At 39.2% G+C, this 138,585-nt stretch overlaps 1 protein-coding gene across 1 annotated transcript; it reads right to left on the bottom strand.

The window, feature by feature from the left end:
- Nucleotides 1-31,733: 31,733 nt before the first annotated feature.
- ITGA8 (integrin subunit alpha 8) lies at nucleotides 31,734-133,912 on the bottom strand. Its single transcript, XM_085227351.1, has 30 exons — nucleotides 133,491-133,912; nucleotides 133,233-133,357; nucleotides 123,102-123,202; nucleotides 120,347-120,470; nucleotides 118,026-118,087; nucleotides 116,961-117,006; nucleotides 115,892-116,017; nucleotides 111,734-111,778; nucleotides 109,388-109,431; nucleotides 108,372-108,428; nucleotides 108,133-108,185; nucleotides 102,847-103,052; nucleotides 100,454-100,645; nucleotides 89,255-89,300; nucleotides 87,577-87,684; nucleotides 84,510-84,565; nucleotides 83,774-83,928; nucleotides 82,567-82,704; nucleotides 82,022-82,089; nucleotides 80,918-81,065; nucleotides 75,730-75,822; nucleotides 70,993-71,072; nucleotides 67,864-67,944; nucleotides 64,494-64,599; nucleotides 63,114-63,272; nucleotides 57,106-57,231; nucleotides 53,996-54,109; nucleotides 42,116-42,217; nucleotides 35,424-35,546; nucleotides 31,734-34,221 (listed from the first exon to the last, which is right to left on the bottom strand). Exons 1-30 carry the CDS (start codon nucleotides 133,658-133,660, stop codon nucleotides 34,135-34,137), a joined length of 3,141 nt encoding a protein of 1,046 aa, XP_085083477.1. The 5' UTR covers nucleotides 133,661-133,912; the 3' UTR covers nucleotides 31,734-34,134.
- Between the last annotated feature and the right edge of the window lie 4,673 nt (nucleotides 133,913-138,585).

Below are 138,585 nucleotides of genomic sequence, written 5' to 3'. Positions count from 1 at the left end.
CATTAGCAAGCCTTATTCCAGTCTGAGGCAAACACGTATGACTGTCTGTGCACTTAGAGATTTTCTACTTTGTTTTACTCTCCAAAGTCTCTTTCAGCTTTTCATTTCTCTAGCAGAGATGTTTGGGCAGCCCCGTCCAAATGGCAGTCTGTTCTCAGAGAGATGGTAACCCCACATCTGGGTGAGCCCTGGGCTCCTTGCCACAGCATCCCACTGCTTTGAAGCACTTCTGCCATGGAGACCTCCGCACTCACTCAGCATTCCTTCACTTTGTGTACCTCTGTGTTAACACTTATGATTTCTGTGTACATGCATTTCATTTTTAGTTCTTAACTCAAGTTCTTAATTAAGGCAAAACAATTAAGCCTTAATTAAGGCTTTTCTTGAGGATGTCAGAATTTTTCTAGTTGAACTTCTTGAAAACTGGATATATTTCTTTCACTTCACACATTTTTAATGGAAATTTTCGTATTTTCAAAAGAAGCATAAAAATGTTCACAGAAATTATTTTCAATATAATTAGGTATTTTCTTCCAAATAATAATTTTCAATTTTTCCTAGAGTCAAAAACACTTCTCTCAGAAATACCAAGGAAGCTGAAATTAATGCTCCTTAATTTTGCCACAAGCCTTGTAAGAAGCTTCAGGGATTTTTATTAGGAGCTCTGGCACCTCAGTTGCATCATTTTTACGTAAATGAAGCTCTTGTTAAATGTTAAGCAAAGTTAAATCATGCTCTGCAGAGACTGCTAAGCAGCATGAGTGAAATTGCTCTTTTCTCATGATCACTTGATTTTCTTCTGAATTCACCACCTCTCTACCTCTCTCGTTGCCATAGAGCTTAAACATCTTACTGAAATGAGCCCAAAATTCCCAAATAAAATAAAAAACGCAGCAATGTAGAACAGTGAGTGGGCAGAAATTGCACTAACAGGGTAGGTAGAAACCATATCTCTCAAATGTTTTGATACAAGACCTAAAAACACCCCATTTGTCAGCTCCCTGAAGACTTCATAGACCATATGCTTATCCAAGAAGAAGTCATGCTATTTTACTACTTTCTAATGACTGTTGGCCAATGGGAAAATGTATAACCAAACAAGTTATGTCCACATGGAGAAGTTGAAGATTTCATTAGATGCTGAACAATATTCACATCCAAAGCACTCAATTTCCATTCTGCATCAGGCTTAGTCCCAGCCTCCCTAGAACACAATTGAAAGATCTGACTGTAGTTTTCTGTGCAGAAATGTATTTGGCAAATATATAAACCCTCCAGAGCATCCCTTGGGAGGCTAAAGGAATTTAAACTTTTAAGTCCCACGCAGATCTCCTTTAAGGTGTTATTTTCCCCCCCTAAATACCATGTTGAAATTCTACTTTTAGCACGTTTAAAACTGGAAGCTACATTACGTTTTCAGAACTGAAAAAGAAATCTCAGTGAATAAATAAATCTTGAGAAGTACAGCTACAGGGAAACAGGCACAGACCTTGCACCATTTACAACTTTTTTTTAAAGTGTTTGAGCTTAGTAAAGCCAGCATCACACACACAGCAAATTAGAAGGAGGGCATGCTCTCCTTATGAACTTGTAGAAAACCCACACATTTCAAGAGTGCATAACTCAGCTGTAAAATGTTAACAACTGTTTTCCAGACTTCGCTTTGGTATACAAAATTCAGCCCAGAAACTCTTCCACCATTTCACAAAGTATGGTTCAAATTAAGGGGGAAAAGAATCCCTTACATATATTTGCTGCATTTTTTTCCCCACAACACTTGAGTTCTATCAAAGTGGGAATCTTCATGAACTGTAGAGTATGAATAGTTATTTTTATTTATGCAAATTTGATGAGCAATGTTTATTAGATGAACGCTTGTATCTGTGTAGACTTTTACCAGTAGGTTTCAAGAAGATGAAGTATAAGAACCTTACTTCAGAACCAAAGAAATGAAGGAACATTGTAAGTGACATATCAGCTAATCTACCAGACTAGGAGCCAAGCAAGGAGAAAGGCAAAGGAAGGGATGCACACAGTAAAAGCCTTCAAATTATGCCAGGCTGGATTTTTTTCTGTGACAGACAATTATTGTACAGTTATGATATTCTAATTAACAGGTTAAAGTACAGCTTTTGCAATTGTTCTAAATACATAGGTACCTGGATATTTAGCCTATAGTTTCATGAAGTACAGAAATTCAGTTCACTATGATCCCCCGAGAACAAAACAAAACAAAAACCACCATCATCCTTCTCCTGAACACCTCTGGTGGTATCAGCTTTGTGAAATGTTCCTGTGCAAAGTCTACTGAGCATTAGCATTGTACACATCATGCAATGATGCATCACCTGTGAAACAGTCCTTTGTTGCAATTTTTGTTAGTTATCCCATGAAAAACTTAAAAAAAAAAAAGATTTAAGATCATAAAAAGGAGTAAATAATACAAATCAGTAGTTTGATTTCTTGCTACAATACAAAGTTGGAAGTTCAGCCTTCAGTAATGTCTGTGAGCTATTCCATATCCCCACACCCTTATGATAGTACTATGGGAATATCTATCTACACAGCGCACAATTATTACCCGTTATGAAGAAAGCACTGGAACAGAGATAATTACATTAAATTTAGCACCATGGATTTAAGGATTTGACTTCCATTAGCAAACAGGGGAGGGAAACTTAGAAGGTAGATAAAAATCTATTATAGACAGGGACCATATAAATGCCTATTTCATGCTTATTTAATCTCTCAAAAGCACTGTGAGAGAAACTAGTTGTTTCTTAAAAGCAGACGTGCTGTTTGAAGGCACTCAGAGCAATATTCAGACACTGTTTTAGGGAGCCTGTGTTAAGGAGAGCCCAGAGCAGTTGGGACAGTCTGCTATAAGATGTCAGGGTGAGAGCGATGGCTGCAGGCACAGTGCATGGATAGATGCACACATGTAGGGGTGGGTGCATGGCTGGGGATGGATGCATGGCCACACTGACAAAGAGACTGGCATCATTCTTTGGGCTGGGCGTAGAGGCAAGACAATCATGATCTGCAGCATAATGGGCATGTAGCAAGACTAAACAGAAAAGAAGATAATGGGAGAGAAGTGATGGCTTTGAGTCTTTTTTTCTGAAAAATCAGAAAAAACTGTCCAACTCTGCCACAGCCAAAACCTCAATAATCCAAAACATTTCATCTGTGAAAAGAATTCAATTTCAATTATTGCCTGAATAACAGATTGCTCCATCTCAGTCAGAGGCTGTATGTGAAAGTTGAAACACTGAGAACACAGCTAGAAAATATTCTAAACGTAGCCTTCATCCAGGGCTCTCTGAAGCACAGTGTACATCAGAGACAGCAGAGCAGGAAATATGCCCTCAGACGGAAAGTTCTGCTACATACCTCAAAAAAATTGCCCTCTAGAGCTTGAGCCTCTTGATCTAACAGGATATAGCTGAGAAGACAGTGCAGCTGAGAGGCAGGTCCTTGCACTTTGAAGCACTGTTGTTAGAGAAGAATTGAGGAATAGTCTTCGGTCCAAGACTGAACAGTCAGTACTGACAAACTCTGGAATAGGCAGCAGGACTCTTCTTTCATGTATCCATTTATTTCATAGCCTGAAGCTGGAAAAGCTTCAATTTAAATCTTACTGATAACAAAATAGAAAAAACTATTGATTTTAATAATCTTTTAGCATGCAAGGTATTTTTATTAATGATTAATAACTTTTCCTTTACTATTTCAGGATATCTATATTTGTATTTCTCTTGTTAAAGTATATAATTTAAATGTAAAACCTTTCTTTTAATTCATCTCTCATATTACTACCCTTTCCTTACTTAAATCTGTAATGCAAATCTATAAAGATCACCATCAGCTGTAACAGATGAGTCCATTAAATGGCAGTGGCCCTAGGGATGGCTCTGACCTCCTGATCTTTCCACCGTACAGCCAGGATTCCTTTGTCCAGATCAAACCTTTCAATAACTGGCACTAATGATCAGAGTGAAGCAACTTTCCCTCATCACTCTGGACATGGTTTTTAAGCTTCATTCCATCTTCAAGGGATGAAACAATGATCAGCATTTGACAAATCTTTTCATGGCCATTTTACAGTTCAGAAGTGGTCCCCCCAGGAACCTGTAGCATGGGGGGTCATAGAAATCTCATCCTGTTTCCCCCTTGATATTTTCAAATATTTCCACATCAAGTAAGAGTACACGTGGCAAAACCAAACTGGGCATGCACAGTCACCTGTAGTTTCTTCAGACAAGGCCACATCAGAGATGCAAGAATAATAGTCTAGGAAAAGTTTTAGAGATTTTTTTTCCTGCCAACGTACACAAGTCAAGTTACTTTGTTCCAAGGGGCCAATTTTATCATACCACACTGTTAGTTTATTTGGCCTAAAGGCTGGCCAATTTTTAATACAGCTTTCCTAAGGTTACTATTAATCTGGGACAAGTATAAAGCCTACTTCTTTCTCCCAGCTTGTTTCATCCTCTGCTTACATTCACATATTCTACACAGCACAGCTGTGAACACTTCAGGAGCAGCCATCCTGCTGATGGAGATTGACCATCCAGTACAACCCACCCCATCCCAAAACTCTGATTTTCTTTCTGTAGGGTTTCACCACTGGATGTAGCCTTTGCAAATCTCATCTAACACCATCTCATCTAGTCTGCACTCCAAAATCTGATTTACACACCTGTATTTATTCATTTTTTGCTTGGCTCTGGTGTAATCTCTGTCTAAAAGCAGAGATAACATTTGTACTTCTGACAGCTCTTGAAAGTTTATACATAACTTGAAAGCCATGCACTTGCAGACGGATAAAAATAATCCTAGTGTTTAATTAAAGTGTTTGCAGTGCAACAGTTAGTGTTGGCAATGGCAACAGTTGGTTACAGCTAATGATATCTTTCAATAAAGACATTAAGTTGTTTTACCCATAAACCAACCTCTATTAGTTTGAGTAATTTCTGCTAGCACCTCTGGCTTATGTGCTGCTGATGTTCAGTTTTTATGCAACCAATGTGTACTATTATGGTAATTGGAGGCTATTTTAGACAGCAAATGAGAGTGAGCCCAGTATGCCTTATTGCTGGTTAATCTCACAGAATTGTGAAACATCAATCACAGATTTTCCATGTTAGCTAGCAGTTATTTTGCCACTTCTGTATATAAACTTGTTTGAAACCACTTCAAATCACAAATTCATTGGCCAAGTTCCTATTACCCTCAGCAACCCCGTATTAGGACCCATGTGGCTCAATTAATCAGGCAGCTAATAGCAAGCAAGTCTAAAGACAAGGATGAATGGAAAAGATCCTGGAGGACATCTGTACAGTAAAATTAAAGTCAGAAAGGAAGGTTGCAGCAGAGAACACACTGGGACAGAGGAGGAGCTCCTAGCTATGAGTTGTCTGCAGCACCAGGAGCTCTGGTTTTTTGTACTTTCTGAAGAATTGCAGCTGCTGATACTGTCAATAGCTCAGAAGTAGCAGCAGCTGCAGGAGAGAGAGGGAGAAGGACTGAGTAGGACTTCCTGGCTGACCTCACACTTCTGTAGCCCAGATTGTTTCTCCTTCTCTCCTGCCATACTTCACCCATGAAAAAATTGATTACTATGATTTCATACAGGTGGGGGGAATTTCACTTTCATGGCCCCAGAGTTGTTCCATTTTCAGATCCTAAGGGTTCCCAGAGCTTGGAGAGATCATTGGTGTGATTTTTCAAGTGTGGGGCTTGGGGGCACTCAGTGTTGGGACCTGCGGTTTTACTACAGAAAAAGAGATTTCCTAGAACTTGAGGATTGAAAACTGTCAAATGAACATCATAAAATGAAATACAATTTTTGCAGAAAATGGTTTCTCTTTGTTAAATTTCACATCTGCTCATTATAAAAGCATCCCTCTAAAACAAACAAAAAAATCAGTATTCATGATATTTTGTGTTAAAAGACATGAAAAAGCATGACACTTTAAAGCCTGTCACTTACTGATTCTTGTCTTACAGAATAAGCTAATAATCCTCAGCATATAAAGTGACTATAAAATAAAAGCTAATTCCTCATGTAGTTTTTCTTTTCCTGAGACCTGTTTGGCTACCTAACATAGCTCCAAAGGATGCGTTGTTTTAGTAACCGAAGACTTTATTAGATATTTCTCTAGAAAACCAATTCAGAACTTCCTATTATGATCTTCTATACAACTACACAGATGGAGCATATAATTGGACATAATTTTTTGCAGCCATGTGATTAAGTTTTTTCTTCAATAAATAATTATTTTTATTACTAAAAATGTGTTAAATTGACAACATTTTGGAAGGCCTATAGTAAGACCTTATAATGCTATAATGAGATGATAATAGCAGAGTGGCAAAGTCTTCAGCTACAGCAAATGGTAGTGAACCCAAATGCAGCAGCCACTGATAGAAATGAAGGAAAAAAGAGCTACTTAACTTTGGAAGGCCTCAGGTAGGCAGGGATCTCTGGCAAGAGATGCCCTCATCTCCACTGCCAACACTTAAATGAGGTCTGGGTAGGGGTGGATCGTGGCTGCACCCCTTCCAGTCATTCAGGTGCATTGCATACACCTGAGCTCCTTTGGGTTGGCCCTGCCTTCCCATCAGGAGCTCAACTGCTGTTTCAGGCCATGACTTAGTATTTCCACTATGGCCCTTCATATCTGCATTATGCCATTATGCTTTAGGGTCTCTGTGGAAGGCTGCAGAATGAGAAAATCCATCTGAGGTCATAACCATGGTCTACTGGGACCACAGAGTCATCTTACTTTTGAGCCATCTCTTTTGAACTGCTTAGATGGATGTTGCTTCCAGCTGGGCCACGGCTAGCAGCACTGCCAAGTGTATGAATGGCTTTTTGACATAGGAAGTCTGCTAGTAGTAGAAAAGCTTGGGGTTGGTACCTATTATATGATCTAAAGCTAGATCAGAAGAGATGGATATGTGAAGTATATTGAACCATTACTGTGGAATAGGTTGGAGTGCTCCAGTTTTCCTTCTCAGAAAACAAACAAGCTATATAGCAAGAAAAAGGAGTGGTATGAATTTTCCTTCAAATTTCTCATTTTCTCCTGCACCAACAAGTTTCAATCGGTCCTTGAGAACAGAACCAGGCATTTTTCACCCCAAGCCCTCCTGGCTGCTGCTCACAAAGGACAACCACTGTTCCTTGGTCCTTATCTAGAGAGAAGTCCCAAAAGCTCTCTGCTTAATAAAAACATTCCATCCATCACATATGACAGAAATGAAATAAAGGGATTTCAGACAGCAAACATAAACACTCTCACAGACCTATTGCCACTGTAAAATAATTTATGGGGTTGAAACTACATTGGCATACTGTCACTGGTAACATTCCCACAGGCTTACCAGCACCTACAGTTTCTTTGGCTGTTTGCAGAACAATTCCAGCTCTGGTTCCAGCTCAACAAGTAATTTTATTTGGGTCTGGCTCTTAAAAAAGACTCAGATGTGGCCAGCTGTCCCTCACTGAGTGGAAAACTGTGTTCAGCTGCATCAGAGTAGCCATAGGTAAGTTTGTTTTAAGTTTTGTGGCTTTTTATAGAATAATTCCAAAGAAAAGGTATAATTACTACTGCCTCATTTTTGTTCTCCTCAGACATCTCAAACAAATCACTACAAGAGGTCAAGGCAACAAAAATCTTTCTTACAAGACGACAGCCTTTCATTACCACAAAAGCCTCTCCCACGGAGCAGCTCTAAAACCAAATAGAAAGCTTCAGGCAGAAAGTAAGAGTGAGTTTGCAGATTGGGCCACCACCAGAAGCACACAGGTTTTGCAATTGAAGATTCAAAGTCACACAGTAGTAAACTCACAATGGCAAATATTTGTGCTGAATTTCCTTTTTGGGAAAGGTTTGGGAAGATTTTTGGGAGCATCATTGTAAAGGACTTTATATTCCCATAAGGACTCAAAACCTATCAAAGTATTTGAGAACAAAATGTCAACAGAAAGAACTTTTCTGCTTAAACAGTGAGTATCCATGCTAAGACACTACTTAAAAGTACTTCTCATATCTAACATAGCACTGGGCTTTTATGAACATAAATCTGATGGATACAGAATACAGTGCTCATTACAAAAATCAACATCACATGATTCGGCTGCTCTTTCCTAGCTGTGCATTTCTCTCTTTTTTCACTATTACAACAGTGTGGCTACATTGAGAAGTTATACCACTGAAATGAATTGCAGTGTGTATGATGCCTACTACTGTACCACTGCACACTTTTCCAGCATTAGCTAAAGAATGATAGAATGAGGGTTCTAAAGGAATTCTGTACCTTTATAACCCCATAAAATTAGAAGATTAATTCTTTTTTTGCTCATTGAGATCAGTTGCAAAAATATGGCTGGGTCGAGAGTGTTGGATACAGGGGAAAATGCAGTGGAAACTTGTCATTGCAGAGTGTTTGCTGCACCAGAACAGCCTTAGGTGGGAGGTGAGAGACATGGTAGATAGAGGATACAGGGAGGGAGAAATACAAGCCATTCAAATAATGGAGAATCTGCCTTCCCAGTAAAAACTCTTGTCATTAAAATCACTTAAGTTCAAAAGGGAAAAATAATGATGGACTATATTCTTAAAGAAAGTCACAATATTTGAGTGCAGTTACCTGAAAAAAGCAGGATAAATTTGGAAAGCTTATGGTGTCAGATATAAAAGTCAGCTTGCATGGAGCTAAGACCAGACTTCCTTGCTGATAATAAGGGCAAACAATACTTATTTGAATAAGTGTGGCTTGGAATTTGTTTCCTGTTTGAATCTCGAGTCACATAAAAATACACTGACAGTTAAAAATTGGAAAAATCATAGTAATGGCTTTATTTATAAAAGTTGCCACTTCTTTTGCCAAGTCATTTGGAGTATTCTGCAGCAAAATAAACATATGGTGAAAATATAAACACAGAAATATGAAAACAACCTCTTCACATTTAAACAAGAGTCATTTGAGAAAAATGCCAAATTAAAAAAAAATAGAAAAAGGAAGACAGAGGATAGTGTCAAAATGATAAATTGTCACTCAGATGTGATGTAAGTAAAATATCTCTGAAGCAGAATGCAAGGAAAGCCAGAAATGTCCTCCAAGGTTAAAACTTATGACAAAGTGTAGGAGGGGAAAGCAGTGACTGAGGCCAAGGCAGATGCCACCCAGCACTAGAACTCATGAGGAATAAACACCACAAATGTCTGCATGGCAAGTTGCACCTTCATCATTCTGAGAAAAAAAATAAAAAAGCAATGAGAAAAGATGAAAGCTTTCTCCCCTGCAAGTAAGATCTGGCTCACTAGCCTGCACTTCAAGGATGTGCTGGTGCGATAGCAGATGAAAAAGCAGCCTTCATGGGACAAATCAGCATCTTCTGTGGCTCAGCCTCCAAAGGAAAGACTTACCTCAAGAAAAGTGTCCCCACCTGAGGGGGACTGTGTGGTCCCTTAACCTCATCTACTCTCTATTCCTTTTCCCACCTTAATTTGTTACCTGCAAAGGGTTATAGGAAAGGGAATAGTCTGAACCAGAAAATACCCCATAGGAATTCAAGACTACAAGAGACTGGTGACAACAGATAACAACAGATCGTAGTGTAGTCATCAGGTGCTAAGTCCACGCAGCTCCTAACACTGCTGAGGCTCCTGAGGCAAAGGTAACCTCATCTTTGTGGCCCTTCACTGGGTTCCCTCTAGGAGATCCCTGTCTTTTCTGTAACTGGGGAGCCCAGAATTGGACACAGTGGAGGGGGAGGATCACCTCCCTCACCTTCTTGCCACAATCTTTTTTTTATACACCCCACAATATCGCTGGCCTTCTTGGCCACAAGAGCACACTACTGGCTCATAGCCAAACTCCTGTCCACCAGGACACTCATGTCCTTCTCCACAGAGCTCCTCTCCAGCAGGTCAGCCTCTAACCCATACTGATGTATGCAGTTATTCCTCTCTAGGTGCAAGACTCTACACTTGCTTTTGTTGAACCTTATCAGGTTCCTCCCTGCCCAACTCTTCAGTCTGTCCAGGTTCTTAATCGCTCTTCCTCTCTTAGGATCATCTGTTTCTCTCTGTGCCTTCTAGATTATCATTATCACATATGTAGTTGATAAATAATGCAGTGGATTTATCACACAATCTAACAGTGTTTTAGTCTTGTGTTAGTCCTGGAGAAAGGATAAGTAAGATAGAACTATGAGGCTGTGCAATCTCCTCCCAGCTTTGTCTTTCCCTGGCTTACACCATACTGGGACAGCTTCTCTTGGCTGTGGAGCTCCTGACACTGAATTTGAGTTGTTTTGTTTTAAATAAAAATTGTACTTTGGATTAGTTCTGTGACTCCAAGGGAATGTCCTTTTCACGGTGTGATACAAACGCTGACATGTAGCACAGAGAAACACCAGCACACAGAGATCCTAAAGTTGCGGGGCCAAATCTATTCCCATACTGGCACTAATGAAGTTACATCTGGGATGTATTTGGCCCCTAGCCTGTGAAAGTAGAAAATTCATGAAAACCTATTACAATGTTAATAACAATGTTGAATAGTAAGTAATTTCCCAATAGGTTCCAATATACAGTGGCAATAAATTCAATGAGGAAATGGTTTTCCTTCTTTATTGTCAGGCAGCTTCATTTAATCAGTCCGCTTGAAGGCGGGAATTGTCCAGAAATCTTACTTGCTCTTCAAATGCAGAATCTTACAGTGTGTGCACCTGTGATGTGCCAGAACAGCCTCCCATAGCAGGATTGGTCTACACAGAAGCAGTCACTCACTCCCTCTGCTGTCCCCAGAGGGCTGAGGTTGGTGGAGGAGTAAAACTGACATTCTGGCAGAAGAGTGGAAAGGACTAGCTCCTTAATGCAATAAGTATTACTTGAATGAAATATGACTGGAGAACAACTCTCAAGATAGTAAAGGAAAAGTCTGGAAAAAGAGAATCTCACTGAGATATCACCACCCTCCCAAAGGGAGAGCATAGATGTTGCAGGATTTTGCGAAGGCAAAGGAAAGAGGGTACAGGTTGGGGATGCTCATTTCAGAGTTAAACTCTGATTTCAGACCTCTGATTCAGAACTGGTAACTTGTTTATCAAATTCTTATCAAAAGAGCGAAGAGTCAGTCCTGCTCACTGTCAGGAGACGCAAGGTATCTGGGACACAGTAAGAAAGACAACAAGCACTCCATCATCCTGTCTGCACAGCAAGAGGTCAGCAGGAGAAGCTCTGGGGTAAGGATCTGCCTTTGTTTCTCTTTACAGGAAGAACTGCTACTGGTATAGCTTCATTTCAACCCTTGCTGTTGAGACTGTTGAGAGCAACAGAAACAACCCTTACATGCCTCTTCTTCAGCTTTATGAGGCTCCTGGAAGTAATAGAAAATGCAGAACCAGCTTCGCAGAAAGCCTATGTGGAGCATAGGTGTGTTCCCACATATTTACCACCCTCTCCAGAATTCTCAGTTTATTCAGTTTAAGCTGAAAAGGGACACGTGGCCTTGTCAGCAAACTTCAACACCGGAATTATTTTTGTTTTAACTGCAAGATACCAGGATTTGTTGTGAACCTTCAAAAAAAAAAAAAAAAACCACAAAAGGAATAACTTGTTTCAGATATAGTTTCATATAACACTTCAAAACATTAACAGAAGCAGAATTAAACAAACAAACAAGGATAACATAAAATCAATAGGTGTACAGAGGTTAGGCTAAATAGGATTATCACAGTGGAAAGATAGTAATTGAAAAATACTCACCAGTACCATAGGCTCACAATAAATTCCACAAGGAGTGATCTACAGAAAGAGACCTCTCCTCAGTGGCAGTCAGCACTTAAATGGGGACTAGGAGAGGTGCAGCCAGGCTCCACCCCTTCCAGTAGCACAGGTGAATTGCTTTCACCTGTGCTCCCAGGGCTGACTCAGTGCTTGCCTCAGGTGATCCATCAGTGGCTCAGGCTATGATCAACAGTTCCCATACAGATAAAGAAAAGAATTCAGTGGGAAAATAACAGGTATTCTAATATCTTTTGATCTTAGCCTCCTTCTTAGCATTGACAGTAGAGGTCTCTGTCTAGCATATAACCTTCCCCACGCCTCCACAGAAACTTCAGCTGGAACACAAACTAAACATGTGTTCTTCACACTAACCGTGTTACATTGCCGTGATACACAGTAATGTATCTGGTTCACTGCATTCATCATTTCTATAGAGAACTCCAACGGTGGAAGTATTTCTGAATAACTCAAATAATGTAATGTATTACAAACCATTCTTGTTTTCCTTAATCAGAGTGAACTTTTCCAGGTGTTCTTTAGCCAGATCACTTAAGCAGTGTCTAGATTTCTCTACAAACAACGTTCCATTTGCTGACTTATAGTTTCCTGTCCTTTGCCCTCTTTAAAATGTGGGATTCAAATATGCTACTTCTTAATCTTTAGTAATCTCTTCCTGACCCTTGTGAACTTCTAGGAAATGTCAGAGAAAGCACTGCAGATGTGTCTCTCCTACAGACTTATGGATATACATTATCTGCACTTCAGGCTCTGTCTGCTTTTAGTGCATCTTGTATTCCTAGTGATGATACTGCTGTTATCTCTAACTCATGAACAGAGCCTCAACTTCTCATTACTTTCTAAAGACAGCTTCAAGTGAGCTGTTTAACAAATGCACTATTTCCTATCACTCAACATCTTTTCCTCACCATCATTTTTCATTGACCCTGTGATTATCCACTGTCTGTTGTGTATATATATAAGATCATTTAACATTTATCACACTAACCACATATAAACTCCAGAACTGGACAGTTGTAGGTTTTTAATGTGAAATCAAAGTTACTTGCTTGAATGATTTGCAGATGTGATCTCGGATCTGCCTGTGAGTGCAGTAATGGAAGTGGGTACGGTGACCAACAGCCTTCCTTGGGTCTGGGGAACGACCACCGTTGACAGTGTTACAGTGAGTCTCAGTCTCTCAGCTTCTAGGTGCTACAACAATAAAACACCAAGAGGGCAAAAGGCTATTTGGATGAAGCAAACACAAACACCTACTTTCAGTTTCTTTAGGAAAGACAAAGGAATTAATGCACATTCTTGGATACCTATACTAAGAAATATTTTGTGGGTTTGAGGAGCTTCCACTGATGACCACATTGGCACTTCCCACTGCGGTTCCCCATGTGTTCCTGGAGCACTCTGGAAGAGCTGACAATGTACTCACTGCTCAATAGGCCACTCCAGCAATGTTTGCAGCAAGACGTTAGTGCTTTTGAAAAGGCCTGACCTGTTCTACTTTCCTCAACAGCTTTCTGGAATTCTACAGGCAGTGTTTCTACACTGTACAGTGTAGAAGTACAGTGTATTTTGTATTTACCATCATCTTTTCTTGCATATTCCCAGCATCTTGCCCTCTCCATAACTCCAATAGCGTTTGATGTTCAAGGAAGACAGAGAACAGAAAGGGCAATCAGTACACCTATTGCCACTTAAGGTGTTCCATACGTTGCTTAACATTTCACATATGCTGAAAGCTACCTACAGTTTTGCTTATTTTTAAAAGTATCTTGAAATATATTAAGCGTTTTTAGGAGGTGTTATAGGAAATACTTTAAAAATTATGACCACGAAGTAAAATCATTGCATGTTACTATGATACTTGTAAGAAAGAGCACCAGAAAAAAAAAATCCCTCCCAGTAGAACTACAATTCATTATTTTCAGTAGGCATAAGTATCAAACACCTTTGATTTAAGTAGATGCAATAAATATGCACCTCTTGTCATACTTTCAGCAGTGGCTTTGTTCAGTAATTAAGTATTGCCAGCGTGAAATAGAACAACTGATGCAGTTCACATGTAGCTAAATAGTAGATACTAAGTCACATTGATAAAGCTATTCTGAAATTACTGACAGTCAGGAGAATCTAGCCTTTAAACTTCCAACAGGCATCTGGTGAGACATAATCACTTCTTTTCATTTTTTCCCTTTTTCTTCTTTTTCCTTTTCTTTTTTTTTTCTTTTTTTTTCCCCATTTTTTTCTTTATCTTTTTCCTTTTTTCCTTCCCCCTCCACCCCCCCTTTTTTTCCTTTCCTCTTTCTTTTCCTTCTTCCTTGCCTTCGCCTTGCCTTACCTTGCCTTTTTTCCTGCATGGTTATTCCTAGAACTGCTCTTGTGCTGGATTTGCACAGTAATTACAGAATTGCCATCTCCTAAACGACCCACTTTGCTGATTAAAAGGTTTAAAGAGAATAAACGTAAAGAAGACAACAGATTTTAATGGAAGCTGTCCCCGAATTTCTCGCTATTTGATTTTTCTGTTCAGCGGCACACGGGCGGTACCGCCGCCGGCCTCAGCGAGCGGCTTCTCCCCGTCGGGGCGGCCCGCGCCGTGCCCAGCAGCGGTGCTGCAGAGCCGGACTCGGCCGCTAGGGGGCGCTGCGCCACCGGCTACGGCGCCTCCGCTCGCCCGAGCGCCGCGGGGGCGGAGTGCGCCGCGCCACGGGCCCGTCCCGCCCCTGGGCCGCGCCGCGCCGTCGGGCGCGAGGATGCGCTGAGGAGAAGTGCACCTGCCGAGGGGAAAGCCCTGCTCCCACTGAGCTTCCCTCGTGCTGCGCGGACTCTCAGCCTCACTGCCTTCGGGCGCTGCGTGTGGAGCTCAGTGCCCGCTTCTTTGAGGCCCTACAGATGCTGGGTGTTTATCTTTTTAGGATATATGAGCATAAGCACCGTGTAGATACTGTTCTCAGCATATTTTTTACTTTTGTTTTGTTTTGGTCCGTCAGCATATTTCGTCTCCTTCATAATGGAAACAAATACTTGAGCAGTATGACAACCCTTCTAGGTTGGCTGGTTGAACGTGACCACCCAGCGCTACCCAAAACGTCCTCGAGGCTGGGATGTGAGAGAATTACCTGAGGTCATTTCATCCCACAGTAGCTCAGCAGACACACGTAGTTGAGAACTCAGCGTGAGCTGTATTGCTCAGTGTCTTACTTCTCTCTCTGCTGCCATATACGTAAAATAAAAACACATCAATATTTCCTAATGGCTGCTGTATTTTGGGTTATAAATAAATTACAGCATCATACACTTGAAAATGTTAAAGTGTGAGACTGTCATCTCTGATGGTGCAGTGGAAAACAAGTCATAGCCAGCAGGCTACAGCAGCCAGGCTGACCTTTAGACAAAGCTGTTGAGTAGCTTTGTATTTAAATAAATATATATATACATACAAATAGGCATTTAATGATTTTTCTTTATTTTATTATTATTATTATTATATTTTTGGAGGCTTCTTGAAATATCACATACAAATAGAAATGAGACTTCATATAGCTGATATTTCTAATCTAGACACTTCTGCTGGCCATTCATTTTCTTTCTCCTGTTGTTGCACTGGCTGGGAAGCCCCAGCTGTGCACATGGATGGCAGTGGAGATTAGATATATTCATCTCTATTTGCTTTTCAAGAACCTGACCTGGTCTTAGAAGGACACCTGATTCATAGAGCCCACAACTCGTCTTTGCTCTAACAAAGTTCTCTAGATATGGATCATCTGTATGTAAAGGCCCCAGCTTGCTTTTATTCAATTCTTCATACATCCTTTGTGACAACTGTGTTCATGTCTGCTGAAAGCCTCCACCTGCACTCTGTGTCACTTTCATTTGAGATATTCTTTGTCAGATTTCTCTGAATTTTAGGAAAAAGGCATAAAAGGAGAAAGAAAAAGAGAAAAAAAAAAAAGAAGAAGAAAAAGGGAAGACAACTGCAGTCGTACTGAAGTGTGTCCTGCCTCCCCAGTATGTAATGATGGTCTTAGAGCTGAGGTGAGTCTCACTGATGGAATATGAAGAAAACATAAAAAACCCCTCAGAATGAGAAGTTCATTTTTGTGATGACCTTTCAAAGAAGTTGTATTTCCCACATTTACCCAAATAGCAAGCCCATAACAAGGGCCAAGTGCTGAGAGGCGTATATGTCAGGTTTGGCACAGTGCTACAGCTTCCAGATGGGAGTTGGCTCCTGCCATATCAGCTCAGAGAGCAGGCAGGACGAGCATGTGTCTGCCTGCTCCATCTGTATAACCGCCTTCAGGCCCTCAGCTTTCCTGAAAGGTAGGAAAATGCCTTATCACACAGAGCATATAGATTTCCCTATCGGACCTAGTTCACAGCTATGCAAATAGTACCAATTTCCCTACGTTCCCAATTCATCTTTAGAACAACAAATATTTTTCAGAGTGTACTAGCTAAAACTAATACATAATAATATATTATTTATACTAAAAACTAATACATAACATAATAATTTGTCTTACTGATGTGCAAATGTTCACATGCAATTTCTGCAGAGTATGGGGATCTAATCCTTAAGTTGATTTGAAGAGTTCACTTAGAAACAGGGCAACAGTGCTATGATGATTCAACATTTATTCCTTTCATGCTGGGTGCTGGGGCAAAGAGGCATGATTTGCATTGTCTTGTGCAATGCACAACCATCTATTAAATCGCAGAGAAATATTCTGAACTATAGTTCCAGTTCCCTACTTTCCCATCTGAGAAAGACAAATGAAACCCAACAGATTTTGCCCAATTTTGTCCTCCTGACTTTTCCAGTGTCCATCCCACATCCTGTATTCTTTCATAGTGAATTTAAAAAATGACTGCAGTAGTCTTCTCTGTTCATCAAGGCAAGTGGTTGCCTCTTGAAAAACATGAAGGCGTTGTTGTGAACATTGCTCTAATATTTATAGGGGAATGGAAAAAATAGCAGCTTTTTAAAGAGATTTAACTCAAATCCCCATGTGCAGCGGCGCTGCCTCCGGCCTAAAGCCAGTATAGTTTTTGATCCTAAGCCTTGCAGTCTGAAGATATCCTGTGTTTCTACAGTTGTGTTTATTTTGGAAGATGCATAACAAATAACAAAAGGAAGGATATATGAGATATAACTGAGAGTTGTGGGGAAAGGGGTTACAGCTCCAAGGAGGGGGAGATTTGTGTGCATGGCCTCTGAAAACCAAAAAGTGTATGGAGATAACATTTGCTTTTTCTACACTTCCTTGCACTCCCTTGAGAAAACAAATAAAGGACAGAGGAATATCATTTTTTTTTAATTTACTTTTTATTTTTTAAGCTGTAGTCTCTGGTTACCAAGGCTCACATACACTTCTAATCAGCTGATCTACTGAAGAGAGGAGCAGAAAGCTTTAGCCACAAAATCTTATGGAAGGTTGTAGAGCAGACAGGAAATCGACGCTGTAAATGGGAGTCTGCAGTGAGGTGGTTGAAATACCGAAGTTCTGTCCTTGGAAAAAAAAAATTAGCCATTGGATTTATGAGATGCAGATCCTAGTACGCAGTAATCATTAAAGAGAGGATTAAGAGGAGGCCTGTGACTAAATGCAAGAGAAATTTCACACATGAGCGAGCAAGGGAAAGGAGGATTATTGACAACATCTGACAAAAAGCAATGTGTGCAGAGCAAGCTGAAAGTGGACAATATGGACAATAACAATAGTGATTAACCACAATTGAGCTCTTAATGGAGACAGATTAATTTCAGGTTCTACAAGAGAAAGGAATTAAATCTGTATTCTATTATCTGATCTTATACTGAGGAGGAGAGCAGTTATTTTAAAGGAGATTCATATGGTTGATAAGGAGGAAGGAAATAAGAACAAATTTAAATTAAGACATGGGAAACCAGGGAGAAACAAAACAACAAACACTGACAAGGAGATGGACGAGATGACCTTGAGGGTCTTCTCTATCTCAGGTTTGTTTGACTCTTTAGGAAGTCATCTGGATCTTAGTAGCGGATATTTAAGATATCGTATTTACGACCAACTTCAGCAGATTTGTCCAGCTGGAGAGTCAGCTTTATTAACAGCTTCTCTGTAATCATAGAATTTTAGAATTACCGAAACGCAACTCTGAGTTTCATCAAATCATATATTTAAAATGCTAGCAACAAACAGAGATGCAGCTTTTCTCCCTTTACAATTCAATGATATCTGTGCTGTGAATTATTTTGATGTTTTTCCAGCTGCCTTCCTAGATTGCTGCTGAGACTAACCAGGATATTTAGCTGTGCTGATATGTAATCACCCCACAAAGAAGCCCCCCTGTTCACATGTTGGCATGCATCCAGTCTGCATTTGGTCTTTATGGGGTCATTTCATTGCATGCTGTTAGAACTGGGCTGCTCTGGATATCCAGGCTTTGTGGGGAAAAAGGAGGAGGAAACATCACTCCTGGATACTGACCCATGGAAGTGTTGAAGGGAATTGCTCAGGGAACAGCCAGCCAGTCACAGGAATGTCATGTAGCATTGAATTAAACCAAGGGGTACTGACTAAAATGATAAACCCTTACTTTCATTAATGTCCCACTACAGTCTATCTTTAGAATAATTGGGCCAGATTTTTGTACATACTGGCAAATTTGACTTTATTATTGCTGAAGTGCTGGCTGGAACTGGATAGATGCATACAGAACCCAGCTGAGACTGAGCAATGCTGAGTGTAGCCAGCATCATGTTTTTTAACTGCTGTTGTTTGTTCTGGTTTTGTTTATTTATTTCCCATTTTAAAATGTTTTTATTTATTTATCTGCTTCTGATTATTGAAAAAGGCAAGAAGCTGCAGAGTGGTGTACAGGCTGCTGGCAAACATCATCTTCAGAGATGCGCCTCATCCTCTATTTGCCTTCTCTTCTGGGCAGCCCTCTAACTTATTCATAGCCTTCAGCCCCTGCAGAAGTAGTATTTGAGAATCCCTCATCAGGGCTGGTACTTGGCCAAGAAGCTCTTTAGCTAACTTTCTGGCCGTGGTGATTTCTGTGAGCGAGTCAAAGACCATTCCTCCTCCATCCTCTTCCTACGCTGTCATCAGGACATTTCAGCCTCCAGGAGTTACTTTGGTTGCAAATAGTTTGTGTGAGCATAACCAAATGTCAAAAGTTTTTGCCCTAAAACACCCCACGTCATTTATTTTAACTCTGTTCTGCTCAAACATATTTTGTGTTCAAAGGGAAATCACAGTAGCTCTCTTCAGATTTTCTTGCCTTCTGCTTTCACAAGGCTGAGTTGCACCAGCTCTTAGCATCAGCCAGAAGAATGAGTATCTGGCTCCATTTAGAGGGGAGATCAGCTGTTGCCAATAGAGTGGGTCAAAGGCCCTCAGTGGCCCATGTAGTGTAAGTGAAACTCCCACTGAAATTCACTGAGGTATAGAAGTATGCAAAGCAAATCCTCTGCTGCAGAGGCTCTATACAGATAGTTTATCCAGCTTTGGTTTTATAAACAATACTTCTCCACTTCCTACCTCTGTGTTAGGGTGTGGGAGAGTGTGTACAAACAACTGGGAAAGCCCCTGCTATGTACTGTCATCCAGTATGTCATAGAGAGAGAGAGAATAAACTTTATCATACCATCCTGACTTTTCCCTAACCTTTGCTATGAAGTCAGCCTATAATTTATGGTTTGATTTTTTTAAATGACTTTCTATTGGATCACATGCATATATTAGAGTTCATCAGTCAAGAACATATACACACGACTCCTAAAGACTAGGCTCCATTTAAAAACTTTTTTTCTCCTCCACAGAAAAGGAGAGAATCATGAAGAATGCCTTGAGTATGAGTTGGATTCCAAGCAAAACTGGAAAGAAAACTGCCCTTTTTGTGTTATAGTGATAGTACCTTACTATCATCCTAAAGCTAGGTTTTTGTGTCAGTGCTCCACAGATTTAAGGTGAACATCCATTCTTTTCTTCCCCCACCCCCATCTTTTCTTCTCCCATGGCATTTGGGATCTTAAAACCAGAAAACTTGTGATTTATCAGCTCTAATTGTTTTGCAGTGCAGTTTCAAAGAAGCAACTGTTAGTACATCTAGACATAATACAGATGTTCCAACAACGATATGTCAGCAGAAAGTGCATTTTGCCTCCTCCTTCTTCCTTTTTCCTTATCTAATCCCATTTCCCTCAACACATTTGTCAGTGCTTGGTGTAATGCTTGGAGGTAGGAGTGAAGCAGGAGGAGTGGCTGTGCCATGGGCTGCTGGGGCACAGAGATCTGAAGCCAAGGTGCCCCTTGCAGCTTATGGGCCCATTCCTTAACTGTTACACATCCTCAGCTACAGGCAGAGGGGATTGGCAGGGTCTGCAAGGGGTTCAAAGGCAGCCAACCTGCTGTCTTTGTGCATTGCACCTGAGAAACCATCCCACAGACATCCCACTGCTGTCCTGCCTGCATGCCCCAGTGCTGTAGCCGTCCCACAAGCTCAATGCTGTTCAGGTGGAAAGGGCTCAATTCAGCTTCTGCTGTGCATTCACTTAAAACCAAAGTATTACTCATGGAGATTTTGCTTTAAAAATAAATATTCTCTGGCCTGAGGAAGTGTAATAAAGTCTTGAAGAAGGGATGAGACAAGTGCTTTGATTTGTAAGGGAGAAGTTTTTCTTCCAGCTCTGCATCTGAAAAGATGAAGTGTAAAAATGGTGTATGTATCTAGGATTTTTACAGGTTTCCTTTAAGAAAGAAAACCTAAGGAACAAAAAACGATCTCAACCATTTTGATAAGAAAGATTTCTCAAAGAAAAACAATGAAAGCCATGCCAAATCAAGACTCTCCAAAGATGATGTAACAAGTCCTCATCATCTCGCTCTCAAACCCATGCTGCATGCAAGATTTATTTTTCTCTTGTCACAGCAAATCATTCTATGACTACTTTACATTTTAGAAGTAAGAGCCAAACCGTTTAAGTACAGTTGCACCCATTTTAAGTTTCAGCATATTCACATGCATAGTTATAACTCTTTACACATTTACAACACATGTCACAGAGACATCATGACTTCTACTATACATTGTGTATTTCTGACAAGAGGAAGCCACAAATGGGGTAAACTAGGCTACTCATGAACTTCCCCCCTCTCTCTCCAGGAGAAATGAGAGAAAGTCACTCACCCTGTCCTGGGCTCATGAGTTGAACTCCTGATGGAGTGGATCTCCAGAGAGATCCTTCCCCACTGGCAGTCAGCTCTTAAATGGGTCTAGGAGAGGTGCAGCCAGGCTCCACCCCTTCCTGAAGCACAGGTGAATTGCCTTCACCTGTGCTCCCGTGGCTGACTCATTGCTCGCCTCAGGTGATCAATCAGAGGTTCAAGCCGTGATTCAGCAGCCCCATACACTCATTGATATCCCTTCTGATGACACATGTAACTATCAGGAATAGTTACTGGAAATGGATCAGGAACAAGACAGACAGGCACACATGGGAGTGTTTTGAAAGCCAGTTGCTAGATGAACTGCAGATGTTCCTTTCAAATATTGGTAGCTATTTTGCTCAAAATTATTTCCAAAAATACATTCAGCACTGAAGGGAATAGCAAATTCTTTGTTTAATCAATACTTTCACTTTAAAATACTTTTTTTTCCCCCGATGTTTGACAATTTAGAAAGAATAGAAAAAGTCACTGCAAATAGAAGCTAGAATTTCTCAGACAAAAAAACAAAAGATCCACAAAGGGGAAAGGTAGTTTCTGTTCTCCAATCAATGGCATTTTTAAAAACAAATAAAGTCAGTATTTCTTCACAGAACTTTGTCCCAAGTATGGCGTGCTTTTGGGAAAAGCAAAACAAGAACAGTATGCAGGATATTGTATATTACAAGTACTTCAGGCATTATGAATGGAAAAACAAATACCTATCACTGACAATGTTGTTGCCTCATAGATTATTTTTTCTCTTCTCTGGCTTTCATTATTCCCAAAGTAGTTTGTTTATAAACGTCTCAAAACTGTAAGGCTGTGTGTAAAAAAAACAGTGCTTAATGATAATTGTTTTGCAGATACCACATCACTTTAAAATTACTTTTGTGACAGATAAATATTAAGGGCTTCAAATATCCTTCTTTTCAGAAGCTGGGTTGGTTTTAAGCAGTGAACTATTTGGGAAAGATTCTTCCTTTTCAAGAGGGGTTCAAAAATAAGAACAGATGCAGATAAACACTTAAATTTCAGGATCAGAAATCAAGCTTTTGTTTAAAAATTGTTTAATGACAAACTACATCAGCTTGAGAAAACATCATAGAGTGGTTTTGAACTGTGTATCGTTCACATTCATAAACTAATAAAGCCCCAGCTCTTGGAAAGTCAGATACATCAGACATCCTGGAGTTGCAATACCTAGATTTCCTCCATCTTCACACCACTAATTTACACCAGAGAAAAACACTTTGCTTTTCTGCTTCTTCATCCCACATACTGTTAAAAATTCGGGGGTGAGCTCGAAGGTGGATGATGTTGCCGTTCAACCGAATAGTTATAACAGGTGAAAGAAGCTGTGGGGCTCTAGCAGATGCAGTACTGCTTGCTGATCCCCATGTCAATGTACACACAAGTGATTTCTTTCTCTTCCAAACACCTTGATGCCAGATGAGTTCAGTGGGATCTGCAAACACCAAAAAGTATTAAAATTAGACGATGATAATATTTGCTGCTACAGTCAAGGCTGTGGCTTCAAGTCAGTTAAAATTTCTCTTGCTGAGATGCTCCTGACGTGAGGCTGTATGGATAGCACCAACATAAATCACCACCATGCTCTCTCCAGGGATGCTGTTGCATTCCCCCCACTGGAATTTGAACTGGGGCTGCATTCTGCAAACAGAAGTAACATGTATCTGTGTTCTCCAAAAGCAAAATGGCTGCATGGAAGGAACTTCCGCATTGCACACATTCCAGTTATTCCTTTGAGCCACAGCCATAACTCCCTCCAGATGTAACCCTTCACTTCTCCCTCTTTACAAGTTTATTTTCCTTGTAAGGAAGAAAAACATGGGAAAGATTTTTGGTGGGTGTAGACTGAACTGAGAAGTACTGAATGTAAAGAATGAAGAAGGCTTTGTACAACATCCGACAACCTCCACTGAGCTTAGTCACACACAAAGCCCTGAAGTGCTAAACCCTTTCAGATGCCCCTGTCTAGGTGAAATCCATCTTCTTGCCTAACAGTACATGGGAGAGGTGTATGTGCGTATTTGTATACACACAGGGAAAGAAATCTGAGCCTCAATTTACAGCCCGAGCAGGAGGCTGAATGGCTTTCTGTAGCTCCTGCTGAGGATCCTGGGGCTGATCAGAGCCCGAAGGTGCTACAGACAACCCCCCTGGAAGGCTGATCACAGCAGACATACATGCAAGCCTGGGGCAGATCCAGAGCTCTCATGCTTCTCTGTCAATGCTCTCTAGAGGAGGACAACTCTCCGTTTTCATACTTAAGTATTCTCCCAAGGGCAGTGTGGTGAACATGCTCGATTTCAGCGTAAGGTTTGGGCTTAGGCACTGTACTGGTTGACATGTACTCTTATTGTCTTTGCCTGGAGGACAGCAGTCCTTCCTGCTTTTTGAGGCTGGAGGGTGACTGCTGCTAAGCCTCTGCCTAGGCCTTGTGGTGAGTAGCAGCATGATGGTGACAGCTGAAGTGCTGAGTTGTGCTTTTTTAATCCAGACCTCAATCGCATTCCTCCACCTACCAGAGAGCTGGGGACAAGTCTGCTATGCGCTCTTGGCAGCGCCATTCCCCAGAGACCCAACAGCAATGATGGCCACAGTCCCCAGAAGACCTTTCTAGGAGTGCCTTAGTCCACCAGACAGAGAAACTGAAGCAACAATCTCAAAATCTCAAATCGTGGTGTTTTATGACTTCACCATGATACTCTGTTGATAAATGTTTATGTTTTTACCCCATTAATGAAAGAAAAACTCTGGGTTTATTTTCTCTGAACACAGAAGTAAAGCACAGCACAAACACAGATCTGGTGTCATACCTTTGGCTTTTTCTTACCCGTAAGTACTGCTGGGGCTTTCCATTTGCCCAGACCTCACCCTTCTGGTAGGTGAATCCTTAAAGCAGGGATCCCTTACAAGATGTGGACACACTAAGTTTAATCCTCTTGTCCAGGAATAGTTGCTACTAAGATAACAGCAGAACAGAAAACATAAAAACCTTCAGGCACTGACACAAAGCTTTATTTTTGAGAATGCCCAGAGATAGAAGTAACAACATGGGAGTGAATTGAAGGCCTCCTGCCGAGGTGCAATGGATGTCTGCATCACTACCACACAGCACATTGGTGTGAATCCTGCTGGCTTGGTGGGTGTCAGGTACAGAAGTTATCTTCCAAGGATGCTCTGAACAACTGATTCAATAATTCATCCTTGGAAAAAGGTACCTACATATACAGATGCAGTAGATATAAAATAATTCCATATTTTATGTCAACACATAGATATCCTACAGAGTATTGTTTCTCTTTCTTTTTATTCCCCTTTGCTTTTTTTCTTTTGTCTGGTTTATCTTTAGATTCTTATTAGAAACATGTGATAGTTTCACAAACATGAATTTGACTGCCAAAAGTTAGGTCCCTGAAACCATATGTAGGTATCTATAGTGCCTGACTTTCAGAAACGCAGGGCTCAGAGTGGCAGAGCAAGCTAGTGATTTAGGTATAAAAACATATATCTTCAGGTGCTTGTTTTGAACAATCAGATAGGAAATATTTTGGCCACTGTATTCAGGCAAGAAAATTTAAAATGAAAAATATTGGAGCACCTAAAAAGTTAAACTCTTAAATCATTAGCAGAATATGGCAAGGCTGTAAACTTTCCAAGACATTCACTGGGAATCTCAAATTAAATAGTTGGAATTCCAAGCTCCTCTAAGTTCATTTGTTATTGCCAAGGGACCACTTTTAGACCAAATATTAGCAAACCTAGGGTTGATTTAAGAGAAATTTAGGAGCCTTAGTTCAAAAGTACAATTGCTACCACGTATTGGCTGGGGCTGCCCCCCTGGGTGAACTGAGACTTAGCAGTGTTTTTTGCACTGCAGTTCTCCCTACACACTCATGCTTTGCTGCACACACTTGGAGTTGGCTCAGCCTGAGCACTTCACTGCCAGAGGTTTTGCAACTGGTGCAGTTTAAGAAAGGACCAACGGAGAAAGGGACGCTGCGTGTTGAACAGCCTCTTGGCTGCAGCACTTAGGCACAGAGCAGAGAAAGTGGATACTTGGCTGTATTCAGGACCTGAATAACCATTTATTTCTCAGGGCACAAGGGAGTTGCTGTCTCATGACTGACGCTTCCACTGGCTGTATAAGGCATTGGAGTAACAGGGAGAGATGCTCTGTATGGCCCTGCTGGGCCAGATGACTGCTATTTAGATATTAAAATGACCAATTTAGGCATCCATAATAGGAAGCTTGCTTATTGCTTTGGTGTGCTATAACCATTGCGTATTATGCTGTTCATAATCGTGTCATTGTTTCCGTATGCTTCCTGCTTTATTACATCCATCTGCTGCTCTGTATTTTACATTTGAAGTGCAGGCTTTCTGTGCCATGGCTTTGCTCAGTACCTAGCACATAGTAGAAGCATGCCAACACTCAAATCCTGCATTTCCCCCCAGACCTTGGTAGAAGCACCACTTGACACTTAAATGGAACAGTTCAGAGAGTAGATCAGAAATATGCTTAATTTCTACTTTGACCACCAACATTTGTGTTGTGTGCTGATACCTGCCACTTAAGGGAGCAAAAATTCAGAATGCGGATGGCAAAGGGATTGATTTTCTGGAATTTCCGGATCTTTAGGCTGTAAACATAATTGTCAACATACCAGCAAGAAAAGACAGCTTTCACAGAAGCTATCTTATAGGCTATCTTGGCATCTATGACAAGACAGCCCCAAGAAGGAACTTTATCATTAGCAAACAGGCTCTACTGCCACCCTCTTGGACTCACAGTGGTTTTACAGAGGCTTTGGATGCATGAAGCATTCCTGCAATATTTAATAAAAATAAAATAAAATTAATTTAATAAAAGGCCGTGTGTGGGCCAAAATTTTTAAAAGTTATCACATTTTTGGGCACTCAGCATAAAGCAGTTCTGAATTATCAGAGGGCTCCCAAGGATTGAAAGCCCTGATCAGTTCACTGTCAACCAGCACTTGGTTGAGTCAGCATTCCAGCCAAGATGGTGTCAGGGACCATATTTTACTCCTTGTGAAACCCTTGTGATGGCCTGATTCATGGCTGTTTGTGTATCTGTACTGCCATTCAGCATCCCTTCAGCTGGAGACAGAGGCAATACTCTGGCACAGAGTAGAGTAAAGACAAGGAAAAGCTATATATTTCTAACTTGCTGCTGAAAAGTTGCAGAGTATTTTGTTAAGAAGCTCTAGAAATCACGTAGCTTCTACATAATTCTATGTTCAAAAGAAAAACAAGACTGAGCCCTTGGATATCCATAGATCCAAAGATGAAAAGAGAAGTATTTGATATTTCTCTCACCTGAATTTATCTACACAACAGCTTGGAAAACTATTATTCGTATGACATTTTATTAGCTTTGTATGTGTCTGGATTAACAGTAATGGAATAAACAGACTTTTTCAGCTGGCCTGAGATGAATAAATAGATGAAATCACAAGACACGTAACTACTTTATTAGTTTGGTTTTAATGTATTTCACCATTTCTACCAGATGGGACCTGGTTTCCACCAGAAGTGGTTGTTATCCATGCTATTCACTGGTGTTCCCTACCTCTAATGAAGACACAAGGTATGAAGTGCTTTGCCCAGTATTACATGAAGTTTACAGTGAAGTTGATGGGCAGACCACGTTTGCTCAAGTTCAGCCTCAAATCCAAGCACAAAGCCATCCCTTCTTCTCTTCCTTCATGTACACTGACAAGCAGCAGAGGAAGCTGCAGGGGCTGGAGTGGAAGCAGACAAACTGCTAATAAAGCTCCAGAGCACATGTTATGCAGACAGCTCCAGAGATCAGACTGTGTTAGCAGCTGAGAGGAACAGTGCTCAGCTATGACAGGATGCTGGGAGGGGTGATTTTGAGGAGCAGTTTGCAAGGAACAAACCAGCATGTTGTTCTGAGGAACAAGGGATGAACTTGGAGGAAAAATGGGGCAAGAGACGTTACAAGGAGCAAAAAGAGAAGACCAGAGAAATGTTGTTATAGACGAGAAGGCAGGGTTGCGTGTGTGTGTGGGGACAACAGGGTACGAGCCATCTGGGAGATACCTGTTCAGATGTTACTTCTTGTGTAACACCTCAACGGCCCTGCAGAGATTATGCTATTGCTGTACCTGCTCCCGGACATGGCTGGATTCTGCCCAGACCTCCCTTGGAGGAAGGAGGAGGCAGCCATGGTGTGAAATTGGCTCTCAGGAGACCTGTGGTGTCCATCTGGGGCCTCATCACATCATGGTGCCAGGCAACAGCTAGTGTAGAGCTGGGAAGCTGCTGCTGCGTGGGAACACCGGGGGATTTCAGCTGGAAACACAGCAAGGAGCTGCAAGGAAGAGCAAGAAAGCAAGGACTCAGGCAGAGAGCAGTGATGTCGAAGGGTCCACAACATGTTTTGCAAGAAGGTTTGTTGCAGTGAGTCAAAGTATTGGAAACGCAGTGGTTTCACGCACTGTTTTTAGCTTGAAATGGCTGGAGGGTCAAATCTGTGGTCTTTGTTTCACTAAATTACCAAACAAAGACTTGGCTGGATGCTTAGTGAAATAATGTGTAATAGACACCACAGGACTGACTGCCTTTTTGTGTATATATGGGCATTAGAAGAGTGGGGGTGGAGACTAAAATCTTTTTGCCCGTATCCAGCAGAACATACTCTCATCAGTCCCAGCTGGGGAGCTTGGTCTCTGCCAGCCCCTTACCCTACCACCAGTCCCTCACTAATGAGGGCACCTCACTAGTTGGTACCTGAATCCCCTGAGATTTTCATGGAATGCCTGTAATGTGAGACAGCAACAGACCCCAAATTTATCATGAGATAGGTGGATAATGCTATCAATGTCACAGTCTCATAATTTTGATACCTGCATAAGAAGGAAATGATGAAGTGGAGAAGAGGAGAGTAGTCTGGAGAGTTTTCCAAGTCCTGCTTGTTCTCAAACTTTAAAAGGCACTGGGCACAGGAGCAGAAGGGTAGAGACAGTAACACCACACCAGTCCCTTTGCTACAGATGACTGGTATTTCAATCTTCTTTTCTTCTTCCTTTTTTTTCAGCATAGGAACACAAAAAAAAAACAAAATACAAAAAAACAAAAAAAAAAACATCAAGGCTTCTTTCTGCATGAAAATCCTTACACTAAGACTCAGAAAAAGAAAAAAAAAAATCCCACTTAAAAACCTCTCCAATCCTCAAGTCTCTTGGGTTAGCCATAGAAGGAAGGTTTTCCATGAAAGATCTACTTTTTTAATGGTTTGAAAAAACGATATTACCTTTCATTAGCACAGTCTGTACTATGCCAGTGGAAGATGTTGTACAGTGTTAATGAATACTAAACCAGTTACTCTGAAACAGCAGCTAACTCAGAATCTTTTAGCAGACATTGGAACAAATTCAAGTCTTATGTCTTCACCACCTCCTTCCCTCTCTCAAAGCCAATGAAGTGAATACAGCCCTTCTTGTAAGAATGAGAGGGATTCACAAGTAACTCAATAATCCTGTCACAGCTGCAGAGATATTTTTTCCTGTCATTATCTAATTACTAGGGAAATGCTCTTCCTCAAACTTTGTATGACTAATGAATCAATTGGTCACTGTGGAAAAAAAAAAGTCACTGTAGTAGATCATTAGTCTCGTTATCTGCTGGGGTCACAACTTCTCATCTGCAGCAGCTGAGCTTTTTTTCCAATCCATCCATCTTACTAATCCTTCTTCCTTCTTCTTGTTCCTGTGTACCACACACCTGTGTGTTCAAAGGTTTGATTTCTCCTCGAGAGCTACCTACCCTTACCTTCTACTTCTTCATCTCTGTCACTTGTAGTTAATATAACACCCTGTAGCCTTCTTTACTGCTTAAACCCTTTGTGCCCAGCCGTCTTGCATTTATACTTGGGCCAGTTATGCTTGGAGGACAGTGCTGTCACAGTTTCATGTTCTTCTCTAGAAAAACAAATGTCTCCTTCTTTTAAACAGTGAGAAAATTCACTCTTTGTCCTTCTCCGCAGGAAAAGTTTGTTCTGGTGCACTGAGTCACATCACAGATTTCTTGTCCTGCTGCCCTACTCTGATACTTGCGTTCACCCTTGCTCTGTCTTTTCTGATATACCAGGGCATGTAGTAGGGGATGACACAGTGTTGGAACTTTAAAAATAATGTTTTCTGTTTGCATGTTAGTTGGCACGGGAGTGTTTGTTGCAATACAGCCATAACACTCTTGGAAGTCTCAGCAGGCACCTGGGATTTTTCCCAGTGTCTCTTCTGCGCCTAAAAATGGAGAAATCCAGCTCTGAGCCTGGGCCTCCTCTGAGATTTCACTGTCAGTTTAAATATATTTTTTCAGCTTTTATTATGTTGACCTAACTTTTCCTAAATGCTATTAAAATTTTAAAAGCTAAGGAAAAAAAAAGAAAAATTGTCTGAAGGGCCAAAAGCTATCACATACATACTTCAAAAATGTAAAATTTCTTCAAAGGCTACAAGATTCCTGGAGTAGTTTTGCAACTTCAGGGATGATTTTCTATTCCCTCTGATCAGTGATGGGCAGACTGCATTTGCTGGGAAAAATTTATTGTAAACATTCATGACCAGGAGAGTGCATCAGAAGACAGATGTTTGCATTCTTGCCATGCACTTAATTTGATTGCCTTTTATTTCTCCTACTCAGATCTAAAATATTCCCACCCCTCCCCAGCCTTGCTGTGAGGATTTCTTGGTCTTTGGTCTTTACAGTGATAATAAAAGAGGGCCCACTCCATCGCCATTTAGAGGAGAAACGGGGAATCTAAGGTTGATGTTTTTTTAATATGACTCTGGGTGAATTTCTATAGAGCTGTTGGAAAATCAATTATGCCCTGCAATGCACTGACCAGTTCTCAATGCATCCTGAGTTCTGTTCTGCTGCTGTTATCCCAAGCTTGCTTCTGGAAAAGCAATACTGCCTGCCACAACCCAGTGAGAGTTGCTGCCATTCACCACGTGAAGCATCCTGAAACAAAGGAACAGTACACAGCCAAATGAAATGCAGTGCACCAGTCAAGGAGACGCAACACAGTGAAAACAAATGAAACCAGCTGAAAAGCAAGCTCAACAATTATTTCCATTCTCATCTGAAATCCCCATAGGTAGGTAGGGTAGCATCTTGAACTGTAAAGTGCCCCTCCAATCCAGGAGTCAAAACAAGAGCAGTCCTTCAATATTAAAAGCATTCCTGCTGTGTCACATCATGGCGCCTGCCTAAGCTGAATTCGAGACTCTTTATTGTCAAGAGGCACTACCATTACACTACATTTTAATATGGATCTTTGCCAACAATCATAAATAAAACACTCACTCATAAACAATTCCTAAAGGCAGCTTGTCAGATGGTATTTCATTAAAAATAAGTTTGCTGCAAAGCAGTGGAATACCTCAGTCCTTGAGCAGTCGGGGCTTTCTCTCCAATGCATCTCTCTTGATGCTTCGTCATTTCCCAAAAGGCTTTTTAGCTAATTTATGTAGAAGATCCTTCCTGCAGATGGGTGACAAAAACACAGCTAAAAGGTACAGAAAATCAGTGCCATTTTCAAGAGATGGGGAATCTGACATGGCCTTTGGTGCTAGGAAGTTGTATAAAGTTATAAAGGAGTGACAGAGTGGTGACAAGAGAATGTTCTTGTTAGTAACCTGATCATTACATGGAAATTGTGTTTGCTACATAAAGATTAGACCTGCAAGTGACGACATATTCAAATGTGCCAGTCCATGTTAGGCAAATTCTGAAATTTTCATAAAACAGAAAATATTACTCGACACTTTTAAGAAATGGATGCTCTTAGGGAACTTGCTGCACAGGACAATCTGCAGGAAACATGTGAAACAAAAGATGATGTCTCTCTGTTTAACAGACCATTGCAGTGATCACAGTAGCAAAGAGTTTTAAAAGACTTTAAGGTAACCTCCTTTTTCCCACCCTCCCGACTATTGCTGTGCTCTCAATTAGCGGCTCACAGTGTCTGCTTGGATGCCTAAGGCCGAATTACTTTTGCAGAAAGCTGCCTCTAGGAACTTGTTACAAAACTGACATCACTGAAACACAAGTTCACCTCTGTAGGGATGTGGCAGAGGTCACTGTGTCGCACATTACAAATATATCAAGGGGCAGATTACGTCTACTGCCTGCTGGCGTCCACCTCTAGGATGCAACCTCCCTGGGGGATAAGCAATCTTGGCAAGCACTGAAACCCAGAAATCTCCTTTCCAGTGTTCTTTACAATCTGCAGCCAAAACTGTCCACAAATGCTGGGATCCAGGACTGCAGTCCTTGACAGCACACGGCTCCAGACATTTCTATGGGGGAAGTTTAATCTACGAGGATGTAGAAATCTAAAACAAAGTTTTGCTCAAAGTAACTGTTTGTCAGATCATGTGCCTCTAATTTGGTTTCCAGTGACATTACACAGCTGCAGCCAATGGACTCCTGCCAGGCCCAGCAGTTACTGAGGTTCTTTTTGGTTTAAATTTAGTATCTGAACATGTTTTGCCCATCATTAAAATGGAGAGTAATTGCTCAAAAGTGAACCATGGTTGTTACAACTGCAAAGAACTTATTAGGTCACCTAGCCCTATCCTCAGGGCAATGCAGAATTGAAAACACATTGGAACAAATACCAAACAGAGCTGCGTTTGTTCTTTTTCCTATTCTTTTTTTTTTTTCTTTATTGTAATCATTAATCGGTATATTCAAAAGTTCAAAAAACAACCACAAATGCCAGTGTAAACATGCTTCACGTATATAAGTAATATAAAGTATTGCACATACAAAAGTCCTATGTTTGGTATCTCCTTATGGTGCTGTTTGATCAGAACTGTGCCAATGATGCAAATTTCAGGAGCTAGATGATCTTATTTTGGAAGCTGCTTCATGCAACTGTTCAATATTTACAAAGGCTGCAAGCTCCCTGTTCTTTTCACAGGAGGATGATTCTACCTGGGATGTTTGGCATACAAAAGTGTGTACATGTGGGCTGGGACTGGCCTCATGGTGATATTTACCAGCTGATCCCCTTCGCCCCTTTGGGGAATGCTGTTGTTGGTAGCTTGCTGGGGACTGGGATGTGGTCAGGTCCCCCCATCCTCAAAACCCAGAAATGCAGCGTCTCCTCCAGTCAGTCTCTCGGGCACACTGTGAACGATCAGCTGAAGGCTCCATAAAGGTCCTGCAATTTCCCTTGGACATGAAGATGGAACACACACCTGCTCAGACTTCCTTACATTGCATAGATTTCCTCCTTGCTTAGATTTCACAGGCCAGCCTGCTTGCCAGAAATGGTGAAACATCTGTCAGACTGACAGAAGTGACCATGCCTTATAGCTACTTCTGTCCTAAACTCTTTAGAAGCAGGGGGGCAGTTACCCTAAAGCCACACAGAATGGATGAGGCCATCTAACTATTGGATGAGAAAGAAGGGGAGCTCAGGAAACAGAAGATGTGTTGTTTGTTTTTAGAAAGTGAACAACCCCTCCTGAAGTTTACACAAGATAGCAAATTCTTCACTAAGATAGCACAGGAAGACTTGGGTTTTCAGGCAAAAATTTGCATAGATCCAAAGCTTAGATCCCCAGCTGAGATAAGAACCAAGCTATTTTTGCTCATAGAAGAGAATGAGTGAAGCCTCTCCTCTTCAGAATCCCCAAGTCAGGAAGGCCAACCAACCAAAAAAAAAAAAAAAAACCAAAAAAAACCCCCACAAAAACCCAAACAAAACCCATACTAAAAAGCACTCAAACCAAATGTGTGCATTGTTACTCTTTATCTCAAAATATCTTTCCTTCTTTTTGTTCATGCTTGGCTGGCTGGCATTCTATTTTCTGCATAAATAGAAACCTTGCTCACTTTCCCTACAAGACTTTTTTAAGGGATCATTAAATTCTGCCATAAAGTTTGGAGAAATATCTTCAGCTCTTTAAATACACTGCTGGATTCTTGCCCATAAAATGAAAACAAAAAGCAAAGATTTCTTCAGATGAATGAAATATTAGGATTTGTGACATAAATTCAACAGATGATACAACAGCTGAAGCCATTTTAAGAGAGCACTTCACCAAGTAACAGGGCAATGGCAAAAAGTAAAACTCATCCTAGCTTCAAATTCCCAAGTCCTCTTCGTATCACCACAGACGCATGTCTGCAGTAATTTAAATCAGTAATTTAAATCAGTAAGAGCTGCATGGGCAGCCACCAGCAATGGGGTGAGAAGGTAACCCATCTACTGCATTATAATGCCTTTGGATTTTGTTATCTGATGTGATACTCCCAGCTCTGGACTGAGATACAAGACATGCTTATCATATAACTTATCTTGCAAAATATTGCATAAATCCTCTGTTTGGCCAAACACCTTGTAGCCAAGAAAGATGTGCTCAGTGTGTACAATTGCTTTGCTTTTCTATTTACATGTAAAGTAAGTACATGACTTCTGTATATTGACTTTATTTCTCTTAAAATGTAAGTTGATGATTATATCAGATACTTATTCTGAAAAGGTGGAAAAATAAATAATTGTGCTCCATCTATAAAATTCTTCATAGACTACCTTTGTTTTTCAGAAGTACTTCCACAGTACTGACTTATTGCTTGTCTCCCTGAGTCATAATGTCATAAAAGTTCTTAGGGAGGTGTCAAAGGTATTCTGCATGATACAGTAGTGTTCAGAAACTCCATCCTGTTCCGTCTTCTAGACAATACAGCAATGCAGGCATTTTCTCCTTGGGAGTTTTGGGCTTGTTCTGGAAGCACCTCAGTATACCACATGTGTTCAAAAGCATCTGCTAAAATGTAGACTGACCAAAATATAGAATAAACATTCTGTTCAATGGTGAGCATGTTCTTAAGGCAGTATAAAGTTTCTTTCTTTGGCAAGGATGGCCATCATGTGGCATATTCTCAGAACGTAGCATAGATCAGATTATGATGCCATTTCACTTGCAGGTACAAAAGAAGATTGGTGAAAGGAAACCTTCAGTTAATCCTCATTATGTTCTAGTCTCAGGCAAGATTCTGATTGGATCTGTCACTCTCTTCCTCTATGCATCAGTAGTCTTGTTATTTGTCAGCTGTTCTCTGTCTGCCATGTCATCTTGTGGGGGTCTAGCTCTGTCAAAGAAGCCGCACTGTAGAAAACAATCAACAGAAACAAAGGCGTCATGATAAGACAACCACAGGATGTCAGCTGCGGTTTCATACTTCACTCAATTTATCTGAAAGGTGGGGTACAGTTCATGATGGCCTGATAGACTGTGAAGTGTTTTTTTGTTTGTTTGTTTGTTTTTCTCTATTCAAATCATTGCCTATGAAAAAATCAAAGTTTTAGGTGCAAGACATTGAGTTCCAAACTATAGCTTTAAAAATTCAAACGATATGAAAGCTATCTTTGCAGATGATGTAAGGGCTTGCTTGAATGCTGATACTAACTGACTCTAATGAGGAAACTGTCCATTTCTCTTCAGTAAGACATTCCTTTAGAAAAGAGTAGAATGACAAAATAATAAGAATGGAATATGTGTTGGGAAATGTGTACAGGACAGTGTTGTGACTAAGACAGATCAGTAAAGATGAGATTTCTGTCAACTAACTTCAAATGCCTAAAAGTTATCTTTTCGGTTGAAAGTAGTTACACAGACCTCACAAAAGGTCAAAGCAAAATACTACCAAGAGCTAACATCTCATCATCCTCCCATGGTTTAGAGATTCTTTGTTGTTGAACTACAAAGGGAACTGGGATAGTTAGAATTGGCTGAACACCTAACCCACCTTTAGGCGGCTGAAAACAGAAGAGCCATATCCTATCATACAAAATTATTTTCTTCTTTAAAGAGGAACTGTAAGGATGGCAAAAAGCCACACTCCTTCACTGTAATGTAGCAGTTTCCAATAACTTATCTTTAAACTTGTGAAGAGATCGTAACAACCAACACACTAATATAAAATGAAATCTAAAAATTAATTGTCAAAACTGGGAATGTTGTTATGTGCTAACAAAAACTGGAAATTCCTGAAGTATTCAGAGAGAACAAAGTTAGAGTCACTTCTTTCTGAACCTAAACATCCTGAAAAAGAGGCTTATAGGTCTTGGGAAACAGAGCCAAACTCTTTAGTACACCCATTTATAACCACACTGTAATAATAAGGGAGGACTTTGAAAATAAGTTCCCTACACAAGGTCAGTGACACTAGCATGTCAGAAATGCCAAAACAAAGACGACACATGTCTATTGTTACTTTTCCTCCAAACATCTAGCCTCTTTTTTTCCTCATCTGTTAATATCTTCCAATATTTTTTTAAGACAACAATAATAGTAATAACGCAACATACCTTCCATAAAGCAAGGGTCAACACCGCTAGTACCAGTAGACCAAGCATTATTGCTAGTATTATAACCCACAAAGGGATAACAAAGGAGACATTTGGAGTGGACCAAATGACTGATGTTCTGATCTGGAATGAAAAGAACACATTAAGTAATAAAAAATAAGAAAAGCAAATCTGATAGTAGAATACAGAGGTTATAAGCATTCACTTCAACAGCACTTTTCAGATTAGAAACACACATTGCTTGGAATTTTCCCATAGTGGCTTCATTTACTGCAAGTTTCTTTTCCCTTGTTCATAATAATTACTAGAAATGGGATTTGCACATATAAAAAAATACTTGCCATCTCAGATGTAAGAATCATTTTTCCTTAGTACAATGTAGGAGAAAAAAACACCTTTCCTTGCAGTTCAAGCAGCAACATTCTATTCATGTTCATGCTGGTATAGCCTATACCAGTATAACTTACTTATACAGAAAAATATTCAGAAACAATGGTTGACTACAGCCCAAACTCTTTATTCAAACCACAACAGATACCAGCTTTTAAAATTTCTGCTGACAGTTCAGAATACATTTCATGTGATTTGCGTTTTAGCTAAGCAGTCCAAAAATGAAACCCAAGCAGAAGGTATTGCCCTTGTGATACAGCCTAATGTCCAGTATGATGCTACACCCCTTAAAAGAAGGTGAGACTCTGTTATGTACAAAGGAGGTAAGCGTAAAACACACTGTCCCATTGTCTGAGGCTCTAGAAAGCAGCAGATGTGTATAACATGACTTATGGAAGGTTTTGAGTCAGCTTCTCTCACTAGAGCTTCATCTTAACAAAGAGCAATAATAACCCTTCTGTATTTCTCCTTCTGAGTCATCCATACAAGTAAATTCCTCCTTGCTCTCCCCTCTATATGTTGTACCAAATGCATTCTATGCTCTCAGACTGCTGGGAAGGCTCCTCATCAATCTCATTTAATATTTACTCTCTCTCCACTGTTCTTAAGTGGGAAGGAATGAATCTGAGCTTTCCTTATCTCCTTCAGCCACAGTTATGTCCCTTAAGGTTTGCCTTTTTTTGTTTGTGTGTGTGTCAAAATGTCTCCTTAATTGCTAGGCTAGGAAGTTATTTCTCTCTGGGGCTTTCAGCTGGACCTCTCTCACTTACTTTTAAAACAGAGTAAGTACGTGGCAGATGGAAGTTATTTTGTTCTCCATGACAAGATGACAAGTTTCCTTTGCAAACTGATTACACAAACTCTCAAACTATCTTCCTCTTTAATGCTGGAGGTACAGATAGGAAATCTGATCCTCTTAATAAGTTTCTTGACCACTGCATACTCCCTGATCTGCTCTCATTGCAAATTCTACTTGTTTTTTTGGCTGTTAACTTGTGGGCTAATACGTCTTAAATTTAGCAGAACTCCAACTGGCTGATTCATGGAACAGCATGCTAGGTCTGAAAACTGAACTCTGTAGTCCAGTTCACAATTAATTCAATTTCTGTATCTCTATAACTTTTTCTCTTCAAAGATGGCAAATTACAGCCTTTCTGCAACTCTCTCACTCTTCCTCACGATCAGCCCTAGACTTCCCTTTCTGCAAGCACCAGCAGATCTTTCTCCTAACTACCATCATGCTTAACTGGAAGATGCTCCCACACACTTCATCTGTGCTACCAGCTATCCCCTCTCTGACACAGTGCTTGCAAAAATGGCAGTCTGTTAAGTACTCCTGACGCATTTATTTTTTTTATAGCATCTCTCACTGTTAAGGGACACATAGTTGAAATTTAGAACAAAATTTCTGTGTGGGATAACAATTACCTTCTACCAAAGCTCACACAGAGGATTGTACTGGAATTCCTGAGAGACTGTCCAGCCCTCACAGTGACAGCACTCCAACACTGACTGGTAGCATGAAGCGGCTCGATGTGCCAGTCGTACAATCATACAATCCTAACAAATACATTCACATAAATCCTAACAAATACTTCTATTGGAGCAGCTGCAAATAGTTATTACTCTACAACACTTAATTTTTAGTCAAGCAAAAAAGAAGGAATATGCAAAGAATAAGTATTAATTCTCCAATTAAAGCAAGATAAATTTATTTCAAGGTAAACAAAGAATATGAAAAGCCACTCCTGGCTCCCAGCAAATATCTTGTGTGAGTCACCATGTCACTCCAAGAATACCACTTTGGGAAGCTTCTTAAGCACTGCAGAGCTCTGTGGGCTCTCTGTATCACTGTGTTCAGCAATAGTAATACTTGTTTCAAATGGACAAAGTACTTCTGAATGGCTTTCCTTGTGTCTCAGAGTGGAACTGTATCTGGTGTTAAAATGCAAGAGCAGAAAAAATGAGAAAAAGGTCATCGGAACTGTCTGCAGAGATTCCTTCCAGAGAAAAGCCTGTTAAGGAAAAAGATGAATTTAAGTAAAAGGCTTATCTGGCCAGGGACATCAGAAGGATGCAGACATCGTGGGCTGCACGAAGCCTGTAGCAAGCAGTGAACTCAGATGTCCAACAAAGAAAGCATCTCCCTTTTGCTGCTTGAAGATCCTTGTGCACGCTGCTCTGAGGCAAACGTTGAAGATCTGGTCACATATAGCACAAGGGCAGTGGATCTCATTAGGCTTTGGCTAAAGATGGGCAGTGATGGAACTACAGAAACTAATGTAGCTGTTCTGTAAATCCTCTTAGGCACTATTTCCCAGACATTTGCTGCACTTGCCTGGTGCATTTTCTTTCTTTTCAAGCTGTGGAAATAAGAAGGCAACCTGGCTCTGCTTGTGATGCCCCTTAGAGCACGTTAGCACAGAGCCAGGTGGGGATATCAGGGCCTTTCCGAAGATGCACTGGACAGTGATGTGACAGTACACAGCCTGCTCTGCATGTGCTCATAGCCCTCTCCCCTACCCCTGTCTTAGGTTCCTGAGAGCCAGCAAATGGCTGTGTGAAGCACTTGAGATTTATTTGGTGAGCAGAGGATTGTATACAGTACCAGACTCACTCCTGTGTGTGCACTGACAGCAGGATTAACACCCTGGGCTACCTCCTTTTACACTTGCACAAAGACTTGTGGAGCTGTGGACACAGCTCTTGGTCAACAGCTTGACACCACAAGTCCTGAAAACCCACAGGACTGAAGCAGAAGCAGAGGGGTAGACAAAAACAAAGCATCCCATCAGCTTTGCCTGCTCTGGTTCACCATATCCAAGAAGACAGACTCTCCTCAACCAGATGCTGTCCACAGTGCTCTTCCATATGATTTTGATTTAAGATCAGTCTGTGCTGTTCAGCTTGGGTTTATGTTGTTCTCCATGTGGTAGGTTTAGTGCTGCAGGACCAGAGCCAGGGAATGTTTTGGGGAGGATTTATCTGTTTTCATCTAAGGTGGCCAACACGAAGAAGTAGAATTCTTGCACGTGCTGCATGTTGGCACCGCCCTTCAGATTCATTTTAGCTTCTTTCTCAGTTCAGAGCAAGAAGACTTCTTTATGTTGCCTCTTTAAATGAAAAATCCTGTTTTAAATTAATATGCCACATTTACGCACATTCAAACTAATAATATATATAGATTTTTCCATCGGTTTTTACATTGTTTTGACATTGCCCCTGATTTTGGTGCTATTTAACATAGTTCCAAGATTGTCTCCAGTGGACAGCAGGGAGGGAATGTGGTGTGCCCCATAGGCAGCTCCTCATGCACAGGTGGGAGCTGGGTTCTACTGCTGGGAACACCCAGCACCAGTGCAGTGCCTGCCTGTGAGCTCTGCACAAAGCTTTTTACCCTTCTGTCCTTTGAAAGATGCACTTTAAAAATAGTATTGTATCTGTATTTTTGTCTGCTATAGGAAAGTAGCAAAAGAAACAGTAAGTAAACTAATTACTGTAATACCAGGATTTTTACTGCAGATAATGACCTTTCTCCCATCTTTAGTCATTTTGCTTAGAGACTGAGAAACACTAACTCTTTAGTACTCCTATGTGCTCCCATCCAACTTTAGCAGAATTACTAAATTCCTGCATGCTCTGAAAAAATGGTCAAAAACAGAATGTTAAAGCTTCTTCTAGCTTGGAATTATAATTACTATAGACATTGATGTTGACTCTTTACAAATATTTGTACACATACATTTTGTAGGGCACAAAAGCACATTTAAAACAAAAGTACTCGTAAGTGTAGAGCAGCTAAAAAAGAGTTATAAGCCTGAGTAAAACCAATTTTTGTGCACAGTAGGACACTGGTCAAATAATTTATACTAAAGACTTTCCCTCTGAAGGTCCTACCAAACATCTGAGATAAACCATAGTATCTTATTAAATTCCAAAACTGGCTCAATAATCAGAAACGAAAATGGAAATTAAAATTATGTTTATTCTCTGTACTTTGTATAATGAAAGGTATTATTGCACCTTCCACAAGAAATTAATCAAGTATTACAGTCTTATTACTGTAATAATATCTCTAAGGAAAAGTGACATTTTGTCTTGATTGATACATCAGCTAGCAAGGAAATCCAACAGGTTGCACAATAAATAATTGTAATTCCAAGCCTATCAAAATCAATATAAACACTTTTATTGACTCTACTGAATTTTGATTTAAGCTCCACTAAGTTTCCAGCTATTTTCTGTTAAATGCCATTTTCACTCTAAATTTTTTACTGTAAAAGATTCCATGGTGATGAAAATAAAGGCCTCATGGCTACATAAATGTAAGTGCATGTCATTACTGATGTGCATGCAAATATTTATTGCATTAAAATTAAAGACACATTATCATCCTGTATCACTGGAACTCAGTACTGTATGAGCTAAATGAAGGACATGTGCTCTGTTCTTATACAATATATTATCTTAACTACATAAACCACAAGGTGTTAGCTGGTTCTTAAGTACATACCGTTGACAATTGATTTTAAAATATTAAATCTTTATTCCATTTCCTACCTTGCATTGTCTGAAAATAAAAACAACCCATGAACTTCCAAAGAAATAGTTGGAAACTTTTAAAACACAGCTGCTGACCTTTTCCAGAAGAAGCAAAAATATAGAGCATTGCCCAACTTCTTGGAAGTGGAACATCAAAAGAACTTGTGCATGTAACACATTGAGCTGTAGAGCTGGCAAAAATCAACTGCCATGTCCAGATATGAAACAACATAAAAGCACTATCATTTTTCAACATTTTACAGTTGCCATTACAGGCATTTTGCTGTAAATCACCTGCATCAAATAGCAAGAATTATTCTGCTGGAGTAAGAGAATAAAATGCTTATCTGATCATTGGTAGAACATCTGACACTTGCTGAGAACAGCAGGCTATCACCTGGAGTATAGCACTTCAGTCCAGATGAAGGCACCACTATCAAGAGAACTCTGCACAACATGTGTTTCTGTTATGGAACACATGCTTCAAGAAAATAAAAGGCCCTGAATATATCTGTCAGCTTGGCGCCTTTGAACATTTTTGGGTGAATACTGCATTAAGTATCCAGTCTCTCTGATGAAATCACAGCTCTCTTGGTGTGAGAGACTGAAGTTCTGTCACTGAGCCTATAGGACAAAGATTTAGCCTTGTGTCTTCCCACTGCAAATATCAACCAGCCATTAAATCCATGCATGTTCAACTCTAAGCCTTACAGCTTGCATCCTCTACAATCTATTCAGCGTAAACTTTAACGTGTATTATGCTGGTTTTAAAGATGAGAAAACATCCTTTTCCCTTCTACTATATCTCAACAGACCAATATGATGTGTATGTATCAGGATTTAACCTGGAGAAGTTTGGGCTGAGATCACCACATAAAGAACTGCAAACAATAAATCTTTATAAAAATGAGAACAATAAGCCTTCGAATTTCACATGACTCATACTAGAATCAAATTTTGCACTCATATTTCACTCACTTCCATCGGTAATGAAAAAAAAAAAAAAGAGTAAAATTTACCCGTGTTATTAGACACCAGAATAATAAACTCCTTTTAAGTTGCTCCCCATGTTCAGTGCATTGGCAATGGGAAACAAATCAAATGTATATTTCCAGCATTCATTGTTCATATAACAACTCACAGCCATACTAATTTCACTCTGCAAAGAAGGCAAGTTTAGTTGATATTCAAGTAAAAGGTCTGTAGGGATTACCAGGTAATTTCATACCCTGTACCCAATGCTCTGTGAGGTGACAAAACCTAGTGTGGGAAGCAGACCCTTCTGAAAATAAGGGTCTCAAGGAAGTTTAGTATAGATAAATGTTGCCAGAGATAACTCATAAGCTTGTGTAAGGGGACTGCTGACTAGAAGAAGGAGATCTCTGACTGTGGGAGAAGGAACATTTTGTAGCTTTCACAAGAAATTTCATCCAGAATTGTTTTACTCCAGACGAGGTAATTAGATACTTGCTTTCACAGTTTTGTTGTTTTCTCCTGGGTGAAAAATCCATCCAGATTGCAATAACACAGTCCACACACAAATGCAGCAGGCAATTATTTTAAAATGGAATCAGTATCACATACCAGTAACTTCCACAGCAAGCAATAAGCATATTTCCTTTAGGTATTATTTCAGGAATTTACACTAGAAACACAGGAAAGACTGATCTCAATATTTTCACCTATAAAAACTTTCACAGCTGAGATCAGAATGACCAAATAAATTGCTTCACACAAAAGTATCATTTTCAGTTACTTACTGCTATGCTTCCCTCAGGGAGCTTCGCTGGCTGCACTTTATAGGGCATGTTCTTAACTTTGAAGGACACATTGGAAGAAAGAGTATAGAGATCATTTTTCCTCTGAAATTAAATAAATAGAAGAAATTATTAAAAATCATATCTGTACCTTAAAGCATGATGAGAAATAAGCAGATAAGAAATAGAGATAATTGATTTCCTAAAGCAAAGACAGTCTCTTTTGGTAAAGGATCTCAGGTTCCTGTGTGCATCCACAAGTTTCAGGATAATGCTGAAATAAAGAATGCATGTTCAAAGTGGGTACAAAGGGTTAGACATGCACAGTGGCATATGCTCCTCATATTTCTCCCTGCAACAGGGGACTGGTGAGCTTGAAGCAGGGGGAGGTTTATGGGGTGCCTATGTTTTAAAACCTTTCCTCTGCTCAGGAAGGCCATCGGACCAGAGGTACCTTGAGAAGATTTCCAGGCCTGCAATGAGACCAGACTGGAAGGGCTCCTTGTTGGCATCAAAGGAACGGCTCTACACAACCATCACAGAACAACAATAGGGACCAACATCTTTGCACTTCACTTACAGTGTGATTGATTTCCTATTGCAGTACAGTTCAAAAGCACCAGAACAACTCACCTCGCTTTTTTACTACATCATGCAACTGCAACATCAGTGTTTAGTTGTTACTGCTTAACAGGCTGCCTAATAAAATTTTTACATAGCTCTCATTAAGCACTTCAGTGTAGCCAAAGATGCTCAGACTAAACAAACTGTAGTTGCCTGATCTTTGTATTTTATTTAAATTTGCCTGTATTTATTAGATATTAGATTACATATTAGAGTAGGTTAGGTTAGGTTAGGCGAGGCTAGACTAGGTTACATTAGGCAGCATATTCCGTTGGTTAGAACAACTGGAAGTTGTTATATCATACAGCTCATGCTGAGACTTTTAATTAGTCCTGTCACCTCATCTGCAAGCCAGGCGGGCACTGACACCCTCCACCCAACTGTTTGCCGCACAGTGCAGTTCTGACCTTGACAACGACCTCCCACCCTGTGCAAACTTCTCAACATGGTAGCTAAGTGCAAAAATTTCCACTGTTAGGAAATGGTGTAAACCCTGACACTTGAAGGCTCCTGTGTCTTAGAAGAATCTTACTGATTGCATTTACTCTAAGGAATACAAATATTTTCCACACGCATATTTTGAATCCTTTTGAGCTCTTGGCACCATCAGTACCTAATTGGAAATGATTTTGAAGGCTAGGTATACCAGCTATCAAGCAAATCTTCCAGAATTCTTTGAAGTCTTTCATTTTCACTGAATGCCATGTTGTTTTAAAGCGAAGATCTTGCACTGTGTCTACCTCCCTTCTTTCTTGTTTTTAATCCCAAGGAAGGATGCCTGATGGGTTACCATGCTCTTCTGGAAGCCAAGAAACCTGCTTCACATTCCATCTCTGCAGCTGATTCTTCTGTGTGACACTGCATGCAACTCATCTTTCATATCTCATGCAAAGTTGGGGTAAGGATAAGAATTTCCAGTATATGTGCTTCAATTTGTTCTGAAGGAAATTAAATAAGGCCTTGGAGTTATGATCATCATTATATTCCTTTACATTAGATTCCTTGAGGTAAAAATTAATCTTATATATAAGAATATTTTGTAAGTACTTAATCATTCTTGCTACCTGTCTCAATTCTTTCTGAAATGTCAGAATTAAACACAGTATTCCAATACTGATTTATGGAAAGACAGAGCCTTGTAAGTAAAGCAATTCCTTGTTTTGGCAGCAGCTGCCTACAGAGCACATTGAGTAATGGGATGAATTTTAAATTATTCCAGTAACCTGAGCCAAGTGTAAATCCTACCTTATCCATTTTGCAAAGTTCAGTTGCCTCTTGTGCCCCTCATAATCTCTGTGCACTTAGGAAATTTCTCCCATCTTCAAGGCAGACTAATGTGGAAATACTGAAAGCCATTTCTCATCTTCTCAAGTCAGATTTGTTATTTAATAACTAATGAAACCTGCAGTACTTCCCATTTTTATAATATTTCCTGTGATTTTTTTTCCTGTACACTGCACTGTAAAGTGCTTTATTGCTTTATAAATCATTAAACTCATTCTAACCAACACACTTACTAGTTTTTTTTATTGACTGTATTCATACCCAGTGTATTTGGAATGACCCTGTCATTTCCTAAATTACCTTCTGCAAAACTCTTTCTTTTTGCACATTTAGGAGTTCTGTTCCACTGACAAGATTTAGCTCCTTCCTGATTATCCAAAATCTTTTCCTCCCTCCTAAGTGTTGTTTTCCTCTGAAATTTCCTGTTGCATAAAAAGATTTAAAACCTTTCAAGTTAAGAAAGATTTCTCCCTTTTCAGCTGTTTTATGGAGCAAAGACTGAGACAAAAAGATTCTATGGGCTACTCTTTTCTTCACTGAATAAGAATGATTTCTTTGTAAACATGACAAGAAATAACCTACATCTGGGAGATGGCTTGGTTGAAGCTGGATGGTCATGCCCAAACTCAGTTTTCCCAGAATTGTTGATGCTGGAAGACACCTCTGGAGATCATCTAGTCCAAGAACATGCTCAGAGCTGGGTCAATGAACAGGATGCCCAGGGCCATGTTAGCTGGGTTTTGAATATCTCCAAGAATGGAAACTCCAAAAACTCAAAGCAACCTGTTTCAGTGGTTTTTTTTTGTTTTGTTTCAGTTTGTTGGTTTTTTTTTTCCCCTTTTCCACAGAGTGCTTTGGTGTTCCCAACTCAGCCTCTACCCCAAGTCAACTGACACTGCTTCCACTTCTTGCACGTTTCCTTTTTACCTCTGAGTTTTACCAGGAACTCCTTGTTCTCCCGTGCAGAACTACTGCTACCTTTGCTTGATTTCTTGCATGTTAGGATGGACTGTTCATGAGCTTGAAGGAGATGATGCTTGAGAATCAACTAACTCTCCTGGAGAACTTTTCTCCAGGATCATCCCCCTTGCAGTTCTTCCAAGCAGATACCTGAAAAGGCTGAAGCCTGTTCTCCTGAGGTCCAGGGCTGTAGTTCTAGTATTTGTCTTGTCCTTTCTGTTTTGATTTTAGACAATAAACCTTGTGTTCAAGTATGTGAACATTTGTTAGTGACATTAAGCCAGCATATTTATTATCTTCTGGAATTCATTTGCCTATACATTAATTTTGTTATTTCAAAATTTTGAAAGCAGCTGAATGTATATTATCAGAACATTCAACCTCTCCTTTGAGCTTATATTAGGAATGAGTAATAGGAAGAAAATTGCCTTAAGAGACTACATAGGAGAAACCAAAATCAGCTCCTTAATACAGATGGCACCTAATGGAAGGAACTACATTTTCTATCATCAATGCTTGAAATAAAAAATAAGTTGACATAATATTAGACTTAGAAAATAAACAATTATTGTAAACTTTCATGGTGCTTAAAATCTATGAAATGGTCTACCGAAAAATAATGTTTTCTTCACCACATTCCTTATTTTCCATTTTCAGACTCAAGGAATTCTTCAACTTCTATATGAGATTCCAAGCGTTGGACTCTCACAAAATCCCAGCGTGTTTCTTAAACGTACAATAATTTGCATTCACAAATTCAGAACTCCTTCTGCCTGAAAAAAAGACTCATGTTTTCAGTTCCAAGCAATTCATATTAAGCAGGATTCTGGCTATGATTTATAAAAATAATCTGTAGTGGAGAGAGCAGGAAATATTAGAGTATTAAAGAAGCATATATTAGGCAGACAGACTGATTGGCTAAGGTACAGAGAAGGCATTAACTCTTGAAATATCCTACAAAGAAAGGCAAAACCCAGAGGAAAACAAATCCTTTCACCTACTATACATGGCTTATTTCATTTTCTGCTTATATCAGCAATAAGAACATCAGAGGCAGAGGAGGATACTTTGTGATTTAGTGCTTGGCTGGGGTTAACAATCATGGGTTGTGCCCACTTCTATCAAGTGTTCTCAACCCATCATTAGGCTCTTGGAAATGCTGCACATCTCCACTACTTTATAGGAATGGGGAATATAAAAGAGTATTCTCCTGTGTTTGCAGAATTCTGTGCTTGTGGCAAAGAGCTTTAAAATGACGACTGTGGTCAGCATCAGCTGGGAATAGGATTTTACTTGTACCAGCACCTTGGAGACAGGCAGCTTGCAGTTGTGTTTATAATTCTGAAGTCATTTAGGAGAAACAGTATTTCTTTATGCATATAATTTTAGCATATAATTTTTTAAACAGTGTATATTTAAATATTCAGTGTCTACTGGAAGGAGCAGGACTTGTGGTTTGCAATTCAACTGAGGGCTCCATTATGGCTCAGAGAAAAGGAAAGAAGGAATTGGGTCTTAGAGGATATCAGTGCCTAATAATCAACAGCCCAGCCCTGGCTACATCAGCCTTCTGAAGTTCCCATGTTAGCCAGACAACTGAGGCTACCGGTGTGCATGCCACTGGGACAACTATCTGTCCAGACTCTGGCTAGGTGGTGGAACACAGCCTTTCCCTGTGCTGTCTGGGTGGCAGATCCCTGCTGATGCATTTGCTTCCCTTTTTCCACACACTTCTGTTTTATAAACAGTTTCAACTGAAGCCTTTGTTTTCTTCAATAGTTGTAAGACACAAGAACCAGCCAGAAATGAAGGAAAGCACTCCCCAAAAATATTGAGTGAAGTATTTCCCTAGATATTGAGACTATTGAGATGAACAGAAATAACATGTGGAGTGCTGGAAACACTTGGAGAACTCAGAAGAAAGTTCTCCCAGCTCTGGCAGATAGCTGGCAGTTTCTGCAGTAAGCTCAAGCAAAGACCTGAGCTCTCCTGACATCTTTAAGGAACACTGAGGCATCTTTGTCACAGGGCAGACTGACATGCAAAAGGTGAAGGGTAGCTAGACTGAGAGCAGGAGGAATAGAACTTGTAGCAGTGTGAGGAAGTCTGACAGCTGATTGCTTCTCTGCAAGTTGAAGAGTTTAACTATCAGAGATACTACAAGAATGACCTTGTTTCACTGTCTCTGCGGAGCACCATTCAGCTTCTCCGAAATACGGTTTTCTGGTTAAATGCTGTCCAGTGAAGCTGTCTACCTGAAAAGCAGGCACTGTCTCTACAGCAAGTTGCATGTTGCAGTGGAATTTTCCCACATAGCTGCTATCTCCTGCAGACAGAGTTCAGTGCCACTGCAGCAATACTGGCCCTCTTGATTAATACTTTTTTCCTCCTGCATCCACCACAGTCTGGCACATTTTAGAGAGGAGACGGTAAGCAATATGGTGTTACCCTTTAAATATATGCTTAGGGAATTCATTAGTTTGCTTTCTTTGACCCATACCTTCAAAAACCTTAACAACTGTCAACAAGGAGTAGCTTACATAAATGCTGAGAGTAGAGGTCATGCAACTATTTGTTCTTCTAGCAAATTTAAAAGAATGCATCCATTACTGTGTGCATGGTGAAAAAGTGCTATTTATACTAAGATGGCAAGCCCATGCTTTTGAAAAAGATAACACTCCTTTGAAAATCAACACCTTCTCATCTCTATCTTTAATCCTTTATACTTGACATACTGTATCTTTTAAATGACATATTATGTCATTTAAATGGAGTATTTTAAATTATAGTAGAGGCAGTTACTTCTTGTGATTTAGATCACTTTAAAGTGATTTTAATGGTTATCAGTTTAAGATGTTTATTTTTCCATAAACTTAACCTAACGTATACCTTAGCAAATATAGCAAGATCCTTATGTTCTGCTCTTGTTAATATTTTGACATTGTTTTTAATAACAATGAATGAAAACAAAACTAGTCCACATCCAAAAGAACATTCAGCTGGCTCAGCCCAATGCCAAAGTCTCTCTTTCTATCCTTCACCTCAAATAAACAACCAAATCCAGCATAATATGTTATTTTTGGCCACACATCATTTTCTTTTTTACTTATTTTGTTTTCTCAAATAACAACAATTGTTTGACATAAAGGCAGATTTAAAGGCAGATTTCTCTGACAACTTCCTCCTTTTGTTATTATTGCATGTGTCCTGAAGGGCACTGCATCAAATTTATGACTTTTAGTCCTCAGTCTGAATTAAACTAATCTACTTCTATATACAGCCATGGCCTGTCTATGGCAATAGGGACAGACAACCTCCATCAGTTCACCTTTGCTCTGATTTCCAGCCCTCTACAAACACCACATGTGCAACACCAGACAGTTCATGTAGCCCCACTTCACTGTCTTCTGCATCTGTGTAGTTACATTGACTCCTTGACAGAAAGGCACTGACTAGAAAAGAGGATTCCTACCCCACGAAGAGCTTCTGAGTTCACCAGTAATAAAATACGGAGAACTTCAACAAAATTTCTCATCAAGGAAGTGCATGTAATTACAGCATGTACTCTAACAGCAACAATAGCTCCAGGTGCTGGGCAGTGAAGGCAAAGCAGATGAGAGTACTGGGAGGTCTTCTAGCTGAAGGCCCCAAATGCCAAGGCTATTGCTCATTTCCTATGCCCACTGAATTCCCCTTTGTGTCCTTGTACAGGTACAGCTTGAGCAGGAGGGGACAGCCTCTTCCTATAATGATGGGATGTGGGGTTTCTTGAGCTAAGGAGGCGATTGAATTCATGTTTTCCAATCATGAATTCTCCAAATACTAGGTTGCCAGCTCTTGCCACTAGTTTCTGAGTAAACAAAGTCTTCTTTAAGTCTTTCAGGTAATGCTGTAAGTATACCCCCTTGTGAATGATTTTTGGATTCTGCATTCTGAGAGGGCAGAAAGAGTGCTGCTTAAATCCTGATTTGGGTGCGTACCCTCCAGAGAAAGGAGAGCCTTCAGGTAGCATCCTGCTGGTTAGTGCAGCTCAGTTTGTTTGTCTGAGGTGCTCCGCTGTCTCTGTATGCTCAACACTGAGCCCAGGTTTTGGATTCCAGTCTGAGGCCAGGCACTTAACAGTATGAGTGTTGCTGCACTCGTTGCCTTTATTATGTGAAGCCTATACATCCATGCTTAGGCCTCTAAAAAGAAATGGGAGCAGTGCGTGTTCAGAACACTGAAAAGACAAGTGTTTTACGGAGAATACCAAACCGTGTTTTGGCTTCTCAGGGAGCACCAGCTTACACAGTGGCTGCCATCTTTCTGTAGCTTTTGAGCTTTTTCTGATTATAACCAGATTTTTCTCTCCAAAACCAATTAAAGTTTATGCAGTTGAGGGTGCCAAACTCAAATCTCTGGGTCTCTGTAAAAGTCAAGAGTGAAACAATACAATTTAACAACAGCAAAAAGAAAATAAACTCAAAGCCTCTTGGGAAACTTGCTGACCCTCTGTTTTTTTCACATTGCTGCTTCCCCAAGAGCCCCAGAAGATTGTTATCACTTGTGAGCAATTTTCAATACAGGCTGAAACAGCAGCTAAAGATGAACTGATTTCCACTGCCCATAAGGCTGTAAATGTCTGAAGTGCTTGGAGCCTGGAAGCGTGCCTTTAAATCAGACATATGGTGCAGATTCACCATTTAGAAATTCATTTTCCAAACTCCTGAGAATTACATTAAAAATATACACTGGAGTTCAAAGAACACTGGTCAGGATCCCCTTGGATCTCCTTCTGATGAGTCAGGAACACCAATTAGACAAATGGGGACATCATAGTGCCCTAACAACACACAACATAACTGTTTTCTCTTTTGCATTAATCAGGCCACTATTTGCTAGATCAGCAAGTCTGAATCCAAAAATCAGCTTTAGCGAAGGATTCACATTTGCAGCCAGGCTTTGAAGTTAATCCAATAAAGGTCTGTGATTCTTCTTGGCCTTTGCACAATGTCTGCATCTATCTTTGTTGGCTGCTTGTGAAATTTGGACTGCTTTATTTACTCAAACGTGTCTACCCATAGCATATCATTTAGCTGCTATTTATATGGGAGTTTGGTCTTTAGGGTGAGAGATTACAACTGTCAGGAGGCAAAGAGGTCAGTTGTTGCCAAATAATCTAAGTGGAACAGGAAAGAATCACTCACTACAAGATGGATCTTCTGTGGCAACAAAATACACAGGCTCATCCACAGAGCTTCAATGAGAAGCATGGATTATTTTATCCAAGCATTAATCAATTCAAATTCTTACCAAGTTTGCAGTAACGTATTTGTAAGGAGACATTAGCATATCCTGTGAGAAGAAAATGCATACTGACAATTTGTACTCAGCTTTATTGAGCACAACAGCTCTTTCACAGACCAGCATATATTCACCTGGATTATAACACAGTTGTGGAACACTGTCACCACCATCCTGCCTTCTTTGGCATATGAAAATATTGTGCATTAAGTGCGTGTACAAAAGCAATTGGGACGTTGCTGTGGAGAGAGCAACTTCTCCTTTGAGCTTCTGCACAAAAGCAGTAGTGTGGGGTCATCGTGTCCTGGCTCAGCACCACCACATCCTGACTACTCTGTCTGTATCTTAATCCTCAATTTGGATCTGCAGATTTCAGACGTGCTCACAGCAGCAGTTTTCTGAGATGTACTTTACTTTCCTTCTGGAGTAACTTTGGGAACAAAAGTTTACAGGCTTACCAACAGCAAAGAATGCCCTTTTTAGGAAACTAATTGCGTTCTATCTTCTTTTATGGCGGTGGCTGACTAAGCGTTAATTTTAAAAGGCTTTGAAAAAGGCAACTGTTTTGAGGTGAGTGGGAGGAAGGCAATCGGATCCCACCACACTATTTGCCCTCTCTCTCTCTCTTCTCAATATGTGTTTGCATGTGAAGGGGGGTCATGTTATTCTGGCAGCTTTTTAGACATAAATGGAAGGATGCAACAGTTCTCAGGGGACTGCCAGCTTTTATATGGAAAAATCCTGTTGCTGCAAGTGGGGTTTTCTGGGCCTTTATAAGGCCTGTAAGCTACTATCTGAAGGAAACAGCAATGCTTCCTGAGGATATAGATAAAACGTAAAATCCTCACAGCCCATTAAAAAAAACAAAACAAACCAAAGCTTGTTTGATAGCAAGGGTATGCAAGGACAGTGCAGCACCAAAAGATGTACCTGCATGGGTGTGTGCCATGGGTCTCAGCACCCACAGAGCCTACAGACAGGCTCATTCCCATAAGGATGGGGATCCACCGCTCAAGCTCACTATTTGGAGGGAGAAACAGTCATAGCAAGCAGAGTCTGTTAAAGGAGAAGATGATGCTAAAGGGATTGCAGCATCCTCCCTGGCACTGCCTCTGTTTGCACACAACTGTGTCCCAAAGCACAGCTGTGACCCTTCTTCACCATTCAGATCAAGTCAGTAGAGAAGGATGTTCTGAATCAGCTCCATAAAACATCCTCTTCAGACACTTCTCTTTCTTGTCCCGATCCCTACACTGTTAGAACAGTAGCTCTGGCATATAACTTTCAGAGGACTAAAATGAAGTAAGATGAGTCTCACTGCTCCTGTAAAACCACACCACTAAATTTCATGCAGTTACCCTCTGCCTGAGACAAAGTTAGGCTTACTGTCTAGAAAAAGCTCGTATTTAAACTTTTTAAATATTAACTCTTCAGCTTACATTCTAGAAAAATATTCTGTCCATTAGGAGAGACTAAGAAAAGAAGACTTTGTGTCTATTGTAGCCAGTTTCTGCTAGTGTTATACATCCTCTGTCACAACCGAAAGCTTAGAGAATCACTCTGTTTCTCATTAAATTTGTTTAATCTCTTATAGTTATTTCCTGCTACATACAAAACTGGACTCAGAACACTCAGGAGACTAATTCCCACTGAAATAGCTGTAAATGGCCTAGAAAACCAGGGGCTAGAATCTATGCAAGGGCTTTCATTTACATGTTTTGTTTTTAACAAGACAAAGCTTTCTGTCCTTACAAATTTACTTAGATTTCACCTGCAGAATGAACAGAAATACCTGATTATATCCTAAGTGTGACAGGTCCAGGTCCCAGTACTGTAGCTAACAAAGGGAGTTAAGCTTTATCTTTTGTTTGGTATGATGAAGAAGGTTCACTTGTAACATTACTTGGACACAGCAGTGATCAAATTTATCATAAATAGTTCTAGCCAAAGATAATCTCTGCCTATCTGGCTGTCTTGAAGTGTCAGGGACAGTGAAGTAGCTGGGCTATGCTCTAAAATGAATTTAACAGGGGCTAGCCAGTGTGCAAAGGGCCCACTTGCTCTCTGGTTTCTCCAGGGAAGCAAGTTAAAGAGGAAAAATTTCTCTTTTCACATTTCCAGAAAAAGAAAAATTAACTTCAGTGGTGTGAAGAGCTCCACTTAAACCTCCTGTTGGAAGCTGAGCTGTTCTCCTGCTAGGGTAAGAGGCACTGTGGGGATAAACCATTCCTTTCCCACAGCTACAGAGAACACAGGAAGGCTACTGCACTCTTGGTAGAAACACCAGGATTCTAAATTCCTTGAAGAAGGAAGGCAATAATCTACCAGTTCCATCACAATAGGATCACTGTTATTTCCCACTAATAGCAAACGGAAATAAGAATTTCTCAGTGTACTGTCCAGAGCTAAAGATATTCACTCAAACCCAAAGTGCTGATATTCTTATCATTCTTTAGCACAGTACTTAAAGGTGTTATCTCTAAGAAAAACAAAACTTTCAGAGAAGCACTACAGCAGTGAAGATCTGGAAAATTTCACATTTCAGATTGTGATATATATCATGGGATTTTTTTATTTTCAAAAACAAGACACAGTAACTTTACCTTCTCAACAGCATAGAGAGAATTCCCTCTGAAGGACCTTGTAAAAAGACAAATCCATGACAACCACATTATACTAAAGTCATGTGGCCAGCTACAAGTTTATAGCTCACAGTGCAATCTCTCTGCCTTGTATATCATAAATACAGTTCTGAGAGCAGGTGAAGTTGGAATTGGAAGAATTTGGAAGGAGAAGTTCATTCTTTCCATGCTCTACACTGCCAGTTTTTTAGTGGTAGGTCACAGGTAGTCTCTACTTGAATATTATATGCCATATTGGAGATGAAAATGATCTTTAAGGTCCTTTCCAACCTAAACCATTGTATGATTACATGATAAGAACTTGATACATTTTCTTCTTCCCTACTTTAACAGACAAGAAATAAAAAATTTATTGGACACACTGTACACTATCTATAGTGCAGCTCCTAGAGAGATCTTCCATCTGGAAAAATATAAAGAATGCAGTGCATCCTAAAGAATCCTAAGAGATGATTGATTTGGGCCAGCCCAGGAAAGCAGAAAGAAAAGCAGTAAAGTTGCTTAAAAATCATCTTAGAATCATCAGGGAAGATCCAGGAGATTAGTTTGAAAGGGGCTGATAGAAGGTTAAAGGAAAGTAAGCAACATGCACATGACCTGAACAAGAACTAGTCAGATATTACCTTCAAAGGAAGTCAAACTTGCAAGGTTTTACACTTGGCCTGCTTAACTTCATAGTTTAAATTCCTAAATATCTAATTGTACAATTAACAAATGTAAGAGAGGCCTGGTTAGGATGGTATTTTACAGGTTCATAGTTAGAAAGACTACCATGGTGGAAAGAAACAATCAAAAATGAAATACCCACGTCCTAGGCTCACAGTAGAAAATTCCAAAATGAACAATCTCCAGAAAGAAATCCTTCCCCAGTGGCAGTCAGCCCTTAAATGGGGTCTAGGAAAGGTGCAGCCAGGCTCCACCTCTTCCGGTCACACAGCTGAACTGCCTTCACCTGTGCTCCCATGGCTGACTCAGCCCTTGCCTCAGGTGATCAATCAGTAGTTCAGGCTGTGACTCAACAGTTTCCATACACTAATCAAATAAAAGATGTAGGGATTGGTGTTTATAGAGTGTTTTTTGTTTGCATTACCTGCAGGAAAGTTTCAGCCCATAGCCGGGACCTGATTTTCAGTGCTGCACTCTTCCCTCTTTCCAGTTGTCCGACAGTGCAGGAAATAAGGATACACTTCACGTTTGTACAGTTCTGGGTATAAAACAAAGGGAAGACATACTTTTGTTTTCAAGATGAATGAAATCACTTTCAAATGTCTAAATTATAAAAAAAAAAAAGGACTTTTTCTTTAGAAGTTAAGCAGTCTGAAACCAGTGATGTAAACTAATATAAATGAGATATGTCACGAGCCACTGTGAGAATATAAACCAAGAAGGAAATTGTGTTTCTTCCTTCAGTAAATACAACCAACTACTGTAGTAATGAAAATAAAAGTAATAACTTTCACCAGTCTAATCTGCAGAACTCTTAAAATGTCCAGGTACTCATCAATCCTATGAAGCACGCGTTCTATCTCTATTGATCATTTTATCATTTCAATGTGTATTTTTTCTGTCCTCTCTGCCTGAAGCCTACATTCATGTTCTTAAATCTTTTCCCTCTTCCAACTCTCCCAGTTTTCCTACTGATATTTACATTATAGCAGCCAGAATGTTTGCTAAGATTCATTAGTTGCCTTATTTAAAACTCCTGGCCCATGAAATGCTGTTGATGAGCAGTGATTCTGGCTTATACACAGACACGAAGGCACAAGTAAAGTCAAGTAACTCAAAACCATGTACTCTGTTAAAGTCTGCCAGAAGAATGTCACAAAAATTGCTAAAAGCTGACTGGAAGCCACGGAAGGGAATGAGCAAAGTCCCATGGGAAACCCCAGAAATGCGGTTGTTTTGGGTATAAAAGAAGGCAGATCTCATAGAAACACAATTATAAGTGTGTGGAGGTTTGAAAAAAAAGTGTATTGTTGTACATATACAAATGAGTTTTACCTGAAAAGTTTGGATTTCATTCCAGAGGAAGGCTATGATTTTATCTGACTCATATTTTTATAACAAAGCAGAGATTCCTTTTCTTATGGATGCTTTTTATCAACTCTCCTGACAGAAAATCTTGTGACCTCAATGGCAAAGGTTATTTCACACAAGTGTGTTCCTCTGGGGGAGGGAGAATGGCTGCACTACCAGAGCCTGTACTTCAGAAACTGAGATGATGGCAGACGTAATAGATTTGAAAACATCTTTATGGACAGCTTTCCCCACAAATTCTACCTTATTACAAGAAGCTAAATACTTATGCACTGTTCTCAAAATCTGCCTGAAAATGAAACTGGAGCTTGTAACTATTAACTTTTTTTTTTTTAATGAGGATTTCAGAGTAACTGTTTATTTGGCTTTTCATATTTAAACATCCTCCATCCAGATTTATTTATCTTGCAGGAAGGAGGAGAGCTGTATCTATTAATCATAGTGGCCAAAACAACATATTAACAAAATAAATTATTAGTATGCAAAAATCTACTTTTGGCTGACATTCTAGGGCCGGAACACATATTTCTATGTAGTAATGCAGTTAGTCCATAGTGATTTTTAGGAACACTGTAACAGTAGAACTAATGGAAGAGTAACCTAACGTTTAACAAACTGTACAAACAGCAGAAGTTGTTCTCAGAACATTTTTCATTTCTGTGAAAGTGTTTTAATGAAAATTAGAATTACTTATAACTTCTGAAGAAATATAAAATTTTGAACAAAAAATTGCCTTTCGCCATTTTCAACAACAGCATTCACTTTCCATACATATCCTCCATGAGTCAAAATTTTTAAAAATATGTATTTCTTAATCTTTAGTAGCCAGTGCTGAGGGCAGAAAGAATTGGGACCAGTTTCTAACAGAATAAATGATACCTTAACTTATTTTTTATGTCAATCCTGAAAAAGCCTTGCTATATATTCATTGGTAGGCACTATACCCAATCCCATTCTGATCTGTGCTTATCAAAAGCATGTTGTATGGGAGGACTGCTCATCACATGTGCCAGTTTTATATTCTTATGTACTCAGTCTGCATCAAGCAGCTGAAAAATCTCTGCCTCGTATTTTAAATTGAGTAATAAGGTGCAGACACAGCGGATACTTACAATGTTGGTTAACCATTCACAGTTGCTACAGTGATTTCTATGTTGGCAGCATATGAGCTTAATCATTGAAGAAGATAACTGATAATTAAGGTATTACTGAAGAATGGATTAAGTGTTTTGTGGTATTGACCGGTACGTCTGAAAGCCCGGGCATTTTTCCTTCAGTCTCAGAGGAATGATGCTTCCCTAGGCATTAGATTGATGAAAGAATTACATAGGCATCAGCAGTGATTATTTTTTCAAATGGGTTCATTAATGCTTTTTGCTTTTAATTACATTATGGGGTTCATTACTTTCATGTTCTTTTTCCTGTTATAAAAATTGACAAATTAACATTCAGAAGTAGTGTAATTATTGCATTACTCTAGAACTCCCACATCTATGAGGTTCTTTTCTTCCTACCAAATTTTAGTGATGTCAAGGAATCCAAATATGAGCTTGCAGTAAGTAGCTTAATAAGAGACTGCGTGACATGAAATAAACCTTGCCCAAGGTTCATAAAAGTAAAAGGAAAGCACTGACTGCGTGGATCCCACCACTGACCTTTAGGTCACCAACTCTGAATGCAGCCTCCAGGCCAAGGAAGCTGATGCCTACAATGCTGAAGTATCCCTGAGATTGGACTCAGAATGCAGGAGTGAAAAAAACCGAAAATCCATCTGAAAATGCATTTATGTACAAACACTCAGGTACCAGACTGACTAAACAGAACTATTTTCCTGGACTAGCCGTGAGATAGAATTTTGCTCTTGCTCATAATTTTAAACACCTCCACTGATGGTTGGAACATTAAAAATGTGGTGACTTGTCCCATCTGCCTTGCTTGTGGTCCTGGAAGGGGAAGGAGTCCTTATCTTTCCATTGTATGTAAGTACTTACTGGCACCAAATATGCTCCAAAGTATTCGTATGTCAGAGCTGTTACTTCACATGAAAACTTTCATTTTAAGCATGAGGTACTTTTTATGAGTCTATAAATAAACTGTCAAACCAACAGCCACCAGGGCTGCACTGCACTTATAGTCCCAGTGTACAGATTTTAGTCAGCTCACCAGTATTTTTGCAGCGTTCCTCCTGTAAGGTTCTGCCATGGCTACCTCCCTTCTCCTGATGTAATGAGAAATCGTGGAATTATATAAAAAAGCAGCAAGTTCAGGAGTGTCCTGTGGAATAGCAAACTACAAAGAGAAAAAAAAGTGAATATTAATGATATATCCATACGATGAATCTAACGGACTGGTTCCCTTCTCAGAGGTTTTCAATTTTGGATTAACATTGTTTTTTCATTTTAACAGCACCAATGTGAAAATGTACTGTCTTCATTCAGAGTATGATTAGCAGTAGCACAGCAACATATTACGTGGCTATAGGGATTACAGTAGATGACATTTTTTCACACTGCACTTATTTTTGTTACACTCTTGGGGCCGGATTGAGACCTTCAGTGAGAAGCATCCTTTGCAACAAGGGAACGATTGAGTAGCTAGTAAATCTCTGCTTCTCCATGTGATAACGTGGGAATTCTCTTTCTAGGATTCTTTCACCAGGATATATAGACTTCTATAATGATGACAAAAAACCCCCACAATATAATGACATGCCTTGAAGAAGCCCTCAGTATACAAAGACAACTGATACATATGTAGATCCATTAAAATACTTGATCATTTTTACAATTACTTTTTTTTTTTTTAATAGATTAGCATCTTTACTTCTTTACTTCCATCTTCAGTGAAAAGGCTCTCCCTCAGGTTTCCCACACCCTGGAGATTAGTGAGAGGGTCTGGGGAATGGGAGACTTCCCTTTAGTCAGGAAAGAGGACGTGTGTGAGCGCCTAGGCAGTACTAAGGTCCACAAGTCCATGGGACCTGATGGGGTGCATCCACGTGTGCTGAGAGAGCTGGCGGAGGTCATTGCCGAACTGCTCTCCATCATTTTTGAGAGGTCTTGGATAACAGGGGAGGTCCCTGAAGACTGGAGGATAGCCAATGTCACTCCGGTCTTCAAAAAGGGCAAGAAGGAAGATCCGGGTAATTATAGGCCTTTCAGCCTCACCTCCGTCCCTGGAAAGGTGATGGAACAGCTTGTGCTGGATACCATCTCCAGACAACTGGGAGAAAAGGAGGTTATCAGGAGTAGTCAGCATGGGTTCACCAAGAGGAGGTCGTGCTCGACCAACTTGGTGGCCTTCTATGATGCTGTCACATGCTGGGTGGATGGGGGAAGAGCAGTAGATGAAGTCTACCTTGATTTTAGAAAGGCATTTGATACTGTCTCCCACGACATCCTTAACAAAGCTGAGGAAGTGTGGGATAGATGAGTGGACAGTGAGGTGGGTTGAGAACTGGCTGACTGGCAGAGCGCAGAGGGTTGTCGGTGGTGGTGCAGAGTCTGGCTGGAGACCTGTAACCAGTGGTGTCCCCCAGGGGTCTGTGCTGGGTCCGGTCTTGTTCAACATCTTCATCAATGACCTTGATGAGGGGATAGTGGCCACCCTCAGCAAGTTTGCTGATGATACGAAGTTGGGAGGATTGGCTGACACGCCTGAAGGCTGTGCTGCCATTCAGCGAGACCTGGACAGGCTGGAGAGCTGGGCAGTAAGAAACTGGATGAGGTTCAACAAAAGCAAGTGTAGGGTCTTACACCTAGGGAGGAATAATTGCATGCACCAATACAGGCTGGGGGATGAGCTGCTGAAGAGGAGCTCTGCAGAGAGGGACCTGGGCGTCCTGGTGGACGACAGGTTGGCCATGAGCCAGCAGTGTGCCCTCGTGGCCAAAAAGGCCAATGGCATTCTGGGGTGCATTAAGAAGAGCGTGTCCAGCAGGTCGAGGGAGGTGATCCTCCCCCTCTACTCTGCCCTGGTAAGGCCTCATCTGGAGTACTGTGTCCAGTTCTGGGTTCCCCAGTTCAAAAAAGACAGGGATCTCTTGGAAAGAGTCCAGCGGAGGGCCACAGAGATGGTGAAGGGCCTGGAGCATCTCCCCTATGAAGAAAGGCTAAGTGAACTGGGTCTGTTTAGCCTTGAGAAAAGACAACTGAGAGGGGACCTGATCCAGGTTTATAAATATCTGAGGTGTTGCGGCCATAACGGTGAGGCCAGTCTCTTTTCAGTGGTACATGGAGACAGGACGAGGGGAAACGGACATAAGCTGCAGCACAGGAAGTTTCGCACGAATGTGCGTAAGAACTTCTTCACGGTGAGGGTGATGGAGCACTGGAACAGGCTGCCCAGGGAGGTTGTGGAGTCTCCTTCTCTGGAGATATTCAAGTCTCGCCTGGACACCTACCTGTGCGACCTGGTGTAGGGAACCTGCTTTGGCAGGGGGGTTGGTCTCGATGATCTCTAGAGGTCCCTTCCAACCCCTACAATTCTGTGATTCTGTGAGCATCTTTGCTAGTGAATTATTTACAGCTAAGGTTGAAAACAGTCCAGAGGGGCTATGAAAAACATGAATGTCTCCTGCAACAGTTTAAAAGCAGAATTCCTCTAGTAGCCTAAGTATTCGGGTTAAAGATACCAGGTAAAAGATAGCAGGTTAAAGATATTATTTTATCTGTCTTGAGCCAATAGCACAGGACAACTCTGCCTCCACAGCCATTCTATATGGCACATATTTCACACATGATGCCTTACTTAAAATGGATTCTCCTTCTGTGCAAGGCCTACTGCACCTTTCTTAGTTTCCCCACTGGGAAAACTGTACTGTGAGCCTCATCACCTTGAGCAGATTTCCAGGTATCTCCAGTTCCTCAATTTCTCATTCAAAACCTAGTTTAGCCTTCCTCCTTTTCTAACCTCTGCTGCAATGTGCAGCATTCTATCAGGAATGTTCAGGAAGAGGACTTTTTGTGTGATCAGAAGTGGCAGACACTGCTGAGAGCTCTGCAGCACAGAGGACACAGCCTTTGTGACAACTTGGGAGTATGTCAGAGCTTGTCAGCAGGTGCAGCTTACCCATGTGGTGGCTTTTACTCCATGTGTTCTGTACTGTCCACTGCAGTCAGAAACCACTGTCTGTCCCTCTGGTATTTACAGACACAAAAAAAATCTCATAAATACTGAATCAGGCCAAAGGTCCAAGCTTGCTGAGCCCTTTCTCAACAGCCCTGCCTTCAAACAGATGTGGAAGGAAGAGCAGGAACAAGGCATGCATTTGCCATACCCTCTTCTAATAACTTTCAGCTTCATGCTTAGGGACTTCCTGATGCAAATGAACTTTCTGTTCATTTAATAATCTTAACTGGCCTTCTCTTTTGCAAATGTGTCCAGTCCTCTCCTAAACTCACGTAAACTTTTAACCCCAGCTGCTTCCTCTGGCAACAAGTTCCAGACATCCAATGCCTGTTGCACGAACCACCACTTCCTTCTGCTTGCTTTGAATCTGACTGCAAGCTTCACTTGATGCTCCAGTTCCTGTGCTGTGAACACATGGCATTCCTGTGCAGGAGCAGGCTGAGGGCAGTCAGTCCCCCACAACGCTGTCCCCGCCACTTCCCATCTTGTAGATTATATCTGTGCACAGACTGAAGCATCCTAGCATACTGAGCTCCTTTGTGCAGTGAATTTGTTCCATACATTCAATCAGCCCTCTTCTTTCTCTTCACACCATTTGCAAGATTAATAATTTTACTATCACCACTATGAGAAAAAGAGAAGCTACAGAAACGCCCCTAAAGAGGACTCTTCCCATGTGTGTATAGATTTACAATCAAAATTTATCTTTGGAAATGAAACAATGAAACTTGATGGAAAGCTTTCTACAAGAAAGTAAATTCAACAATGGGAAGCAATATACCACTTTAATTGAAAGTCATCAATCTAAGTCATTTTTAAGGGGAAACACCCAGCCACCCTAAGAATGCAAGGTTCTGAAATCCAAGAGGAGCCAGGCATGTCATGTCCTTAGCCTTATTTGGAAATCGGAGCCAGACAGCCTGATGTTTATACTAAACCTCCCTATCCTCTTCCCATCTGAAGCAGTACATAAGCATGAAGTATTTGAAACCAATTGTGTATTCATGATGTTCAGTGCTCTGAAAGCTAAAACAAGGAAAGGATGTTTAATTCTTGCAGTAGTGACTGAAGCTATCTTCTGCTATGACAAATGGACTGTGATTTCAACAAGAAATTTCACACAAGCCTCACAATTCTTGTTTAGGTAACAGATGTAACCATTATCAAATAGGAGAGGTAAAGTAAACTCAAGAAACATAAAAATAATCATCAAAAAATACATTGCCCTGAAAATGTTATTCAGAACTTTGGCACTATTCCACTGACAGGCTCTGCATTCCTGACAGTAGTGTTCCCATCCTGGCTTCTAAAGTGAAACTCAAAGCAGCATTCAGTAGTCAGGGGAAGAATGCTGAACTCCCTTACATTATTTGCAACCTGATCTGAGCAGTGGCTTTGAGCTCCTAGGGTTGCAAGTAAAAATTGGGTAGCTCGGCTTCCTGTTCCTCACTGCTTTGAAAAAATAAGTGGAAATGAGGTGCAAAAGATCATAGAAAAAAATATTATTTCCAAACTTGTTGTGTTTTGCATACAAAATGGAAACATCTTGAGTTTCCCCTCGTTTCCATTTCCATCCTGTAGTAAAACTAAATGGAAAGATAGAATCCTAACTCATCTCTGCCTTCCTTGAGTGGAACAATAAAATTTAGCCATAATGTGTTTGTTTTACATGATTTTTTTCTATATTTTTGTGATTACATAGCGTATTTCTATCTCTGTAAGCAAAAGACTTGTCATGGAGAGCAATCCTGTCGGCTACAAAGCTGTCTCCACTTCTCTCCACTGTAATCAGCTTAGCTCCTGGTAAGCAGAAGACGTAGAACAGTTTAAGCATTTGAAATGCAACTCTCCCCACAAGATGTTTAACAGACTACTGGTTACACTTGAGAAGTGGTGCTTATTCCAGAAGTGTCTGGAATCAGTTATGCTTAATAAACTGGATACCTTATTTTTGATGGGATAATAAGGAAAGCTGTGCTTTGCTAAATCTTCTGACTTTGAGCCAAACCCAGTTCTTTCTGAGGGATCTGCCATCACAAACACAGACCTTAAAACAGGCTTTGAGACCCTACTGCCTATCAGCACTGTGCTGAGGAGGCTGTGACCAGGCTATTCCTCGGTCCTGCCACGTCCAAACTGAGATCTGCAGCTCTGCTGCAAAACAAGAACCACATCCATGGAAGGAGAAACAATTTGGACAGCAGAAAATGCATAGGACTACCAAGAAAAAACAAGTGGGGATTTTTTTTTTCCCTTTTGTTGGCACAATTAAAATAATTATAGAACAATTTCCAAGTAGGAAAGAAAACAAAAAGCCTGTCATGTTGCCACAAAGTTGCAAATTTTATGAGTTAATATTGATTAAGGCATAAAAATAATCGTAGTCTGTAGAAATCCTTTTATCAGGTAGCAATACACGAAACCGTTTCTGGAGTATACTTGATGCAGAATCTAGTTTGTTTTATGTGATATTCAAATAATGTTATTTGATATATCAAAATCACAATCACCCTAAGATAGGCAGAAAGATATATATGCTTTTAAAGTGACTCATTGTATAGAGTATACTGTCTCAAACTATGTTGAACTTAACTACACTACAAAATATAGTATATGATAATAAATACATGCATCATATACTTAGTGCAAGGAATTAGTCCCTGCCCACAACACGTGCTGCAATTGACTGATGTGCAGCAGCCCTGCAGAAACCCTGTCTATCCGCGGAGGAGCCAGCAGTGAGAGCCTGGTAGCAGAGAGGGCCAAAAGCACCCTGTGCTGTACTCTCAAGCTGTGATACTGAATCAAACATATAGCCTTCTGCTGATAAGAGTTCATTACACAGCACATATCACATAATGCAGCTGCCACATTAGTCACATTCTGGACTATCTCTAGTTTGCTTTTTACTCATGAAAATGATCTCAGGGCTATTGTGAAAAATTTCCAAAAAAACTCCATCCCATTGTGAAGTTGTAGGCAGAGAAAACACAAGCAAATGTAGATAGGGATGGAATTAAAAACAACAGTGGGTGACTTACGCTGATTTGCATTATATTAATAGGAGAGCTTGTTTGACAGTGCAGTGGTCCATGTGTCTGAATATGTAGAATGTAAAGAAGAAACTCTTCTCGACTGGATGCAGGCCAACCGACATGGAGAACTGTATTGTTAATGGCACTTGGTCCTATATTGTGAAGCTGGGAAACAAACATTATCAGTGCTGTCAAAGGCAGAAAATAATAACAAAAAATGCATCAGTCTTCACTTTGATATTTCCAAATTCTTAACATCTATAATCCTGAAGTACTTTTGGAAAGAGGTATAGATTATCATCATCATTTTATTGATGGAAAATCTGTGGCAGGCAGTGAAAAAGAACCTTCTCATATTAGTTAGAAAGCAAATATGGGAGAAGAGCTTTTTTTGTCTAAGATTGTTTTGAAAAAAGCCATCACCTTTCCCATTTTTTCCTGTGTATGAAAGACCTGAAATGACCTGAAAAAAACCACCCAACAAGACCCAAACCAAAACAGATTAGCACTGTAAAAATATACACAACAACCAGAACAAAAAATACTGAAAACAGGCGAAATTTCATGACACAAAAGAATCACATTTCAGGGTGAAGGATTAGAAGAGACAGCGGAGCCTAAAGTAATTTTTGTGATTAAGAACTCTATTTTCAGCATTTCTTAGTTCAAATTTCCCAAGAGAAAAAGGAACAAGCTTTCCTGAAGTAATATCACAAAATAGCATTATTTTCTGAGGAAAAAAAAAATCACATATTTTGCTCCACAAACGGGTGGGTGAGCTAGGAAGATTTGTTAGATTTTTTCAGTTTAGAGAAATATGTTAAGATGAGGATAAAACAAGTAAGACTTTGTATTTTATAGTCTGATCCACTACAGTTCATTACATCAAGCAAATTTTAATCTTACACTGTCGGTTAAGCTCTTGAGGACTGATTTGTGAATTGTAACCACATATGAGGCATTCTGATTTATACCCTTGAATGAAGGTCATCCATCAGATTCCAAAGATGCTTTTTTCCATACAGTTCATTCAGGATACTTGTTTCTAACCTGAACTCTTCTCCTCATAGCTTTTAATGAAAAAACAGCCAAGTGAAAATATTTGATGTTGGCTATAGTGAGTTTTAAGCACTATTTTTAATTTTTGCCAAGCATCCTAAATATTTATAGATCTCTTAAATGTCAAAGGCAGATTTCAAACATAAACTAGCGTCTCCTTTGCTAATGTGAAAAGGGTTGTGAGTTCCCAGATTAAATATGGGTCATGTTCTGAAGTGGGAATATTTACATGCATGGCTTTAGATGCTGATAAAGACAATAATTCAAATTCATCAGGATTTCACTAGGAGCAGTGTAAGATACTATGTAATCATATATCATTATTACCTCATAGATGTGTTCAACTAATGGACCAATTTCTTCTTCTTTTGTAGGTTCATCTTTGGGTTCCCAGTTGTGAAGAGGCAGAACAATTTGTGGTGGGTGAGAGACTCTGTAATACATAAAATGAGTGGTCAGCTGCATTACGTTAAGAAAAAAAAAAAACAACCACAAACCTAAGACTATTATAGAAGGGCACATTCATTGTCAATAGGAGAGGTTTGCCTATTGGTATGGAAGCAACATGATGCTTCATAAAGTACTGCCCCATCCTTACAGCTACCGAGGGTGACCGTTTAGTTCCACACTTCCATGGAGAGGTAATTCCTTCCAGACAACTGAGTGACTTTCTCTACTGGCGAAGAGGAATGCAGTCTCCTGGCATTCACATCATTTTCACCGATGAGGCATATATATACTTCATTCACACAACTAGAGTAATGATACGTAAATAATATATTTTCACACTTAAAGCCTGTATATACTCAATGCTATGCATCTTCCTTCCCCACAAAAATAAAATAAAATATATATTTATATATATATAATATATATATATTCACGATCAGATATTATATATATAATATATATATTACATATAAATAATAATATTATATATATATATATATATATATATATATATATAAAATTCCTCTGATCGTGAATTTGCCTTATACTATTCGTTTAAAGAAACTGAAAGGTAGTAATATACCCCATTTTATAGGTTGAAAAAATGAAGTACAGGTAGGGCAGATGACTTCCATGAAGTTGCAGTGGAAATTAGCTTATCAAGAAACTGAATTTAAGGTTACAGCATGAACCTTACTCCAGGCTTTCCTATTTGTTTTGCAAACAAAGTGACATATAGGGAATTGCTGAAACATCCTTAAAATATTCACAGTGAAATTCGAACATAAATGAAAAAAAAAAGTCAAAAAACAGCAGCTTAGAATTTGACATCTTTGTTTAGTTCTTCTATTCTACTTCTCCCTTCTGTGTCTGATTTCAATAAAGGACTAAATAGTCTCCCGTTAACATTTCCATTTCAATCAGAAGCATTATTTCCCATAACAAATGGAAGCTCCCTAGAGGGGCTTCACTCAGATGCCAACTTTAACCTCTCTAAGTTGTTGAGAGCTTGGGAAACCAGATCCCAAGAGTTTCTTTCAGCAAGGCATATGAGTTCTGGCCCAGGCAGCTGCCATCTGCCGGTAATAGAAGCACCCTCGGTGCTAAAGCAGAAGGCATTACCCTTTTTAATTTTTTTTTTTTTTTTTCCCCAATAGTCAGCTCTCACTTAGCTTTGCTGGCTTTCAGATTCTTTAGCTTAGAGGAAAGGCTGGGAGTTTGCTGACAAAAAAAATTGTCAAAAAACTTTTTTTTTTCCACAGTATAACATTTGAGTAAAATGATGTGACTTCTGTTCACTGATGTTAATTCCCTTTTGCTTGAGTCAAAACAGAAGAAGCATCATTCTAGATACAGTTTTTTCCTTAGAGAATAGAGGAATGGATTCTTTTGTTAGAAATGCTGACATTTCTATAATAGTTTAGGAGGAAAAAATGCTCCCACTTTCAGCTCTTATGTCATATACAATGAAATAAATGTCTGATAAAATTTTCCACAGAGTATAGCTTCTCAAACCATGTGGGACCAGAGAGAAGGACAACTTAATGCCACCCAGTCAAAGTACAAAACTTCATGAAATGTTAAGCATTCTGGCATATCCTGCTAGATCTATATACTTCCCCAGAATTCAAAATGCTAATTAGCTCCTACCAAGAAAAATGTCAGAAGACAAATTTACAAGCAAAACCAAATAATACAGAAAATAAAACACATAGTAGAGAAATATTGGTGGCAGGTGTACAGTTGGACTGGATGATGTTGGAGGTCTTTTCCAATCTTGGTGATTCCATGATTCCTGTATTCTCTATTCATAATATGTTATTTCAGATGAGGTATTAAGTCCAACTTGTTCACAGATGAGGTACTTAGCCTAATCTTTCACAAATGGCTTCACTTCCAGTAAGAACTTTAATTACAGATTGTCTTTGGAGAGTGGGAACTTTCCCGTGTAGCTAGAAAAGCCACGACCTTTAGCTACCACAAAACTTCGCAAAACACAGTGTGTACACAGATAAAAAGAAGTAGGCATAAGGTTTTAAAAGTCAGTGCTTTCTATTACATTCCCAGCACAGTGTTTTTCTCACCTACAGAATTACAAAGTGCAACTGTAGACATGCTATTAAAATAATCATAAAGAATATAAAAATGTGCACTTTAGTTTTAATAGATTTTTATGAACATTGAAGTAGTAAAATTGGGTCAAATTAAACAGAAATCTAGATTTCTCCTAGACTTTTAGGTGCTAATGATCAGCCAAATGTGACCACTGAAAAATAAGATAAATAAGTTCTACAAAAAAATGGTTATGTTCGATATGCAATAAAAACTCTGCCTGGTGCAAGTCCTTGCAGTCCAAATTCCTTCCTTCCTGCATCCCTCATTCCTCTACAACTTTTTCAGCAGTGGAATATCATGGTTACAGCTATAAAACACTTAAGATTTTTATAGAAAAAAAGAAGTGAGCAGCATAATAAAATTTTAGTTATCTGAGCAACTACTCATTGAATGAACTAAGGAGTTATCTCAAATTGCCTTTAAGGAGAATATTGGAGATTGTTTTCGTTCTCATAGAGATAGCATTTCCATGCATTTACTGTGTAAGTATATATGCATACACACTGATGCAGTTTGGTAACCGTAGTCTTCTCAGTACAGCTTATAATGATTGTAGTCATACTTCATCCAAGCCTTTGCAGAGCAGTAGGCGAACCAGTGTAAGACATTTTGCAGTCCAAATGTGGACTCAGACTTTCTTTCATTTTTATGTAGGAAATAATGAGCAAATAGTTCCAGTGGAGCTGTATGCTTCAACATCTCTGAGTAATAAGCAAAATCTGTCAACAAAGCATTTGGGAATTTTCCTTTGTACACGCATATTACAGTTAAAATGAAAAACAAAAGGCTTATGAGTAAAGAAACTGGAAGTCATTCAATTAAATAATTGCTCTGTATTTAACAACCTGTTCCGTAGCTGTGCAGGCAATAACTCCAGCCTCTTTTTCCACTCAGAAGCACGCTCCTTTTAACAGCCAAGGTTGTTTTTGCCATTTTTGGCATCTACCTATCTATTTACTACAGAGCTTCTCATTACAAAGAACGTATCATGTCACAGAAAGAATGCAATGGATACAAAAATCCCATCCAACTCATTTCTCTATCATCATTACTAACTCCACAGAAATCACTATCATTTCTGCTCTTGACAAAAAATAGTTCTGTTTCTGAATTGAAATGGTGGAATACTTACCCTCTGACCTGCACCTGAGCCGCAGCAGTGATGTTGATATGAAGGTTAACTAAATTGCTGGTGGAATTAACCTTATTAGAACTGGAAAAGATTTGTACAAAGGTTAAAAAATATATTTTTTTTCAGCATAACTCTAGACTGTTATAGATACAGAACTGAACACCCACGAGGCCCGCAGTTAGGAAGTGGTGCCACTGGACATTATACAACATGGGGCTTGTTATTGCCATTCCTCAGGCTTTTTTTTGGGGAGATTTGTATTTCAGTTTGATATCATTTGAGTTCATTGAACATTTCATAATATAATCAACTCAAACTACATTTAAAGAATCATATGCATGGATAAAATGGTACAAATTTATTTGATTCAGAATATCATTTAAGTTTCCTTGTTCAACTTGGCTATCTGTATGAATAGGAACATTCTAACAGAATACAGTGCTGTTTCATGCATTGGAGGAGGCAATGTTAATGAACAAGATGGGCTTTGTTTTAATTAAATTTGCTTCTGTGACTCTCCAAACTTGTGACTTCTGCATAACAGAAGCTTTAAAGACTTTCTTTCTTTAAAGAAAGAAAAAACAACAGTAAAATAAATGGTTTCTTTCCTTTTATTATTCTCTCCCCTCTCCAGTCCACATTGCTTACACTATAATTCCCACAGACCTCTACAATTAAAGCATGGTGCTCCCCCTCCTTTCATTGTTGTTTCTTACTACCAATCCTTATTAGCAAAGGTAGTTTCACTTCACACGGCCATTTATGTGAGTATTGGCCATTCATGTAAAGGACAGTTTGCAGGGTGAAATTCAAGACAGAAGACAGAAAAAAAAAAAACTTAGAGATTTAGAGTATATTTAACTATAGGATCAATGACACTAAGTTAGGAGGTTTTACTCAAGCAAGCATGGAAGCACTTCCTTGTTTCGTGAAGACTAAATGTCTATAGCTGCCACAGTTTACTGTTATCACATCTGGGTAGCATCAATCAAATGGAAACATTCGGAGGAGGCCAGCATTCCCAGCAACTGACTCCTGAGGAGGAAAGGGCAGCAGTGCTTTGATCCAGGCTTTCTGGTTACAGATTGCTAAAATTAGGAGCAGTTCTAATTTGTTTGTAAACTAATGCAGATTCCCCTCAAACATCAGTTGAACTTTTGATGTAATCCTCTTACAGTCACTTTTTGAGCTACAGTCAACATTTAACATTAGCTTTTAAGTAAAAAAAATGCCTGTACCATTAATTTGTTAGTATAATTTTTCTCCAGCTCCTATTACAATACTACTTTCCATAATGTTAAAATACAGATTTTAATCACATATATTTGATATTCAAATTGTGTTTGTGTATTACGGTGTTTTGTAGAGAACAAAACAGTTTAAATAAAGGTGCCAGGACATCTCTCTTGCTACCAAAATCCACATCAGAAAAGGAATTCATTTTAGGTCATTTCATTTCCTTTTTTTTTAATGTTTGCTTTTTCTGTTCTCTGAGGAGAAAGAACGCATGAACAGCAGTGCTGCTTGAGAAGCAATGTACAAAGGAACATACTTTCACTGTAGGGAACATTCCCTATGCAAGAAACTTATTTTTTCTTAAGCAGCTGAGTGCTACTTAGCATTTTGATATCAGTGTGTGGAAGCTGTCCTGCCTTCTCGGTAGTCGAGAGGGCTTCCTCCTCCTACATTTCAGTCAGTAAATATCATGGAGGATGTATGAAATGCTGCTGTCTCTTGAAGCTCAGACTTTTTGCTCATCGCTTTTTCTACCAAAGTGACCTGCCCTCAGCTTTCACTAGCTGGAAAGATCTAGTTTTCTCAAAGCTCCATGCCTACTGGGTTCCATTAAAAGGGGAGTGATGAGAACCTCTGATACACGTTTCACATCTATAACTGCATTACTTGCATTAATGACCCGATGATGAACAGTGCTATGGAGCAGGGACCACAATATAGACATTATATATATTTTCTCTCTCTCTCTGGAGATGCCCATGCCTGGGTTAGCATGGCCTGAACTCAGCAGCCATGCTCCCCACAGAGCACCGAGTCCTGTCCAGGGACCCCTTTGTCTTCTGTGGCACTGCTATGCACTTCCCAAGTTTCTGCACGTCTTTTCCCTCAAGGGTTACATTCTGAAAACATGACTCCAACGTTTTAAATGTCTCAGTTATTTAACACACAGAGCATGATCAAGGCCCTCATTAAAGGCCAGACATTAGTAATTAAGTCTCTGAGTGTGGGGCAGCAAGGGCCCCATCAGGAACTCCGGTGTATATTTGATGAGGACAGGGGTAGCAGAAGCACTGTGCCCTACTGAAATACTGAAAAACTCTCAGGTTTTGTGTTTGCTGTGATCCTAACCAGCCTGACCTGTGCTTTTTGGCCCCTAACGGAAAAGGATTGCCCAGCAAAAATCAGAAAGTTTTCCAGCATTAATATTTCGTCCTCAAAAATGGGGAGTAAACTAATAAAAAATGACAGATTCACATGAACTGAACAAAATAATTTTTCTCTTAAGGACATTAACTTCAACTAGATAGTCTATAAAATATGAAGCATTTGATTACAAAAAGACATTTTTGCATATGCTGAGGCAGCAAAAATCAGGTAATTTCATTTAAGAGTAAATCTAAAAATATAGATATAAAAAAATTGAAAACATTTTTAAGAACCAGAAATATTTTAAAATTAATCTTTAAAGAAAAAAAGAAAAAGTGCTGAGCAGATTTTAACCACTCTTTATTGTTATGAAGTAGTGGCATTTTTTTTTTCCACAGGATGACGTGTTTTTAAATACAGAACTTTGTTAAAAAGTGATGTTTATTCATTAATCCCCAAATGGAAAACCAAGTGCAAATTTTGTGAATCTGCTGAAGACTCTTCGTCTGCTGACCAAAATCAATTAACTTAAAATTTAACAATGTAAAATCCTCAGAACAGCTCTAAGACTACTGTAACTAATAAATTAAAAGCCAACAACAATCCAGCTCTACAAATCCTTCTGAGAAAACTACCAAAGATAGGCCCATGAAAAACCTACTGATGCTGAAGAGTTAAATTTCTTATACATTGAACTTCAGACATCAACAGAATTTAAATAACCATACTCTTGATAAAACTTCTAACCTTTTTATTTGCAGCTCAAAATTGATGCTGAAATCTGAATTCTCAAAATGCTGAACAGAAAATCGGATACCTGTAGAGAACTGTGAAAGAAACAAAATTAAGGGTTAGTTGATTTTTTCACTTTGAGAAAACATTATTGTTTAATGTTGAGTTTCACACACTTACATAGGGTACTGTTATTTTTTTCAATTATTATGAAAGAATATTACTTTGTTATTTTCAGGAAAAAAATACCATCCTGCCTGTGTACATTGCCAGATGGAAAACTTGTACAGAGGAAAGATCAAGTGGAAGACAGCAGCAGACTCCAGAGAACACAGCAGTGGGCCCTTCTCCACGCAGTCTTTGCTGTACACTGCCAAGACAGAAGAACTAACAGCTGTCTGGCACCTTTACCTCCATCCATGCATGACTTCGTCCCATTCTCCAGGTCTTCCCTCTGTTGTCTCTGTACTGTGGCAGGAGCAGCATGCTTTAGGTGCTGCAGGACTGATGGATCACCTTTTTCTTTTGGAGGTTGAAGTAGCAGAATCAGGATGTTTTGATTTGATTTGGTTTGGGTTTTTACACTGCAGCTTCTAGCAGCCATAGTTCCGTTAAGATGAATAACACTTCAAAGTTATCCTTGCAGTTGAGCTTACCACAGACTGCAGCTTGTGGCCACAGAAGGCAGAGGGTAAAACACACAACTCCCCAAACTGAAGAGTGTAAGGGCTTCCATCCGTGCTCCCCTATGTTTACATAGACCTCAAGTCTACAGATCCACTTCTTCCTCTTGCTGATAACTTCCATTCGCTTTGCAAAAGAGTCATGGAGTAACAAGCTAATTCAAGTGCAAATGGAATTACAGGGCTAGACATTGAAGGAATATATATATCAGCATATGGTGGGGTCTCTGCAGCCTTCCTGTCAGACACGGTTACAGCCCTGGTATGCAAGTGGCAGAGGAGGAGGGGTAGATGCCATCTGTCCTCCACATTAAATTAATAAAATTGTACTGCAATGTTTAAATTAATCTTTTTAATTACCTCATTTCAACTGCATATGTTTTGAATCTGTTCATTCTTGAAACGTAAATTTTGCATCGAGGCTGACAGCAATGTACACAGTCTGTAATCTTGTACAACTTCCCCTCCCTCTTGCCTCCTGTACTGCCTGACGGTGAAATTTCCTGCCAGATAACTTGCAGACATGCTTCCCTTTTAAAAAAAAGATGGTTACATATAATCCTGTTCTCCATGGGGAAAAATAGTCTTTCTGAGAAAGGCACCAGGAGTGAGGACATCAATTCTTCATCCCTGCCAATATCTGACTAGATTACAGAGGAAAAAAAGAACTGTCTGCATGATGTGCTTCCTTGACATATGTGGGGCAGCACTGTAAGCAACAGGACACAGCACAAGGTACAGACTTCCATTTTGGACCAACATTCAACATCACTGAAGAAGAGGAGGGATTTTTCTCTGTGGGTGTTATTTCATATTTTTAAGAAATTTCTTTTTTTCCAAGCATTATTTTGTGTTAAATCTTCCATCATTTTTTCCCTCTTTTCTCACTTGCAGCAGTGGATCACTGAATATTAATCCATCTGCTAACTGAGACTTCCTTCAATTGCCCTGTGCTGGAAGCAATTTGTTACTGAAAAATGGCAAATTCAAATCATTGAATTCCTGTAATTTTAATATCATAGTAAGAGCTAATCTCTCTTTTGGGAAGCAAAATCTTTAAGATGAAAATAGAGTGCTCATTAAATTTAGCGGGAGATGAACAGTTGACTTGGAATACAGAGGTAAGATATTTTTTATGACAACTTTTTCGAGATTATTTCTACAACCATTTAATGTCCCGTTCAACTTTAAAAAGATCATAATGTATTCTTAATCTCTGAGATAAAAAGTGTCAAATATTGACTTCAGCTTTTTGTCTTACCATTTTTACAGATCAGTCTGCATAAATTTCTATTTTTGGCATTTGATGAACCAAATATTCGATCTTCCTGACCTAGGAGAACAGGCATGAACTGCAGTTTTGATGATCTATTACTCCTCTACTATACCAGGTTTAATCCCTTATTTAATACTGAAACACAGTCCTACTGTATGAGTCTAATGAGCTACAGATGTTACCTCTGTGCGGTAGTATGACTTTGTCAATGTCAAGTAGTCCTTGACACTGCAACGAATAAGATGCTCACATGCCCTGAACTCAAATCTCACTGAGGCCAAAGGAGCTGAATTTGCTTGAGCATGTACCCTAGCGGTCACAGGGGCTCCTTATTTTAGAAGGACGTTAGTTTTACTGGAATAGTTTAAACTTATTTACATTTTTCATGGGAAGTTGGTTTCATTAAAACCATAAAACCAATTTGCCATGTTAAAACCATGATGAAATACATGACAATTCTGCTACTACTGATAATCTTCAGCTTATTATGCTTAGCAGCACCCAGGAGCATGCTGAGAGACAGCTAGCTTTTCTTCAAGTATCTTACAGAGCGTATTAAGGATAAAGCCTCTGTGCTCTTGAAGAATCAGGTTGGTACATACCAAGAAATAAGCAAGATTTTTCAAGCATTCCAGTCTTCTAACCTAATTTTCATTCATTTCTACTCAGTTCCAAATTCTTCTACTAAAATTTTTAATAAAGCCTAGAATTCACTTGCTAAGGTCATTGAAGAGATATTAGTAAGCTTGTCAGTCTGATTCACTTCACTGCCATAAATCAAATGTTTTGAGCATCTTTCCTCTCTGCCTGTGAGATGGTATCTCAGACATTTTGTTTGCAGTCTAGGTCACATGATGGTGTGATTTTCTTTCTTGTTTCTTTTTATCATCTTTCTTAGCCACGCAGACAATATTGAAAGGATAATTTCTTTTTGTGGACAGTAAAGGATCTGAATGTCACGGAATATCAAATAGTCAGAGATACAACAATTCTGATGACAATGTTGAAGAGGTGTTCTATAGCCTGGCACAGTAATATTCTGTGGGGTTCATCATAAAATTCTGACATAATACCCATAATAAGAAATTGATCTTAAAGCGTTGAGGAATTCCAGGATTCCAGGGTGCTGAAAAGTCATTACAGTGAGTCAATAGTTAAGAGTTTTAGGAATGTTTGATTTTGACCTAATCCTCCCTTCCCACTCCCTCTCAACTTCCAGAGTCCACTTTTGACTGAGTATTTTCAGAATAACTGATCTGCTGCCAACGTAGAATTGCTCTGCAAAATTGGAAGTGGATCAGAGCAGCCTTTCATGATTTATGCAATTTGTAGGAAGGGTTAGTATTTTGCTGTTGGAAGTATGTTTGCCATCATAAATATGTTTGGCTGAAAAAGCTCAAGTCCTTTCACCTTTACTAAGCTTCCAGGAGAGCTGGTTTCAAAGACAAAGTCAGGCTTTAAATTTTCACCAACTATAGTAAAACACTTTTGCCATCTGGCTTTGTGATGCTCTATCTTCATATGCCTAACATTTTTTTCTCAATTTAGTGAAAGTCCTTTTTTGTAAAACAGAATATTCTTAAATATTTGGAAGAAAAAATGTTATGAACCCTGCTGTTTTATTCTGCTATTTCTAAGTCTTTCTTTATAATGTATTTTGTTTAGGAATAGTAATAGTGCGTCTATGGCTTTCCTAGTACTGAATCTGATGTAAAACAGAATTAGTTACACTGTAAGAATTGATAAGGGGACAGGTGAGAGTAGACCTGCTTCAGTGGCCATCAAACAATATTCCTGAAGTCTTTTTACTGCCAGCAGTTTGGGTCCGGTATGGTGTAGTAACAGGGCTTTGGACTCACAGGGAGGAGCAGAGAAGATGTAGTTTAACATCACCTCACTCAGCCCATTGCTTGTGTCTAAGACAAAATACAAACCAAAAAAGATTTGCTCCTACCCTCATAAACAATGGAGGTACCTCCTGTGTTCTGACTCCCTTTTGTCTTTAAAACCCATGGGTTTTTAATTACTTTCTCAATCATCCATAAGGTTCTTGACTACTCGTCTGTATCCTGCTCTGAACTGTTTGTCATGAAGCAGGAAGAAGTGATGACAATTGTGGAACAGACAGTACTTTTTTTTTTTTATCTCAACATATATGTCTAATCCTCTTCTGCTCTCCATCTTTAGTCATATAATTTCGATTTTGTCTAGAAATAAAACTACCAAGGTTATCATCTAAAAACGTGAAGTACAATTTATGAGTAGATGTCTTAGGAAAATGTTTGGAATGACATTTTTAACTTGAAGGAAAACTTACTCCAACCTCCTGTTCACTGATGTGGAACATGATATAAACTGATAAGAGAATGCTCATACACTCAAGATTAGAATCAGTCTAAAGAAGCTGCCACTTACTATACACATCTTATACAGAAAAAATACCAAAAGGCAGAAATAAACATTATATACATTACAGATTGCGATTCCCTTCACTTCATAATGGTGTAATTTATGTGACTTAAATCAGTGACACCGATATTCCTCAGAGTATGTAAAATGGCAACATAAGGCAATATTATAACACGAGCTCTAACATGATTAATCTTTTAGAATGGCATAATTTTTCAGAAGCACAGTGCTGCTGCTTATTGCACCAACAATTTCCTGTCCAAGTAAATAATTTGGTTTGGCATTGCTTATTTGGACACACACTCTAATTGAATAGTTTTCCATTTGCTCTTCTTTAAAATTCAATTAGCTAAAAATCAGGACATGCATCTGGTTTTCCCTTACATTTGCGCCAGCCACCATGGGGTTCCCAAGATCACAAACCACCATTCTGGTTTCATTTTCCATCTTGTAATCACAGCTCAACACACGCAGTGCCTGTAACAAAAGGACACCAATAAAGAGGTCAGAGATCACAGTGAAATGCATCCAGTTGGGAAAGTGATGCCTTTCTGACTGTGACATTTCTTTTGATTTCAGGTCCCTGCTCAGTGCGCTATGAAAACATTTAATTGGTTATTGTCAGACAATGATGAAAACTGATGCCAGGGAAAAACAAACAGGGAAGTTTCCCAGTACCTTTAAGACCACGATGTGACCACTGTATTTCTAGTTCTAACACACCACTTTGTTGCTATGAATCACTCTTAAAGTCACAATGACTCAACAGAGAAAACAAGAGTAGGTAAAAAAAAAAAAAAAAAGAAGTGAGAGGAGCAGGTTTTGCACTAACTGTAATACATGTATTATCTGTCACTTGAAGTCTCTGTGATGAATGTTTGGAACTGGGAGAACTTTGTTAGCCACTGAGTCTAGAATTTCATTTGATAAAGTATTTTACTATGGTAAAGTACTTAGATTAAATATTTCTCTAACAACATAAACCGTTACTTGTGATTATAATTTAGCAGCAAAGGAGATGGATTTCTACTCAAGTAACTTCCCTCTAAAGCTCTTAATGCAAAATGTATCCTGTGGGTTTGCTTTTGTCTTTCAACCCTTGATAGTCTTTATTGCTGGTTGTTCCATCTTTATAGAAAACTGTACAGAAGGAGGAATAGGATAGTGAAAGGAGATACAGAATAAGACAAGAGAAAATACTTACATTAACAGACAGAATAAACTAGCTTTGTAAAAGCAGAATGTAGCTAGAGTTACTGCTATAATACTTTCTCTTTCGTTTGTGATTCTCACAGATTAAGCAATACATGCAGGGTCATGCTCTATATACAAAGACCTGGGAAATCTCTAGACACTGACTACTAATTCATTCCTAATCTGTAAAAGCCAGTGTGGGCATGCTGATCTTATCGCTTCCTGAGGCTGAAAGAAGAGACAGGGCATGTCCTAAAAGGAACCTATGTGAATCACAGCTTCAGTTCATACCTTATTTATATAGACACTTTTTCTATTTGTTAGGAGGAAACAAAGTTGTTTTTTTTTTTTTTTTTTTTTTTTTTTGTTTTGTTTTTTTTTTTTTTACACAGCATGTTCAGTGAACTGCTAGCCATTCCAAGCCTCACTACAGGAGAGAGGTAGTCTTCCAGTTAATTAGAGATCAGTAATTAGAAATGGTTGGAAAATTACTCATTTTAAATTGATTTGTGGGTTTATAATTTTATTTTTGATCTTTTAATTTTTTTTCATTAAGGTTTAAATGTTTAACATTTAACTGTTAGATATTCATTTACATTTTATACTTTGCAGTTTTTTCATTAATACCGTATCATACACAAACACAGAGTACATCAGCCCTTATCACACATTTGTTGTCTCTTTAAAACTAACCAATTAGAAGAGTTTTGCAAGTAGGCTTTCTGCAATTTAGAGGCTATGCTATGACGAACAAAAACTAATTTGTGCAGCATAAAGATGTGACAGAGTGAGTGAGAATTTCTTCAAGACGGACATTAATTGCCTTTGGTTTTCCACTGATCACCTTTCTGAGGTGGTTAAATGTACAACAGGAAAAGGAAACAGACAGAAAGCAAGCAAGTAACCCAGTACTGTTAATATCAGTGATCTCATACGTAACTCAACCAGATGGAAGGTTTTTGCCACAAAGCCCTTCTACCTGTCACTGGTAGCAATTTATAACTTTATAGCTACACATGGTCTTTTTGGCAGTCTTGAGCAGAAGCAAAATCCCAGCAATTAACACGTGTGCTCCCAGGGAGCATGTTAACTAAAAAAATGATTGGCTGCCCTAAGTCATCCGGGCAGCCTACAAACTCGAAACTCTTCCTGGTGGTCTTAGTGATGAATTACTAATTGATGCCAGAGTAGGTAAGCACAACAGGCTGTAGAGTAAAACACCTCCTCTCCTTTCTGAATCAACACTTTCCAATCTCATCTGAGCAAAAGCAAATGGATTAGGTACCAGGTGGCTTCTCTTCTAACTGCTGTAGGAGAACTAGTGTTTGTTCTCAAAAGGCTCAAATTATGTCTTATCTAGCCAGTCACCTTCTACTAATTCTTACAATAAAATTTTTCAGGTAATGTAAGAAAGTTGCACACATTTTTCCTATTTTAAAAGAGCATGATACTATAATATAGAAATACATAAGCCTTTAGCTCAGAGCTTATTCAATGCAAATTTAATCTGGCTGTGATCTGAAACACCCCTGCAGTTCCCAGCCTGAACAGAGACAGTCGTGCCAAAACATATAATGTTTTTGGTGTGGAACAAATAACTAATAGGGCTTTGTATTTGCCTGATTTACTAATTATTTCATGAGGTTTGGGCTCCAATTGTTGCTACTAAGGGACCTAAGGGAGGTCTGAGCTGTTCAGCATGGGAAACTTTTGCTGGGTAAAGAATCAGTGTACAGTATGCAGACAATGGCTTCAGGTTCAAGCACACAATTATGCTATTGTAGCATAAAAACTTACCATACAGCAAGCATATGCTGTTTCTAGCCCACTGATGGTCATGGAAATGTCAGGTAATATAATGTGGTTATATATTTTTCATTGCTGTTAATTCCAGTAATTCTACACCTCCAGCACATGGCCAGTTATTGCAAGCCAACAGGTTTCCAGTAACTTGTAAAGCTGTGGTAATTTTCTCATTTACCTGGTATCTGGAGCTTCTAAGGATTTCCACAATACAACTAATGAATAACATATTTGATTTCATTGTAAGTCATCGTATTTCATTTACCAGTTCTTGACTGAAAGAAGTATCAGTATGTGCAAGACTAACAAGACTTCAAAATCATATTCTTGACCTCAAACTTCAAGATCACACTCACTTCCATGTGCTCATGTACATCTCTGCCAAATGCTACTCTTCCAATGCAGCTGCCCTTTACAGGTATAATATGTTACAGAATCAGGCCAAAGACAACAAGATAATAACAACTGAGGAACATCAAACATTGCTTTTCATAAAGCCAAGAGAATTTCAGTTATGTTATTACCTTTAACATGTAATTCAGGTGATATAGAATAACCCAAGAAATTGTTTCCAAAAAATCAGGCTCAGTGGGAAACATTTAAGGAGACAAATTTGTCTCTCGATTAGCTACATAAATCCAGAGAAGATCCATATTAGTCTAACACCCTATATGAGCACATCTACTTTGAAACGAAAGCAGTATAAGAGAATAATTTAATTATAAAGATCCATCAGAAATGTACCAAGTGACTGGTTTAGTACATTAGATTTCATTTGTTCAGCCCTCAGCCTACCTGTTTCGCTGATTATTATCTCTGCCTTAATGCAACAAACTCTTCAGCATGGAGAAAAACAACTACAGAGAAGACTATAAGCGCTGATACAGTGAATAATCAATGAAGTTCTCAGATACAGGGCTTTAGGAGCATTATTGTAACTGAAAGACTGATTATATATGAAGATTATATACTCTTTTTTGTTGTGTTCACAGAAGTTTTAAGTGAGTTGGCAGTACAGAAAATCAATTGAATACATACAAGAGCCAACCCCCCCCAGCAAAATGCCAATACATTTTTAGCCGAGTTTTTAAGAAAATTACAATAGCAATTTCTCTCCCAAATGAACTTTTAAAAGTGATGTTTTGAGTTGATTGAACCATAACAACACAAAGACTATGCTTTTCTAAATTATAGTTCAAAATCAGTAGAACAAATCTGATTTCAGTACTTTGTGTAAGCTGAAGTGTAGAAGGCAAGATCACAGAATCACAGAATTGTAGGGACTGGAAGGTATCTCTACAGATCATTAAGTCTCATGGTGATAAGAATGATATAGATAGTAGGATTAATTTCTGAAACATCTCAGAAAAAAACATAATGCAACTCTTTGGATGGAATAAGTATGCTCTTTAAGAGATTATGAAATAAATTCTGTGCAGTAGTGAACTAACTAAATATGGGGAAAACCAAGGCAATTCTCCCTTGAGTGCAGGCGGATTCAGAATTGGACTTGTCAAAGGTATATTTTACTTTCAATAAAAATTGAATAAAATGGAAAAGTTTGATCATGTTTCCTGGGCTTTTAAAAATTTTTAAAAGAATAGTTACATGTTTTGCCAACCCATTTCTAGCTTGTCCTCATTCTTCCAAAACACCAGACTCTCTCAACTTTTTTTTCCCTTCATTTCCCTCTATCACCCTCCCCAAGTCTACCTTTCTGGCACTTCAGAATTCGATTTTTCCTAAAATAAGAAGAAGTCCTGAGTGACTTCTGTCCAGTTGAAATGATAGATACATCCTAATGTGTGTGGGCTTTGGAGTAATTGCCTTCCCTGACATCCTTGGTAATGGCCAAAAGAACAGCCAGATTCCCAAAGTTAACAAAAGAAAAACACAACCAGGTGTAGTATGTCAAAGAGAATCTTAGTTTTCTTTATGCCTTGTAGATCACAGTATGAAAAAAGAGGGGGTTCTAAGAGAATAAAGGCAATACAGCAAGAAGCCGGTGTCTTTGCTGATTTGTGCACAAAAACATGCTATTCAAAAACGAAGTTTCAGAGAATTTCTGTATTATTGTTTTGCATCATCATCTTCAGTGACATCATTAGATGCTATTTTCATCTAACTAGCTTCAAAGTCCAATAGTAGAGACTCTGACAAGAGGAGAGTAAGGAAATACCTTGTAAGCTACTGTCAACTTCCTTAAAAACATTTGCCTTCAGAAAGGAAATTAACTCACTTTCTCTCACTCTCACCTTTGAGGCCCTGCTGTGCATTCCAGGCACTGACAGAAAAAAGACAGTTCATGTTGCAACAATCTGAGAGATTTATGTGCAGATGAGGTGACACAGACTTGCTGTCCAACAGAGCATACATGGACACACTGCTTGTTTGCAGGATAGTGTTTCGTCTTTGCTCTTAAAAACAAACAGATCTCATAAGGAAATACAGTGTGTTCAGCACAATTCAGTGGGACATGATTCTGCATCAGACCTTCTCTGAACGCTGCCACATTTAACATTATAACTGTCTTTTTTAGCATATACATAAGCTAAAATAATTGATTTTCATTTACCTTGCTGTTGCGTTCAACCCCAGTGTAATCTGCTTCAGGTGGAATCTTTATATGCAGCTCAGCTTCATAGGCTCCTTCCCCATCATTCCTTGGATTTATTATGAGCATGACACAGTTTTCTTCTCCAATTATTAGCTGATCTTTATCTCTATGCAGAACATATGACTTGTCAGAAGTTAAAACACACACAATTATGATTTACAGCAGAAAGCCAATTTGCTCTCACAGAGCATCTCTTCTGGAAAACATTCTGTGAGTACAGAGCAAAACTTTCTCATAAAAAGTGACCCCTTTGGAAAATATGCAAGCACCTGGGAATGAAAGAGTTCAAAGGAAAACACACATGAACAAACAGTAAACTACAGGAGAACTTGGAAGTTAGTCATACACAATTTCAGAGCCTAACTACTTTCTAACTAGAGACAAGTATCAAGTGGAAGAAATTACTTGCTACTAGGGTCCCATCAGCATTTCTTTGTGGAGGGCACAAAAGTGGTGTAATTTCCATTCTCCCCTCATGCTTGTTGTACAATAAGCAAACAGAAGATCTCAAGACCTACAATGGCACTATGACCTTTCCTTTCACAGCTGCCCACTGATTTTGATGGCACAGACAGATAACTGCCAGAGGTCTCCCTCTTCTCCTGCTTGGCTTATTTCTCTCTCTGTAAGAGGAATTGTTGCCATGTTTTTATGTTTATTTTTTATTCTGAGATTCATTTATGTCATTTACTATACAGAGTTCAAGAGAATTGTATCCCTATTTCAAACTCACTGACATATTGAAATCAGTACATTTAAAAGCTATTTTGAACAGCAGTAGATATTATCTCCTGGCATTCAAAAAAATAGTACTAACACTTGCAAACTGCATTTTCTATGATGGCCTTTAAATATTATGAACATGACCAACAAAGACATACTCTGTAACTATGTATTTCCCCACTGTTGGTTTTCTAAGTGAATTAGATGCACAAATTAAAATTTGGAAATTAGGTAAGGAGGAGCAGATACAGCATACAACAAAACTGTGTTTCATTCTGCTGAAGCAGTTAGAAGATTCTGGATTTTTATATGTAGCTTCGCTTATTTTGTTTCACTTACGGCACAGCAGAAAGGTGCAAGTCAGGAATGCACAAGTTATCCTCCCCACAGTCTACCAGAATGTAAGCCTGTATGTCATTTAATAAAACACAAACAAACAAAAAGATATAACACAGTTAGTACAAGTTTCAAAGTCCAAATAACTTCATTAAATATCCCTAATTTATGTCTTAAATATTACTAGCATTTTCCTCATGATTTAAACTTGTTCTGCCTTCTAAAAGTTCCTTTCAACATGAGTACTGCTCAAGACTATCTAGACTGCAAACTGCATCTTCAGCAGAATAATATCTTTCAGGTCCTTTCCCACAGTAACTCAGCTCAGATATTGTAAAATGCAATCAAAACTACGAACACACCAAAATTTTGGAAATGCTTTAAAGCATTGCCTGTTTCTATATTTATCTTCAATTTACGTTTTGAATTAATTAAATTCTTGTTGTGCAATTTCAGGGCTTGATACTTTTTAAAGGAAGATGACACACATTGTATTCCTAAATATTTTCATGTTTATATACAGAATATGCTGCATGAAAAAATCATACCTGTTCTGTTACTGAGCTTCTCTGGTAATAATTCAGTATTGGCTTCACCATCATGCTATCTTTGAAATGAGATTCATCCAAGCTATAATTCAAGTTTATATTGATAGGAGATAATTTATCTCTAAATTCTGTTTCATCCTGTGAGTGACAACCACATAATAAAAAAAGAATAATTATTTCAGATGAGTATGATGTAATTTTGAAGATTATGGTCTTACTTATTGAAGGTAAAAATACTCTTCTTTGAGAGGTGCTGGCCAAAATGTGGCTATTTATAATTTCATCATGAAAGCATAATGACCTACCAGTGACTGGAATGCCCAGAACACATTGTCTCCATAGCTCCACATCTGGAAGAAGCTGGCTGAGCTGAGCAGACTCAATATATTTTTTCTTAACATTTGCCTAACATGAAGCTATTTGGAAGACACACACAGAACAAATTCCTGTCAGCTACTGCCCTTCTTTCATTCAGAATGGAGAGAAGGTATGTGGATTTGTGGAGGTAATATTGTTGGTTTATTCTACAACCAATGAATTAGTGATGATAAAACTCCACCTCTATTGTCTAGATTCTGCCTTACACATGGCTGAGTCTTCTCCATTCCACCTCCTGCTACATTTCTAGAACCAGCCTTGGAATGTGCATGAAGTAATTCCAGCTGCAACTGAGTAACCAATGACCCTTTCTTCATTACTCACGTGCCACAGTTTTAAGGGTTTTTTTTTGGTAAATATTTTAAAATACTCAAAATATATGAATTTTGGGCCAATACATTCCTTTAACATATCTGTTGGATCAGAACTGTCATGGCATTTAATGAGTTTAGTTGATTGTTCCACCGTGAATACCATAAGAGAGAATAACCTTGTATTTTTGTATCAGGAGATGCATACTGAAACAAATTTCCTGGAAGAGCATGAAATTAATATATGCAGAAAAACTGCACAATCCAAAGGAAGCCTTTCTTTTTTACTTTCACTGACTGAAGGTGAATCAAATATTTTCATGGGAACTCTTGTTGAGGTAGAAGGATGGTCTGGACATTTAGGCCAGTCCTTTCTTACCTCTCATTTCTGTAATTTTGGGATCTAGTACCAGTGTAAAATGTTCTTGCTATTCAAATGGCTCCCCTTCTTTATTAATCTTCCTTAGTCCCTGATACTACTCAAGCTACGATGACAGTCCAAAATATTTTAAACTTACTCTGAGATAAACAAGAAAGTCCTGGCAATAGAGCTTCTTCTGTTTTTCCATCACAATGAAGAAATAATGATTTGACTGATGGTAATCAAAGAAGAGAGTCCTTTTAACAGCTCCTTTCTGTTTCAATGAATCTAATTGCAATTCGCTGTTCAGCACTACAGGATACAAGTAAATTGAATGTTTATTTATTTAACGTGGAAAGAAAAACAGCAAACAATTTATTGTATATGTTATTAATAATCAACATTAATATTACAAATGACAAAGAAAGGCTTCCAAGCAAAAATAGTCCAAGCCCAAGGTATCTGTCTGTTTAGGAGCACACCAGTTTTTGATTCAAAGTATAGAACAGGTATAGCTTCAACAAAACTGTACTTTATTTACATGCCATATATGCACTGCACAGGAATTCTGGTTATTTGCTTTTTTTTTTCCTGCTTTTTTTTTTTTCCAAAATAGAATATTCTCCAACTGGGTATGATCTTAGTTTTATCTGTAAAATGGCTTAAATGGAATAGAAATACTGCAAGTGAATTGTAAAAGCTTTGTGCTTGTGTGTGTGTGCGTGTGTGTGTATACATGTGTGTGTGTGTACATGTGTGTATGTGTGTGTGTTTACTTGTTATTTTCTTACCTTAGGAGGATTGCACACCTATCACCTTTCAAGGCATAAGAGAAAAGTTCTGAAATTAAGTGAGCCAGAGAAAATCATAGGAATATATAAAAAATTTCTTACCTATCTCATCTGAAATACTTTGGCCTTCAAATGCTGCGCAGACTCTTACAGTAAAACTAGATATAAGAAAGAAGGAATTGTTAATAGAAAGGGAGCTGACACTGGAACCAGCAATTCCAAAATCATACCTCTAAGTTCTCCTTTCCTTTTCTTAAAATGATGCTCACTACAATCTGTGCTAAGGCACTTAACTTACACCCTAAGACAGAATGCCTCCCTGGCTCCTCTAATACTCTGAATAACTTAACAGGAAAGATATGAAGAACATTCCCACAAATTCTAGAAACAGCCTATTGAGATCACCCTTCTAATACCACTGGCAAGGTTGGGTTCTGTAGCGTGTTTCACTGAACTACCTTTGCATAAGGCTGCCTGCAGAAGTCCTTGCTGTTTCATCATGGTCAAATAAGAAAGACTTATGTGATTTCAAGCAGGTGCAATTCAATTGAAATACATCAACTGACTTGTTCAATTTTTGCTTCTCATATTGTATTCAATTCTCCTAAGTTTTGTTGAGCTACATTAGAGCACAGAGAAACCAGTTATTCAGGTTCATTATTTAGTACAATAATTCAACATATAAGATTTATAAGTTTGTTTTTCATTTGCTTGTTCACAGTCTATAGCAAGTTTTTTCTGAGCCTACTAATATGCGTGACACAATGAAAACTGTATTACACAAGCATCACATCAGCCATAATGAATCCCTGGAAGCACGTTCCTGATATTCAATTTCTGTAGTGACACTCAAAAATGACTTATTGATATGATAGTTTCAAATATGCAGAATTTGCTCCAACTTTGTTAGTTTTGGTAACTCAGAAATAGCCATGTTTAAAACTCAATAGAGAAAGAATTATATGTTTCCAGAAGTTTGGGACAATTCCCTTACGACTGTGTATAAAAATGACCTTTTGTGTATGCTTCCTCCATACTTCAGTTTTCCAAATTATATAATGGCAAAAATAATATTTTCCTAATACTAGAAAACGTACAATAATCCACATTCTTCATATTTTACACTTCCTGAAACTGTTCTGGTGGGAGGTTCCCTTTCATTCTAATTTTGCAATGTCAGTCAGTAGACACTTTAAACAAGTTGCACAGCTGGCTAAGAGATACAGAAATCTATCCCATGGGACTGAGGAATTCTTTGCCTGTTGAAGTTTCCCTATTAATTATTTTCATATGTAGAATACAAGCTAGTATCAACTAAAGAGAAAAATTACGGCACGGAAAATAGCAGCTGGTCTTCAGTCATTTTGTAATACAAACCAAATCTTCAGGGAAAAATATTTTAGAATGAAGCAGACAAATTAAATTATGCTCCTACTAAAAGTCTCGTAGATATGTACCAAACACCTTCTGACTTATTGTAAAACAAAAGTGAAAACTAATGAAAAAAACTACAAGTTAATGGAGCATGACTTGCCCTTCTCCCTTTTTTTTAAGCAATATCTTATGGCAAGAATACATTTTTAATTGGAATGCTTTTATTCACTTCTCTCATGAAAAAAAAAAAAAGGATTTATTTTTCTCCAAGTACATTTTATTTTGAAATCTTATCCCACATGGAGGAAAGAGTTCTTAAAAAGCCTCAAAAACTGAAGTTCAGAAAAAAAACCCAACATATTGGATCAAGGAATATGCTGCAGCCCAATGCTGATATTTTAAATTTGTATTAGATCTTTATCTGGATTCTCCATAAGGGCCAAAACTTTCAGTGATCTGGAGGCTTATCATTCTTCTCGGTGCATTCTATCTTACTCTTCTGCACAAAATAGAGAAAAGAAGAATGCAATGCCAAATGTGAGGGAAAAGAATAGAGTAAAAATGAAAATCTCTTTCAAGTGCTGTCCCAGGTTTTGACAGATAATAGATCCAGCACTTCCTGATCACTAATTGCAGCCATTGCATTTAAAACTGCCTCTGGTCATGATTATTTTTTTTATTTTTATATTTATAAATTTATTTTAAAACCTCTTTTGCTCTCCCTAATATTTGAGACTATTTCTAGAACTCATCTCCCATGAAGAACATCACCAGCACAGAGAATCCTTCTGACCACCTCTGGTTTAAAAGCAGTCCAAAATCTGTGCAGTTGCCTTATCTTCTGAGTTCTTCTTCACACCTTCACATTCTTTCATCCAGCCCATGTTCCATCAGGCTTTCTCACTCCAAAGTGTTTAAATAAAATTGTATGACTATTTTTCATATCTTAGAAATCTGCTTCTAAAGGTCTCTCCAGAAGGATTTACTTGGATTTCATATGGAATTTGCAAGTGTTTATGCTCTGTTTTGTATTTAGTTTCCTCTCCTGTTACTATTTCTCCTTTTAAATGGTATCCTATATATTTCTAATAGCCTATTTTATCAGATGCTCTTTGAGGTCCTTTATTCTAGTGTTGTAAAAGCACCTGTGTGGCATTAATGCTATTAGAGAGATCCAACTGTATTACAAGCATTTAAATTTGCAACCCCTAATAATTTTTTAAATTTCTTTATATATTGAATGCACTTTATCTTTTCAAGGTTAAATGATACTGTGACAGAGGGTTTCTCTTTTAAGTACACATCCAACATTGACAGGTATGATGCATTCCATAGCTTTGATCTGACCGAAGACAGCCAGAAACAACAATTGCACTCAGTATGAACTTCAGGGCATCTTTTCTCTTCTACAAAGGACCGAGACCACCAGCTCTTTCATCACTTTCACTGCCACACTTCCTCAACAAAGATGTGTGTTCTGTCAAAAGGATGTTTACGTCATTCATCCAGAGACTGAATGTAAACCTGCAGCTTGATCCTACAAGACACTGAACATCCTCCATGCAGGTGGAGACCCAATATATCACAAATCAACTTTTACCTACTTTATTTAGAGAATCTGTGAAGTATTGGGAGGCATCAAACACCTTTGTTCTCTATAGGACTTTCTGTTGCACTCATAGCATGTTCAAATATTTGTGCGTTCAATAAAAAGTTGCATGAAAAGCTCGAAGTAGAAAATTATTTTAGAAAGAAGAGAATGCTGAGAATGTTTTTTGTCTAATCACAGACTTACCAGGCTACCAAAAGCTGAGAGCCAGGGGGCTGACAGGTCTTGTTGTCTGGATTCACAATCATGGGGTTCAGAATGAGCAGAGCATTCACAGTCACAACAGGTCTGGCTCTGAGGGACAGAAATAAAGTTCACTGCATAAAGTAGGAGCACATAAGTACTAGATCGCAGCAGAGAAAACATTTAAGTGAGATGGCCAAAAAGAATCTCTAAATGTAGAGTTATTCGAGAAAAAATACTTTTATAATGCTGCTCCTACCCAAAATTCTTGTTATTTTTGGCAGAAAGTATGACATTTCCTTACCTAGACATTTTCACAGTTCTTCACAAAAAAAGCACAGGTTAAGAACAGAGAGCATCAGTGAAACAGTATGCTGCACTTAACACTTATGTGCATTTAGCACTTAACAGTAGGCCTGTCCTGGGATATGGGCACATCGGAAACATTTCATCACAGCGGGCTTTCACAAGGGACCAGAGCTGCCCTGGAGGAATTACAGTAGTCCTTTAGCCATTACTTTATAAACTGTCAGGTTTGTGTTTCTCCATGAACACTGACATAAGCAGACTTGCTATCTCTGCTTTAGATACTTCAAAAAAATGAAGATGATGTGTTTAAAATAGAAGTCGTTCTAGAATTATCTGAAGCCAATAATGAAGTAAACTCTGTCTGACACAGAATCATGTCTTGAGACAATTGACTTTGTAAACCACGAATAATCAGCACAGAAAATTCTGCTGAGTATGAGAGTAGATGGTTGTGGTGGTGGAAAACAATCCCCTGAAAAACAAGCTGCTATTGAGTAATCAGTTAATCTGCTATTGAGAGCAATTCAGAAGAGAAATAAAAAAAAATTCTGTTTTTTTGTTTGTTTAAGACAGCAATACTGTTTTACAGTAACTTACATAATTTTTGGCAAAAATAGCTTACAACAGTTACTTTCCTTATATTTTAATCCACAGTTGAATTTTCAAAATCTCTTTTCTGCACTGCTTTAGCAAGGCACTCAAAAATAAAATAACTGCCTACATTTCTGTGCAAAAGGGAAAATGCTTTTTTTTCAACACGGAAGAATCAAGAAATACCACCACACTGCTGCAGTAATGGATGGAGAATGTTTAAATGCAAAGAACTGTCTGCATGTGTAGCAGCAAATTTTCATTTTTTGTTTTGGTAGCTGTACTTTTTACTCACGCCCAGACAGTACATTTACTGAAAACCAGAAATCAGCAACAGCTTTGGAAATTTGCAGAGCGGGATCTCATACATCTTTTCTAAACTGAGGTTAAAGCAGCATCTTTATTTCTATTAAATCATTTCTTAATCTTTATAAACTCCAAAGAGGCAAGAGTCCCCAGAAAATCCAGAATGCTTACTACTACCATTCTCCAAAATAGGTATTAATTTTCAGTGTTGTCCCTTCTAAATTTCTCCTTCATGTAATGAAGGCTTCTGACTATATAGGGCTGTGTATGAGGTTGCTTTAAAGATAGAAAGTACGCTATTTTCTCTTGTTGTAAATCAATAGCTTTTGTTGCTCATAAGCTGTTTCATTTATCATCAGTAATCAGCATCTTTTACACACATCGCACCAGGCAAACCCAGAAATGTGACATTTGTTTATTTGTAGACCTCCCACTAAAGCTGTAAAATTAAAAATGCTTTGTATTTATCACATACCTGTAAACAACTGCTTTTCCAGCTCCAAACGCGCCTACAATTAAATCTGGAAAAAGAAAACTGCTTCAGAAGAACTACATAAAAGACTCAGGCACATTTTTTCCAGCCTAAATTAGACTACTTACATTTAGAATCATAGAATCATAGAATTCAGTAACATGAAACAAATGTGAAACTCCTACTTCCTAAGCCTTTTTTTTTTTTTTTTTTTTCCAATATTGTATCTGAAAGAATACGTTTCAATATTGGCAGAGACTGACACATAAATATCTTTGTTGCATCCAGAATCAGTCTGCCTAAGACAGGGTCAGCTTGTAATAGAGGGGAAAAAGGATGTCATCAGCACCCATACATTTTATTCCAAACCACTAGTTACCTATGAGATAAAGAGATGCAAACCCACTTTGTGGTCACCCTCATGCAGTTCACATTTAAAATTTTTGGTGTTTCTTCTTGACAATCCTCCTTTGTCATTTGTTCATTATTTAGGCATTACACATATGGGACCAGAAACACAATGCATAGATTTGAGGGCAGCTGATTTCATAGTCACTAATGTTTGCAGCATTGTAAGAGGACGTGCTAAGGCTCATAACAGCTATCAGTTGATTGTGACCTTTTTCCCACAAGTCACCTTTTGGAAAAAACAAGGTCAACAACGCAAGCACTGGGCCTTGGGCACATCTTTGTTATTGGGTACGAGCCTGGGTTAAAATCCTACAGGCCCAAATATTTCCTCTTTCTGTCTGGAGTCCTATATAGGGCTCTCTGGAATGATCCAGACTGGCTAGCTGGAAAAGCTTTTGCTGTTTTGCTGGAGAGCCAGAGCCAACCAGTGGGGAATAAAGGATCAGCTTTTTTGCTGCCTCTAGCTGAAATCAAGGAAGGGAAAGATCTTTGTTTCCTTTTCAGTCCCCCTAGCGAAGTGTCCAGCTGGGCATCCCTTTCACTCTACTGTTTATGATTTGATTTACAAATATACAGTTCAGCAGACAAAGTCTCACAATGGGGATCTTGCAGTAGCACAGACTGGAAATCTAAACTTATCTGAATGAATCCATTAAAGTAGTAGTCACGGTCAAAAAACAAACCCTTGCTTGCTTGTTGTTTCCACAGGTTGTGCACTGGTTTGAATAAGAGTCTCTGAAATCATGGAGCAACTACAAAGCCCGATTCTAATTAGCGTGGTGGATCTGGGCCGGCCTGAATGTTCTCCAGGGCTGTCTGCCCTTCAGATGGTCAGGATTTAACAAGTTTAAACAAGGACATTATATGGGCAACAGCCTGTCCTTCAACAGAATCCACTGACTAATGTCCTCAGAGGAGAGGGCACAGACAGTTTATGGGTCTGATCCTCTTTCTGTGCAACACCTACATTTTCCTACTTCCACTGGCCTTACAAAATATGCCTCGGGGTCAGAAACATTTACAATAGCAGCATTGTTTCTATCTCCTTTCTGAGACATTTATGAGTCCTCTTCACTAGTAGCTTTTATAGAAAGCTTACACACAGTCCCAAAATCTAAAGATACTTTCCCCTTAAATAAACAACTGATTGAGATATACTTATCACTACAAAAGCTACACAATGCAAATGGCAGAAATTTCCCCGACAGCTCCATGTTAGCAGTATGCAGAGTAACCAAAAATTATTTAATACTGTTTTTGGAAAGAGAAAAAAAAAGGAAAAAAATTAAAAAAAAAAAAAAAAAAAAAAATCTAACATTGTACTATGAACAGGATGAGAAGAAGGAAGGACTTTACGCTGTATCTGTCATTCCCAGATGTTGGATCTTTGTCAATAAGGCAATTTAATGTAGGATATCTAGTCCAGCATGGACTCAAAAGGATTCAGTCTGTGCAATGGCAGAGACAAGACAGGCAGATATCCATGACTTATCTAGATTCGGGACTTGTAATCATTTCATGATCTGTTCATTAAAGGGTAAACCACTCCAACCCAACAGTGACACCATTACCACTGCAGTCCTTACCACAGGCACAAGCTAAAGCTTGAAATCACTCCTTGTGTGAGTCAACCTTACCAACCTGTAGCCTGTTTGAACCTGAAGATAGAAAGAATGACCCTGTGAGACTGCCTTCTTCGTGATAGAATCCAGCTTATTTAACAACAGAAGTTCATGTGTTTAGAGATACAATGAGAGGCCCCAGCCACCAAAACCTGCCTTTCTGTGAGCACCTTCCTGCACTGCCACCTTAGTCAGGCTCACGCCTGAGTGCTTCTCATGTTGCCTTGCCAGCAAGTAGGCTGGAGTGGAGAAAGAGCTGCAAGTAGACACGGACAGGATAGTTGACTCAAACCTACCAATGGGATAACCTGTATTATATGGCATCATGTTCAACAGTAACACTGGGAAGAGTTGGCCAAGGGAGCTGCCATTGGTTGAGGACTGGCTCAGCACTGGTGAGCAACTGCAATGCACATTGCTTTTTGGTCACAGGACTTTTTCTTCCCATTTTTCCCCCCTACACTTTTCTTATAAAACTGTCTTTGTCTCAATCCATCGGTTTTCTAACTTTTGCCCTTCCAATTCTCTTCCCCCTGATAACCAGACTGGGGAGAAGTAGCCACAAAAGCATGAAATTACTGAGAAGGAATAATGTATTTGAAAGCAAATATGCAAAGAATAAACCATGCTCATTTCTAGTAGTGACATATATGCTCTAAAATAAGGACCAGACCAAATCACTGTGTATTCAAGCAGAGAATTTACTGGAAGATCCATTAGGGTTATGCTTTGCTTTTACTTATTCTTCTTTCTCTGCCTTCAGGGGTCAACTCCTATAACTACCACTGTGAAAAAAAAAAAAAATTTATACAAATCCATGAGATTTGAATGCACATCAAGTTAGGGCACTCAAACACAGAAGTTATGAATTTGTTTTGTGTTCTGCAAAAAAAAAAAGTTATAAATCATTCCTATGAAAAGAAATGCATGTCAAAATTATCTGAAGTTTGGCAACTTTCCCCTCCTAAAAATAGAGGGAAGTTGTTTTTATTCATTGTTTGCTAATGCTGCACATGCAAGGTCAATGATACAAAGGTCTCTAACTGGAGAATAAGGGTTTAACAAGGAATTTGGAATTACATAGGAAAAAAAAAAAAAAATCAGCTTAACTAACTGCAATCCTTCCAAACAGAGACTAAAGAAAAGCATATGAACATCTCTGACTGCATCTTTGCATTTGCAAGGGTTTTTTTTTTTTCAAGTTCTGAATGAAATGTATATAAATAGAGAAAGAGAGAGAAAGATCTGACACACAAAGTCTGTTTCACTCCTTCACTATGTCATGTTTTCAAGAGGATGAGGTACTTTTGAGATTCAAGTAAGTGGCTGTGGGGCCCACAGTCATTAAGTCCAACAGCTGAGGAAAAAGACATTGAGTGACCCCAAAGCAATTTTCAACTTGCAACACAGTGACACAATGTGAGGGTCGTACGCAAAGAAAATTTCCCGTGGATGCTACTAAAATCCCAACTGGCAGAGTCTGCAGAACTTAATCCTCAGACAAGAGTCTTTGACATACTCTTAACTGAACTCTAGAAGCACTGAGTGATCCTAGCATTTATTTCAAATTTCGGTTTGCTCTGAAGAAAAGACTTTTAGGATCTTATCTGGTGAAAAATAATCCATTTTCTGAAATAAAATTATCATAAACAGCTAAGAAAAGAACATTCACAGATGGCACTGAAAGGCACACTGAGTTTTGTAAGCTCATCCCTTCACCTGCACCTTCTATGCGGCTGTGCTAAAGGGCATGATGCTGACTGAACCTTCAGCCAGCCAAAGGGAACAAGTAGATCAACAAAGTTCTACCCCCTTTTATTCACTTCAGCAAATTATTAGATCCCTTATTATTAGATCCTTCTCTGGAGATATTCAAGTCTCGCCTGGACGCCTACCTGTGCAACCTGGTGTAGGGAGCCTGCTTTGGCAGGGGGGTTGGTCTCGATGGTCCCTTCCAACTCCTACAATTCTGTGACTCTGTGATCCCCTGCCATTTTTAAAGGCTATCTCCATTCCCTGTGAGAGATGCAGCCCCAGGGAGCTGAGGCAGGGAGGAACATGGGGTGTGCTTGACACTTCATGCTCACTCAGCCAGCCCAGCAACCCGAGGAGAAATGGCCACAGCCTGGTATGCCAGTGCTCCTTCTTGGGGAGACAGTGGCCAAGAACAACAGCCAGAGAAGAACTACAGAATTGGCACACAATTCATTTATGAGAGACCCAGAAACTAAATAACAGACAGATGAGTCACCTCTCCAGCACAACCCTATCAGAATACAGCCATGAGTGTTTACTTTATGGGCTCTGAACGGTTTGCTGACAGTGTTAAACAGCACAGTGTGCAGTTTGTGAGCTTAATTATGGAGTAGAAATAGTAACTGAAAAATAATTAGAATCCTATCTGAGTAGAGGTACTACGAGAAGTTTCATAAAAGACCAAGAAATCTGTGTAACCGGAAACCCTGTTAAATACTGTTGTGAGCCTTGTTTCCTTTCTTGTTCCCTTAGTTGATTAGGGCCACGAAGGTCCACTATCAGATTGCTCTTTCTGCTTTCTAGGATTTAGTGATCACTGACCTCCCAAACCTCAGCAGAATAGAATAAAATTTCTTTTAAATGGCCATTACTACAGACTTGACCATAATGAAGGATACAGTGCTATCCATTCAGTCAACCTTACTCAAGGGTTTTAACTGAATACTATATGCAACCACCACTCAAACCATAATCACTATCTTCTATGATTTTCAACTGCCTTGATCCTTCTTTTTCAACCATGCTGTTAGCAGATTTGTTAAGGATAACACCAAAGCATTGGAAAAGGCTGCCCAGAGAGGTGGTGGCTGCCTCATTCCTGGAGACATTGAAGATCAGGCTGCATGGGGCTCTGAGCAATCTTATCTAGCTTTAGGAGTCTCTGTTCATTGCAGAGGAGTTGGACTAGATGACCCTTAAAGGTCTCCTCCAATGATTCTATGATTCTACCATTCAAAGGCTAATTCAGTGCTCTTTTTGTCTGAATGAGACCCTTCAAAATACGGTGTTGTTATCCACTCCATCATATCACGAACAAATCCAAAGAGAGGCAGTTACTATTCTACCAGGTCAGTAAGTGCCCACTGCTTCATTCTTATAATCTGTTGTACATAATACTAATTTCGTTAAATATCTCAAAGAACTTTAGAAAAGCATCTCTATAAATTACATAATGTGTTCAGTTTTTAATTGTAAAATTAACATATTTTCAGGAGATTCTTGGCTTATCATGACATTTTTGATTGTTTATTCATGTGCAAACCAAATTAGCTGGTATTTTTACCAGCTGCATCTGCTGGCAGAAGCCATGCCCCCCTTCTGGCTCCCACTCAGCAGTCCCCTCTTACTAGAACAGATGAAACTTTTCATTGATTTGTTTTCCACAAATCTCCTGGACCAGTTTCATAATTTAATCACCACTAGATAACAATTCTGTGCTGTTGTTGGCACACTGCCTACTGTTGTCAAAAAATATGAATGCTGATGAATCCTTGCCTCTCAGAAACTTGAGTGTTTTCTTCCCACTCTGAGTTAATGTACTCAGCAGATGGAGCTGTTAAATACTCCTATTTAAACAAGATTAGACTGGATTACTGAAGTTTTTAGGAAATTTTGTATGATTATCACATATGTTTCTTCCTTGAAATGCTTCTGGAGTAATTCGTTTATATAAAACATGTGCTGTTCTTAAGATAATAAGTCAGCCCAAAATAGTAAGGCCTGAAGATACCTTTATTCATTTCCCTGGCCAGCAAAGGCTTGAATAAAAAGAATGAACCAAAAGAAAGGCTAGACTGGGTTTGTATAAAACTGGGATATCTGAGGCTGAAGTTTATGCAGTGCTTAACCCAGGAGAATCTCAAAGTTAACAGGGAATTTATACAACTGTCTAAGCAGGCAGGGAGCAGAAACAAAGTGCAGAATTTATCTGAGCAATTAAGTAATTAACTATCAACAACTTCTGAATAGTGAATTCACAAAGAGCACTGCTTGGAATCCACCCACATGGTTAAAAGAAACTGATTAAATAAAGCTGGCTCACAAACACATTTGAAGAAACCACAGTCTGCTGGAGGATATGCCACAAGAAGAAAGCAAGCGTAATGAGCTGAGTAAGTTTCTCATTATAAATAATGTACTCAGCTATTATCAGCCACCAAATGACTGAGCATATGCTGAAATATGAGGGTGGAAACCTTACAGCCTCCAAATGCTGAGCCCTGCACAGATAGATGAACCAGCTGGAAGCACAACACCAGCACCTAGATAATCATAGATCCAAGTGCTCAGTGGGACCAGTTTTGAACTGATGCCCAGAAGGAAAAAGAAACAAATTTTTTTTCCCATTAAACAAATATACAGGTTTATTTTGCTCCTGTCAAGATTGAACCATGCTATTAGAAAAAGATAGATAAAATAAGTAAAATAAACTACAAAACAAAAGCCTAAGCTAAGACCTCATTCCCTGCTCCAAGCCTTGATGACACAAGCAGGACAGAGGAAAAAGGTCCTGAAAGTCCCAAATTTAGCTGGGGGAAAGGGAGTAGAAGCTGTGGAGAAAGTAATTAAGCTGTTCAAATGTTCTAGCATAGAGAACAGTCAAGAAGGGTAAGCTGAGGACAGGACTGCAGAAGATCCTGGGCAAAGATTGAAGAACTGCTGTTCAACAAAACAATCCACCTATTGAATTTACATTTTGTCTCTTCACCTGGAAGTACAGCACTACACCTCTTTTTTTTTTAATTCTCTTTTTTTAATTCTCTTTCAGCTTTATTACTAGATGCAATATGCAATCAAAAATGGAAAAAGAATAAAGGAATCTAAAGGGCAAATGAAAGTCTCCCCAAAGATGTTAAAAGAATGACAGGAAGGAATGGATAAATACTCTAGCTGTATTAATTGACTATAACATTTGCCTAATTCTCACATGATAACAAAGGATGGATGCTCCTCTCATTTATTGTCATCATTACCACTGTCTGGTACTGGAATTCTTCTTCTAGGTGAAGGATTGTATGAATTTCCTGGGTGGTTCAAGACAGTGGTCAGGGATGGCCTGGGGAATAACCTGAGTCAAGGATCCTTCCGAAAAGGCAGTGTGAATATAGCCACCTTATTTCAGGGGCAGCAGGGTTTCATCAGGTGATGGTGAACTGAGCTGTGCCGTGCAGCTTCATGGCCAGATAACAGTTTTTGACTCACTTCATTTTCTTGCACAAACATCATTATTGATATCAATGGAAAAAATTTGAGATTTTTTTTCATGTAATAATTTTGATTTTCTTCTTGATAGAAAAAATAAAGCTTTTTCAATCTTAACAAAGTTGGAAAACCAAATCAATGATAAAATCTTTATCAGAAACAATGCATCAGGCCAGACACAAATTGCTCTTTACACATTGCCATTAGTTGTTCTTACTTAAAAATGTATGAAAAAAAGGCAGCAGTAATGGCAAGACTGAACCATCCACTAATACAGCAGGACTGGAGGGCCATTTGCCACTGCAAAAGGAACAATTAAGTAAATTAAGGTTCCTTCTCAGGATTAAAAAGACATAGTTGAGGAAAGGAATATGACAGTGGTCTGTAAAATGCAAGTGGGGTACAGGAGAATTGCTCACTGTCTCTACAGTACAAAAACTACTGCACATCCTAAGAAACTGTCAAGGGCAATGCTCGACTTGAATGCATTGCAGTGAAAGCAATCACTTCTTCACAAAACACATAGTTAGTCTGCATGGCCCCTTAACACAGGCTGCAATTACCCTGGGTAGACAAATTCCTGATAGAAAAGTCTGTAAAGGGCTAAACGCGAGGATAGAACTTCAGATTTGGACACCTTGCTTCTCCAGATGGTTAGAGCTGAGTGAATATTCGGGAAATATCACAACAACTGTACAATTTCCTGGATATCCTAGCTGTTGGCCACTGCAGGAGACAGGCTACAGTGCCAGACAGATCTGCTATACAGATCTGTACCAGTAGGCTCCTGATTAGTCTTCTCTCATATTTGTTATGCAACTTCCCAGTTCACTCTGTTTACTCTGGAGGTCCTTGGGATCAAGGGGGTCTTCCTCTGCCTTTCCTAGGTAAGACCAGGAGCTGGTTGGTCTCTCACCTTGTGCTGGCCAGGAGCTACAGAAAAAGAAGGAAAGAGAAACCACACATCCATTCACAGAAAAGCTGGAAAATTTGAACTTCCCTGAGTATTAGGCAGCTTTCATAAACTTTGTTTTCTTCTTTGCTCCTGGGTTTATATTGGCATTTAGATAGGGAGCAAAAGATATAAATTCTTGTATCAAATAAGATAGGCTGCTCTTTTCCAGAAAGCAAATAGGTAGATCTCTGTCTGACCTGAACCTCTAGCAAAAACTGGATTTAACCTTTGTGAAAGAGAAAAAAAGGCTTGATTCATCCTCACTTTTCAGAAACAATATTCCCCAACTTGTAATTCCGTCTCTAAGTGCATCATCTAGCAGAGCATTACCCATCTCTCTGTTCCTGATTTCTTAGTAGGGATGTGTCTGCCTTGCAGTGTTAGGTAAAAGGGCTTGAGAAAACAAGCACAGCTATAGTTACAAGTCCTCACAAACTGGTGCCTGAAATCCTGAACTGCTTGCAAGCATTTTTGAGCTCGTCTTCATACAACACTTCGGTCTCAGCAATGGAAGAGAGAATTGCTGGGAGACTCTCACCTTAGACTATGGCAATACATGATTATACCAGCAGCCAGACATTACAGCTGGCTCTCATTTCCCAGTCTCCAGAGTAATGAACTTCTGAGAGTGAAGTTTTATTACTTTTTTCTTTCTATAAAATGGTTGGCTTTACAATATAGTCATTAAAAAGCCTAAATGAAAAAAAAAAAAAAAAAGGTCTTTTTCTAATCTTTTACAATCCTCCTTGAATCACAGCCATGGTCATTAGTTTGGGAAACACTGAATTATAAGCTAGTTTCCTAGACCTTCCAGAGTCAGCAATTGCTCTGCCTCTCAGCTGACAGCTAAAATAAAACTTCCTTCCTATTCCTTCGAAGTTCTGTCCCTTTTTCCTCTTTGTACAAAGGCTGCCCTTCAGGACTTCCGCCAGGAGGTGAGAAGAAAAGCTCTCTGACACAAGGATTATTTGCTTCACTGCCTAGCATGTTTGTCCTGGACTTGCATTTCCCCATATGATTTCCTTTCTTTCTTTTACCCACAGGAAAGTATTCTATTCTTGTGCTAATATTGTGTCACGGTTCTGCTATTTTTACAGCTTTATTTTGATGCTTCAAATCTGAGATTTAAGGAAGAAGTAGACAACTAACAGTAAGGTTTTTTTTTACTTAGGTCATTGTTTTCTGAGAGATTCTCACCAGTGACTGCCCATCCAGCTTCTCAGTTGAGGGACAGAGGGAAAAGCCAGTTACAATCAATGGAGTTTTTTTTCTAAAACAAATAATATATATAATAAACGCAATCCATCTAACACATAGTAAGCTAATACCACATTGTGAAATAGCAGGATGCATAGCTCAGCCAATGATTACAAGAAGGAAAAATCCAATAAATCTCACAACTGAACTAAGTATGCCAGTTCCTTAGTGTAAATTTTAAAAGACTGAGGCCCATCACCCAAGCTTTTCATTAATTAGCTTAAAAGATGCTCCACAAATTGTGATTTTTACACTGGGTAGACTTCTTGGTTCCCAGTGTGACCTGAAAGAATCTTTCCTTTCCTTCTCTCTATCTTCCCAATCTTAGAAATGTCAGGAATGCAATATCCTGTTTTCTTTGGTTTTGCTGGGGGGCCTTGTGTGTGGCTTTAGAAAATGTTTAAATGCTGAAACTTTATTAAAGAACTCTCTGTCCAAAAGAGCCTCGTTAGTCATGGACAGTGAAAACCTATTAATAGTACCATCAACAATGTATAAACCAAAAGTCAGAACAATGTTTAAAAGCCCTTTCTTTTGTCAAATGCTTAGAGGTCCTCTCTCTCTTCAGTCTTGTCATAGCCTCACTTTATTACTTTGCAGTCAGCTTTTCCGTTTGGTAAGACTGTAATTGCTATCATAGACTCCCCTTTCCAGCAATTTTCCTCTCTCTTTTGAAAAAAACCTCTTTCAAGTTTTTTTTTTTTTTTTTACAATTATCACAAAAAGACAAAAGGCTGTTCTGTTTCTTTGAAAATCACAATTTTCCCTTCATAAAACAGCACAACTTTTAAGAACATTAGCCTTGAAACAACCCAAACTAACAAAAGTGATTTCACAGTGTGTTGGGTAATAAAGACATAGAATTCCTCTGTGGATGTGGACATTTCACAATGACAAAGTATGTTTTATTGTACTCTTGCTAGGCTTCTGAATTATAATGTGAAGAAACAAATTTGCTTCCAGAAGAGACAGTGAAAGTAAATATAGACACATGTAAAATATCTTCAAATTCCACTCTACTTATGGTGCTAGGAACAGTGCCTTTTTAAAAAATAACACCTCCTCCCTAGCAAAACTCAACTGATGCCATCAAATTGACAAATTTGAATGCATGTCAGGTAAGCTAATAAGGAAGAATCAAAGATAACATGGAAAGGAAGAGTCAATGTAGCAGAATGAAAACGAACAAACAAACGAGCATAGAGAGGCCCAAACGAAATATCTGCCTTAAAGAAGTGTCATTACATTCTTGTTTTTTTTGAAATTAGATCAAAGCCACTAAGAACCTATGTACAGCCTAGCATCTCTTCAGACAGCAAAAAACAACCCAGTAACACAACCAAGGCAATCCCTTCTTCTACAACACATGTTTTGAATCAAAAAAGAATGCCAGGATGGAGGACACATCACAAGTTCAATAAGCTGAGAGCATTTGGTTTTTGAAAGTGGGGGAAAGGGTTAAGCTTTTTATTGTAAACTTCACATGTTTTATGTTAATGTAACTATTTGAATCCTTTTTTGATTTCTGACCATGTCTTTTGAAAGAAAAGGGAGTACTTGTTTTGTCTGACTTTAGCTCTCTGGAAAGCAAACTGGAATTGTCCAAAAATACATCTATTCTTAAATTTGACCTCTGCCTTCCAAAAGGAGCAGTTTAGGCATGATGCATTTTCCAGAGAACAGAAATATGAAATTCCCTTTCTAGTGGAAAAATCTTACCTGGGTAATCATTCTTGTCTACATCTGAGTCTCCTCTTAGAGTGAAGCCAAATCCCGAAGGCATGGACTGTGATGCCCAGGCTCCGTTGAGAACCTGGGAAGGGTCAGTTTTTAACCCATTACTGTATCCATTGTAAATGAGCACTTTACCTCTTCTGTCTTCACCTGCAAATGGTGCACCAATGGCAATGTCTGTGGTGCAGTAAAAGAATAAAGGAATATGCTTAATTAAAATAAGCAAGAATTAAGTCCCTAAAGGAAAACAGACATAAATGGCTTCTATGTATGCTGAAGAACTATCACTTTATGTACTCACCTATGAATTCTACTTTTAAGGCAAATAAGAGATTATGAACATTTTTAAATATGTCAAAATTTCATGATGAATGCTTACAAAATCATCCTATGAAGGGGTTATTACATTACAATAAATTACCAATCAACACTGAATTCCTCTACCCTATCTCTGAGGCATTTGATAAGCTTTAATAAACCAACATCTAATAATTTTCTGTTTCTACTTAATTTCATTTAAACAAAGAAAATTCCTCATTTCCTCTATTATATTATCGATAAGGAAGAGCTCTTATAAAAATTTATTTTCCCAATAAGATAGACAACATAGACAACAAAAGACTACCCCTTTCAAACATACACTGCTTTTGTACACAAAAGAGAAAAATGGAATATAATAATTTATCTATACTAAGACAACATGCTATTGAGAAATGGGAGCAGTACTGAGTCAAGAATCCAACAGAAGGCCTTGGGCATTGCAACTAAGCACTGCATATCCAAAAAGTAGAACTCAATTGCTCTTCGTAGTTCTAATACACAGGAAGCAGAGAGAATCACAGATTGAGGTTCAGCAGCTGTACTAGCTGAGCTAGCCAATAGGAAACAAGACAAGGGTACATATCTACAACTGTAATTTTTAGGATCTCATCCAGGAGCTGATGCTGGACTCGTTTATTAAACTTGATTTCAGCACCTGGAACTCCTACCTTCATGATAACAGTGCAGTGCAACAAAGCCCTATAGCTTGTACCTTCAGTTGTGAAGTAGAAGACCTTGACTCTAGATTCTTCCTAGAACTCTTCATACAGTGAGAGAAAAGCGGAATCATGCCTTCCTTTCCCTACCATAACGCCAAGGTGACCAGTCTTCCCCGCTCAGAGAAGTTGAAGGGATCTGTTATTGCTCACAGGTAGAAAACGGGAAATTTTCCTAGCTGAATCCTATGGTGGGACTCCAGGACAACCCAGTGAGGGTAGACTCTCTCATAAGCCAGCAACTTCTTCCCACAGGATGGGATTCTGGTTTTGTGCACCCTGAATGCCAATAAAATCTGATGGCTCTTGAGATGACACATCCCTTGCACAGGAGTCACAAATTGTCCACACTGTTCTAGAGTCTACTGCTGTGAAAAAGAGCCCTCAAGTTAAGGAGGAGCTAAGTTCATGTTTGTTTTTTTTTTTTTCCTGAGTGGCCTAACTATCTTTAAGACTGCTGTTCAAAATAACTTCTCCAGCAAAAACTTCCTGGGGTTTTTGATGCAGAGATATCTGTATAGCAGATCTCTAACAACCTGGAAACAGGAAGGAAATCTATGTAAGTAAGATGAGAGCGTTATTGACCATGTGTAAAAGACTAACTCAAGCTGCTCAGGACATCCAAGCTCTCTCACACAATTAAGCAAGCTTACTTTGACTATTTTTCTGAACTTAGTCTCCTAGTTTACTTCACAAATATTTTCTTTTGAGTTTGTGTGGTATTGGCATTTGAGAAAAACCCCACTGAGAAGCTGCTTCTTTCAGAGCTTGATTACCAGTGGAAGTCTGATTCCAAAATAGTATGCATGTATTTGTCCAATTCTTGTATTGCAGCTAAGCTGCTCCAATTACTAAGCCTCTTTCAATTCATCCAAACATTTGAGGGAAGAAAGAGAACTCTGCTTTTAAACAAATGCAAAATCTTAATTACTTAAATCTAATTATAAAACAACAGATAGTATTTTTATTCAAACGTGTTAATATTCAGAAAAAGATAGCAGTGTAGCGAATATGAATGCACTTCTATAGATAAGCTTTTAATTGTTTGGCCCTAAGTACCAGTTTTATTAGGGTTAGTGTGAATTCTCTTGATTTTGAAGAGAAGTTACAGGTTAAAAAGTCTTCTTCAGGCATTGCACAGCACTTCATGTTCACTGCTTAGCCATTTCTAATGTCAGTGATATACAGTGTTGTGGTTTAATCCAGGAGGCAGCTAAACACCACACAGAAGTTTGCTCACTCCTCACCAGTGGGATGGGTGAGAAATTGAGATGAAATGAAGAAAAAAAAGGACATAATCATAAAGAAATGATATATATTACCACTTCATAGAAAAATTACCATTATATCCATCCTGATTGAGATCTCCAAGGTGAGTGATTGCACTGCCAAATCTACCGAACACTTCAGTGCCTGTCAGAATTTGCGGATCTCGGAAGAGGAAAGCACTTTCCTGCAGGTACAGGTAGACTTGCCCGACTTCTTTAGGCTTGCTCTCAAATTCTCGTTCCATAAACAGAGGGGCCCCAACTAAGATATCATCTAAACTGGAATAGTCAAACAAAAATCAGTGTCACTGAGAGACAGCATAATCAACAAAGTTCATCCATTTAATAAGCATGAAGCAGAGAATTATCATAGAGTCATAGACTGGCTGAGGTAGGAAGACATGTCTGGTGTTCTAGTACAAGATTTGGTCAAGGCATGGTCAGCAGATGAGATTACCAAGGTTATAGCTACTCAAGTTTTCAATATCTCTAAGTATGGAGATTCTATAACCTCTCTGGGCAACCTCACAGTGAAAACATTTCCTCTTAGCTTTAAATAGAATTTATCATACTTCAATTCATGCCCACAAGACACTGAAATGCTATATTTTACAATTAACAATCCAGAAGTCAGAAATTCAACTCAGAGGTGAGTTGTATTAATAGAACAAATTCTGTAGAACTATCTTGCTAACCGTCCTAGTGAGAGACAAATTTCAGTATAAAATTCAGATTTCTTCTAAAGCTATGCATCAGTAAGTGAACAAAAAACAAAAATATCTTTTTTTTTGCCAGATTTTTGAAGTAACATACATGAAACAGGTTAAACATCAATTCACAGAGAATTCCTCATCACTAATTCGAGTGTAAGCTGCGAGACAAAGCTAAAGCTTCATTTCTGAAAGGTCTTCTGTTGAGTATTAGGTTACACGAGCAGCTGAAGAGCTCATGTAATTTGCCGTATCAAGTATTAAAAAAAAAAAAGATAGAACCATAGAATCACTAATGATTGGAAAGACCACTGAGATCATCTAGCCCAATCGTTAACCTTACCACACCATGCCCACTAGCCATGTCCATAAAGTCCCAGAAATACAAAGCTCAGAGAGAAAGGCTCTTTTATCTGTTTTGCTGATCCAAGAAGTATCATTGAAATAAGATAGACTGATCAAAGGATAAGTTGCCTGTTTTGAAATACGCTACCAACATTTATTTGGCAGAAAAGAGACCCTTTTCTGGACAATACAGAACAAAATCAAACAAGATTGACAGATACGTAACGAACAAATACATTTTGAGATATGAAACAACAGTGTCAGATGTCTTTCTGAAGATTGCTCAAGCCCGTGTATACTAAGGGGAAAATTACCACTATATTCAGTGACAATGGTCATCCACATCAAGGAACTCTGTTGTTGCAAAGAACTTGTACCACTTGATCCCAGAATTTTAAATTTAGAAAATACATACTCTTGCTCTAACATGAAATTCTGTTCTAAATTTATAAACTCATGGAAAACTTTATATTCTTAATTAATCATCTTCTCAACAGTGATGTATTCAGAGACATGAATAAACCAATTATTGAAAAACACTCTACATTATTTTTTCCTAAACCTGATAGAAAAAAACAAATGTTTATTTCATGAGTAGCTCAGCTATTTCTTTAACACAGATATATACTGTGCTTCTAAGATGTATACCATAAAATTTAGTAGAGAATAGACCATTTACACACCTTTTAATCATGTTGTAGGACTTACACATTCCAGAAATTTTGACAAAGTACTTCTCAAAATATTATTTTTCTATAAAGCTTTATAATAGATTTCCATAAAGGAAACTGTAACTCAAAATGTTAGGTCACTTTCACACAATTCTACAGTTCTTCTTTATAGGTCAAATACTATCCCATAATAAGGATATTAAAAAAAAAAAAGGAAGCAGATGCTGACTTAACATCAGAGGTGGGGTTTTCCTGCTACATTAAACATCAAAAGCCTTCTACTAATGGAAGATGTTAGAGGCTGGGACAGAATGTCAGCTAAAACTGTTGCCACGAAACAACAGCAACAACAGAAACAGTGTTCTTTTTTCACAAGTTATTTTAGATCATGATTTTTTTTTCCACAAGTTACTTTATGTACAGCATGTACTAAAAGCATTGCACAGTAGTACTGTAATCTATTATTTTATGACATCACAGTCCAGATGTTTCCATTGAGATTGAGACCCCATGGTATTATGCACTGTATAAACCAAAAGGTAAAAGATGAGCCTAGCTCCAATTATCTTTCTACAAATGAAGGACTGTGAGGATAATGTAAGACTTTTAGAAGCGATAGGGAACCAAAAGATTCAGAGCCAGTAAGCTGCTACTACACCAGTGCAAAACAAGCACATGTTGAAACTCTGGGCTGTACAGCAATATCTAGAGTGCATTAAGTGGAGAGAGAGGCAGACTACCTACCACCCAGTATGGACAAAAATTCCCTAAACAGATTCCTAACCTTAAATACAATTCTTAAATACCTGCTGAGATGGATGCAAACAGACCAGAGCTAGAGTCCATATATAAGGATTTTAGCACCTCGGATCAAAGTGCATGGTCCTGTGTTATTTTTCTAGGAAAATTTCTATTTTTTTAGAATAAATTAAAATGATTGTATACAATACATGAGTAGTAAAGGGGACAGGACCAGAACTCAGCATCTAAGATTAGCCGGGTTACAAGAGGGAAGGATGGGAGCTAGGCACGCATACAGTGACCCATCTCTGAACTGCTTTTGACAGCAGAACTACCTAGAGCAACCAGAGCACTCAGTTTACATTTGCTACAGCTCTTGACATGTCCCATCCATACCAAAGCCTTACACTTCTCACTCTCTTGCTTTCTCTCTTCTCAGCAGAGCAAGAAAAGCTGCTTCAACAACTCCTCTACAAGACTGCAAGTAGGAATTCTCCCTCTGACAATTTTATATTACTGCCCATAGACAGTAATATAACTGCCACAAAGGGCAGTTCAGAGTGCAGAGGTATTTTGAACCCCATCTTTAAATTCATTTCATCACCACACTATAATGTGACTGCTAGCATCAATTGGTATATTTATCTTCATGCCAGCACAGGAAGGTAACTAGCCAATATTGCTTCCTTTCTTTCAAAAGAACAAACAAACAAAAAAACTCAACCAACCAACAAGCATAGAAAAAAACACTTTAAAAAGCACAAGCTGACTACCACCTGGGACTGTATGTGGTTTCTTTGTATCTGCTGTGTAACAAAAAGCAGGAGTTTTGTCAAAAATTGTCAAGAGGTCAAAGCATAACTATGGAAAGCTTTGATATAGGCCAAATAAAAGACCAGTAAACAACTTATTCCACATTTTATTGGACTGTCTTGGTCCAAATTGAGAGTGTTTTTTTTCCTCTTTACTAGGAATGCAGTCTGCAAGCTGATGGCACAGCTTGATTTGCTAAGCTTCATAGTAAATTTCTCATTATTATTGGGTAACTAAAGGGTATTTCAAACAATGCCCTCAATTTCCCCGTTCTGCTTACAGCTCTGATGCAGTACAGATATAAATGCAAGAGTCATCCTGGAACACTTGCAGAACTGCTAGAGGAGAAGGTCGATAACACGGTTTCCTAGGATGATCCTAATCTTAGAGCCATGTCATCAGCCTCATTACAACAAAATATCATCCTCATTAATCTTTTCAGCATAAGACTTGATGAGGCTTCTGCTACTGGTAAAGCTGTCACTACCTCCTTTGTCTTTATACGCACACGTACAACACAGTTTTGAGTGGCCATTTCCCATTTGCTTTTTTTTTTATTTCCCCTCCCACTTTACTCTCCCTTTCAGATAAACATTTTTATTGAGTATATGTGCAAATTGGCAACAATGGACTACATGTAATCAGACATGCTTATCACATAGAGCTTCTGGTGCTTTGTTTTCTGTGCAATGTTCGGATCTCAGAGGGAGTCAGGTTTTTTTTGTTTGTTTTTAAAGACATGCTGGGAGAACACACAGGCCTCAACAGCAATTTGATTGCATTATTCACAAACTGTGGTCTTAGAGGCACACAGAAAATACAAAACCTGCAAAGTAACCCTATGATTCACAGGAAATAACCCACATGGGAAATAGCGTGGTCCAGTGAGAAGTTAACTAATAAGATCCCTGAAAGTCCAAGACATGCTGATTGTAACTAAGATTGGTATTCCTCCACTTTTTCATATCAATAATATCTTACAGTAAGATTAAACAAACCCCAACTTTTTGTATTAGAAAAATAGGAATTTTGAAAAGCTAAGATAACATGACAAAATCTGATGTCAGAAACCCAGAAAGATTTGACTAGTGCAAAGCTGTCACTGAAATTGCTGAAGATTTTTTTTCCTTTTTTTTTTTTTTGGCTACAACATTTGATCACCTTATTACTTTTCTCTTTACTTGTATCCCTAACTTTTTAAGGGTTTAGTAGTTCCTGATGGGAAGCAATGATACAGCAGTAACATGAAAAAAATCTATTTAATGCACTGTTTTTAAGCCACTAATAAGTAATTGCAAGAACATGAGAGTGGTGCAGCTGAGACATTCTGGAATATACAAGAGTACACACAGCTCTAAATATAATCCTGGCTCACCTCTGTGCAGACTTCCAAAGTTGTGAGCCTCACTGATTTTACTTCCTTCCTGGAAAGCTTGCATCAACATTTGCTTACTAAATTCCCGACTTTCCAAAGCATTTAATATGATTTTACACAAATTCAAAGTCAGCAAGTGATTTGTTGAATGGGACCTGAAATCCCAGTGTTGACAGTTACACAGCATTCTCCGAGACAAGCACAATGGCCATCCTAACAGAGATGGGCCACTGACACTTCTTTGGTCCCCTAGATGATGAAAAAGGATTGTGAACCAGCAGGTGCTGAAATGAGTGATACTGAAAAGCTCTTAAAACTGGGAAGTGAGGCTTGGAATGATCTGCATGTGAAAAGACTTAATTGCTTTTAAGTACGGAAGAATGAAATTGTGACTTGCATCTACCATCAGCAGCTTGCCTTTTTTGGTTCACTGTACCTCTACCTGGATGTTTTCTGAGACCTCAGACATTCCTGCTTTACTGTACTGCATTTAATACATATTCAGGAAGATAAACTCGCCCAATCTAGCAAACAGCTGTGCCACTGTAATTGCACAAAGATAAACCGATGCAAAACAAGCAGAAAAGTAAGAAGTCAAGAGAAGCATTTGAGGTATGAAGCATCTGAAAACCTGTGTTTGTTAATAAATTCGAGGCACTGCTTCTGTGAATGTTCAGTGGAGCTGAATGTATTTGGTAACCTACCCATCATTGTTAACATCAGATACTGCAACAGTGTACCCAAAATAAGACGCCATCTGGAAATAAAAAACAGATAAGCTTCATATAATATATCATTTTTAAAAAGTCTTACTGACAAACCTCATTTGTTTCAATGATTACTAGTTTTAAAAGACAAATATTTTACACAGTCTTGAAACTAAGTTGATGAAATTATATCCTCTTGATATATAATACTTCATCACATAGTTGTTTGGCATTACCTGTTCACCGGTGAAATTCTGGATTAAGGTCAAATCTGAAGAATTAATGATTGAGACCTATTAACAGAAGAAAGATACGAAAAGTTTCAAGCACAGAGAGATATGATACAGTATAACATCACTGTGAACCAATTTGAAACACTGAAGGATGGTCCATGGAGATCAAAAAAATACATCAACTATTTTCTGTTGCACCACAGTTTTCCTTGTCTTGGATATATCACTAGATTTTATGAGTCTCAAGTCTCCCATGAAGAAAATGAGGAAAAAATACATTTTCCATCCTTACCAGATACTGTGAACAGCAGCAAATCATAGACTATCAGCTAATCAATGATTACATTATTAGGCATGAAAATATAAATTCTAAATATACATTTTTTTATATGTAAATGCATATAATATACATAGAATATATACATATACATATGTATGTGTACATACACAACTTGCCTCTGAAAAAATGGTTTAAATAAGTTCCAAAAACAAGGAGTTTGGGGCCCACAAGACAAGAGAATGCATCTGTGGCTGGGATCTTTCTGCTACCCAGTCAAGTTACACCTGAAACTTGGATTATTATTTTTTTTTTTCCCCTAGGAGGGAATAGGTGTGTATCCACACATCTCCCTTCAAACTTTCCTTTCTAACTGTATATCACCACTCCTTGCATTTGGAATTCAGTATATATTCTCAAAAAGAACGTACATGAAACGCTCCCATCTGTGGGATAGCTTAGCACTCAGTGAGAACTGAGATACCACTCATACTTGAGAAGTGCCAGTAACCAGGTATTGAAAATAGACTTCAGAGCTGAGTAAGAGCTCAATATTTAAAGCCCAGGCCAGTACGGCAGGTCAACGCAGCCAGGTAAACCTGGGAGTGAAAGTCAGTGGCATTTTTCTCTGATTAGAAAGTTTAGGCTCTAAGAAACAGAGAACAATATAGCCTTTAAGCTTCCAAGTAGTCTAATGTTATTTTCACTATAAAAAAGGATAAAATGTGGGTCCAATACATACGTAGCCAAAGTTCTGCGCACCCCTTGGGACTCCAGCAACCAGCTCTGAAATACAAATGATCAGCAGCGAACTGGTTAGGCTGTCTGAGCAACACATGCAACACGCATTCCAGACCACTTAAATCTTTCTTTATACATAATCTTTAGGATTTTGGCTTGTTATCTGTATCAGAAACACCTGCATATCACTTCAAGACCTTCATTCATGAGATTTTAACATTCATTCAGTGCATCTAGTTGCTTGAAATATTACAATGAACTGTTGAATACACTCATCCATGCCTAGACAGAGGTCTTTCTCGAGTGCTATTCAGCATAGTACAGCACAACAAAGCTATTCCTACAGTTCAGCTGCTCCTACAATTCAGCTTGCTACCTGACAGCTGTGGATTGAACAAACCAGAATTAGCTGTGGCATCACACATCATCATACAAAAGCTAAACACAACTGTCATTACAAATTCTTCTTTTCCTTCTGGCTGCTTAACATTTCCTCACATCTGTTATTGGGCTGAGTGCCACAAGACTATTTGATAAGTTATGCACATGATAGCTATCTAAAAGCATTACAAGCAAGTTTTGGTGACTGGTATTGAGAACTCAATGAACTGGAACATGAAACTTTGGACTAAGCTGCCCTCTGGGATGTGATCCTGCACAGAGGCCAAAGTTTAAACAACTAGTGGGGAAAAAAAAAAAAAAAAAGCAAAATAAAGAGCAAAGCCACAGATAGCAGTTTTACTGACAAAACCTTCCCTCATTAGGATATCTATATCCATAACAGAAGAGCAGGAGTTTCATACACCAGAGCATCTCAGACATCTGCCATAACTAATTCCTCTTCACCAATTCCTTTTTGTGTTCATGTACTCTCCTGCAGTTATAAGCATTTGGTCAAAGGGAGATGGAAACAGTAATAAAGTACTACTGGGTCAGACAACACTGCAATTCTTTGTGCCAGCAACTACCCCACACTGTACCATCAGATTCAAAATAGTGTCTATTTTTTTCCATCCCAAAGTGGCACAAGACAAGAAACTAACTTTACAGAAAATAAACAGCAGCAGCACTGGAGAGCTGGCTTCATTTTTAGAAACGTACTCAGCCTGTATTGACTTTGTAAGTTCGGACCAAGGAGCTGCTCATCCCCTCAAGAAAGCTACTCTTTACATAAGGTGATGATGATCAGTCGGAAAGCATTACAAGAGATACATAGCTCTGAATGTAAGAAACACCAAGGAGCGCAGATTTTTTTTTTTAAACTATGTTTCAAAATACTGTACAATTTCTGGAAATAGCTAAATCTCTAGTTAAACATACTCTATGAAACAGACAGATGCAAAGGGAGCTTTTTTTCCCCATACACCAGATTCAACAGTAATGACATCTTTAAGCACTGCTACTAACTCTGTGATATACCTGTTTCCTCATGAATGACAGCTACTAACCGCAAATTTTGACTAGTTTTGTCCTGTATCAAACCTACTGGTCCCCAGAACCTTTAAAAAAATCTCAGGTGTGATTCTTCTTCAGACGCATATCCATGTACATTCAGCTCTTCCTTATTCAGAGGATCAACTGAACACTAATCTTCCTGTAGAATGTTCTCTCGCTCTAAACCCAGATTTTAATAACAGGAATTCAATTCTTTCGTTTCCCATTGTGAAATACAAGGCTCAGGAGAGGACCAGCAGCATAGGAAACCTGATCTATCATGCTTGTGGAGGAAAATATTCTGTATGAAAAGGGTCAGCTAATGAGCTATCCCAGGCATCCTATCCGTGAACTGCAACTAGGGAAACATTTACAGAGCCAAGAGCTGCTCTCACCAACAAGAGGAAGCATGCTGGTATAGTCAGCCCAGGAGCTGCTGAATGCTATCTCCTCTGTTTAGCTGTGAAGTTATGTGGAAGTTAGAAGTGTGCTTTCAACATACGCAGATGTTTCCAAACCTGTATCTGGTCACCCAGGTGCTGAGGTAAAGCAGTCTCTATGCAGCTTGAGTATGGAACCAAGAACTGTGCAGGACTCTATTGTTGGTTTCACTCATAAGTAGTCATCACTACACTGGTGAAATTCAGCGAGCTTGGCTGGTTTCACCTACTGATGCTGCCACAGCTCTGCAGAACAGATGCACATGCAGAAGGACAGTATCAACTGATTCAGATTTTTGGATTACTTAAATTCTGCTCTGTCGTCACACACCTTCTAAAGGAATATTTGCCTCTATGAATATTAGCTACAGTGTTTCAAGTGAATAAAAAGATGTTCCTGCACACAGACCCAAAGAGAAGAACTTAATAAAGGCACAACCATACGGTTTTCTTTCAAGTACGTGGCTTCTTACCTTCTTCAGAATCTCCAGTAAATTCCCCAGCAGCTACTGAGTATCCTGTTTAAAAATAAATTACAAGCAAAAAACTTAATAAACCATTTATTTTCAAAAATATGTAAAGACAAAAAGATTTTTCTTCTCATCTGCTCATCAGAATGTACACTTTCTAAAACTGTGTGGGAAGAAGTGGAAAATTACCATGTTATCGTGACTCAGTTAACTGTAGTTCTCAAGGAATAAAAGATCTAGCCTGCTTCTCCCCAGATGAGATGTTAAAGCATTAATACTTAATAGTTTACCTGAAAATCAGGAGGTAACTAGGAGTTTGCACTAACGGCTATTGGCACAATTTAGGTTTTTTCCAACTGCGATGTGTGTGTAACGCTATAATGCGACAGAAAGCACAGCAGGCCTACAGTCCCATTTTTGGCTTTTCTTTGTGTCGTTATAAAGACCTCAGCAGCTGCACTCAGTGTAAGCATAAAGGAATGCCAGTATCCCAATACACCCCCAAAATTCTTACAGCTGCCTTGGCATGGTAGGGACTGGGAATGCCTGAATATTGTCTATTATTGCACTGGGTAGTACTTGGGTCTTTCCTGATCAAACTACACCCAGGAATTTTCACTGCCAAGTCTTGCCCTTGCACCTTCTGTGGTTTATAGCCCACCCTTTCTCTTGTAAAGGAAAGTCTAGTCAAGAAATCTATTGCCTTTCCTAATGCTTCTAGTGAGTCAGATGTCAACATGAGATCATCAATATAGTGGCACAGTTTGATATTAGGATTATTTCCAATCTGTTAGGTCAAGTGCCACTAAGTTTCAACAATATGTTGGTGAATGCATGTACCCTTCCAGCAGGACCTGAAAGGTCTCCACTGCCTGCCTCCCCACACAAATACAAACTAGTCTTGCAATTATTCATGAACGGAAATACTGAAGAAAGCATTTGCCAAGTCTAGAACACAATGGTAGGTTTCTGTCCCCCTACTCAATGTGTCCATCTGGGAGGCAATATTGGGTACTGCTGCATGAATGAGCAGCATGACCTTATTTAACTCTGTAATCCACTGTCAATCTCCATGTGCCATCTAGCTTTTGTACTGGGCATATGTAGGAATTATATGGGCTAGATGCATGTTTTATGACTCTACTTTTTCTAGAACCTGCACCACTCCGGAGATTTCCTCTTGCCCTCCCAGGAGTTTATACTGTTTAGCATTAGTAAACCAGCACAGATCTGGTAGACAAATACACTCAAGTTTCACACTGCCTCTCTTAATATCATCTGCACTGCCTGGATACTAGTGCATCTCTCTCTCAGTCTGAACTCTTCTATGGTCATCTGGAGAGACAGACCCCATTGTATACATATGTCCAGTATATACTCTGGGACTGGGGCAATAGACACCTTATACTCACAGGGAGGGAGATGCCCAACCCTCAACTTCAACCACGTCTGGGTTACAGGGATGGTCTGTCCCCCATAGCCACCAGTCATCACTCCAACTCCCTGGAATTTGCTCAGATCAGCATAAATAATTGGCATTTCTGCACCTATGTCAACTAATGCCATAACTCACTGCATGTTCTTTCAAGACCAAAAAATAGTCAGTTTGACATAGGGCTTCTGGTCTCATCTGGGGGCCCTAGGTGCAAGGTGTCTGGCATCCCCTGTCACACAAGTAACTGCAATCGCCAATTCTTTTTCCTCAGGTGGCTCAGGCATAGTGGCTTGAGTCATCTAAGGAGGCTTTTCCCGTTTGTTGGGAACTAGAAAATTTTCCAGGTTCCACTTTCTCATGGGTACTTTTTCAAGAACACAATTGGGTTGGCGACCAAGTTTTGCAAATTGAACCCCAGCCCAGATCAAGTCATTAAATATTTGTTTCCAGGATACCCATATGAAACCCAATTGGTAAGTTCACAGGGCCTGTTTCCTAGTTTTTGTTACGGGGAGAACCTCTGTCTTTTCCAGCATTCATATATTGAACCTGATCAGAAGGTGCTGTCTCCCCTAGGTCAGCCACCACTTGGGCAGCTTGCTGGATAGTGACCCCTGAGGCCACCAAAGTGCTCAGTGTGGACACTAGTGTGCCATACTGATAGTAGGAGACTGTTGTAATATGAAGTCCCTCATCGCTGCCAAAAACTTAAACAGGTCTGGACTTTAAAAACATCATAAATTGCCTCCTTCATTCCCAATTTTGACGTTCTTCCATTGAAGTCTAAAGACCAGTTTTTATCAGTACATCACTTTTGTTTGGCCACATGATTATGCATGCTGTCATTACCCACTGAATTAGCAAATGGTTTCCTTAATTATATATCACAGTTGCATACAGTCTGAGGGCCAGATGTGTGGAAATGGATGTAAGTTTAGAAATTCTGGGTCCATCAATTACCACACTTTTGGACCCCATATCCCATAGTCTCATGAGCCAAGCTGGCTTAAGCCATTGAAACAGATCCATGAGTTCAGTGGCTGTGTATGGGTGCACTGTTATATGTAGTGTGGAGTGAGCAGGGGACCACTCCTTAGGTGACAACCCTGCTGGGCTCTTTTAGACTTTCTTCATTTTTTTTGAGTTATTACTGGCTTTATTTCAAGATGATCTGAGGTTCCCAGATCCTCTAGTTGGATTTTAGTCTGCTTGGCTTTCTTTTTACTCTTAGATGCAGCCTCGATTGATGAATCCTTCTGATCCAAGTCCTTTTCCCCTTTTAAGGATATAGATCTTAATTTCAGAGGGGAAATGCCATTTGAAGGTAAGGCAGTTTGCCCTTTCAGAGATGTAATTTTATTTTCCAATTGCCTAATGCAGGTTTTTAAAAGTTAGTTTTCATCTTTCAATCCTTCCTCAGATGAAGGATGCACGTTAATGGTTACTAGCAGAGGCCACGCTACAGCAGACACTGCTACTACTCTTTCCTCATTTGCCAAAAAAGTTTGTTCTAATTTACTCAAAAAAAAAAAAAATCAGCCACTTTCAAAGGGGATTTAATAATAGACCACTACTCCATGTAGTTCCCATTCTTCAATAACCCAAGCAGCACTCAGCCATGGTGAACCCAGGAATCTCAGGGTTTCTCCCAGGAGTTCCTCTTTCAGTGTATTAGGAATCCCAGTGACCATCCAATGCACTATTCTTTTATTTTATTTTTAGATAATCTATCTTAAACAAGTATCTGGCTAGCTCACCATGCATAAAGCTATAAGGCAATGGAAAGCACAGCAATAATAACAGGCTAGCAAAGTTCCAGGCTACAGCAAGTGAGGATAAGCCCAAATACAGTAGCCATGGACACAGAAACAAAGGACAAAAGCTGCCTACCCTTGGAAGGCCTCAGGTACACAGGGATCTTCAGCAAGATATCCTTGCTTCCACCACCAACCCTTAAATGAGTTCTGGGAAGGGGTGGATCCTGGCTGCATCCCTTCCAGTCACTCAGCTGCATTGCATATACCTGAGCTCCTCTCCCTCTGTTGGCCCTGCCTTCCCACCAGGTGCTCAATCCTGGTCCATGGTTCAAACTCAGTATTCCCACCACAGCACAAGTATCCTGTTTTAGCACTACATGGAAGACAGATTTCCAAAGATACAGTCAAGTACCTCCTGAGGTTTTAGTAAATCAGTATGATAATTGATACTGACAAAGTAAAGGCTTTTGGGTTGTATCAGTGACTAATTTCAAATATATGGGCAGAGATGAGAAGATGTGTCTTTGCTTTTTAATTCCACTGCATCTTTTTTTATAATTATGTGAGGAACAATCTGTCTTCCATGCAGAGATACGTGATCCAAGAAAACTCTTTGTGGAGGGAAAAGGTACAAAAGGGCCCTTTTTTTTTTTAATACTAATAGTACATAATGAATTCAGACTTCTATTATTTAAAAGTTACAACTGAAGCGAGCAATAACTTTAAATTCAAATCATTCTTTAAAATAATAAAAACCTTAATGAGATATTTAAGATCTCAACTTTCAAAATGTGTTATGCATAACTTGAAGAATGTTCTTCATCTCATTGAAGTAACCAGCAAACTACTACCGCTGCTGCTGTCCAATGGTATTTGAACATTACGTGTTCAAATTCACAACTGTTTTCTTATTTATATAAGTCCCATGCTTTTAGGACACAGTGCTAATTGAAACAGAGCTTAGCTTACCCATATAGTTGTCATCATATGTAGGTGGTGCAACTCCTGTTTGCTTCTCTCGTGCCAGTTTCCTCAGAATATCCTTGAAGGAATAATTTGCAATGATATCCGCAATGCTTGCAGTGATTACCTGACCTGGATTTAAACAGCTTCATAAATGAAAGGGAGACAAAAGACAGCCACAAAATAGAGCTAGTAGAACAAAAGAGAAACTAAGAGTATAGCACATGTTCTCTCAGTCTTACTTCTCTCATTAATCTCATGACTACACATAAATCAATACAAGGCATCGATTCTCTTTTGAACCATCACATAAACAACTCCAGATTCATTTAACAGTGCTGAATCAAACCCAAGCCAAGCTTTTTGAGCCACAGCTTCTTCAGAACAGCAACCTTTTGAAGCTGCGTAGTACAGACATAATAGACAAATGGAAGTAACTTCTTACAAAAAATTCAAAGCCGTACATTCCCTACAGTCATACTCAACCAGATCTTCCTTTTTTAATGGCAATGAAAAAAAACACCACAGATTAAGCTGACAAGGGAAGTTGGTAGGCAGAATCTGGGAATCAGCTATGTCGCAAACATCAAAAACAGTTAAAGCAAAGACATCCTTTTTTTCCTTTTCCAAAATTACTTCAGGTTTCATCTACATGAGAAGCTACATCTGGAAAACTACAGTGATGCCATAAATACTCTAAAGATATATGCAGATAGCAATAAAAGGTTATGTTCAGGAACAAAACATTGAAAATATCACGTTACAATGATCAGCTATTTTAAAAATAAGAGTATTTCTAGGAAAATGGCTTATTAATTAAACTGCAAGTGTACTAAAAGATCAACATAAACATTGTTATTTCTACTTCTCTCTATACAGCCTACAGTCTGAATTTCCTCTGACTTCTCCTTATGCTCAGTGGTGTATTAAAGAATTCCTCTGATTTGTATTTATTGAAAATAGACCAGAGACTGGTTATCTTAAATTGAGAAAATACTGGAAATCAAGAACCACATTTTCCACAGTACTTTGTGTTTCATTTCTTAGATCAAGTTAACTAGCCAGATGAACATACCTTGCCAATAAAAACTACCAGGCCCGCCTACTATGAGGTCTCCATTCTACAAAAAGCATAATTGAATAAAATTACACAACAAAAGAACACAAAATGAAGCATGCATGGAAAAACAATATAAATGATCAAAAGAATCTCAGAATAATGACAAGGGAGAACAACCCTATTCAAGGAAAGGATGCATGTACATGGATGTTCAGAAAAAACCATGGTTAAATAAAGTTAACATTGCCTAACATATCTTCATTTGAATTCAAACCAGTATTTTTTCAGTACCAACAAGGCATCCTAAAAATTTCTGATTATCTGTACCAAAATAAATTCAGCATAAGAGAGTGCCTTCACATTCAATGAAGCAACAGCAATGCTTTACAGAGAAATACAGCTCTGTATATTCTACAATGAGGTCTTTAGTACTTGAATATTAACAGTGTGAATAACAGTGTTGTTCCATAACATTGAAAGCAACTCCAGTGATGTGAAAGACATGTAGGCTCCTGGTGCAGATAATAACAATAGCTGCAAAGTATACTCTTTGTCCCACAATATTTTTATTGGACTGTCTTGGCATGTAAGAACAACTAGCTATTTCACTTCAGCATTTCCTCTACCACCTCCATGGGAGAACAGTCTTAATCATTAGTCTGGCTCCAAAAGCATCATTATATAATCCAGTTTGGCTTCAAAAAAAGACTGTGGTTCCTGCCCATTATTTCCTGAAAGTTAGGCCTCTGGAAAGCAATGGAAGTGTGAAACACTGAGACAGAATCACATACAATATTTGGCTTAGTTGACTATTAATATAGACTTAGAAGAGCCAAATTAGAGAGCAGTTAACAGATGAACAGGTGTTGATAGTAATACTTTTTTCATCTTTTATTTTTTTTTCTGAAACCAGAAACTTTGAAGCTTACAAAGCAGAAAAACTTGCAATAACTTTGCAAAACCTTCCATATGCAACAGCATGAGCATAAACTTTTGATTACTGGGACAGTGTGTGGTTATGGGGGATATACTAGATACACATTTCAGTATCTATTCAGTATTTCAGTGGCACAATCTTACCTTGTAAAAATCTAAACTGAAACCTGCTTGACAAAAGCCTTGTCCTTCAGGATCTGCATTGCCTGCAATTATGAAAGTAGAAGCGTTTTACTGATTTCATACTGCATGCAGAAGACAGCATACACACCCCTAGAACTGTATGGCTGCAAAAACAAAACTATTAAAATATGAGGAAAGAAGGAAGAAGGTTGTTTTTCTTTTTTTGTTTGTTTGTTTTAAAGAAGCAAAGCAAACCAAGGTCTTCTGCAGGACATTGAACATGCAGTCCCTTCACAAAGGTTTTGAAAACTTGGACGAGTTACTAGGGACTTCAACCTCTCATTGTCCAGAAAAGACCCTTATTAAAACTACCAAGGACTCAATTTGAGGTTTTTTTTTTCCTCTGGAGACAGAAAAGTAAACAAAATAACAAGAAAACCTAGAATGGTCACCACAACCTGCTCTTCCATAAATACAAAAATAAGAATTTTCTAAGGTGTACTCAAAAAATGTTGACATGGTGGATGATGGGTCAGCATGGGTCAACATTTAAACAACATCTCAGTTACCTGTACCACAGCAAAGGAAGGGTACACATGTTCTTCACAAGGTTCACCCCTGTAATTGATACAATTTTGCTCCTGAGACTTAAGCATAATATTATTCTGGATGTATGTTTGTTAATGCAAGAACATCTTCCCCATTTCTGTCCATTTTTATGTCTAAATTCTTTCATAATTGCACAAAGTGTGTTAACACCCATTTTAGAGCTTCCCTACAAGCACTGGAGTGCTGGAAGTCTGCAGGATGGGAAACCGATGCCAATGACCACTTGAAATTCCTCTCCAAATGGCATCAGCTTCTGGCACAGGTCCAGTAAGACATCAGAAATACTGGAAGTAGATCTTGTGGGCACCATTTCTTTTACAGCTTCAGCTGCTTCCTGTATCTGTCCATTCAGAGATAAGGACTAGCAGATGAAAGAAACACTTGGCAGCACAATTCAGCTTAGAGCTTTACTTCAGTTCACTTATGCATTCAGGCTTTCTGGTAGACCACAGAAAACATTACTGGGCTACATTATCATGCATCTGCCAGATGTCAGGAAAATCCAGCTACATTATATGATGCTGAATATAGATCTTCACAGGAAAGAGATCTTTTAATTACATGAAGTTGTTTATCTACTTTTCCTGTATCATGCCTAGTACTTTCTTGGCAAAATAATACACAAAAGAATTGATAGTAGAAGCACAATATCCAGTAGAGGAACAGTCATAAGATGTATTTTGAAATTAGTTCATGTGCACCTGGCAATAGCAGGCTCTCTGTTCAATGGGTATCATGACAAGAAGTGACATACCGACTTCTGCTATCGGCTAACACTCACATCTTGAAAGAGCACCCTGTCTTCACTAACTTGAGCAGCACTGTAGCTCTGCTTTGGGGGTTTCCCAAGGCAAGGATAGGTATGCCCGTCGTATCATGCACACAGTACCTTCAGGAATGTTACTGAACAAACAGTTTTCCGATCTGTGAGTGCAGAAACTGCCACATGCCTAGCCCACATAAGTCTCTAGATACCTCTTATTGATTTAAATCATTTGGAGCACTGAGGTAGTGAGAGTATTAAAAAAAAAATCAGTATACTTGTCTAGACATAGAATGCCAAAAAGGATGAACAACTGATTTCATCTGACGTGTGGAATTTACTGTAGACTTCTAGGTAACAGAGCTTGATTCTAAACATACAAGCACTATTTTTTTTCTATTCCTCAAGAAGAAAGGCCCATAGACTGCTACTACGATGGGGTGGAGGCGTACATACTCAGAACAGCACAGGGAAAGGAGTGAACAGCAGTGATAATGTGTATAGATTTCTTCCATGCTGGAAGCCCTTCATAAATGAACTATTGTGGGTGATACTGGTATGAATGGTGATAGAGGCCTGCATGTTTCTGTGTGGGGTCTGGTCTTCTGATGGTGATCCTGTGATGAGAGATTTATACTCAGTATGGGCATGAGTAATTGTTTTAAAATGCTGTCTGGTTCTTATCTAGATCTGTTTGCTACATTTTAAAGCCATTTAAGTTGGACGAATTACATTGCATCACTATAACTGCATGAGATTAATTTCCTTAATTTCTCCTCTTTCAATTATACAATAAAGCTTCCAATTTCAATCACACAATTTAACACTGATTTCTTTTCAAGCCTCATCCAGTGCAATAACAACACACAGTAACTTTCATTCAAACAAGATTGCACAAAAATTGAAAGCAAGAAAACACTGAGTGCAGCATTAATTCCTCCAGCACAAGCTGATTTCTATTAATACCTACTGTTGCGACAAGGTGAGTATTCAGCATCGGCACTGAAGTTCTGAATTGCTACATAGCAGGTGCCAACAGGGTCCTTCTCTGGGCTGTCTTTAAGAGTCCTCCAATGATATAAGGGAGCACAGGCCTACCAAAACAGAAACCACATCACATGTACCTTTCTTAAACTAATGTACTTGACAAATGCACTTTTTAAAAAAACAGCTTACAAAGATTCCCTCTGGTATTGTATCATTCATGCAGGAATGATCATAACGTACCGATGAAAGAAAATGTAGTTCCTCTGCTTCTTGGATTAACATTATAACTTAAAAAATAGAGTCTGTTCTTTTGTTTAAGCACTTAGCAGATTAAAATCGGACTACAACTCATATTTAAGTGTATGTTACAAATAACCCCTAAGCATGCTTCACAAGTAGTATGCTTGCTTTATAACTGTTCACTGCACAGGAATCAGTCCCTTAGATTAAGCTGTGCATTACATATATTTGGCTGAAGAAATCCCTATTCTGTCCTGATACGTCTTAAGGTAATGATCGCTACAGCAGAATTTATTTGATTTTCCTCTTCTGAACAGAAGGAGATCTGTCAGAGTGTTGTGTCACATTGCCTGTCACAGCCATCAGACTGTCTGCTGTCTTATGAACTCCTGCTTCCTAATTAAAAAAAAAAAAGACAACAACCAGAATTGCCACCTCTACAGAGGCAGTATAGCTGTAATGCATTTGACAGTTCTTCAGCGAAAGCTTTTTTTGCTAACTTAGTTTGGTTAGCAAACTAGTATTTCATCTTCCAGTGTTCCAGTGGTGATGTTACAAATATGACAGTCTAAGGATAAAAGATATAGTAGTTGTGTAGAAAGAGAATCTTTTGAAAATAACTTATGTACTTGTAAAAGCAAAAATTAAAAGCTGTCAGGTGCGCAATTCACTCTTTTAGGAGTTCCTGTGCCCTAAAGTTTTTCAGTGGCAGGGGTGGTGGGGTGGAGATACCACCTCTCCCTACAGCCTTGCCTCTGTAAGATACAACCAAACTCTCCCGTCTCTCTTTTGCAATGAGAAGCCCTCTGGCGAGGCATTGTTATTTACATTACTGTATTGGCCTTACTTCTGCAATCAGTTCCAGCTGGATGAACCAATGCCTCACTTAGAGCTTACTGGAACAGTCTGAGCTTCTGGAACACTGGGTGAGGGCCAGGGACTCTAAGACATGCCCCTGTCTAGGACAGCTTACAGAGTAAAACAGAGAGCAAAACCGGAGTGCAGCAAAGAGGAATTATGCATCCTATGAAGCAGAGGCACGTTTTGTAGCATTAAGCAAAATGGAGTGAAGAATCATATATAAACATAAGTGTTGATATAAGGCAGTTTATGATTGGATTTTTAGCTTAAAAAACAGAAAAGCTTCTGCCACCTTGATAACAATTTATTTTTCTCCCCCTTTTAAGCACTGTAGACAAAGAAGAAAAACATCTAGCTTTTCTGTTCAAACTTTATCCTGAGACGAGTTATGAGAAGCAAAACAACAATTGGTTAGTGCCAATACCATGATGAGGTTTTCTGCTCATGTGATAAAGATTTAACAAATGGTAACTAAGTAGTACTCTGTTTCGGTTTGTGAACTACTTTCAGTAGAGTACACAGAAGGAAAAATCTTCAGCTGCTTCTATGGCTTTCACATCGACAATTTAGAAAGATGACATTCTTACAAATACTTCCTTTGTGTAATTAGCTTTTAAATGGAAAGTGCACGTATAAAAGAATGGTACATGAAGGCATGGAACACAAAGTCTGAGAGCTGTGATAACACTGACACAAGTGACAGGGAGTTAACAGTACATGCTAGCTCTGTAACAGAACAGAGTGATGCTTTATTCATTAGCTGTTTTATGTCAAAATCCTTCTCCAGATTAACCCGAAGGCATACTATTTAAGGGAAAGCACTTTCTTTAGATATTTCTTCCCTTGTAACTACTTTTTAACTAAGAATTGGAAGTTCTAAGCAAATCTCAATACACAAGTTACTGCTCTGCAGTTGTAAAAATTATAACATTATCAAACAATTTCTTCAAAACAAAATGATTTCAGCAGCATTCCCAGTGTAAACTACAGTAAACTGCAAACAGAAAAAGTCTGGGTGTAAGCAACATCACCACTGCCTTACTAAGCAATAGGACTGCTTGCTCCATGCCAGGCTCCTCTACCAGCAGAGAAAATGCTCAGCAAAACTGGAATACAGACACTGCACTTGAAAAGCAATCCTGACTTGGAGCTTTTATATCCTTATTTTTTCACAGCTGTTATACCCAATGGCACAAATGTTTGAAACAATTTAAACATGACAAAATAGGTCAGTGCTCTTACTTACTGATCTTAATCAAAAGATTCTTGGATTCCTCTACATTCTACATTTAGCATCCTTCATAAAGCTTCATAATTTAAAACATTTTTAAGCATATAGCTTTCATATAATTACCGTGTCTCAAAATTATGTCCATTATTTGCTTTAAAAAAATTATCATGCACTTCCATAGCTAATATGGCATTCTCCTGTTTTGACATGGCAGCAATATCCTCAAGTTACCAGTTCAACCTGATTTTACAGACTGATTTTTCAAGTTATATACATAATCTGCTTTATAAATTATGCATAGTCATAGACTTTCTTCTTCCACCTATACACAGAGAGCTATTAAAGATACATGTTTGAGAAAAGATAAACATTATCTCCAAATTAATACCAAATACATAAGACTTACCACAACTTTTTCTTTATGAGCTTTGACTGTTGCCCCAAACCACTGATTGGTCTTAAACTCAATTGGTTCCCTGGTGCCATTGACCTTAATTTTCCTGTTGTCTGACAAAGAAAGGAGAATTAAGTTGACAACTTATTCTAAGAAGTATTACCCTGTGAATTACAGATACAAGCGAACAGACCAAGAGATATATTAATTATATCATATTTACTGTCATCATCCTATCAGTTTAATATAGGAGTGTTCTACTAACATTTAAGCTTCTCATTGGTCAGAGGAAAATGACTCATTTTTACATGTGAAATTCATATATGAAAATTTAAAATAATTATAGTTAAAGTTCAGAAAACCAACATAAGATGAAAGTTCATATTCTGCATCCTCTCCCCCCCCCTTCCTTCTGCTCAAAGAAGGAAAGAAAAGAAAGAGAGAAAGAAAGACAGAAGGAAAGGAAAGTTGTCCTGGAATTTATGATTGATGAACAGAAATATACAAAAATGAGAAAAATCCCTAAGAACTTCTCATAGGCAGTAGAAATTCTGGTAAAAAAGTCCATGTTCTGCAATTTGTTTTTGTCAAGCAAATGAAATTTCTCAGCATGCATATTCAAGACCCAACACGACAGACAGCAAAGGACTTCGTTTTTAACAGAATTACATGTGTACATACTGTCACAAGAGACAGCTTCCTAATGTTGCTTTATATACACTCTTGCAGATGTCAGCATAAGAGAAGCCATCTGGGCATAGACTCAAGCCAATTATAATGCATTTCAGGTTTTAATAAAAAGCAGACATCCCTTCCTTTCACCCTTAGTTCTCCAAAGTGAACTGATTTCCCATATGTTCATGAGCTATTCTCTTCCCTTACCAGTCATTCCTAATGAACTTCTCAATTTATACATAAGCAGGACATTACTCCTTTCCCCTGCATTCCCTTCTGTTTGTTTCTGGATCCTATCAGGAAGGACTGCACAAGAATCAATTATTTTTATTCTCTCTAAGTGAAAATAAAATCATATACTGTCTACCTTAGAACACAGGAAAAGTAATGTTATTACATTGTTTAGATTTATATGTATCTTTTACAAACAGAGGGAAAATGCAGCTGATATAACTGTCTCTCTTAAAAAGCCAACACTTCTGCTATTTGGCCAGTTGGCACAGATATCTGAATCCTTTTCATGGGTGTTGGGTCACTGGTTACCTCAGCCTGTGATAACCTCACAAATGCTACAGATATAAACATTTAAAAAACCCTTTTTTGGAGAAAAGGGAGATCTCACTGCTGTATTTTTTTTAATAGCAAACAAGAAAGTCAAATGAGAAGGGATCTGTACAAGTTTGAAAAGTCTGAGAAAGTGCCTCCCCTCATAGAAATAATTGTTCCAGTACCATGAAACTGCAGAAGCTAATAAGGAAATCCATGCTCAAAGCACTCATAGGAGAGAGACAAATTTCAGCAATATTTAGATCTTTAAAATTCAAAAAGAATAACTTTAAATAACCCCAGAACTACTGACTTTTAAAATTAATTTCACTTACTTTAGATCTAAACTTGAAGAGCATGGCAACCAGCAACTTTGACACTGTGTTGTAGGAGCTGCCTGCTTTCACCTGGCTTTTGGCGAGACCACTTTTCATTACTTTTCCCAGTGAGGACCCTCACAACCAGTTCCAATCTTAAAAAGACCTTGATTGCCTACTGGCAAAATATACTCAAATTTGAGAAAAGATAATGTTTTAAAACTGGGACAACTGTTCATGGAATTTATAAAAATCATGACAGAATTTACCAGTAAATCTGCAAGAACTGTAGTCCTCTTTAGTGGCATAAGGTGTACTACGAGCCCCTCATCACGTAGTGTGGGATTTTTGTTATAAAATAATTAGCAAAATATTGCACACTCAAATTAGTAAACAGGTAGCTTCTCCCCCCCGACCCCAGATAAACATCTTGTCACAGAAATTTTTTAATCACATTTGTTCAGGACTCTCACTGGAGCTATGAAATCACCTGCCCACTTCCTGACATTGTGCTTTAAAATACAGTTTAGTCTATATATAAGAAACAAACAGTATTTCAGATTGTTTTTAAAAAAATTTGCTTCCCTGTCTTTATCAAAATGAAGCTACAAGCACAATTAGCCTATGTGACTACATATGGACTGCTACTACTGTGCTCTGTCTGCACTGAATTAGACAGCAAGGTCTGAGCAAGGATACTCATCAATGCCCTAAGCCAGTCACCATGTACACCTTCATGGCATGATCTGCTGCACAGTTTTCATCCGAAAACACACATCTGGGAAGGCCAGATGAACCATGGCCTAAAAAGAACCTGTGCATTTTTATCTGACTACAGAGAGCCAAGGATGACAGGCTTGGAGCAGCTAGGCTCACATAAAAGCTACTTGTTTGTCAGATAGATCACACTCTGGTTTTCAGAAAACAATGAAGCTATTTCTGTCTTTGGCATCCCTCAGAATAGTGCTAAGTGCTTCAAAAAATAACACGTCTGTATTTTGACAATACCACTATAAGACATTACAATTTCTCTCTTGGTGTTATTGATGAGGGCCTGAGGCCTGCACGCTGTCTCTATAGCTATACTTCTGCGATCAACAAAAACTTGGCTTGCAGTCTGGTTGCACACAGATGTCATCATCTCTTCGGGAGGAACATGTCTGGCCCCCTTAAGAACCAACAGTAGTCTATCTTCTATCCTGATACGTGATGCCAACACAAGGAGAGCTTGGCCACAAGCAGCAGCTGGGCCAGGCACATGGCGCTCTGATCAGTGTGCAGTGCTGGCCAGCAGTGCCTGAGCCCCAGCTGGATCACCTCAGAGCCAACCCAGGAGCTGTTCCAGATGGTCAGCAGTCTGGATGACTCGCAGACTAGGCTTAAAAGACAGCTCTGGAGTCACTCTCAGTTGCACTGGCTAAGAAGTACTGCAGGCTAAGGACCAGACAACCAAGAGTATGCAAGAGCAGTAATGTCTGTATTTAGATTTAGGTGCAAAGACAAAGTTAAACAACATTTCAGCAACCCTAAATAATCTCATTTTCTGCTGCAGGAGCCAAAGCTCCTATACTCTGGTGTTACCTTGTAGACCAGCTTAAGGAGCAGTACTGCAGACAGTAAAACACAGTTCTCAAAATCGGTGTTCCTTTCTCTACTGTTTTGGACTTGAGCTACCTGGGGCTACCAAAGGGAAGGAGGCCCCTATAGTATCTGGGCAAGTGGAAAAAAATTGAATCCAGACGGAAAAAAAGCAAACCTATGTAAGAACAACAGTACAGAGATTCATTTCCAGGAACTGAAGCCTGAACCCAGAATAAGTGTAAATGCTAATCCATCATTTGCACATGCCTAAATTTGGCACCTTGGTCTCCTCTCAGCCACTAAGCAAGCACATTATAAACTCTCCTAACAAGCACCAAAGCACTGCTCTCGTAAATATTTCTTTTTTGTATTAATCAGATACTAGAAAATAATTAATTAGAAATTAAGGAGAAATACATATTTGCAGACACTGATAGTGGCTCACTGCATTTCACTTAGTTATTGAAAACTAAAAGTAAAAAGTCAGCATCCTCTGTAATTAGAAAATACTCAAATAAACAAAAGGAAAATCTAATCCAGGCATATGATAGATGTCTAACTCTCTCAGGTCAGTTCTCACACATGAGAAACTTTGAAAAGTATTATTTTCACTCTTGTGTGAAAATAATGCATGTATGTACTGGAATGAGTAAACACAGACAAATACTCAACAGGTGCCTGCTGAAGGCTCTGTTGACTAACCTGTGCCTACTCAGACTGCAGCCAGGATGGCAAATCCCTTTTCAATATCAATTTTCATACATGAATGTATTTAAGATAGCCACATTCATAAATAAATATATGAAACATAAAACCTAATATATACATATATGACATATATTCATGTATACACGTGGAGTGAAGCTGAAGAGTCAGCTCAATCTATGTAATTTTTCAATAAAAGCGTATAAACATAGCAAATATTTATATGAATATGCATAGGTCAAGGAACGCAAACATTTCTCTCACAAGAAGAGAGCATGTGGAATACTATGTACAGTTTTGAGATACCTGTACAAGACTTACAGCTGAAGGAAAAAGCAAAGAAGGATTTAAGAGCCACGAGCTACTACAACAGTTTACTCAGAGAAGCTGTCACATCTCCATCCTTTGGCAGAACGTGGCTACACAAGGCTCCAAGCAACCTACTTCATCTTTGAATTCTGAAGCCCTGCTGCACTGATGGGGTCATGTCTTGCAGGAAGGAAGAGAGAGAAAGAAGTTTGTACAGGCACAGAAGATCCCATATTCTAGAATCAAGGGAGAAGAGGATATGACAGTGATTTCTTTTGATATCATCATCATTACAGTTGGTGTTACAGCTAGAAAGACGATTGTGATGAAAATGGGAAAAGAAACAAATAGGGAAGGAATGCCCACCTATATCCAAAGATGTAGGTTCACAGGAAAGACTGTACAGAGGAAGAGATCCTTCCCCAGTGGCAGTTAGCCCTTAAATGGGGTCTAGGAGAGGTGCAGCCAGGCTCCACCCCTTCTGGTCACACAGCTGAACTGCCTTCAGCTGTGCTCCCATGGCTGCCTCAGCACTTGCCTCAGGTGATCAATCAGTGGTTCAGGCCCTGACTCAGTAGTTTCCATACAATCATCATTAAAAATTCAAATGATAGCACCCATTGCTAACCACAGTAATAGCCACAGGGCCATTGAAATGATGTCTTTAGCAGTGAGGCAGAATACAATTCATAGACCAAAGACAAGCAAGTTGCCTTAAATGTTATCGCTATGGAAAAAAGACTCCACAGTGTTTTGAGACAGTAAGGACATGAAAAATCCCTACACGACGAGGAGAGCTGTCTCTGTTTTTATATTTATCTGATTCTGCAAACATCTATTTTATTTCTGGTTTTGTATCATGCCTTAGATTCTGCTCATGTGAGTTATTTTAATTTGATAGATCGTATCTAAGGAGCTTTATTTAGACTTTCATTCCATGAAGCAAGAAAAAAAAAAAAAAGATCAAATCCAACAGGATTTTTTGCCTGAGTACAATCTGATAAAAAACAAATCAAGACTTCAGAGCATGAACTAACACAGCTAAGTGTTTTTTCCCTTCTTTAGATAATGCTGAGATTTATAAAATAAATTGACAAGGGTCCATTATAAATCAGAATGCTACAAGTGAACCATGAGGCTCCAAGATAAGGTCTTTCTGGCATATCCACTGAAATGTGTCAGCATTTAAAACTGCAACAAAATTCTCCCTCAGCGTTTTCTCTTGAGATGTAAAGTTTCTTTAACAACAGGATTCTAAGTTCTCCTCAAAATCTTACCAACTTTACAGTCAATGATTTCCTCATGTAACTAAATCTCATGAGTCCCATAATACATCCTTTCCTTCTACAGTACCTGGGTTCTGTTACCATCAGCTCAACGGCTGGCCAAATTAGCTCACGATTTTAATCAACTGCACATTTGGCTGTGACTGACCTACATTCCCCTTACCTGTTCTTCTTCAGAGTCTGTCCAAATTCTCTCCTGTTAGTTTAGAAAATATAACTTATTTTTCTAAAACTGGTGAAGATGACTGACAGTAAAGGCAGCACTGTAGTGAGCCCTGGAGACTTATGGCAAGTGTTTAAAATTCTGCCCTTGGAGCTAATTTAAAACATGAGAATTTGTTCCAGTTTGTTTAATACTACCATTGAAAATAACCCTTAAAATGAGTTCCTGAAATATGAAGTATGAGTTTTTTTATCAGCTCTCAAATGCAACAGTGTACTTCAGGTGGCATTAAAGTTCGCTCCTGGCTGCAAGATGCTTTGAGTACTTTAGAAGTTCCCCAGTTAATCAGAGAGAGCTTTTTTCATATTGCTCTCCTGCTACCTCTTCTGGCAGCCTTAAGGAAAAGCATCCAGATTAAACACGAGGACGTTGGAGTTGTACCTCAGTGCTAAGCAAAAATGGTTATGGTAAAACTTTTCATAATGGTGAAACTGAAAAGGAGAAGTTAGCTCAGTGTAGATAGGAGAGGAAATCCAGATAATATCTCCTCATTATAATCCTGATGCTTGTTCCCCTGTCCTCTCATCAAGTTTCAAAGAGTATCTCTGCCTTCCATTGCAGTGTAATAAGACAGTTTTATGGAGCAGAGAAACAAGGAAGAGTCCCTGCCCTCCAGTCCGTATTTCCTGGAGTAAGGAAATACTAAAAGCCCTTCCATTATATTTTACGTCAGTCCCTTGCTGCAAAGAAATTAGTTAAAGCACCAGCTGTGTTCTAAGGGGCAGTGCTTTCAGCTTCCTCCCAGCCTTGGCTCCAGCACCGAGGTTTCAGGAGCTTTGAGGAACTGCAGAGTCAGTGCTGCATCAGCAGGAAGAAACACAGTTTCTGTTAAAGCCCCTTCTTGGCTGCAGGCCACATCACTGGTCCACTTATACGGCAATGCCCTGCTACGTGACTTGCATATGGATGGATGGACTCAATTCCCAATACATGTCAAAATTTCATCTTCCTTCTTCCTCTGCTCCCTGGCAGAAACAATCTATTACATCAAGAGGACTAATTACTGACGTAAGTTTGCAAGTAGACACCCTCAGTGCTTTGGAAATGTCTGGACTGAATACCCTGAAGAACAAATACAGTGACCTGAGGAGATTAGTGACACTCTGGGAGAATTCCCAGTAGAACAATATCAGTTCAGGCATGAGCTGCAGATGGTCTTGAACCTCTGCTAAGACTGCCATCTTCTCATCAGAGTAATTTAGTCCACAAACGCATCCACATTAGCACAAGCAGCTGTTCATAGCACTCAGACCATCTCGCACATCCTACCATACCAATGGTGCCTCAGAGATGATTTCAGGAATAGTCTTGAGTATTAGTGCTAGCAGTAGGAAACCTTGTTTGTATTTGACTGCTAGAACACAGCACTATGAAGTAATGACAAAGTGTTAAAAATGTATGCATACCTTTCATGGATAATTGACTACATATTGTGCGTTCCTGTTAGGTATACATTAGCATCCAACACTGCCTAATTCCTCATGCAGTCTTAGTTTCTGAGATAAAAAGGAGTAAGAGAAGTTCACAAGCCGCAGAGATTTGTCTCTTGTCGTTTAAGGTCTACAGGAGACAAAACATAAAGTTTAGTCTCCAGAGTGGTGACAGTGAGGCTGGGGGCACCTTGCCAGTGACTGAGTGCAGCTCCTGCAGTGTCAGATCTCCACTCCACGGGCAGAACCTGAAGTTGTCTTACACCAGTGTTGGGATGGAGGTCCAGCGGGGCTTCACACCTCTATTCTCCCTTCATGGCTCTATGGTACAGAGCTTAAAAAGTTGAAACATTACAGACTATATAATCCATCCTGTCTCAGTGCTTACCATCCTAGTATTAACCTAAGGTAGCCTCAGTTTTCCACAGACGTGTCTATTAACCACTCAGTTCCCTCAAATCACTCTCTGAAAGAAAAATCTTTCCTCTGTCTAAAGTGATATATACATTCATTCAATAAACATCTTGGAATCAGTAAAAAAAGGGAAAAATATAAATTAGTACAAAGCAACCCCACACCTGTAAAGCCTTGATACTAGGAAATGGCTGGAAACTTGACTGAAGTCACTGCAGAAAATTAGTCATTGCCATCACTTCTTTAATTTAGGAGGAACAGGATATTAATAGCTCTAGGACAAAATATATCAACACATTTGCAAATGATAGAAACCTTGAAATTAGGTCCATTTTCCTTCTGGAAACTGTGAAATAATCCATACAATTACATATGAGTTTCATTAGTTAAGTGCCCACTTACAGACTTGTTTCCACCAGCCAAACATTGGCCCTGTGACATCACAGGATGACTTGCAATGACTGCACACTCAAACGCCTGCAGTCAGCAGCAGAGATGCTCTGCTTGTGAGGTAATTCCAGCCCTGATGCAATCAAAAAGACTATTACGTTTTTGGTAGAAGTGTCCTCATTCATCCAACGAACATTTCTGTTTCTGAAGTCAGATGGCTGCTGTTGGCAGGAAAAAGTCCAAATAACATCCAAATGCATTGAATGCTCCCTGCAAAGCATAACTTCGCAGAGAACTCCTACATTTTTGTGTCCAGCCCTCAGAAATAGAAAACATCAAAAACCTTCATGCTCATATTTGAGTTGTGATATTAATTTAGTAGTTTTCAACCATCTGCATTTGTTGATCTCTTGAATTTTTTGGTTATAGTAGAAATTTCACAGTTTCTGTGACTGCAGAAATTTCATGTATCTACATTGGGCTATAAATTGCACAAACCTACTTTTCTTTAACAAATTCTTTAGAAGTCCTCTATTGAACTCTTGTGGTGAACGATACTGATTTAATTGGTTCTTTTTTAATGGTTCATGCTGCCTTTTAAGTGTTACATTACACTTGCCCTTTCTTTCCAGCTCTCCTCAATTTTTACTTCTGATGTTAATTAAAAATGCTGTCAGTGATTCAGAAGTTTTATTTATTTTGCTATGCCTGGTGAATCTAACTGAAAGACCTGACACTGTTTGGTTAGATTCAAGAAAACAGTACTTAAACAAGGAAACTGTAAAAAAAATATATCAAAATGAGACTTTCCAGCCTTGAAGCATCCTATGTATCTTTCCTGTTTGAGAAAACCTTCACCACATCCTTCCAAAACTATGAGGCTTGAAGCACTCATCTGTGAAGTTAAAAACCTAGAGCTGAATGCTCAGTCTTTTAACAATTAGTTGGAGTTGTTGCTTTTGCAGAAAGGGTTGTCTTCTGGTTAAGGCACTAAGGAAGATGAAAAAGTCAGGTGTCTATCCAGAGGATACAAAATGCCTCACGTAGCCTGAGGGAACAACGCTTTGGAGATGCTGAGGTCTCTACCCTCTCAATCATGTGGGACAGCACAAAGCCATGTAGCTGTTCTTGGGGAGCTGGACTAGATGACCTTTAAGGGTCCTTTCCAACTCTAATCATCCTATGATTCTGTGATGCTAACTCAAACTGCTAGTGTCTCTATTCAAATACAACATCTGCAAATAAGAGTATGGAGTTGCCCTAAGCCTCTTCAATGAACTTTTCTGGAGTTTCCCACAGGAAAGCCAGATGTCATTCTGCTTTTCATCATCAGATTTTCATTCGTTTTTCAAAACTCCCCTTTAAAAAGCAATGGGATTTTCACTTGTTCTGAAAGTTTTCTATTCAAATCTACAAGTAATTTGTGTAGATAATATATTCATCTTCTGGTACATGAACTATCTACCCATTAGATGGAAAAAAAAGGAATATTTGCTCTACTAATTTTATTAATATTACAATAAAGATATGGAAGGCATTCTATGTCCATACATTCCCATTTACTCGTAAGTTATGATCTACATCATATTACACACCCAAGTAGCCACATGCACATCAAATACTGCATCCAGAGCAGGAGCCCTGAGTGTGTTAGAAGAATGTCCAGACGTGAGGGGAGTCTTGAGTGGGGTTTGTAGTGACGAACAGAGCCCTGGGACATGTGGCTGGCTGGGGGTGGAACGGGTGAAGAACTGTATTTACTTGCTGCACTTAAGCTCTTCTAATTTAATTTGTGCTCTTAGAAAAAGGCTCTAGTGTATGGCATTTAAGTGCACCATAAGCGCTAAGATTAAATATAATCTAAAGAATCATAACTTTTGTTTAACAGCTAAACTGTCAAACTTTGCCTAAATGAAACCAATCCATTTTTATGTCCCTGGGAATGCTCAGCTTAAATTATTTTCAAGACTTACAAAGAGACAACAGAAAACATAAACAGCCTGACTTGCTTAAAACGTGTGTTCTCCCTAATTAAATAAGAAACATCTGTCTTGGGTTTCTGGAAGTGGCTACGATCTACCCACACCGAGCCTAAACCAGCCCGCATCCAGCTCGAGCCGCTCTAGAGGAGAACCCTCGCTGTCTGCGAGGAGCTGAGCAAGCAGCGGTTCCCGGGTCGCTCCATCCGTCCCAGCCACACGCTGCCGACGCGAGCAGCGGTCTGAGCGGCCGCGCGATGCCCGCACCCTGCCCCGCAGAGCACTTACTGGTGTTATCGAAGGGGATCTGCCTGCAGCGCGCGGCCGGCCAGCCGCAGTGGTACACCGCTCCTCCTTCCACGATGTCCGGCTGCGTGGTGTTGGCTCGGGGAGCTCCCACCAGGACGCTGACCCTGCGGAGCACGCTCGCGAATCACCGGCGGAGCGGGGGGCTCGGCGCCGACGCGGGGCCGGGGGCTGTCACCCCGCCGCCCCCGCCCCGGGATTCGCCCCCGCAGCCCGCCCGCCGCCAGCACCGGCACTCACGTGCTGGGGTCGGGGATGTAGAAGTCCACCGAGTACCCGAAGTAGCTGCCGGGCGGCCCGCTGTACACCGTCAGCTTCTCCTCGTCCAGGTTGAAGGCCGACGCCGGCGCCCATAGCAGGGCTGACAGGAGGAGCAGCGGGCGCGGCGGCTGCCGGCGCGGCATCCTCATCCCCTGCGCGGCTCGCCTCGGCCGGGAGCAGCGCTGGAGCGGTGCAGCGCTGAGCTGCCTGCGGCGGGGCGGGCGGCTGGAGGGCGGCTCGGCCCCGCTCACCCCGCCGCGCCGCGCGGAGAGCCGCGCTCCGGCGCCCCCTGGCGGCCCGTAAAGAGCAAGAGAGGGAGAGCTGGAGGTGAGGCCGTGCTTCGGTGCCTCGTCGGAGCAGTTCGGCGTCTGCACGGCGGCGTTGCGGCCCGCGATGCTCTCTTAACTTTCCCCCTTAGCTCTGCCCAGCCGTCGCTTTGCGTGCGCAGCCACTCCGTGGCGGAGCTAAGCCTGATGGTTTCCACATGAACGTCCCACCACTTCCAGTAGGGTATGGAGTTAGAACTGAAGGGTCTGATAATTGAACAGTGCCTTTTAGGCAGCTTGAATACATGGGAAAAAAAAAAAACAGACCTTCATCAGGCTGTTATGCAACTGCCAATGTGGGCATTCATATTAAAAAAAAAAAAAAAAAAAGTGCAAAAAGCCCAGATCTCTTACCACATGGCAGATGTAAACCCAACTCCACTCTTCAGAACATATTAGTATACCAGAACGGCTCATGTTACCATAGGATAGTAGAATCATAGAACCATTTGGTTTGGAAGGGATGTCAAACATCGCCAGTCCCACCTCTGTGCTCACTAAATCAGGCTGCCCAGGGCCACATCCTTGAGCACCTCCAGGCCTGGGCACCCAGAGATTCTCCAGACAGCAGTACTAGTGCCTCATCATCCTGAGTAAAGAATTTTCACCTAACATCTAACCTAAATCTTCCCTCTTTTAAACCATTATCCCTTCTGCCATCAATAGTCAAAAGTCTGTCTTTCTTACAGGCTCCTTTTAAATATTGAAAGGCTGCAGTGGGATCTCCCCAGAGCCTTCTCTTCTAGAGGCTGAATAGCCCAAGTTCCATCAGCCTTTCTTAATAGGAGAGTGCTCCAGCCCTCTGAGCAACCTCATGGCTTCCCCTGGACTCACTCCAACATTTCCACATCTTTCTTGTGCTGGGGGCTCCAGAGCTGTCTAGAGTGCTCCAGATGGTGTATGCAGAGGTGCAGCAGGACAGTGAGAAGCACCTCCCTCTCATGACTGGCCACACTTCTTTTGAAGAAACCCAGGACATAATTCACTTTCTGCGATGCAAGTGTGTACTGCTGACTCACATCCAATTTCTCATCCACCAGAAGTCCTTGGGATTGCCCCAGCTCAGATGCGGCAACTTGTGCTTGGACTTGTTGAACTTCATGAGGCTGGAGGGGCCTACCTCTCAAGCCTGTTCAGGTTCCTCTGGATGGTGTTCCTTTCTTCTCTCATGACCGCACTGCACAGTGTGGAGTCATCCGCAAAATTCCCGATGGTGCCCTTGATCCCACTGTCCATATCATTAATAAAGATATCAAACTGCATTGGTCTCAACCCAGACCCCTGAGGCATACCACTGGTCAGTGGACTCTGAGCTGTTCAGCTCACCTTTCTGGATGTGGTCATCATTAACAGCTAGGAATTTCCTCTCTAAGTCCTTGCCTGGCCATAAAACCTTGCTCAGCTGAAGGGAGGACCTTACATTGGCACAGAGGGCTGTGCTGCTGTGGGCCCACACCAAAGCTGTGCGCAGGAGCAGGCGTCATGCCTCTATTCTCATAGAAACAGTCAACGCTACATTCCTGAAAGTTGCACTGAATTGAGCTTTTAGAAATCTCCTCTAACAAGTTCTTCATAAAAGTAATTAAAAACAATGAGGCTGTAGTGCCCATTTTGAATCGTTTTGCCCTAGCGAGCCTCACAGCAGTGTTGTAGCTGTTTTATTAAGGACATATGGTCTGATTTTTGGGTGCTTCTATGTGGAGCCAGGAGTTGAGACGATGACCCTTATGGGTCCCTTCCAATACAGGATATGCTTTGACTCTGTGTAAAAGCACGTCTGCCTGATAACACTCCCTTTCCCAGCAAGACTAAATGAGACAAGGCACTGCATCTTGAAGGGATGCAATTCTTTTTTTTTCTGATCTATTCAAAGATAGGAAGAAAATGAAGAAAAAAAGAAGCCAACATTTTAACTTCTGCTTAATCCACTCTATTTGAACTAAAAGGTTTGTTTTGCAGCATTTATAATACAGATGTGTCCAAAAATATCAGAGAAAGTTCAGAAAAATTGAGAACATTCAGAATAAAACCTATTTATAAACATACACCAGCAGAGCATACCTATGAAAGCAGAACTGTTTGTTTTGTTCTGAGGCTCTGGTTTCTTTACTTTTGTGTTTATTTTATTTTAAGTGCTTTATGGCAAGATTATTCTGATAAGATGGACATTCCTGCTCATGAAAACAGAGCAGTGTTTATTCCCATCATTAGCCGTGTGACCCGCAGCTGGACCACATGCCTGTAATACTCCTTAATTCTTTTACTGACTTTACTCCTCCTATTAGAGCAGAAGATGACATTATTTGGCTATTTTACATTGGACAAGAGTCACTCATAACCTAAGCACCACCAATAAACTCAGAAGTACCTCAATGACTTGTGGGAGTAACACCTGCCCTTACAAGTCACATATTTCCAAAGCAGCTGAGGGCAACTGAAAGTTGTGCATCATGATACTGTGTGAAGAGAAATTCAGCCATTGTAAATGTTGCATTGCACTACATAATAATGCCTTGCAGTTCTCATGTGCTCCTCTTGTCCTGCTTGTGTGAAGTACAAACCACTGGAGCTAGTGCAAACATTGCTCTCTTTTTTCTTTTTTAATCTCAAACATAAATGTGAGTGTAGGACAAGCCAACTCGATTCAAACAGATAATAAATGACAGATTTACCCATTGCATCTCTAAGGCAGACAAACCACTAAATGCACATATTCTTAACTGCTGCCAGAAAGGAGTCGTTTCTCCAGTGACATCAATCCTAAGATCTTTGCATTTGGATAACTGGCATGTTACCTTAAATAACCTAGATCTGTTCCAACCATTGGAAACTTATTCCAGATTTGAGTTCCCCAGATTTTAAAGCTGCCTGCACTGGACTTTGTGATCTGCATAGTTCAGGCAGCTGCCCCAGATGTCGTTGGACTGAAGTTTGATGGCCCGATACACTGACAGCTTTGAATACTGCACTAAAAAGTCTTAACGGGCTCTGATCAGGAGCCAAGAGAGCAAGCCTTTATTGGCTTCTTTGGCTAAATGCTCTTAAGGTCTTTCTAAACCTATTTACTGTATAGGAAGGTCAGACATAGAACCAAATGATTTGCACAGACTACATGAGCTTCCTGGTGTGAATTTCTACAGCTTGCATTATATGCAGTTGGTGAAGTTAACATATCATTACGGTCTTAAAAATAAATCAGTGAAAGCTTCTACAGAAAGTTTTGTCTAAGTAAACCTCTTAACATTTCATACAAGCCTGTATTATGAAAGCTTTAATCTTATGTTATGCTACTACTTAGTAATCTATCTGCTAGCAGAAGCGTTTCAAGGAAAGCTCAGAGGGCTGGAATGGGATTTTAACATAAATACTGTCAAAATTAATGCCAATTTCGCTGCTAGATTTTCCTAAAACATGCCATGACAGAATCCTCAGCGTCCAGTTCCCACAGGAAAGCTTATCTATCCTCTGAGATATTTCCTAGTAACTCTTTCTGCAGGCAGGAAACCTACTAAACCACAATTAGAGCCGTTACCTAGAGAGTATTGATTATGGTGTCACAAAGCAAGAGGATGAAATGAGAATACGACCATGTCCTACAAAAAGCATGACTTATCAGCCTTGTTCTTGTCAGCTGCTGAATCTGAACACCTGCTTTTCTCTCCAAACCGAAAAGGAAGAATTTTAGCCAGTACGAGTGTGAGAACAAATAAGTGAAGAAACACATTTGTGAGCAAAAAGCTTGACACACAATTGCTTGTAGCCAATTAAATTAATAAATAGCAAACTCATTAAGCTGTACTTTAAGGTTTGCTAGATTCCCTTAATAATTTTATTAATACAAGACCCCTTCTCTTCCCCCTATTCTCTTCCCCCTATGTGCTAGTTGCTGTGATGTGAATTCAGGACGACATGCCAATAAATGATTTTCTGCATTAGGTTTTGAACTTCACCCCTGCAAACACTGTCCAAGATAGAAATCTCAGCAAAAGTAATTCATATGTGAAAAGCATCAAGGCTAATTTGAGTATGAGCAGACAAAGTCTTCTAACAATCTAAGTACAAGGAGGCTTCTTCTCTAGAGGTCTCACGGAAATAAATTTTATCTTGATTTACAAATGATTTCATGCGATTAACCTAGTTCACAGTGTAACTCGAAGTCTAGCGAGCTTCAAACTAGGAAGTCTGAAGGAAAAAAAAGAAGGGAATAAGGGTTCCTTTAATACACAAGGCATCAGCTAATTTCTTCCTAGAGTACTAAGTTTTAAATGCTTGTATCTCACATCAGGAGGGCTTCTAATTCTTTTTTTATTATTATTATTTTTAATATGGAACATACACTGTGTCTGACAGTGGACTAGAAAAAGGCTGCTCATCATTCTAACAGACTCAGTGTAAGCTGTGTTGGGAAACACTCTATCAGAAGGCAAGACAGTGCTAGAATCTAAGAAAAAGAACAAGAAAAGTGAACTATCACAATCAAAGTCTGAAGATATTTACCATAAAGTAGCAAAATCAGCTGAAGCAAGTACCCATCAAGCATGAGCCTTCTACAAAAACTAAAACTTCAGACTTGTCAGGCAGTCTAGCTAAATATTAGATTTCTCTAGTCTCTATATGTTTGAGTGGCAATCCTACTGTTGCACAAGTCTCACAGCATCCAGTCCACATAGTAAGTGTGAATTGAGTAAGTGAGATTAGACTCGTTAAGTCAACTTGATAAGAACTCCTCGTTTTCAGAGAAACAGATC

The sequence above is a fragment of the Meleagris gallopavo genome, chromosome 6 (genome assembly GCF_905368555.1).
Source record: "Meleagris gallopavo chromosome 6, MGAL_WU_HG_1.1, whole genome shotgun sequence".
Taxonomy (NCBI): domain Eukaryota; kingdom Metazoa; phylum Chordata; class Aves; order Galliformes; family Phasianidae; genus Meleagris; species Meleagris gallopavo.
This window is presented reverse-complemented; position numbering and strand designations above follow the sequence as displayed.

Excerpts from the sequence above, each read along its gene's own strand:
- ITGA8 (XM_085227351.1), bottom strand. The coding sequence starts at position 133,660 with ATGAGGATGCCGCGCCGGCAGCCGCCGCGCCCGCTGCTCCTCCTGTCA. Across the intron at positions 64,600-67,863 it reads GCTCAGGTGCAGGTCAGAGG|AGTCTCTCACCCACCACAAA; the intron begins GTAAGTATTCCA and ends TATGTATTACAG. Across the intron at positions 35,547-42,115 it reads TCCCTGAGGGAAGCATAGCA|ATCAGAACATCAGTCATTTG; the intron begins GTAAGTAACTGA and ends TTTTCATTCCAG.